Below are 114,150 nucleotides of genomic sequence, written 5' to 3'. Positions count from 1 at the left end.
AATGTTGCTTTCTGTGGGCAGAGAAGCTTGGAGCAACCACAGGGTGAGTGTCAGGGTGGTGGAGACTAACCCAGGTTCCAGGCCCAGGAGATTTCTGAAGGTCTGCGTGATTGTATAGGAGGTTTCAGGTCTGAGCCTTCTCTTGAGCCAGAGCCTGACTTGTTTACCTCACCAAGGTTTGGTGCTATCTCATAACAGAGGGAAAAAATGACAATGTAGTGTCTCCTATTAATAACAGAAAATCGAATTTCATTAAAGGAAGGGCCTTCTGTTTTTCGGAGCAGGGCCCCGAGGGATTAGTTCATGAGACAGAAAGTAGAAGCAGAGAAGAGGAAGCCAAAATACCCGAGAGAAAAGACAGGAAGTAAAGAAAGGAGACAGAGAGGCTTCCTGAGCAGAATTGACCCCTCCAGAACCCCCCCGTGAGGTTTTCATCAAATGTCTCAGTGGCTAGACCTCTGGGAGGAGCTTGGAAAGGACCCAGCTTGCTGTGGGAGGGGCCAGCAGTCAGTCTGAATGGCCCTGGGAACTGCTAACTGGTTAAATGCTTAGTAAGAGGGGTTGGGGATTTAGCTCGGTGGTAGAGCGCTTGCCTAGGAAGCGCAAGGCCCTGGGTTCGGTCCCCAGCTCCAAAAAAAAAGAACCAAAAAAAAAAAAAATGCTTAATAAGCATTTCCACGGGCCCAGCCCAGCTCAACATGCCTGGCACTAGGCACTGAGCAGGCATGGTGGTCATGTGACCATGAGACAGTCTTTCTTGTCGCTCTTTCCAACCATCCAGTAGGCCCAAGGACCCGGCACAATTAATCTAGAGGCGGGCAGGATGCTACTTTATCCATGGTGAAAGCCTACTACCAAGGCTTGCTGGGGCCCTAGAACGCAGAATATTGGCTTGTCACTTTGCCTGGCCCAGGCTGACACATGCATGTATGTTTTCTTGGTGCAAAATATTCTGCACTTCTGTTCAGGTTCTTCAGGAGCAGATTTAGACCCTGATGTGAACTGGAAGCAGTTATCATGTGCGTGCGTGCGTTGTGTGTGTGAGTGCGCAAGCGCGCGCACATGCGCGTGAGCATGTATGCAGGCCTGAAGACAACTTTTGGGAGTCAGTGCTCTCTTCCTACCATGCCGGTCCCAGGGATATCTCTCAGGTCGTCGGGCTTGGTGGCAAGCGCCTTTCCCTACCAAGCCATCTTGCCATGCCTAACAGCTACTGTTTGAGGATTTGTCCTCCAGAATTCACATGTGGGAAACTTCATCCCTAAATTCCCATGTTAATGGTGATTGGGAAGGGAGTCCTTGGGGAGGTCATCAGGGCCGGATGAGGTCATGAGGGGGGAGGCTCCCATGATGATATTAGTGGCTTTGTTTATTTGTATTTTGGGGACAGGATCTTAATGTAGCTGATCTGGAACACACTGCATAGCCAAGCATGACCAAATTATTCTGATGCTCCTGCTTCTACCCCCTGAGGGCTGGAATTATCCTTATTGTCACCAAGCACCTGATATAGTGCTGGGGACTGACCCCAGGACTTGCATTTGTAGAAGGCAAGCACCCTGCTAACTGAATGACATCCTAGCCAGCCCATGCTAGAGGCTTTGTAATGCTGGAGCAGATTCGGGTGAGAGGAGAGAGAGTATGGACCCAGTGGTACCCTACTGAGTTATGATGCCAGAAGGCTCAATGGATGCCAAGCAGAGGTGGCTCTGTGTTCTTGGACTTCCCGGTCCTTGGAGCTGTGTAAATGCCAGTGAATTATGAATCAGTGTCTTAATAGGGCTTGACTGGGGTTGGGGATTTAGCTCAGTGGTAGAGCGCTTGCCTACCAAGCGCAAGGCCATGGGTTCGGTCCCCAGCTCCGAAAAAAAAAAAAAAGAAAGAAAAAAAAAGTTTAGAAAATAGGGCTTGACTGCTGTGAACAGATACCGTGACCAAGGCAACTCTTATAAGGACAACATTTAATTGGGGCCGGCTTACAGATTCAGAGATTCAGTCCCTTATCATCAAGGCAGAAATATGATGGCATCCAGGCAGGCATGGTGCAGGCAGAGCTGAGCCTTCATCTGAAGGCTGCTATCAGAATGCTGGCTTCCAGGCAGTTAGGATGAGGGTCTTAAAGCCCACGCCCACAGTGACACACCCACTCCAACAAGACCACACCTTCTAATAATGCCACTCTTTGAACCGGGCATATAGGAACCATCACATTGGCTTGCTTCAATTTTTTTCTTACCGTAACAGAAGACAAACTGAAACTAGACTGTCAGACTGCCCGGGGAGCCTAGTGAGATTCCCTGAGACTTCCTTTCCAGCAGCACCCAGCTTTTCCTGGAAACAGCTGCCCTGCCCCCACTACAAGGAATAGGGTGCCAGCCATTTCCTATGTGAGCCTCAAGAGGCCTGGCCCAACATTCTGTCAAAGCACCCAGACTGCTTTTCCAGAATTCCAGGTTGGGCCCCAGCAAGGTCAAGTCTGGCTGGTGACTGCTTCTGAGACCCTCTAACACCAAAGCATGGGACCATCCTGAATGGCATTTTCTCAGCCTGCCAGTCCTTGGCACTGGCCTCTTCTGAGAAGAGTCTATGACCTAACTAGAACATACACAGTGGATAAAACCAGGCCTTTGCTGGACCTCAAAAGGCTGATCAACACGTTAAATATATTCAACCTCAGCCATCAGGGGAATGGAAATGAGAACAGGAGTATTTTCTTTAAAAAAAAAAAATTAGGGGGTTGGAGAGATGGTTTAGCTGTTGAGAGTGTATTGCTCTTGCAGAGGACCTAAGTTTGGTTCCGAGCACACACTTGTTAGCTCCAGCTTCAGGGCGCCCCACACCCTCTCCTGGAGTCCATGGGCACCTGTACTCACACATGCACATGCGACCCCTGGGCAGGCAGTCCTGGGAGGTGTAAGGGAAGGGACAGAATGTGAGCTTGGGGAGCGAGCCAGTGAGCAGCTTTCTCTCACAGCTTGCGCTTCAGTCCCTGTGTCCAGGTTCCTGCTCTGCTTGAGAGGATGCTTTGGCTTGCTTCAGTGGCATCCCTCAGGGAGAAACTGTAGTGGGGGCAGGGAAGCCAAATACACCTTTTCCATCCCTAATTGTTTTCTGCCTGTGTGATGGTTTGAATAAGAACAGCCCCCTCAGACTCATACATTTGCATGCTTAGTCACCAGAGAGTGGAATTACTTGGGAAGGATTAGAAGGTGTGGCTTTGCTGGAGGAAGTGTGTCGCTAAGGGTAGGCTTTGAGGTCTAAAAAGCCCAAGCCAGGCCAAGTTATTCAATCTCTCTCTCTCTCTCTCTCTCTCTCTCTCTCTCTCTCTCTCTCTCTCTCTCTCTCGATCCTGTTCTCTGTAGAAAACTCAGCTCCTTCTCCAGCACCATGACTGCCTGTATGCTGTATGTCCCCATGCTATTCACCATGATGATAATGGACTAAACCTTTGAAACTTTAGGCAAGCCCCAATTAAATGCTTTCTTTTATAAGAGTAGCCATAGTCACAGAGTCTCTTCACGGACCAAGACAGTCAGTGTTTTTTTCTTCCATCAATGAAAAGTCAACTAAAACCTGTGGTGTAAAACCACCACACCTGAGTCTGAGGCAGGGACTTGTGAGTTACAGGACCATCTGGGCTACATAGGCCCACCCCTCCACCCCCTGCTAGTGCCCAAAATACAAAACAACAGCTAAACACCAGGCACACACCTATGATTCCAGCACTCAGAAGATGTAGGGAGGAAGATCAGAAGTTCAAGGTCAGTGTCTTAGATACTTTTCTGTTGCTGTGTGTGATGGTTTGCATATGCTTGGCCCAGGGAATGGCATTATTAGGAAGTGTGACCTTGTTGAATGAAGTATGTCAACCTCCTAGCTGCCTGAGGATGCTCAGTCTGTTCCTGGCTTCCTTTAGGTGAAGATGTAGAACTCAGCTCCTCCTGCACCAGGCCTGCCTGGATGCTGCCATGTTCCCGCCTTGATGATGATGGACTGACCCTCTGAACCTGTAAGCCAGCCCCAATTCAATGTTGTCCTTTATAAAACTTACACTGGTCATGGTGTCTGTTCACAGCAATAAGACCCTAACTAAGACACTGTGATAAAAACACCTTGAGCAAAAGGATCTCTTGGAGAAAAGAGTTGATTCCGGCTCCAGTTTCAGAGGGGTAAAAGTCCATCATGGTGCCAAGTGGTGGTGGCACCAGCACTTGGCAAGCAGGGGCAGGAGGATCTCTGTGAGCTTGAGGCCAGCCTGGTCTACAGAGTGAATTCCAGGACAGCCAGAGCTACACAGAGAAACTCTGTTTCAACTCCCGACCCAAAAAGAGTCCATCATAGCAGAAAGGCACCCAGCAAGGCAGCAGGCAGAGGCTTGGTGGTGGGAACAGGAAGCCAAGAGAGCAAACCTCCAGCTGCATCCAGGAAGCAAAGGCTAGAAGTCAGTGAGCTGTGAACTCTCAGAGCCACCCAGCGAGGTTGCTCCCCCCACAGCCCCCACCCCCACCCCAAAACAGTCCACCCTAGTTGGGGACCAAGAATTTAAAAACCTAACCCAATGAGGAACATTTCTCACTGAAACCAATGCAGCCATGGTCAACTAGTTGGAGGCCAGTCTGAGGGACATGAGGCCCCATCTCACCCAGGCTGCTTTCTCCAAGCACTGTGAGCTGGCCGAGGGTCAGGAAATCAGGATGGCCAGCTTCCTTGGCTCTTCAAGGATTCTCTCATATTCCCACATTCCAGGAAACCCCTCAGCCTGGAAACCTCATCTGCTGAGTTAGAAGCACCCTCTGTTTAGAAATGACAATTCCTGAATCTATGGACCCACTTTCAAGTCCAGGCAAAACAAGATGGCAGCCACCCTGGACAGAGGGATGGGAAAGGGAGGATCTAAAGGAAGAAGGTAGGCAGGAAGGCACGGGGGGGAGGGGGGACCCACACCCGGTGTGATCATAAGGGAGTATCTATCCCAGCTTGCTCTGGAGGGGGCTGGCTGGTATTTGTTTGGAGCTGGGGGTCAGACTCATGGCCAGTCAGGATGCTATGAGACCAAAGGTCCACACAATCTTCAGCAACATGTGGCCTCAGGATCCTGACACACGACTTCCCGATGAAGATGTCCCAAAGACTGTTCACATGTACCTGGGGCCTAGGAAATTCCCCTCCTGAATTTCTTCAAACCACTCTTCAGAAAAGTGTGGCCCAGGAGTTCTGTTTGTTTTCGGTTTTATGTTGTTGGTGTTTTATAACAAAAGCTAATTCTGAGATTCATCATCATCACCACCACCTGTAGTTTAATGTTTTTCAGTGTCTATTTTTATTTTTATTTATTTATTTTTTTTTTAAAGATTTATTTATTTAGTGGATATGAGTACAGTGTAGCCATCTTCAGACACACCAAAAGAGGGCATCAGATCCCATTACAGATAGTTGTGAGCCTCCATGTGGTTGCTGGGATTTGAACTCAGGACCTCTGGAAGAGCAGTCAGTGCTCTTAACTGCTGAGCCATCTCTCCAGCCCTTTAATGATGATTCTTAAATGCTTTAACTTCCCTTGTAGCCCACCACCCACCAGAGGTAGTGGAAAAGAAAGGATATAGGGGAAGTGGACCTGTTTAGAAAGGTTCTTTGGAGCAACTCCTGTCTGTCTTGCCTGGAAATCAGCGATTCAGTTTGCAGGTGGGCAGTAAGCTCTATCCACTGGCAAACACCTCGTGGACACACCAGCAGTCCAGTTCGGTAGAGTCGAGTTAGCAACAGTGGTGACATGACCTAGCAGAGACAGCCAGGCCTCAGGCTCGGTTGGAGTCACCAGGAGGGACCTGCAGGAACACCAGGAGAGGTTGTCAGTTGTGCCTCTCTCAGGAAAGCGAAGATCAGTGAAGACCCGAGACTCAAAAGCATTGCACAGCTGGCTGTACCAGCAAGCCTAGCTCAGGTCCCATGATTGCCTGTTGAATCCTATTCATACCCTCCAGACATCAGTGTCCTCTATGGGTCCTGCCTCAGCTGACATCACTCTGCCAATCAGCCTGAGTCCTTGGAAGACTGACTGCAGCACATCGTCAGAAGTTTTTTGGTGTGTTTCTCTCTATGAAGTCCCGACAAATGCAATGTAAAGCAGACCAATACACACATGTGTTAGCAAACAGTCCTTCATCACGTGTCCTTTCACGTGCTTGCTTTAGCAGAACATCTTCTCTCCTGTGTCCATTTCAGTGAAACGTTCCTTCATGCGTTTGCCCCAGCCAAACACCATCCAACTGACTTTCCAAAGAATCCTTAAGTTTCCACTTCACCGCCATCACCATCACAATCACTATCACCACCACCACCACCACCACCACCACCACCACCACCACCAGCAGTATCATCACCATCGTCACCATCATCATCATTACCACAATTAATACCACCAGTGCCATTACCACCATGAAACCTGTATCTATTCCTGCCTTCTTCACTCTTTGTAAATGACAGGAGCACCTACCTACTCTTCAATGCAAACTTACCCAAGCCAAACTTAGGGGGGATCCCAGACATTCCTCACAAGCCACACCCACCCCTCTGTAAGCCCTGCCTCTACCAGACAAACCCAACGTTTTGGTTTTTTTTAAGATATATTTACTTATTTTATGTATATGAGTACACTGTAAATTCAGACACACCAGAAGAGGGCATCAGATCCCATTACAGATGGTTGTGAGCCACCATGTGGTTGCTGGGGATTGAACTCAGGACCTCTGGAAGAGCAGTCAGTGCTCTTAACCACTGAGCCATCTTTCCAGCCCCCCAAACCCAATGTTTTGATGTCACAACAGGACACTGTTGTCTGCAACAAGTCTGAGACCCACGTAATCAAGATACGAAAAAAAGTTGCTGAAGAGCTTTTTGCAATGATTTAAATAAGTTCATGATTTTCTCTTGGGCCAAATTCACAACTACCCTGGGGTGTGCCAGCTAGAAATAGCCCAATTCAACTGTTAGCCCTTATTCTCACACCCTCCACCTCAGCTACTCCCTTATCACTGGACCTTCCTAGCTATCTTCTGAATGGCAGGTGAGATTCCGTGAACTTTCCACATAAACCTTACTGGTGGTCTGCACTATAATGGGAAATAAACAGAGTCTCTGGTTTGGTTTCCCTTCTATGGCTAGGGAGAAGTTGCTGTCATTTGTAGATTGTAGCGTTAAGAAAGATAGAGTTCCTTTCTGGTCACCACCACGCCCTCCGGCTCTCCTGGAAGCTCTGTGCCTCCCTTGCAGCCCTTGCACCAGCTGTTTCTATGTGGGAAGCTCATTGCAACATTAGCATACACCTGCATCTGAAGTTAACCTCTTCCCAGCAACAGGTTCAACACATTGTTACAATTCCAACAACGCCTCAGTACATTCAACAAATTGTTACAATTCCAACGCCTCAGTAGCACAGCACAGGGATTCTTTCGTCTTCTTTTGAAGCTTTCCTCAGAGCCCGAGAAGTGGCTTACACATTTGCTGTCTGATCTGATGAAGAAGGAATCTAAGGTTGTCGAAGGGGAATAGAAACGGTCCTACCTCATTGTTTCAGAGATGGGGAAACAGAGACTAGAAAGTCGAGGGTCCAGTTGTATGTATAGCTGCAGAAGTACCCAAGGACACCAGCTAAGTAGAATTCTTACTTCCTTCTCTTTCCACCTTCGCAGCCATTACTGACAAGGGCAGTTTCCCCCTAAATGTTCCGCTAAGTTATCATGAAGAGAAATCTCAGCACATGCTCTAAGGGCGGTACAGATAGCCACAATGCTAACCTTTATGAGCCGATAGCCACAAAACCGGTTCCTGTAACTTCAGTGAAATCACTTAAGACTTGCAGGAAGTGCTTGCTCAAGGACATTGTAGAGACAGGATTCAGGTAACTGACAGCTGTGTGTCCCCCAAAATGATTTAGCCCAGTGTGCTGTCTCAATATGGAGGAGCACCTCCGTAAAGTCTTTACTCTGTTTGGACAAGGACAGTGTCTAAGTTACTTTACCCAGTCTGTGCTTACTTTATTGTGTGTGTGTGTGTGTGTGTGTGTGTGTGTGTGTGTGTGTGTGTGTATGCGTATGCTTCATAGTGAGATGTTTTTAAAAAACAAATGGAAAAAATGCAGTTCCTGAGAGATGGCCCAGGCTTAAGATGGCTTCCTGTTCTTGCAGAAGACCTAATTATGGTCCCTGGTACCCAGGTCTGTTGGTTCACCATTATCTGAAACTCCAACATCCAGCTCTGGATCCAAGAGCCACCACGCACTCACAGCATTCAGATACACAGACACAGACACACACAGACACACACAGACACACACAGACACACACAGACACACAGACACACAGACACAGACACAGACACAGACACACACAGACACAGACACACACACAGACACACACACAGACACACACACAGACACACACACAGACACACAGACACACAGACACACAGACACACAGACACACAGACACACAGACACACACACACACACACACACACACACACACACACACACACCTTTAAATAGAAATACCAGGATTAGCCTGCCTACCTCCTGGATATTTCTCCCCAACTTGTCTGTAGGTGTCATTCCCAGACTCACCACCAGAGGCCCCACTCAGAACTTCCAGAGATTTTGACTAGTGGCTGTGCATTTAATTACAAATGTCCCAAACACAGACTGCCTGGTTCTCAGACTATGTTAGGCTAGGCCTGGAGACAGGAAAACAACAGAGTACAGCTGGGAGCATTTAGCAAGGAAAACCGATTCATAGCCCCCTGTGGCCCAGGCCACCAAGGCAAGGCTGGAGGCGGTCAGACCCTGGCTGACTGGGTAGTGACTGGGTTTGAAGATGGGCCTAGAGGGGGATTTCTTGGGAGAAGAAGTTGGGGAACAGAGCGGGGAACCAGAAGGGAATTTTCATGCTCAGCTGGTTGAAAGACTGGGAACAGATATGTCTCTGGGAGACTTATGCTCTAATGGGACACGCTGGACTGGTGACCTTCCAGGATGTGACCATCACTTTTGCACACTCGTTTGCATGCTTTTGTTTTGTGTTTTGTTCAGACAGGGTTTCACACATAGCCTTGGCTGGCCTGAAACTGGCAGCTCTCAAACTCAAAGATCTGCTTGCTTCTGTCTCTTGGGCACAGGATTAAAAGAGTGTGCTAGGATACAACTACAATGACAACACACTCGGCGTTTTGTTTTGCTTGGTTTTTTGTTTTGTTTTGTTTGTTTTCAAAACAGGATCTCATTGTGTAGCTCTGGATATCCTGGAACTCGTAGTGTAGACCAGATCGCTCACATAGATCCGCCTGTCTCTGCCTCCTCCTAATTGCCCCCACCGTCGCTGTCAGTCCCTACCCCTTTCTAGCAGTATTCATTCACAACCGTGCAAAGCCAGCTTTGTTTTTGACCGTGCTTAGGCACCCAGGCTCTTCGGTAAGCCCTTTATCACTGAACTACAGTGCGAGCGCCGAAAGCCTGTTTTCTAATGTGGAACCGGGCACGCTCGTTCTTACTCCTGCGCCTCTCCAGGCTACACGCTCCCACGCCGGGATCCGGAACGTGGACATCTATGGCCAGAAGCGCTCCTTCCTTGAGTCTCGCCCCCACCGCTCTCCCGGTCTGCTGAACGTCTGGAGCCGAAGCCACGCCTCCGGAGTAGAAGCCACGCCCCGACAGCCTGACACTCCCCCTCGCGTCCATTGGCCGCCTTCATTGTCCGCTCCCTGGCCCGAGCGGTGATTGCGGCCCGCCTGTGTCAGTCCCGGGAGAGAGCGCGGGTGGCGGGCCAGGCCGCTGGACAGCCGCAGGTGGGGCCTGGAGCGGTGGCCGGATCGAGGCAGCCCCGCAGCCCCGCGCGGGAGCCAAGATGCCCCGCGGGGACTCGGAGCAGGTGCGCTACTGCGCGCGCTTCTCCTATCTTTCGCTCAAGTTCTCTCTCATCATCTACTCCACCGTATTCTGGGTGAGTGATGGGGCCGGTGAAGCCCCCATCGGGGTGGGGTATGGGACGGTCCACACTCCCTCGATGGCCTCCTACACTCGAACCAGGGTTGGCTCCAGCTTCAGCCACTCAGCGAGGCCGCTGGGAGTGCCGCGACGGCTTCTCGCACCACTTCCCTGGGAACCGGGATATCGTGGCGGCTCCAGCTCAGCTCGGTTTCAGCAGCCCAGTCCTCAGCGTTTGAGCCGATTGCCCACAGGACACCACTTTCTTCACCTGCTCTGCTGAGCTCCTACCTGATGGGGTAGCTCTGGCTGCTCTGAAGGGCGTGGGTATGTTATTGGCTGCGCCCACCACGCCTTCAGGGTGTGACTCCCCATCAGCCAGCCCAGAAGTGGTCAGCTTTTGTGCTTGTGGCCACCTGGATTCCAAGTCTGGTCCCTGTTGCTGCTTGCTTGTGCCTTTCCTCTGGCCAAGATGTTTCTCTTGGGTGTCTTACTTTCCTCCTTGATGCAAGGAAATGTGCGTGCCTTCTTGTTGGAGTGGGGCATTCCACTAGACAACTCGGTGGCCGCTCCTGGGTGGTGTTGCTATTTCCACGAGTTTGCCCACGAGGCTTTGCCCACGAGGATCAGGATGGCACTGGTTGCGCACAACCAGGCTTTGAATACTGCCCGCCACTTCCTAGCAGAGTGATCAGGGGAAGTTCCTTTATTGCTCTGACCTTAGTTTTCTCATCTGTAGTTGGAGACAGTAATTATTAAATATTTGGATAGTTGTGGAAATAAAATGATGCAGGCCAAGATGAGACCACAGAGAGCTAAAAAATGGGAGATAGTAACAGTGTATTTATTATGTTATTATACTTATAAAATAACAATAAATGATAATTATTACTATTTATTGTTATTACTATTGGGGTTTTTTTGGTTTTTTTTTTTTTTTTTTTTTGAGACAGGGCCTCTCTATGTACCTGCCTCTGTCACCCAAGTGCTGGCATTAAAGGCATGTGACCCCACACCTATTACTATTGTTGTTGTTATTATTGTGACAGGGTCTTACTGTAGCTTAGTCTAACTGGTGGTGGTGGTGGTGTGTGTGTGTGTGTGTGTGTGTGTGTGTGTGTGTGTGTGTGTGTTTGCTCATTTGTTTTGAGACAGCATCTTATGCATTTCTGACTGGCCTAGAACTAATCTTGAACTCATAGTAATCCTCCTGCCTTAGCCTTCCAAGTATTGGAATTAAGTTGTAAGACACCATGTTTGGCACTATTAATGTTACTATGGGCAAGGACTCTTTGCCTGTGAATGATATAAACTAAAAAAGGTCCCAAGAGACATCCCTCCCCCCTTTTAGACAGGGTCTCAAGTCATCTAGACTGATCCCAAACTCACTCATCGTGTAGCTGACGATGACCTTGAACTTTGGATCCTCCAGTTTGTGCCTCCCACACTGGGTACTGGGATCACAGAGGCGCCACTACCTGTGACTTATCAGGGCATTTTAGAGTAGCTGGACTTCAGTCTAGACATGAGGATATCTTTCCACAGGTCGGCTCAATGTTCACCTCTGTAGAAGAGTGCGTATGTAGATAGGCTTGTCCAGAGATCCCAAAGGGTCCCCTGAAAATAAGGCCCTCCCTCCCTCTGCCCCTCCCTCCCTCCCTCTACTTTCTCTCTCTTTGTCTTTCTTCTCCTCCTCCTCAGTTCCCTACTGGCTCTTCTGTGGGCAGGAGCTGCTGGGCTGGCCATCAAGACTGCCTTTGAGGGCTGGAGAGATGGCTCAGTGGTTAAGAGCACCGACTGCTCTTCCTGAGGTCCTGAGTTCAAATCCCAGCAACCACATGGTGGCTCACAACCATCTATAATGGGATCTGATGCCTTCTTCTGGTGTGTCTGAAGACAGCTACAGTGTACTCATATATAATAAATAAATAAATAAAATATTAAAAAAAAGAATTGCTAAAAAAAAAAAAAAAAAGACTGCCTTTGAATGGGACCCCTTTGCGAGGCAATCCTGCAGGCAGATCTTGATTCTAGTCCTGCTGTATCCAGACTCACTGACATATTATAGGCAAATGATATCTCTGTTTGTCACAGCTGTTGGTTCTAGTCTTTGGCTAGCCTCCAGCCCAGTTCTCTGACTCCAGGTACTCTGAAAGAAAGATAAGCGGGGTTGCTAGACTCCGAAGGGTGGGGGTGTGGAGGTGGGGCTGAGACGTGGGGTATGAGTTGCAGCCAGGGTAGACGATTTGAGCTATAACTCAGAGGTTCTCACTCAAAGTCACATCAGAAGTAACTGGGAGGTGTCCAACACCACAGATCCCTGTGCCTTGGCACAAGTGTTTATTACTGTGTACCTCAGCTCCTCACACAACCGCAGTGCGAGCTAGGGCTGGGTGGGCCTGGAAGACCACAGTGATTCTTCTGTCTTGTCTTGCCTATAAGTCAGGGACAAACGGGAAAGTTAAGGACAAGGGTGGAAAGGTGGGGGTGGGGGTCCCATTCCCTCTCTCTTCTCGACTTCAGGGCATAACCACTGATTCTTCATGCCTCTCCTTTTCCACCTGTGAAATGGAAATGTGTTATACCGTGCCTTGCTCCCCCAGGGCTTGCCTTTTTAGAGCTAGTGGTGAGAGAGAATGAGGAAAGAGCTAAGTGAAGGTAAACACTGGCTGGATCTGGTGAGGTACACACACCCCCTCCCCCGAAACCTCATCAAAGCAAAACACAGTTACATGAAATCAAAAGAACTCGTAAGGCCAAAATCACAGCCCCTTGCAGCCACACCCCCTCCCTCCATCGATGCCCACGTTGGCTCCACTTTTCCGGAAGCTGAGCAGGGCGCAGAACTTGGAACCTTTCCTCTTTAGCCAACTGATCCTGCTGTGTACTGCCATCCCTGACAGTTCTGCTTAAAAAAAAAAAAAAAAAAAAAAAAAAACTCCCCACCCAGGCCAAGAAGTCAGCTGTGGGCAAGGCTGCTGGGACGGCTCCAGTACCAGAGTGTGACTGCAGGGTGGCGGCGGCTGCTGCCAGTTAAGTAATTTGTCTGGATTGAGTTTATTGCTAATTGAAAACCATTTACAGAAAACCCCATTATCTGGATGCCATCTCCTGCCCCACCCCTGGCAAGCAGGCAGGTCGGGGCAAGGGTTACTCACTTTACTAACCCAAAGTGTGAGTGCTTGCAGGGCGGCGGTGGCATACACCTTTAGTCCCAGCACTCGAGAGGCAGAAGCAGGCTGTCCTCTCTCCGTGAGTTCGAAGCCAGCCTGGGCTATCTGAGAGAGAAATCCGAGAGAGATATTTTACCACCATAAACCTTGTTTTGTTTTTTAATAAGATTTAATTATTTTTGCTTTGTGTATAAGTGTTTTGCCTGCATGGAAGTGGTATTAGCTGCTTTTTCAAAATAGTGTCAAGTATTCATTATTTATCACACCACACACATGTAGTATCATCCGAGGACACGTCTGGACAGACACTTCCACTGTGGGCTCTGGGGATCGAACTCAGATCATCAGGAGTACGTGGCAATCCCTTTTACCTGCTGAGCCATCTTGCCGGCCCTCGGGGACTATATTGGTATGTGTCCTGAGAAATGTCTTTAGAGATGAGAACCTTGGTGTGAAATCAGAACGGCTTTTCCACTGTTGAGCTGGTGGAGTCCCATACATACACATACACATACACAGTCCCTTGTCCTATGAGTGTCTGCAAGCGTTTACCCCCATGGGTGCGTTGTCCCTTCACATTGTGAGTCTTTGTCTTTACTGTGTGGAAACTTTTAAGGACAACGTGAGTGCCCGGTGATTTGTATGTTGTCTGCGTGCAGCAGCGGCAGCGTTTCTAAGCCTGCCCACATTGCTCCAATTTTGTGTGTGCTGTTGAAGCCAAAAAGCTTTTGTATTTAGAGCATAATGGATAAGGGGAAAGAAGGGGGCTACATCTGGGCTGAGAGTGAACACTTACTTCATGCCTACCATGAGCAATCCCTGGATTTGATCCCCATCCCCGAGGGGGAAACATCAGTTATTTCTATATCAACAACTATGTCCTCCCCACGTGGACCTTTATAGGGACTCTGGCCATTTGTATATAATTCCACACTCTGGCCGTGTGTGTGTGTGTGTGTGTGTGTGTGTGTGTGTGTGTGTGTGTATGTGTATGTGTGTGTGTGCGTGCGCGCGTGTGTGTAGAGTATATAGCTGGGGAAGAACTCGGGGAGAGGGCTTCATCTACGAAGTCATAACCTATGCTGGATGCACAGCTTCCTGCATGGCTGCTTTAAGGTCACCCAGCCTCCTGCCATATGTGTCTGCTGCTATGGGGGTCAGAAGAGGGTATCAGATCTGGAGTTATATACAGTTGTGAGCTGTCATGAGAGTGTTGGGAATTGAACCCAGATCCTCTGGAAGAGCAAACAGCCAGTGCGCTTAACCACCGAACCATTTCTCCAGCCCCATGACCATGAATTTAAAATCTCCCTGACATACCTCCAAAATCCTCGGATTGTAGGCATGTACCACCATGCCAGCTTGTAAAATGTTTTTTTTCTCTCCTTAAAAAATCATCATTGACTTTGCAGGATTAGGTGCATCCTCTCCCACTGAGGCCAGACAAGGCAGCCCTCTACTGTATCTGTGCTGGGGGCCTCGGTCCAGCTGATATACTCCCTGATTGGTGCCTCCCAGGGGTCAGTGGGTGGTCTTCCTGTGGGGTTCCCATGCCTTCAGGGCTTTTGATCCCCCCAACTCTTCCACGGGGTTCCCGGACCTCCATCTAATGTTTGGTTGTGGGTGTCTGCATCTGTTTCGGTCAGCTTCTGGGTGGGGCTCTCAGAGGACAGTTAGGCTCGGCTCCTTCTATGAGCAGAGCAGAGCATCATTAATGGTGTCAGGGATTGGTGCTTGCCCATGGGATGGGTCTCAAGTCGGGCTGGTTATTGGTTGGCCACTCCCACACCTTTACTCTCTGCTCAATCTTTGTCTTTCAAGCCCCAATTAAATGCTTTTTTTCTTTTTTTTCTTGGTTCTTTTTTTCGGAGCTGGGGACCAAACCCAGGGCCTTGCGCTTCCTAGGCAAGCGCTCTACCACTGAGCTAAATCCCCAACCCCTTTTTTTCTTTTTTTAATGCTTTTCCGTTCTTTATAGGTACAGCAAGAGCACCTGTACTGTTTTCTCTTTGGACATAGAGTCTAAGAGGGAGCTGTTCTGGCTGGTTTTGTGTCAGCTTGACAGAAACTAGAGTCATCAGAAAGGAAGGAGCCTCAGTTGAGAAATTGCTGTCATGAGATGCAGCTGTAAGGCATTTTCTCAATTACTGATCAGTGGGGGTGGGGTTGGGGGGCAGCCCATAGTGGGTGGAACTCTGGGTGCTATAAGAAAGCAGGCTGAGCAAGCCAGTAAGCAGCACCCCTCCACGGCCTCTGTATCAGCTCCTGCCTCCAGGTTCCAGCCCTGTGTGTGTTCCTGTCCTGACTTCTTCCATTGATGGACTGTGATCTGTAAGTGTAAGCTGAATAAACCCTTTCCTCCCACCCCCTTCCAACCATCGTCGACAGAAAATGCAGGCAATGATACACAAATTAAAAGTAGAAAGGGGGAAGGTCAGAAAGATGCCTCAGTGGGTAAAGTGGGCCGTCCTGAGTTTGTTCCCTGGAACCCACTTAAAGGTGGAAGAAGAGACCTTTTCTTTTTTTTTTTTTTTTTTTTTTGGTTCTTTTTTTCGGAGCTGGGGACCGAACCCAGGGCCTTGCGCTTCCTAGGTAAGCGCTCTACCACTGAGCTAAATCCCCAGCCCCGAAGAGACCTTTTCTACAGCTGTTCTTCTCTTGTTCCCTGTGACCCATGTGCCCACAAGTGCACAATAAAAATTAATAAAAATTTAACAAAATTAAAAGGAGAAAAGAAGTCTTTCTGTTTCAAAAATAGAAATGAAGTAGATAGCTAGTGACATCCTCCCCTTCCTGCCCCGGCACCCTCCCCTTCCTGCCTTGGCTTGTCTTAAATAGAGGGGACCCAGCTACTAAGTTATTCCAAGGCAAAGGATGGGCTGGGTGCAAACATACACATGCAGTGTGTAACGTTTATATATTATTATATACTTATGTAATATTTATATATTATATATCCATGTAATATTTATACGTTATCATATATTTATGTAACATTTATATATTACCCGTGTGTTTTATATATTAATATTATATAATAATATTATATTGAATATATATATGTTCTCACTGAGCAGGGAGCTGTGGGGAACCTCATCTTTTCACTTAATGCTTTAATGTTTTTCGTTTGGGAGGCAGGGTCTCAGGATGCCTGTGAACTTTGGATCCTACCGGATGCTAGATTTAGAGGTCTCCACCACCACACCCAGTTTAGATGCCGCTAACTATTGAACCCAGTGCTAGCCAAACACTACCAAGTAGCCCAAATCACCAGGACTTCACGCAAAGTAAAATCTTTGTAAATTTTGTGCATCTGCTAGGGTCTGCCTCTGTCTTTTAACTAGTTAATTAATTGTTGTGTGTTTATGTGTGTGTGTGTGTGTGTGTGTGTGTCTCAGGTCCCCCAATCTTGTATCTGGAAGTCAGAGGACAGCTTTTTGGAGTTGGCTCTCTCCTTCCACCCTTTTGTGTGTTCTGTGGCTCAAATTCAGATTGCCGGGGTTGCAAGGCTTCTACAGACTGAGCCGTCTCACGGCCCCAAGGGGCTGCCCTCTTTCTACGTGGTACTCTTAACAGACTTCAATCTAGACCGTGCCAGTGTCTTATTTTCCTGGCCGTAGCTGGGGAATTCTGTGGTTATTTCCAATCTGAGCCACCTGTACTGATGCACCCCACCCCCACCGCTGCCGCCCATAACTCCAGGCATAACTTCCAGTGGGTGCACTCAGAATCCCCCGCCCCCACGGAACCGAACTGAGCCCCCCCACCCCAGGTTTCAGCCCAGTGTTCGCTCTGCTCCTCCTTCTGTGTCTCCAAGTTGTCACTGTGAGTCTCATCCAGAGGCACCCAGAGCCTCCCCTTCCCATAAGCAGGGTGAATTATTGTAACACGTGTGCCCCAAGACCATAGGACCTCACGTCTCTAATTTTAGCATTGCCCAGGACATCCTGGAGATCTGTTTACACGCACTGCTTTTTCTTGCTAGGCTTTGGGCTCCTGGAGGTCAGGGGTGTGACTCACTCTAAATACCAGCTAAGGGCTGAGCATACAGAAGGAAGGGGAGAGCCTAGGGCTTGAGGGTGATGGAGTTTTACCTGTACCCACAAGGCTGGGATTGGACCCAGGACAGAACTGAGCCTGGCTGATATGTCTGATACACTGTTGTGTGGATCCTGGGAATGGGACTAGGGAGCAGCAAATATTCAACCACTGAGCCATCTCTCCATCCCATCTCCCCCCACCCCCCTTTTATTTCTCTTTTTTGAATTGAGGTCTCATATCGTCCAGGTCTCAAACTTTTATTGTAAGTGAGGATGGCCTTGAACTTCGGGTCTTCCTGCCTCCGCTTCCCAAGTACTATTTGTTACAAGTATTCACTACCATGTCCTTTTTTTAATGTGGTCCTGGTGATCAAACTCAGGAAGGGCCTTGCGCATGCTCAGTGAGCATTCTCCTGCCAGCACTAGAGTCCCAGCCCCTGGATCCTTGTATTTCCCTGTTACAGAGTGTGAACTCTGTACTCGGCAGCATCTCTGCGGATTTTTCCATGAAATGGATGTTAAGAGCAGAGCACACCCCGGCTTGCGGAGAGTAAGTGGAGTGATATGTAAACCAAGCTGGGAGCCGGGCCTGGCACTGCAAACACTCCACCTCTTATATACACAGGGCACTGCCCAGAACGCTCTCCCCTCCTCTCCCTGCTAGGTGCACTACCTCAGCCACCCTGTTAGAATGAGACGGGTCCCTAAAGACCCTCTGGGTGTCCAGAAGAAATCAGGGTCTGGAGCAAAGTGAGGAGCTGCCTTAGAACGCTCCCCCAGACCAAGAAATAGGCGTCTCTCCACAACCTTCAAGCCCTTCCCACTCCTGTAGCTTGCACCTCCAGGGTTAGAGTGGGAGGTGACCTCTCTGGGAGGAGTCATCCTCTTCCCCCTACGTAGGTGATAGCAGATGGAGAGCATAGTGGATTCTGATAGATTTCCATTGCTTGTTGAGACAGAATATCTAGCCCAGGCTAGCCCGGAAGTCACCATGAGGCCCAGGATGGCCTGGAATTCCCAGTGATATTCTTACCTCAGCCTCTTGGGTACAATGATTACAGGCGTGTGCTTCCACACCAGACTCTTGCAGATTTTACTCTTTGAAAATGAGTCCTGTTTTTGAGAAAATCATACAAGTACCTGATGTTTTTAAAAAAAAACTTTACACACACACACACACACACACACACACACACACACACACTGTGGCTGTCTTCAGACGCACCAGAAGAGGGCATTGGATTCCATTACAGATGGTTGTGAGCCACCATGTGGTTGCTGGGAATTGAACTCAGGACCTCTGGAAGAGCAGTCAGTGCTCTTAACCACTGAGCCATCTCTCCAGCCCCAGTACCTGATTTAAAAAAAAAGAAAAAAAAAAGTCAAGCAATTTAGGAAAACGTGTTGAAGACAATAATTTACTTTTGATCCTACCCCAGGAAGGGACCTCTGTGAGGTATTGATTGGCATCTGTCTGGACATCTTGTACATTTGCAGAGGTTTGACTCTGGATTTTTTCTCTCTCCTTGGTTCTTTGGGCAGGGCCAGTTTTACATTCCAGGCTTTAAACTCCACAGTAAAACCCTAGCTGTGAGCTAGCCAATGGCCTTCACCATGGAGAAACCTGCTGTACCTCCTGGACTATGAAGGACGGCCCTCAGCCCAGGTCTGGGCCTCCCTTAGCCTGAATCAGGGTGAGGTGGGATTGTAGTCCTCCAGTGTCCTTGTACAAAGGAACAGCGGTAGGTTCCAGAATTCTACACAAGGCCTTGTTCCCTCCTGCAGAGGACTGGCTATGGCTACCTCCCCCTGTGCACCTGCGCAACCTGACCCAGCACCTGCGGCTCTGATTCTGAGGAAAACAGGCAGGGTTACAGGCCCTCCTTCTGCCTCTCTTCTCTCTAGGTGACTCACGGGGACACCCAGGGGTGGGGCTCACAGAAAACCAGATAAGGGACCGATCTTGGAATTCCTGTGCCAGCTCGTTCCACCTACAGCAAAGATGCCCTTCTGGGTGAACTAGGTCACAGGGCACAGGGACAGGCTTTCTCAGAGAGGACTCTGGCCCTGAGTTGGTTTGGGTTGACACCTTGGGTTCAGGGCTAGGCCAGCTGTTCTTTCTAGGGATGGTAGGGATGATACAGTAATTCATTCTGTCAATGACTTGGCACCTCTTCTATGCCAGACACGGATAATGCAGGGCACAACCATGAACAGGAGAGGCTTTTGGATAAATCCTTAGAGGGACATATTTACTCTGGTGGGAATCCAGGAGTCCGTGGGAAAGGCTAGGAGTTCCTACTTCAGGTCAAGAAAAGCCAGGAGCTGGGTTTTCAGCTGAGTTTGCAATTGACAGGGAACATCCGTAGAGAACACCTCAGGCAAGCAGGCAGGCAAGGCGCTAAGTACAAAAGTCCCAAGGCAGGCAAGTCAGGGCTGAGGCTGGAGCACAGAGGAGCTTAGAAAAAGCCAGATGTGGGAGGAGAAGGAGAGGGGATTTGATTGTTTGGAGCTTAGGGTCAGGGTCAGAGTTGCTGATAAGGGAGGTTTCATTGTGAGGACTGCTGGCAGGGACATCCAGGGAGACCTAGGTCATTGTCTTCTTTTCTGTGTGAACTGGGAAAAGGACTGCCTTTCCCAGAATCCTCATCTGTGGCCACCCCTCAAGGGCTTTGAGAGGCTCTTGAAAAATTAAGTCTTTAAGAGCCTTGGGAATGTTCAGTCCCCTCTCCTTGGAGAGAGAGAGAGAGGGAGATAGAGAGACAGACAGACAGACAGACAGACAGACAGACACACACACACACACACACACACACATACACACACACACACACACACACACTGGGGCCTAAGGTGAGCTGTGGAGCCATGGAACCGGTCATGTTGGAGGAGACCACTTTTGAAGAAGCCCTGTCTTCTAGAACAGGTGGTGTGGTTGTGGCCTCCAGTTGAGAGGTCGAACCCATGACGGGGGGTGGGGGGGTGGGGGGGGATGGTGTTACAGGTTCTAGGCATCTTCCTGCCTGTAGTGCTTGTTTGCCTTCTTGCTGTGATGAACAGCAATCCAACAAAAGCAATTCACAGAAGCAAAGGTTTATTTTAGCTCACAGTCGGAGGGTCACATTACAGTGGCAGTCAGGAAGCAGAGGGGTGATGGAGGGTCACATTACAGGGGCAGTCAGGAAGCAGAGGGGTGATGGAGGGTCACATTACAGGGGCAGTCAGGAAGCAGAGGGTGATGACCCTCTGCTGCTTAGTTGCTCTTCTCCATTTCACGAAGTCTCTGTGGGACCTTGCTGACCACATCCAGGAGCTTTCCCACCTCAATCAACTCATCTAGAAACCCCCTCACAGGCGTGCCCAGAAGTCTATCTCCTAGATGATTCTAGACCCTGTCAAGTTGACCAACAGTGTTAACTATCTCACTGCCCTGGGCCGTGGGGCACACCAGCAGAGGCTGCACACAAGGGGCATGAGAGTCAAGCTGTATGAGGAACGTTCCACCAGGCTCCAAGAGCCTGTTCCAGAACCCAGAGAAATGGACAAGGCATTTCTGGGGGCCCAGGGTAACAGAATCTACAGGGACCAGCAGTGTCATGCAGGTAGCTGGTCGTACATGTGTATGGTTCTGAGCTAGGCCTCTGGGCCAAGGCCAGCTTGACAGATGGAAATTGTAAGCAGACGGCCACAGCCAGTGTGAGCTGGATCCCTTGAGCAGAGCTACTACAGGAGTCCTGAGGACTGAAGGGCTAGTGGGGTTGGGGCGCCTGAAGAGAGGATCCAGTGTGAGCCTGGGAGGGCTAGCATGTGAGAAGGCATTGCCCATCCATGCCTCACCTCTCTGAAAGGCAATAGTTACCCTTTCAACAGACAAGGGGCCACGTAGCATAGGCTAGGATGCATAGGGAGGCGGGAGAGCTCAGCTCCGTTACTAAGAGAGAGATAAAGAGGGGTCTATTTAGCTGTGTGACCAGAGTCAGGTTGGGGACAACTCCTCTCTGTCTTGATGTTTGTTTGTCCTTTCTTTTTTTTTTTTTTTTTTTCTTTTTTTCGGAGCTGAGAACTGAACCCAGGGCCTTGTACTTACTAGGCAAGCGCTCTACCACTGAGCTAAATCCACAACCCCTGTTTGTCCTTTCTTTTCCCTATCTATTTATCTATCTATCTATCTATCTATCTATCTATCTATCTATCTATCTACCTACCTATCTATCTATGTAAGTATGTATATATATATGTGTGTGTGTATATATATGTATATATGTATATACACATGTATCTATCTATGAAAGTATGTATGTTTATATGTATCTGTCATCTATGTATATATTTAAGTATGTATCTATGTATCTATGATCTATGTATACATATGTATCTATGTAAGTATGTATCTATGTAAGTATGTATCTATGTAAGTATCTATCTATCTATCTATCTATCTATCTATCTATCTATCTATCTATCTATCTATTGTCTGTCTGTTTAGCCATGGCTGTCCTAGAACTCACCATGCAGATTGGGCTTTAAACTTACAATTAGTGCGTGTGCATGCATGTGTGTGTGTGTGTGTGTGTGTGTTGTGGGGGGGTGCATGTGCCACTATGAACATGTAGAGGTTAAAGTACAGGTTTGTGGATCTGGTTCTCTTCTCCCACCTTTACCTGGTGTTGGGACTGGTCAGGCCATCAGACTGGCCTGGAAAGGACCTTTTAGCCTCTGAGCCTTCTTGTGAGCCTCTGTATTTTAATTTTCTTCTCTCTTGAAAAGAGGTGATTATTGCCTCTCAGAGGTGGTTGACGTACATAGGATGAACCTAGCAGGATGTATGGCCAAGGGTCTCACTAGATACTATAACTGTAGCCCCCTTAGTTTTCCTTTACTTTTCTGGGTTCTTGGACAACCCAGTGATGTGGGTAGGATGGGGATGGCATCCGGTTTTACAGATAGAAATACTGAGGCCCTAGAGGGGAAGTGAGTAACTTGTTTGCTGCCACCTCATCTGTTTCATGGAGAAAACAGTGCCTATTGTGTGTTTCTCTTTTTTTCCAGAAGGGACTTTCTCACTTTCTCACACATACGTGGTCTTGACCTACGAGACAATTCAATATTTGTTTTGTGAGTAGAGGAAAACAGCCTTGGCAGAGGGAGTCTGTTTTTCTGTGTTACAGCTTTTCCACTTTCCTGCCCAGGACAGCTGTGTGTTCCAGAATGGGCACTGCATGTGTCCCAGGATGGTCACATGGCCTCGCTTTGCTGCTTCTCAGCAGTTAGCAGAGTCGGTGCTTCAGGTTCTCCAGAAATCAGAGTCACATCTGACTCGTGTGTGCCCTCATACTGGGCCAGGACCCTGTGCGGGCACAGGAACAGTGGCGGGTGGGTAACCAGTTCAGAGCTGGGTGTAGTGGAGTGCCATGCTCTCTTCCGAGACTGGGTCACTTACCAAGGTCAGAAGACTTACCTTCTCCTTGCTAGGAAGCCTCCTGCCCTTAGAGGTCTCACAGATCCACATAGCCACACCCATCGTGAGAGCTGCTGACTCAGTGGATCTCACTCGGACTAGATCCTGTCACTTTCAGTTGGGGCCACATTTACATTCACAAGCTCCAGGGCGTGGGGTCAATTTCTCCAGGTGATTTTTTTTTTTCCTTTTGGTGTTTCTGAAACAGCCTTTTTTTTTTTTTTTTTTTTTTTTTGCTGGAATTCAGGCTAGCCTTAACATTTTGGGAATCCTCCTGCCTCTACCTTCCTAGAGTTGGGATTACAGGTAAGCACAGTGGTTGCTTCCAGATGATTCTGATACCTGCCTCGCTCGTGCCTCTGGCTCACCTCTCTGCTTGGCTCTGACTCGGCCTTTGACCGGGAGCTACGGCTGTTGGCCTGGTCTGGTGATGAGCTGTTGCAGGGAACCTGGCTGAGCTGAGACAGCTGTTGGCTTGGGACTCAAATGGGGCCAGTGGGGACCCTGGCCACTGATGTCTGGAGGTTCATTTACCACAGTCACATCTCCCAACTCTTACATCCCCAGGGGCTATGTATTAAAAAAAATTTTTTTTAACACGGTCTCATATCTTAGGGCTTTATTGCTGTGGAGAGACACAATGACCAAGACAATTCTTTAAAATACAAACATTAAATTGGGGGCTGGCTTACAATTTCAGAGGTTTAGTTCATTATCGTCATCATTGGAAGAATGGCAGTGTCCAGGTGCTGGAGAAGGAGCCTTGCTTTCTACGTCTCGATCAAAGACAGCAGAAGGAGCCTGTGTGCCACACTGAGTGTAACCAAGGCTATACCTTCTAATAGTGCCACTCTCTGTGGCCATGCATTCAAAAATCTGGGATGGGGGGGGGGGGGCTGTATCTATTCAAACTATTACACCAGGCTACCCTGAGATTTGCTATGTAGGATGACCTTGAGTTCCCGATCCTCCCGCTTCCGCTCCTCGAGTATTGGGATCAAAAGTATGTATCCCCCCCCAAAAAAATGTGTATCCTTATGCCCATTTGTCTGGTGTTGGGGATTGAAAGCAGGGCCTCTAGCATGCTAGGCAAACACCCTGCCAATGGAGCTCTGTCCTCAGCCCCTTAAGCTTGACCTTCTGCCACCAGGAAACCCCCCCTGTGCTGCCCTGCGTCTGCTCAGGTCCACATCCGCCTCCATTGTCTCCTTGGAGCTAACAATGAAGAGCTCTTCCGCCTGTCGCTCCCAGATCAGCTGCTTTCTAGACGCGCATTTGCAGGCCCCCTGGGAGCTGATGTTTGTCCCTGTACTGTTCCTGTGAGGAGGTGGCTCTGAGAGGACAGTTGGGTGGCCGGCTGCAGGTAGACTCCTTTGTTCTGCACTTCTTTCTTTGCGGTCACCCTGAGTGCTCAGTCACCAAACATTTCTTTGCCATCTGGGAGTTTTGGATCCTCTGGAGGCTTGACCGAAAGAACCTGGGTGCTGGAATAGGGGTGGTGGCCCCCAAGACAGGGGCTGCAGCTCCACCAGGGAAATGCATGGACCACAGTCCAGTGTGGGAAAGGAAGGAGTGGACAGAGCCCAAGTGACAGAGGTCCCCTGGTCTGGGTCTCATCAGGCTCCCTGGAGTTGGCAGGAAGCAGAAGGACAACCAGTTTTACTGTCCTGAAAATGGTTCTTTTTTTCATTTTTGAGAGGATGTGCCAGGGCGTGAGAACTCATATTCCTGGGGAGGAAGGATAGCCTTCAGCAGAGACAGTTGGCCTGGGAGTTGGGAGAACTAGGTCACAGCTGCTGACCAGTGGCTAATTCACTGTGTGACCTTGTGGGGAGTGGTCACTGTGCCTCAGATTGCCATCTGCAAAAGAAGGGGGTTGGGCCAGATGGTTTCTGCCTGCTTATCTCAGGAGGTTACACCACAGGATTTCGGCCCATCTGTGTACTAAGTGCTGTGTTCGCTAGAAAAAAATAATTAAGGGGCCAGAGAGATGACGCAGTGGATAAGGTGCTTACTGCTCTTCCGGAAGGCCCAGGTTCAATTCCCAGCATCCACATTGGGTAGCTCATTGGTTATAGCTCCAGGACATCTGTCATTCTCTTCTGGGTACACCATATGTGTAGTGTACATACATACATTCAGGTACATACACATCAAACAAATATTTTTTTTTTTTTACAGAAAATAGTTAAGTACCTTGAGTGTTTGATTTTAAGGTGCTGGTTGGGTTAGGTCTGAGACTGTTCAGAGGGAAAAGTTACCATTTTAAAGAAAAATTGTATCCATCAAGGTGGTTCATGCCTGTGATCCCAGCACTCTTAAAGCTGGGGAGGCAGGATTACCAATTCAAGCCAGGCAAGGCTACAGAGAAAAAGATCCTGTCTCAAAACAAAGATAAAATGAAGAAGCAGTAACACACACACACACAGAGACATAGACACATAGTCACACAGACATAAACACATATACACAGACAGACATAAACAAACACAGACACATAGACACACATACACACATACATACACACATACACACAGACAGACATACACACATATACATACTGACATAGACACACATGTACACACAGAGACATAGACAACTATACACACATAGACAGACATAGGCACATAGACACAGACAGACATAAACACATACACACAGACAGACAAAAACAAACACAGACACATAGACACACACAGACAGACACACATACAGACTGACAACACACATATACATAAAAACATAGACACACATGTACATAGACACATACACAGACATAGACACACATGTACACACAAAGAGACATAAATATCTACACACACACACAAAGGTGCACACACACAGATATAAATACCTATACACACACACACACACACACACACACACATAGGCACATACAGACAGACACACATGTACACACACAGAGACATAGACAACTACACACACAGACATAGGCACACACAGATATAGATAAAAACGTACACACACACACACACACACACCCAATTGGTAAGTCTAAGCGGCACATGGCAGGCAGTCCAAGTGTGCGCAGGGCTGGAGCTTGGGACACATGGGAACCCCCAGTGACTGTGTCTGGCTCTTCTGGGGACTCATCATTGTACCACCTTTTTGCTGACTTTCTGAAAGAGCCAGGAGTCTTTTTTTTTTTTTTAGATCCAGTTGGTAAGATATAATTGCCCACTTAAACATACAAAGCCCGGTACCATCCATCCCTTAGGAACATTAATAACAACCTGTAAATACACAGAGCAGAATCTTAACATCACCTGCCTTGGCTTCTCACCCTCTCCTCTGTCTGTCTCTCTCCTTCTCCTCTAGTCTCCTCCTCTTCCTTCAAACTTCTCTCCCGCCCATCCTTCCTTCTCCTCCAATGACAGGCCTCCTTCTATCCTGTACCTGCCCCTCACCTGTATTTTACAAATTCACTGGGGAGGTTCTGGTGAAGTCACCTGATTACTGAGTACGTGACTAGGCAGCTGTCCTTGGGGCAGTGGAATTAGCATCAACATACAGATAACTTCAGGGCAAACCACAACATTTCCCCCTTTTTGTCCAGTTAAAAAGCCTTTTCATTTATATATAAATTGAGTACAATTATTACCATTCTACAATTTATAAAGCATATGATATACTCAACACCCAGTCCATCTCTATATCCATTAAACAGAACATTCAGTTATCTATTCCAGCTGAAGAAAGGCTTAAAATCTATATTATATCTTGGCTAGCTTGTATACTATCTGATAACTATCCAGTAAAATATGTATATTCAGAGTTATACAGCCTGATAGGCTATGAGACTATAATCAGTCTTCAACCCCGTCAGAAATCTGAGAATGACCAAATCTCTATACACATAGGAAGCCTAACACGGCTTCCAGAACTGACAGGTTGTAGAGACAAAACTCCACTAGCACAGTCCCCTGTTAGCAACATGTGAGGGCAAGTCTTCAGCCTTCTGGCCCAAAATCAACTGATAGACTCTTGAAATGCAGATTTTGAAGGGCTGATCACCCTGTCTTGGCAGAGTTTATCAGTCAACTATTCTGCATAATTTGTCCTTTTCTGGACAGTATTAGTCTGCAGATGAAACAGGCAGTTTTGTCCAGGGGCTGCCTAGACACAAAGTATTGCCTCATCTGGAGGTAGAGATGTTCACATTCTTCATTAAATCCACCAAAGGGGAACTGTTAGGAGCAGATATGTCTCAACAAAAGATAAATAACTTTAAGTCTCAAATTTTGTGGATTTCTGACGTTTTGGAAACCATCTACCTATATAAGGTAATCTGAACTGTTGTCTCCATATCCTAAATTTTATCTTGAAAGTACTCTCACAAACTCAGAGCTATGACTTTGCTATTAACTGTCACAGTAGGCCACAGTTTACAAAGGAGGTTGGCCATCTCAGGGGAGCCTCTGAGTGACCATTGCGTTTTGCATTTTATAGCGGGGAGGAAGAACAGAGCTCAGAGAGGGACCTGGCTTTCCCAGCTCCTCGGAGCCTCTTAGTAACGTGGGCTTCTGTTGTCAGGCTCTAAGCAGCTCCGGCTGCGGGAGGGCTCAGGTAGGGCTCAGGTAGGGTTCACAACTGCCTCTCTTTCTTTTTTGAGGCAGGATTTTACACTGTGGCACAGCCCTGCCCCACCTCAGCCTCTCAAACAGAAGGATGTGCAGGTGTGAGCTGGAGCCGACCCACCTGCCTTGTGTTTGCTTTGAATTTGCTCAAAGCTGCAGAGGAAGGATTAAGGTGCCAGGCGGGCTCCTCTCCACTCCCCAACCCTTTATCTTCCTACTTAGCTCCTCCCCTGACTTTTCTAAAGCCCCCAGTGTCTTGTTTTCTAGTATAAGAGGGAGGTTCCCATTAGAGTCTGTAACTTAGCTCCACCAATTAGCAGTTGGTGAAGTCTCCAGGTTAGCCTGTGATTTGGGACCAGAAGAGACCTCCGGTCCCTGGCTGTCAGCCCTGACACTTCCTTGCCAGTGCTGGCTATGAGCTCTAAGGCCTGTCACAGACTTCCTGGAGAGCACGGGGAATGGGCCCTTCTTTCCTCCTTTCCTTCCTTCCTTCCTTCCTCCCTTCCTTCCTTCCTTCTTTCTTTTATTTTTTATTGTTAAGTTTGGTTTTTCAATACAGGGCTACTTTCTATAGCCTGGGTTATTCTAGAACTAGCTCTGTAGACCAGGCTGACCTTGAACTCACAGAGATCTACCTGCCGCCACCTTCCAAGTGTGAAGATCAAAGGCACACATACAGGAAAGATAAAAGAAGGCCTTAGCTCTGACCTAGGGTTGGGAATTTTGCAGTTTGGCCATTACAGAGGAAGCTGTACAAGTCCAGACAAATTACTCCAACTATGCCAGCATGTATTTTGTTGTTGTTTATTTTTTGAGACAGGGTCTCTCTTAATAATCTTGACTGTCCTGAAAATTGTTATGTAGACCAGGCTAGCCTCAAACTCACAGAGCTCTTCCTGCCTCTGCCTCCCAAGTGCTGGGATTAAAGGTGTGCGCCACTGTGACTGACCTCCAGGGTATATTTTAAAACGAAAGGGACCCACCCCTTTCAGGGTCCACAGTAAAACTGCAACTCACAACTGTCTTTAACGCCTGTTCCAAGAGATTTGACACCCTCATGCAGGCATACAGGCAATCAAAACACCAATACGTATAAAATACATAAGTAAATAAATAAATAAATTTAAAAGGTGTTCCAGTTGTGTCTAAAACGTTTTTCAGACACTAAAAAAATAAAAACTCATACTCCCTGTACTATAACTGGTGTCCCTTTGACCAAAGGTCCCAGAGCATCTAGAAACTCACAGACCTTCAGATCACTTCTATGCACACTCAGGGCCTCTGCCCTCTGCCCAGAGCAAACAGCCACCTCTTTGTCTTGACTCCTGTCTTAGTTTGGGTCCCATTGCTGTGAAGAGTCACCATGGCCACAATAACTCTTATAAAAGAAAGCACTTAATTGGGCTGGCTTACAGGTTCAGAGGTTTAGTTCCTAATCATCATGGTTGGAAACACGGCAGCTTGCAGGCAGACATGGCGGAGGAGTCAAGAGTCTTGGAGCATATCTTGATCCGCAGGCAGATGAAGGAGACCGTCATTGGCATAGCTTGAGCTACTTCCTCCACCAAGGCCACACCCACTCCAAGGCCACACCCACTCCAAGGCCACACCCACTCCAAGGCCACACCCACTCCAAGGCCACACCTCCTAAGAGTGCTACTCTGGGCCAAGCATTCAAACACTTGGGTCTATGGGGCCATTCCCATTCAAAACACCACAGCTCCCAAGTCACAATCCTTGATCGGCTACAAAGTTTTAGGCTTGGGGTCCTGCCTGGATGCTCCTCACGGTAGCTCAGGTGCTCTCTTCACCCATCCCTGGCTACAGTAGTAATTGACTCCTCTCACTGTGATGGCTAAGCAAACTCCATAGCCTGTCATGTTGAGAATAGAGAGGGGTGCAGAGGGAGGCCACTCAGGAACCCATTGAGTCACAGAGGCGATATCCCACCTATTTAGTCCCAGGGCCTGGCTCATGGTGGCGGTTGATGGATACAGAATGTAGCATAGGATGCATCTTAGCTATTTTTTCTGTTGTTGTGAAGAGACACCATCACCAAAGCAACTTATAAAGGGGCCTGTGGTTCAGAGGGTTAGAGTCCATCATGGCAGACTGGAGGAGGTGTTCTGCATGCAGGAGTGGCAGCTAAGAGCTTACATCTTAATCCATAAGTCTTCTGAAACCCCAAAGCATGTCTCCTCCAGTAATGAACCTCCTCTAGCAAGGCCACACCTCCCAGTCCTCCCCAAATGCCTCAGTATTTAAATGTCTCAGACTTGCTGGGGTGTTTCATTGAAGTCCACAGGATTCTTCCCTCCTCCTGGAAGGTAAGCTTGGCTCAAAGTGGCTGTCATGGGAAAGTGGTTTGTTTTTCTGTTTGTTTGTTGTTTGTTTTCTGACATTGGATTTAGATTTCAAGGTAGGTGTGTGTGTGTGTGTGTGTGTGTGTGTGTGTGTGTGTGTGTGAGACAGTGATTCCTGAGTGATCTATAGGAAAGGAGTAACATTTATTGAGCCCCTGCTGGATACCCAGAACTTTGGAGTGTCCTTTTGCTTCAAGGGCATTGTGGTTACTTGGTCATTGTGAGCTGACTTGATTAACCACCTTCCATGCTGGCTGTTGTGGTAAGAGCGTGGTAGGTATGTGGAGAAGCCATTCAACTTCCTGGCCCTAGACTTTTGGGACATGCTATACGATATGTGATATACGTGCAGGCTGTGTTGAGGTCACAGTTGGTTGGTGGTGCTGGCTCCTTATCTCTGGACTGCTGAGAGGACAGAGTATGTGTCATTCATATTGCCACCAGTGAGGGCTTCCTGTTGTTGCTTTTGTAGACGTTGAGAAGAGCAGAGAGATCCCTTTTACCCAGTGAACTGAGAAACATTCCCAGGAGAGGAGAGCTCTGAGCTGAGCATTACAAATAAGTAAATAAATAAAATAGGGCTTTTTTTTTTCCAGACAAGCCCAGGCTAGCCTTGAACTTCTGATCCACACTTGGATTTTTGCAGGGTTAGGGATTGAACTCAGGGCCTCATGTGTGCTAGGCAAGCATTCTGCTAACTGAGCTACATCTCTAACTCATGGTGACTATTTGTTTTGGGCTGATTGGGTACCCTGGGCTATAGGGGAAGGCAGTCATGGGTTGGGTGAGAAGGAAGAAGGTTGAGCCCAGGGGACTCCCCACCCTGTAAGGCTCTCATCCCTAGGGTCTCCAAGCTCCTATCCCAGAATTCCCCATTCTCTCCTACCATCAGTAAAGCTCTGGTCCTGCATCTGAGTGCTCCTGCAGTAGCCTGAGTCCCCAGGGTCAGATGTACAGGGTGCACTGCAGGGAGAATGGCCTTGTGCTCTGTTGGGCTCTTGGCAGTGAGCTATCAAGGCTGAGAGGAAGTAGGTTCTTGGCAGCCACTATTATCCAAAGACCATGGGGACGCTTTCAGGGAGGCAGGGCGGAGGGTTGTGTGGGTGTGTGTGTGCGTGTGTGTGTCAGGAGTGTTGGGGAAAATGGAGGACAGGGGTGGGGGGGATGGTGATTTACTCTTGCTCCTCCTTGTCATAACCATCTTCGTGGTTTTCATATTCACCATGATCCACTCCTGTCCAGAAGGGGATTACTGTGGAGGCCTTCTTGAGCCCCAGAAGCATCTCAGGCTCTGTCATCGCTCAGATTTACCCCTCTTGGGCGGGGTGCATGTTGTCAAACTCAATGCCTCCTTCTAGGCTTCCTCCAGTGACCCTCCCTGGACTCCCCAAGGATGAGAAAATTGCTGTGTCTTGTCTTAGGATGCTGTTGGGTTCTTATGACTCCCACCCGTCTGTCTGGGCTACACTTTGCTGTATGGTTGTGGTGGTTCTTGATTAGGAATTCCACTCTGCCCTGACTGGACTGAATAACTGGTTTTACAAACCTCCCAGCATTTTTCCCTCGATGTCTGGAATGCGCTGGGTGCGTGGGGGAGCCTTTGAAATCAACTGTCTGCCAACAAGGAGGGTAGAAAATGATGTTTACTCTCCCAGCCAGGCTTGTTTTGTGAAGGCCACAGCTCCCATCCCTAGGTCCAGCTCAGGGGGGCTACAAAATGCCTCCTGAAGTTTTTCTCTAGCAGGAAAGCCAGAGGGAGGAAAAGAGCCCTGCTCTGAAATAAGACTTAGGTAAGGAAAACCCACAAGTAGGGTAGGGCTGTCAGGGGGAAGCAGCATGACCTAAAGGGAGGCTAACATAGGGACCAGCTTAGCTACCCAAATCCTGGCCCACATGGAATTGCACACACAGTGAAGTGAGACTCTCCTTCCCTAATAGAAACCGAGAACTGCTCTTTTGAGTAGAGTTTCTACTTAAATTTCTAGGTAAGGGAATGTGGGGGTGGGGACGGGGAGTGGATCTGGCTTGAACCGGTTTTGAATGCATTCCCAGTGAGTCAAACTGTTCTCCCGGTGAACTTTTAGGGAACATCCCCCACTGGTCATCTTATGCTCATGCATATTTGGGTGTGCATGTGGCTAATGTCATATGTGCCGTGGGAAGGGACATTTGCGATGAGCTTATGAACCCCAAGCCTGTCAGTCGAAACAGAAAACCACCTGGACCCCATAAAAGGAATCCTCAAAAGAAAGTCAGGGCCTTTGAGTGCCCTTTGGTTCAGAGGGCCCACTGCATAGCTCCACAGCATGGCTGCTCTGGTCTGTCACTTGGCTTTCCAATGACATTTCCTTGCTACTTTGTTGTCTTTTTTTTTTTTTTTTTTTTTGCTTTTATTTCAATTATTTGATTAAGATGCTAAGATCCCAGAATCACCTGATCTTGATGCAACACTGATAACAGAAGTTCAGGGTCCTCCTTGGCTACATAGTTAGCACCTGGCCAGCCTGGGTCACATCTGCTTCAGAATAAGATAAACTAAGGAGCCCGTGGCGACAGACCAGTGGTTAAGGGCACTCACTGGCTGCTTTTCAGAGGATCTACATTCGATGGTCAGCACCCACATGGCAGTCCACAACCATCTATAACTCCAGTTCCAGGGGATCTGACTCCTTCTTCTGGCGTTCTTGGGCATCAGGCACATAAGTGGTACACAGACACACATGTAGACAAAACACATACATGCATAAAAGAGGGTGCTGTCATGGCGGCAGATTTTATTTTACTATTTGACAAGTAAGTAACCGGAACCAGAGTGAGGCTATGCCATCACCAAGGCCGGCCCTGAATGCTAGCTCCTGTCTCCTGTCTCTGACTGTTCCTTCCCACTCTATGTGGAAGGGAGGTTGAGATAGAGTGTGGGGAGACCTGCTGTATTCCGTCAGTGACAGTCACCAGTACTGTTAAGTCGCCTCCATTTGTAAGACTGCAGAGTATACTGAAGTGAGAGGTGTAGTGTTCGTCAGCGCTGCAGTACTGTAACAAGTTACCCGAGCCAATCAACTTGGGAAGAGGAAAGGTTCATTTGGGCTCACTGTTTTGGGAGTTCAGGGCCATGATCTAATGGTGCAGTTGCTTTAGGGCCTATGATGAGGCAGCCCATCAGGGAGGGAGCAGGTGGTGGAGAAAAACCCATGCCCCTTGTGGCACTGGAAGAGGCGAAGAGGAAGAAGGGACTAGGTGTCAATTGTTTCCTTCAAGGGCGTGCCCCCAGCGAGCTGAAGACTTCTGACTTGGCCCACCTCCTCAAGGCTCCACCATGTCCCAGCAGCCCCACCATGGGGAGCAAGCCTTCATGACAAGAGCTTTACTTTGAGAGACACTTGGTTTTAAAACCAGAGAAAGACATCATCTTTCCCTGCAGCCCGTCTTCCCGAGACTCCCTGAATCTACCCACGGGACAGACATTGGCTCCCTATCTGATTTTGATTCCTTGTGCCCTGTGTGCAGCCTGGCAGTTCAGCAGGAGTCTGTGGTGTGCATTAGGGTTGGAAACGGACTTCACAGACTCCTTTAAGGAAAGAGCTGTTCTAGCGGGATGAGCCAGCCAGGCGCCAACCAGACGCATCCCCAGGACATACAGGTGCTGGGCACCACGCAGGATGGCTTGTTTCTCAGCAGCATCGTAGAGCTGGGCCTGTCTCTGCCCAGGAGAAAGCTGAGCTCCAGGCTGGTTCTAAAAGGGCCCAGTTGATCCTGGACAACAGGGCTCCCTTCACAGAAGGGCAAAGAGGCAGCCTGGTGACACAGCCTTAAGGCCTGGCCACAGCCTGCCAGCGGCATGTTCTTTTCCCACTGTGTCCCAATTGTGCATGGCCTGTGCCCCTACCCTATGCCGGTTTAGTCGAAGCCGTCCCGTTTGACAAATGGCCTGTTTGCTTCCTACACCGGAGCTGGGGTGGCTGGCTGCCTGGGGCAGGGCTGTAATTAGTGGAGGAGGGGACTGGATTGCTTGCTGGCATTGACTGATAACTTTATACCCAGATGGGTAAATTGATGTCATCAGAGATGTAAATATCACTTGGAAAATGTTAAATTCCTGAGGGGATTCATGCCAGCCTCTTGTCCTGATCAGTGCTGCTCTGAACACCTGCTCAGGGAGCCCGGGTTAGCTGTGCTGGGGTGGAGACAGTGTGAAGGGTGACATCATCTTTGACTATAAAAGATGGGCCTATGACGGCGAGGTATGTGGCGGCGAGGGAGTCGGGAGGCCTGGGCTTTCTGATCTGCTGTGGGAGCTGATGTGATCAGACCAAGGGAAGTTTGGTTTTACTGTCAGCGAGGCTGTCCTGGAGTGGTCCCAGGGTTCCAAGGAGCTTGTAAAAATAAGAGTCCACCCATCATCCTTCTGCAGAGTACTGTGATTGGCTGTGTCTGAAATTGTTTCACAGCTCTGGGATTTAAGGGATGCATTTAAAGGCCAAGCAGAAACAAAGACTCAGCCAGGAGAAGGGTGAGGACAGGTCTGGGATCTGGGAGTGGCGAGGAAGGCAGCGAGCAGAGGGGAGATACCAGAGCCCAGAGCCCATCCTGTAGGAAAGAGAAATGAATGCTTTAATACCAGGATGATTACAGCTTTTCAGAACATATGGAATCAATCCTGAAAATACTAAGGCGGGTGGGCTGTATACTTCAGCTACAGGATATTCAAACTTTTCCCTAACAGACTCCATGAAGCCCCATTGCCTCCTCCTCTCAAGTACACCGGGTCCCGGCATATTTGCTCACCTCTGTGCCTGGACTCTGTCAACTCCTGGGCTCTGTGGAATGTCACCATCTATGGTGGTGTGAATGTTTGATTCCCCAGTTTGTGGACTGTTTGGGAAGGATTAGGGAGGAGGAGTGTCACTGGGCATTGGGAGATAGGCTTTAAGGGTCCAGAAGCCCATGCCTAGCCTAGCCTCGCTTTCTTCCTGTGAAGTGCATCCAAGATGCAGGTGTCTCGGGGCTGACCCACACAGGGTAGGGTGCAGTGGACAGTCCCGTGGGTGTCTCGGGGATGACCCACACAGGGTAGGGTACAGTGGACAGTCCTGTGGGTGACTCGGGGCTGACCCACACAGGGTTAGGGTGCAGTGGACAGTCCCGTGGGTGCCTCGGGGCTGACCCACACAGGGTTAGGGTGCAGTGGACAGTCCCATGGGTATGGAGTCATTCAAGCAGGTGGCTCTTTTGGCAGGTGCTCAATTACTGAATTTTATCTCCAGTCACTTCAGACTTTTTTTTTTTTTTTTTTTTTTTTTGGTTCTTTTTTTGGAGCTGGGGACCGAACCCAGGGCCTTGCGCTTCCTAGGTAAGCGCTCTACCACTGAGCTAAATCCCCAACCCCCATTTTTTTTTTTTCTTAAGTCAGAGTTTCATGTAAACCACGCTGGCCTCAAACTTGCTTTATAGCCCTGGATTCTTATACTTTCTGTCTCCCCACTGTTGAGAGAGCAGGACTTACCTCTTTCTTCCCCTCCCCTCCCCTCTCCCTCCCTCCCTCTCTCTCTCTCTCTCTCTCTCTCTCTCTCTCTCTCTCTCTCTCGATAGGGTCTCATGTGGCCCAGGCTGTCCCTGTTTGGATTCCTTTGCCCAGAGTTTTCCTGTTTTCGCTAACCTGTTCATATGGAACTGCCGGCTGATTTCATCCATGCCACTAGCCCTCCTGGTCATGTATACCACAGAGACCTTTTTTCTAGACGAGGATGTAGGTCTCAGCAAACCGGGTGTGGCAAGTCTTTGCAAACCAGGAAGACTCAGCTTAAAATCTAAGAGGACTCTGGGTCCAAGAGAGCTGGTTTTCCAGTGATTCTGTCAGCTGTTTTTGTCACAGAGGTGTGGCTCTTGACATGCCTGTCACTTCTCTGAGCTCAGGCAGAAACAGGCACTTCCCTTTTCATAGGATAGCCTTGGTACTATGTGAGGTTACCACAGGCTGTAAGGAGACTCTAATGGCCACTGAAAGGCCAGAAGTCATTGTAGGACAGCCCCTGGGGTTCTCTAGGTGGCGGCCACCCGCCAGGCTTGCTGAGTCCCCAGCATAACTCATCAACACTGTCTCTCATTTCTTTTACATTGAACATGGCTTCTGCTACTCCTCCTTGCTGCTTTCTGTGAACTAGAGAAGTCCATAGAGCTAATGGCCTTGCCCTGCCCTCCAGAATACACAGCTCTGGTGCCAGAATCCTTGGCAGTACAGACATTGGGGAAGTGATATCTAACCTTGAGATCTGTGGGAAAGTGTAGCCCACGTTTCTTCAGCAAACACGGGGTATAAATGCTGACCAGGCTTCTTCAGTGTTGGGAGGGCCAGGGTGATGGTGCATGTGTGTGATTAACTGGTGTGTGTGTGTGTGTGTGTGTGTGTGTGTGTGTGTGTGTGTGTGTGTGGGAGAGAGAATGGAAGTGTGTGTGTGTGTGTGTGTGTGTGTGTGTGTGTGTGCATGCGTGTGCAGGGGTCTGGGAGAAAGAAAGAATGGGAGAGAGTCTCTATTGTAGCCCAGGCTGACCTGGAACCCTCCCATTTAGCTTCCTGAGATGTAAAATTACAAGCACGTGGGCCAGGACAATCGGGGATTTCCAGTGTTTAATACTGTGGCTCCCCAAGGCTTCATGAGGCTGGTGACAACTGAACACACTCAGAGAAGGTTTGGGAGATCATGTCATGGGATGTCATGGGATGGGGGAAGCATGTTCTGTTAAGGGGGACAGAAGGCCATGCAGTGAGCCCACGTGGCTAACACTGTGCCACGTCTCAGTGTTAAAATGCTAGTCAGTGGAGTGCACTTAAATCCCCTAGAAATCTCTCCTGCTCTGTTCCAACCTTCAGGCTTCTCCACAGTCATTCTGAAGGGAAATTCCTAGTTTGCTATGTTATACCGAGAGAAGTGTCGTCCCTGGAATGGCACTCCTGCTGAGCATGCATGGTGGTGCCCCTATGCCCCTGTGTTCCCTTCTGCGTGTTTCCCTGTGGTAATCTCAAGATCTCCTTCTCATTCCTCTTCAGTCAGGGTCTTGTGTATCCCAGGCTGGCCTCAAACCTGAATGTAGCCACTTGTCCTGCTTTTACCTTTCCAGTGCAGAAGCCACCACTCGGTTTATGCACTGCTGGGAATCGAACCCAGGGTATCTGCAATCTAGGCAAGCACACTACCAACCGAGCTATTCTCCCAGTCTGTAATCTCTTACAACTGCACTCATATGGATCAGAGATACCTTAGCGACTTCATTTTAACTTAATTACTGCTTTTGAGGTCCCAGCTCCAAATAAGTCACATTTTGAGGTACTCATTTGTGAGGGCACATAGCTGAACCCACAGCAGAGTCCCTCGTGTATAGTCCTCTGGGGGAGCCCGCGTCTTGTGGCTGCTACCACGGTCCCAGAAAGATCCTTTGAGTAAGGTCAAGCAGCTGTCTAACAGCTTTCTCTTATTTCAACCTCTGCTTTTAAAAAAAATATATATTTGTTTGTTTATCTATTCATTTGTCTGTTTATCCGTCCATCTATCATCTATCTATCTATCTATCTATCTATCTATCTATCCATCCATGTATGTATGTATGTATCTATCTATCCATCCATCCATCTATCCATCCATGTATGTATGTATGTATGTATGTATGTATGTATGTATCTATCTATCTATCTATCCATCCATGTATGTATGTGTATGTATGTATGTATCTATCCATCCATGTATGTATGTATGTATGTATGTATGTATCTATCCATCCATGTATGTATGTATGTATGTATGTATCTATCTATCTATCTATCTATCTATCTATCTATCTATCTATCTATCTATCTATGGGAGACAGGGTCTCATGTAGCCCAGTTGTCCTGAACTTCATGTATGGTTGGCTTTGAACTTGTGATCTTCTTGTCCCCACTTTCTAAGTGCAGGGATTATAGGCATACACTACTCCTCCTGGTTTATGCTCACCAGTGGATTGAGGAGGTCCTCCTGCATGCTCCAACTGAACTATTCCACCTCCACGGTCCCTCAACTTCTGTTTTTTTGTGCAGCTGATTGGGGGCCTGGTCCTGTCGGTGGGGATCTACGCAGAGGCGGAGCGTCAGAAATACAAAACCCTCGAGAGCGCCTTCCTGGCCCCCGCCATCATCCTCATCCTCCTGGGGGTGGTCATGTTCATCGTCTCCTTCATCGGGGTGCTGGCTTCCCTCCGGGACAACCTGTGCCTTCTCCAGTCGGTAAGTGGCTCTTCCCAACCCTCATCATTCATAGGGAGTGGTTCTTGATGTCTCTAACAGAGCTCAAGAGCCTGTCCCTCCAGGCCAGCTCAATTCCTTCCCCCTTTCACACTATCCAGCAGCCCCAGAACATTTCCTGAACCTGTAGTCATCGGAGCACAGTGGTCCAGGCCCGCCCCAGCTACTTCCCATCAGCACGTGCATCTGACTTAAATACCACAGTCACGGATGCTGGGATCTCTGCTCTCCGTTGTCATGGGAGGAGTGGCAGTCAGCTGAAAGCAAGCAAGCCAGGGGGTGGGGTGGGGTGTGACGAATCATCAGGCTCACACAGCCAGGGATCCTCACAGCATCACCGGGCAAGGCTGGGCAGTCTGATGATTGCCACCTCCTGCTGCTATCATCCTCAGGCTCGGTGTCTTTACTGGTGGGCCCAGGGCATCTTTCTTGGTCACTTTAGTCAGTCCCAGTTCACTGGAGTACCTGGCTCAGATCACATGCCCTTCAGATGGGTGGCCATAGTCAACCCGACCCCTGTCTGTAGCTGAGGACACCGGGTATGAAGGCCCACTTTCTTCATTGTCCGTGTCTTTACCTCAGTAACTCCACCATCCCTCTGAGGGAATACCTTTAGAGTCACACAAGCAGGGTCTTGGTACTGCCCAAGGTTGGAAGTTGCTAGAATCAATGTGGTCAATATATATTAACCCAGGGTGCTGCTGTGGGCAGGGTAGATGGATGGTTCCCTTAGACTGACTAAAAAGACAGAGTTGGGTGGCCTGGGATGCTCTGTATCATGAAGAGGGTCTAGGCAGGCTGAGGCGGGAAGAACCTCTGAGCAGGATAAGGGAACGGAGTGCCTATCCTCCACACTTCATCCTCCTCTACTTGGTTGACTAGGAAACATCTTCTGAGCTGTTAGAGGTGTGTGGTGTGGTGGCCGGGACTGGAAGTGCTACCCAGACCTCTTGCTCCCTCTGCTTTGTTAGAGGGAGGAAGACTGCTCTCAAAGTGGGGGAAGAGCCTGCTGTTCATCTAGACCCCAGTGAGGATCCCTGGGAAAAACAGGAGGAGTGTCTGCCTGAGGCAATTCAGTCATTCTCTAGATTTAAGCCTTCTCCAGCACAGTCCTGTGTTCTCCAGGAGGGCCTGCAAGGCCCAGTCAGGGAGGGCTACCGTGCTGTTACGGTTGATCTCAGTGCAAGTGGGGAGCCCCGTGAGCCTTCTCACGAGTCCCCAAATGAATGTCCGTGTCTTGTTTCACAGTTTATGTTTATCCTGGGGCTGTGCCTGGTGATGGAACTTATTGGCGGCATAGTGGCTCTGATCTTCCGGAACCAGGTAGGCCCGTGGGTTCATCATTGGCCGTGTGTGTACCAACATCCGCTGTGTGTGCTCTGGTCCATAGCCAGGGTGCTCCCGTGGGCAGGATAGACAGATGGTTAGGTGAGCTGGGATAGCCCAGGCCGTGCAGCTCCGCATCATGGAAAGTGGCTAGGAGGGCAGAGGCAGGTGGAACTTCTGGGCTGTCAGGAGACTGGATGGGAATCCACTTGGCTGGCGGGATAAGGTGAAGGTGGAAGGCAGGGTTGGATGGCCGGCTCGGGGTGTATGTAGGTCTTCAGAGGCCGAGGGTTAGGTGCCCTGAGTGACTTTGAAAGGCAGTGAGTTGTTAGAGGAAGGACTTAGCCCGAGTCAGTCTGTCTCGCTGTAGCAGCCGAGTGGAGAACGGGCAGTAGTGAGGGCGACATGGGAGGCTGTGACGGCCATGCAGAGAAGGGTGACGGTGTTTCAGATGGAAGTGAATGTCCCCAGATCACAGATGGTGGGCTCGAGGCACGTTTCGGATCTGTATATACAACTGAGGGGAGGGACAGCTCGAGTAAGCGATGCCTGGCACCCAAGACCCAGCAGTGTTTGCCATATGAGGACCCCATAGACCGGCACAAGTCTCGCAGCTCCTGGTCCCCAGTGTGTGCACTAGACGAGAGGTTCTCAACCTCCCTAATGCTCCAGCCCTTAATACAGTTCCTCATGTTACGGAGACCCCTCCCCAACCATAAAATGATTTTTGTTGCTACATCATAACTGTAGTTTTTGCTAGTTATAAATCATAATGTAAATATTTTTGGAGATAGAGGTTTGTCTAGGGGATTGCTTTACTAACCCCTCCTCTGCATTTCTTGTCCAGGGTCCCATTAGTGATGGTGTAGAGCTGTCTTCTGACTTAGGGTATTCTCTTTGGGAGGCAAGAGGTTCACCACTGCTGCGCACGGCACTCTGTCTTTTCTCCTGTAATCTTCTTTCTGCCATCTTCCTCCTTGGGTGGTGTGATGTGTAGGGCTTGAGCAAAGCCTGTCTGCAGAAGTCCAGGTCTCCTGTCCGCTTCCCTGACCTCACCCCACAGGTCTCAGATACCTTGGTCCCTGGCCTGCCAGGTACTGTTAAGGTTATGCCTCAGCACAAGACAGAGGCAGGCAGATCTCTGTGAGTTTGAGGTCAGCCTGGTCTACATAGCCAGTTCCGGAACAGACAGGGCCGTAGAGAGAGACGCTGTGTCAAGACAACAAGGCTATGCCTCAGGCTGCGGGTGAATCAAGTCAGAAACTTGTTGAAAGTTGATTCCCAGTGGGTGTCCGAAACCCTCAGAGAACACCATGTCTGATCCCTGCTACATCCTACATGAGCATGGTGGTTTTTTGACCCAGGAGAGAACAGGCATAGTGGGACCCAACCCTAAGCAGGTCTAACCTACTGAGGACCTCAGGGTCTGCTTCCTAGTGGGTGAATTCCAACGGTTGCCGGGGAGAGGGCCAGTTCCCATTGTATTGCTGGACAGTCAGCAAAGCAATGTCCGGGGGTTGGGTTAAAAACCTCTCTCTCTCTCTCTCTCTCTCTCTCTCTCTCTCTCTAGTTTCTTTTCTGAGATAGAGTCTATATAGCCTGGTGGCTTCAAACTAGCTATGCACGAAAGATGTACAGTGTACGGTTGTAGACATTTTTTTTAATCCCAATCCAGGGTTCCAGGGTTTCTACCCCACCTCTGACCATTTAGTTCTCAGATAAAAGACACAGAACTTTTATTATTTACAATAAGCCTTAAACAGCACAAGAGCTGGGCAGATAGCTACCCTCTATGCTATTACTTTCCTATCAATATCCCTGAGTTATTACTAGAGTTCATCTGGGCTGCTGTTAACTCTGATTGGCCAGCCCTCAGAGCCATGGCATCTCTCTTTTCCTCCCTCACTTTCTTCCCCACTGTGGTTCTTTTCTGACCCCTACTCCTGGGAACCCTAAACCCCGCCTATGTCTCTTCTGCCCAGCTATTGGCTGTCGGCATTTTTATTCACCAATCAGAAATAACTTGGGGGCAAGGTCATATAGTCACTTGGATCTATGTGCAGTGCGGACCCCTGACTCTAGGGCAGCAACCAGGTCTTGGGACCTGCATTTAGCATTACAACACAGAGCAAGAGAGCAAGCCTCAACCGCCTACTGCCTGCACCCCAGGCCCTAAGATTGTTTGGGTTTTTTCTCTCCCCCCCACCCCCGTTTTTCAGCCTATCATCTACTCTGAGCTGGCAGGAATGGGGTACTGGTTCATTTCCCAGCAGCCTTGAGTAAGGAGAAGTATTTACTGCAGTCACATATGGAGATGCTTTTGTATGTGATCAGCTCTCTGTCGTCATTGTAGGGGTCTACATTAGCCCTTTCCCTCAGGCTCATGGTCAGCACCATTCGTGGCTTTAATAAACCTGTCCCTACCAAGTGAGCTAGTCCTGGTTCCAGTGTGCCTCTCCGAGGCTGTCCGATTTGTCATATATCAGTGCTCTGTAGGTCAGCTACACTGACCTACACTGACATCACTTCCTCCTTTTAAATAAGGGGGCTGAGCTGAGTGACAGCCACTGCCTTGGGAGCCTCTTGGGACCTTCAGGCCTCACAGTTCAGGAAGCCAGGGCCAGGGTCACAAATGACTTTTCTGTTATTCCCACACCCTGTGGGCCCCATGGCCCCTGAAATGTGTGCTTCAGAGTGTGTGGAGGAAGCTCAAGGCTATCCCTCAACTACTTAGTATGTCGGAGGCTACCTTAGCTACCTGACATCCTGTCTCAAAGCTAAGAATGCCAAAGACCAGGTGTGGTTTAATTCCAGCTCTCTGGAAGCAGAGGCGGGTGGGTCTCTGTGAATTTGAGGCCAGCCTTGGCTACACAATGAGTTCTAGAACAGCCAGGGCTATGTAGACAAAACAAAACAAAACAAAACAAAAACCAACCAAACAACACCACCAACAAAACTCCAATGTCAAAGCCGCAATAAAGAATGCAGAAGAGGCCTTTGGGAGAAAGTGACCATGGCCAAGAGTTGGACCTATGTAGTGAGTACCAGACCCTATCTCAAAAAATATATTCACAATGTATCCATCAGAACATTTAAAATTGTTAGAATACAGTAAGCATAGCAACTCACACCTATGCTCCTAGACCTTGAGGGACTGAGGCAGGAGGATTGCAACTTTGAGGCCTATGTAGGTTACAAAGTAAGTCCCTATTAAAAACAAACAAACAAACAAACAAAAAACAAAAAAACAAAAAAACTTTAAAGAAAGACCTGAATCTGGGCATGCGGTGCACCTGGGAAGCAGAGCATGCAGGTCTCTGGGGTCGAGGCCAGCCTGGTCCATAGAGTGAGACCCAGAGAAACCCTGTCACAGAACACCAAAAAAATAAAAATAAAGATTTGAAGAAATTTCTGGAAGCCAAGGAGTACTATGCATTTGCTTGTTGTCTTTATATATATTTTTTCTAGATCCCAAATTTCTCTCCCTCTCGATTTCCCTCTCCTTTTCCTCTCCCTTCCCCTTCCCTCTTCCTCTCCCCCTCCCCCCTCTGTGATATTCAGAAAACCACATTAAGCAACTACAAAAACAGCAGCAAAACCAAAAACAAACCGCTATGCATGCCTCTTCTGGCTCTAATGCAATGTGATTTTGTAAGACAGGAGCCAGGCCAATGCTGAGCATGTGGGAGGGAGATGCTACTGGAAGCTACTGTGTGGGGGAGGTGTCAGTGAGGAAGAGGGGGAGGAGAAGGGGGGGAGGAGTGGAGGAGGATGGGTAGGAGAAGGGAGGAGGGAGGAGAAGTGGGAGGAGGGAGAGGAAAAGGAGGAAGGGGAAGAGAAGGAGGAGGAGGGGGAGGATGCAGAGGTGAAGGATGAAGAGGGGAGGAGGAAGAGAAAGAGAGGAGGAGGGGGGAGAGGAAGATGAGGAAGAAGGGGGGAGAGGACGAGGAAGGGGAGGAGGGAATAGGGAGAAGAGGGTACCCACGTGAATTTCTTCCTCAGGAGAAGGCAGGTTTCTTTAGGCGTTGTAGAACAAGGTCAGAGTCCATGACCTTGCCTGTTCCTTCTGACAGTCTGCTTTGTGGTGACAACCAAGCACTAGTCACCAGGTCAGGCAGGTTCTCAGGGAGCAGCCTGGTGTGGCCAAGGCCAGTTAGTGAGAGGTTGATGCTTGGATTCGAGAAGAAACTGTGTCCCTGAGCCAGGTGAAGCACTGCAAGCAGCAGGACCCAGCAATCAGAGCCCAGTGGTTTCTCAGTCTGCGTGTGTGGTGCATGGTAAGGAGTCACCTGGAGGCCAGCAGAAAAATACTCAGCACCTTGACCCTGGGACGGGCATGGGGCTTGGTGACCCCAAACCTGGTTGTATTCTCCGCACTTATTTTTTGTCCTAGCTTGCCCTAGGTCTCATCATGAGGGTGTCAGGGATGTCAGGGGTGGCAAAACTGAGCAGAAACGCCAGAGGGCCTTGGCCTAGTAGGTCTCCCAGGCCTTTTGCTACCTCTCCCAGCAGAATAAGATGACTGCAAGCCACTTTCTTGATCATCCCTGGTGCCGGGCCAGAGATTGGCAGGCAGCACTGCCTTGGCTGTCGTACCCTGGCATAGCATTATAGGATGTCTTGAAATCAGGGTAGGAGAAAGCTGGCAGTTCCACCGTCCCCCTTAACTAAGCACCTGAACATAGACATCCTCTCCCCAAGGCCTGAGGTCTCAGAAACTTTGCATAGCCTGCAGGAACCCAGAGCAATTCTATCCCCAGAGGAGCTGGATCCTGGGGTAGCCAGCCTGAGGGAGGGACACACTATTGGGTCCCTTCACACTTGTTCACGTGGGGCTGCACACATGCCTCATTCATTGAAAATAGTCCAAGACCTCCTTGGGGAGGAACAGAGGCATCTGAGGCTAGAAATGCAGATCTAAAGGCAAACTCTGGAAAGGAAGGTCTACATGGCTTTATCTGGTAGCTTAACACACTTTCAAAGTCCCGCGACCTTCGATGTTTGCTTGCTCTGGGTCATGGCTTCCTCTGTGGCCTGTGACAGCAGCACTAGGGAAAGGCAGCTTGCTGGCTGAAGTCACCCCTGTTGGTATGGCCTGGTTGAGAGCTGGGTCTGGGGACAGTGGTATGGCTGCCCTTTGGGAGTGGAGTTCCTACCCTATGTGCCCTGTCCCCACTGGTGCATGGCCTCTGACTGATTCCAGCTCCCCTGAATCCTGTATGCTGAGCGCAACTAAGACTAGCAAAGCATTTGACCATCCAGAAGCCGCACGACCTAAGTGCATCATGGGAGTTTGTTCCTTCTCCCACCTCAGTGTCCCACTCATGAGCCCAGGAAACATACCAGACATACCGTTCCAGGGGCAGTGTAGGTTTGCAACAGCCAGAACAACCCCAAGAACCATCTCATGTGAGCTGGTGGGGCTCCCCATGTCTGATCAGGGAGATTCCCCACAGGGCCTTCTTCCCCAACAGGGCTAACGCAACTCACTAGAGGAAATAGGGTCCTTGTGGGCATGTGGGTCTGCTTGGTCTGTTGGTCTAAGACAGTCAGCACAAACCATACTAGCTATACTTATCAGGAGAGGAAGGGAGAGAGGGAGAGGGAGAGGAAGAGGGAGAGGGAGAGGGAGAGGGAGAGGGAGAGGGAGAGGAAGAGGGAGAGGAAGAGGGAGAGGGAGAGGGGGAGAGAGAGAGAAGACCCCCTAGCCTCCCATGGCCACTCTGCCTCCTGTCCTTATCCATCCCTGAGGGAAGAGACTCCATGGAGATCTAGGGATGGCTGAGGGAGGGAGGGAAGGCCATGGTGAGACAGGTCTCCAGCCCCGGTGCCTAGAGAGTGGAATGGCATGGCTCACGCCACATTTCTACCCTCCTGGTATAAGCAAGTCTGTATCGGTGGTGTCACCCGCAAGCCTAACTCAACTAACAAAGCCCTCACGGTGCATCCTTCAAGGCTGGTGAGCTCATTCTGTCGCCCCACTCGGGTGGCAGTCAGACCTCGCCCTGGTGTCCTGTTTCTTATTCATCCCACTCCGCCCCAGCCATCTGGTCTGTCACCACATTCCCCTAGAGGAACAGGCTGTTGAGATTGGATGGGGAGGTCCAGCTAAGAGCTGGCTGGCCCTGCCTATGCAGTGTGGCTGACAGGGCCACTCAACCCCTGCCCTGGGGTTAAGTGCCAGACCCACGAAGGGTCGGGTGCTGATGACCTCAGAGCCTCTCCTAGAGGCCCATGGCTTCTCTTTCCTTTTGGGGTCCTTGCTGCTGCTGGTTCTCATGGGGTGAGTCCCAAGTCAGCCTCTGCCCTCACCTCACTCTGAACATTACAGTCTCAGGAACAGACGGTGACACCCTAGTCTAAGCTTCTTAGCCTGTGATGTGGAGTGTGGCAGGCAGCTGGGGGACCTTGGATGAGGTACATTGGTCTCAGGGCTGCAGGTGTCTCAGGTAAGTTCCAGGATGCTCCCAGGAAGGGCTGCTGCTCTTGCAGGAAGTCCTCTGGGCAAGCTGTGAGCCTTAGCACCCTTGGGGACTGAGGCTTCCTCTGTGACAGACACTCTGAGGGATCTGTTTCCCTTTTTTTTTTTTTTTTTTTTATTTGGAGCTGGGAACCGAACCCAGGGCCTTGCGCTTGCTAGGCAAGCATTCTACCACTGGGCCAAATCCTCAACCCCAGGGATCTCTTTCCCACATGCAGAAATGCCGGTGTTACCAGGACCTACCATGTGACCAGCATGCACAATCACTTTTGGGGGGAGGGGTTCAAACTCCTAACACCCCGAGAAGGCTGACTGTATTTGCCTCCCTATTTTGTGGATGAGAGAAGGGGAGCTTGGAGATTAAGAGATGTGCCTGGGGTCTGGTGGCAGTGGGGACTGTGCCGTTGACTATGAGACGATGTTCCTTCTCGCTTAGCTTAGTCCCCAGGGCTGGTTCACCACCGGAAAACTAAACCCCAACAGGGCCTGGGAGCTGGCCCCGCCACCCCCAGTGTACCTCAGGGCCCCTCCCCCAGTAATTGTCTGGCTCCTCTGTCCTGTACCAGAGCCAAGAATACCCCTTTGTGCCCAGTCTCTGCCTCTGCTCTGAAAGCTTCAATTGTCACAACAAGCCTGTGGCTGGGCTGCCCACTCTCCCGCCCTGGCCATGCCTGCTGTGGGCGCTTTGTATTCCAGGGATCTCAGCCCAGCCTGACTGGGAGAGGGTGGCATCCCAGCACTCTTCCGGGGAGAGACTGGCCACTCTCAAACTGGATGGAGTCTGTGTGGCCTGAGGGTCAGAACACCGAAGGATGAAGAAGGGCCCATGTGGGGTATCAGGGGACCTGGGTTCTAGTCTTGACCAGCCTGCTGTGTGTCCTCTATTTTCCCCTCTTCTCCCAGCCTCGTGGTCTTCTTCCCCTGGGGGCTCAGTTTCCTTCTTTATAAAGCAAGAGGATGGGTGATGAGAGCGGAGAATGGGCTGGAGGACCAACAGAAGATTCCAGCTCACGGCTGAGGCTGGGCAAGGGAGAGAGTACATGCGAGGAATCAGGAAGGTTGAGGCCCAGATCCAGCACACTGCCTTAGAGCTGGAGGCCAGCAGATCAGCCTTTCAGGGCCTGGACCTTGGAAGCCTGGGGAATGAATGTCTGCCGGCTGGGCCTTGCCTGGTGTTCAGGGCATGGAGGGGACTGTTGGTCTCCCCTCTGTGCCAAACTGGACTTCTAGAATAATCCAGGGCTGGCCTCTCATGTGTGTTCCTTTTCCTTGGCAATGTCTCCTGTATAGACCATTGACTTTCTCAATGACAACATCCGGAGAGGAATCGAGAATTACTATGATGATCTGGACTTCAAGAACATCATGGACTTTGTTCAGAAGAAGGTGACCGGGGCAGCGGGGTATGAGGGACAGAGGGGCACCTCCAGGACCCTTGCCCTGGACAGCTGATCCATTGGTCCATTCCCAATACAGATGGCTGGTCCGTGGACAGCCCCTCAGATTTGGAGAAAACTCACAACACGGCCAGATGTCTCTGGCCACTTTACAGAGCCCCAGGGCTTACCCCCGGGTGGCAGGGCTCTCCTTTTGGGACTGGCTGGCCTTACCCTGGTGTCCAGCCTCCTGGATCCAGTCCCTCTAGTGTGGAGAGTTCACCTTAGCAAAGGTAGAGAGAATCTTCTCTTCTAATTCCAGCTTTCTCCATTGGACACCGGACAAGACCCCTCCCTTTTCTCTGATGCATCTTTGAATGTGGCGATAATTGTTTGTCCCCTTGAGACACTGTCCCTCTCTCCAAGGCCGAGCCCAGTATGTGGGTGCAGCAGTCATAGTTGCAGCAGGGCCACCCTTTCCCTGGGCTTGCCTGCCCGCCTCCCTCTTAGTCTTGAGGCCTGGATTTCTTGTCCGCACCATAAGGCTGATTCTGTCCTCTCCCTTTGCTATAGCCGAGACTCACTTGCTTTCTTTATGACGTGCTTAGAGCAGGGCCAGTGTGGTGGCGTCACCCTCATTCACTGGATGAGGACAGTGATGGTGGAGTCTGGCGATTGGGTGTGCCTAGTCCCCTGTGAGAGCCCAGCCTCACTACACCCTGGGCCTTTGGCTCTGTGCTTCTCTGTAGAAGAAACAGGTGCAGCTCCTGGGAGATTCTTTTGTGCCAGCAACGTGCCTGCCAGCCTGGGCTGGGAGAGCCGAGTCATACTCTGGGTAGATGCTTTTGTTGGAACCAGCTCCTAGCTGGCTTGGGGGTTTAATTTCTCCTTGGGTGGGGTGACTAATGCTCCCAGGGCCTTGTGCAGAATGCTTCACGCAGGGCTCCTCTTACAGTGACAGCCCAGCCAGGCAAAGTTGGCATTGCTTCCTAGTAGATAAGCATAGGCCCAGAGAGGGTGACAGTGGTGATGTGGGGATTTGAGCGTGTATCCATCTGTGGCAGAACAAATGACCCTTGTACAACAGATAGATGGGCGTTTGTGGATCCTGAGGCCTAAGGGACTACAGGGCACTGTGGAGACTTTAGAAAGGTGCCCAGATTGTGTGGAACAGGACCTCCTACGACACCATCCTTCAGCTTTCTACCCTGGAGCACAGTCCTAGAGCCCTGTTTGCTCTGGCTGTTTGGTTATTTACATATGGCTGCTGTTCCCGGACTCACCCACTCTGCTCGCTGGTCTCTCCGCCTACTCCTGAAACACAGCCTTGTTTCTGCACGGAGCCTTTACACATGCGCGTTAGCTGCCCTTTCCTTGTTCATGCCACAGATGAACTGTCCTGTCCTCCCAGTTATAAAGCTACCCCACCTCCCCACTTCCCTATGCCCAGGTGCACAGCATCCCTTCCTCAGAGGTCATTCAGGGCCTCTCACCCCGTAGCCTAGGCTGTATTAGAATTTACTATGTAGGTTGGCTTCAAACTTGTAGTATTCCTCCTGCTGGGATAGCAGGCATACCTGTATGCTTGGCTATGGTTCTTGTCACTTATACTCTTGTCTCCCTGAAGGATTGCTCTTTGTCTGTGCTGAGCTCAGGACACTGTCCCAGCTAGACCCTCTACAGAACTGTTCTCTGTCCCCAACCCCAGGAGCTGGCCCCAGCACAGAGAATAGAGGAGGGAGGGGGAAGCTAAGGGGAGAGCCTGTGGTAGGTATTCAGGTCAGGGTGAAGCAGGGCTTCAACAGGCCCTGGCCTCTGAGGCTGTCTTCCCCAGCCAGACCCTGCCTCAGGGGAGGAGAAGGTGCAGACCCATTGCCAGGGACAGACTTCCCATCCAGTGTCTAGTCACCACCTGGTATCCAATGGAAGTGGTCCAGCCTTACTGTGCAAACTCTCCAGAGTGGAGAGCTTACTCCCTTCCTCATGGCCAGGCTGCTCCTGACAGCTCTGACCTAACAGAGTATGACCTCATGGGGCCCTGGTACCCCCACCCCCACCCCCACCCTGGTATTTCCATACCCACCCCAACCCCTGGACATGCACACCTCATAAGCGTTCTATCTTAGCTGGTGCTTCCTGCCCTCTGACCCTGACCTTGGCAATGACCACAGCTCTTCCTTGGTGCTTTTCCCTTCAGTTCAAGTGCTGTGGTGGGGAGGACTACAGAGACTGGAGCAAAAACCAGTACCACGACTGCAGCGCCCCTGGGCCCCTGGCCTGCGGGGTGCCCTACACCTGCTGTATCAGGAACACGGTAACCACACGGGGGCTGGATGTGGTGTCACCCAGTTTGCCAAACACTGCTCTCACTCTGCCCAAGTGGAGCAGGCACTGGGATTGGGCAGGCGGTGGTGGCTGGGACCTTGCTTTTCTTAGCCCAGGGGCTCTGGCAAGGGGGAGCTGCATGGGCGGCTTCCTCTGTAAGTGTGTCGGTGAGCATCACCCAAGCACGTGCCAGTGTGGGCCTGGCCCTGCCTCTTGGTTCTTATAACAGCTTTGGGGTCTCTGTTTGGGGGACTTGCCTAAGGTTGGCAGGGCTATGCCCAGTAACAGAGAGCCAGAGTGCCCAGCAGGGGCGCAGGCTCTGCCCAGTCCGCACAGCCGCTGTGAGCTCTGGCAGCAGAGCCTGGCCAGAAGGGATGTGGTGATGTAAATGCCAGCCTCTACTTTCCCCAGCAGGAGCCTCTCAGCTGTCACTTTCCCTGTCATCTGGGATGCCGAGCTGTGAGGTCACCACTTCTCAGTCCTGATGTGTGACAAGAATGTTAGGAACTGCCCCGTTTCTGAACTGGAGCAGAAAAGAAAAGCCTAGCAATTACCACACACGCACACACACACACACACACACACACACACACACCATACCACACACACAATACACACATATACACTATACACCACACACATACACAATATACAACACAACATACACACATACACACAACACACACAACACACACAACACACACACACACACCACACCACACACACAATACACACACACACACTATATACCACACACATATACACACATATACAGCACAACACATACACACAACACACATACAACACATACACAAAACACACACACACCACACCACACACATATAATATACAACACAACACACATACAACACATACACAACACACACACACACACCACAACACACACACACATATATACCACACACACACATATATACTCCACACACCACATATACAATACACACACATACACACACCATACTACAGCACACCACACAAATACACACATACACACTATACACCACACACATATACATACATCCACAACACAACACACATACAACACATACACAACACACACACACACCGTACCACACCACACCACACATACATATATACTCCACACACCACATACACAATACACACACATATCATATACACACATACCACACATACATATATACCACACATACATAAATACTCCACATACCACACATACATACACACTATACACCACACACATATATACATATATACAACACACACATACACACAATATACATATAACACACACACCACGACACACACATATGTATACACATACACATCACACACATCACAAACACATACCACACCACACACATATACACCACATACACATACATACTGCACACACATATTTACACACACCCCCCACACACAATACGCACATACACACTATACACCATATATATATATACACACACATATATACAACACACACAACACACACTCAACACTCACAATACACATCACACATATCATACACACATCATGCATACAACCCCCCCCACATATACACCATGTACACACATATGTACTCCACACACCACACACAAAATACACACCTATACACTATACACCACACACATATACACACATACACAACACACACACACACACACACGTGTGCGCGCGCGCGCGCGAGAGCGCGCCACACTCTCCTGGAAGTCTCTTGTTGATGGTTTCAACTACTGTGCCTACCAACCCAGCCTGTAACCATGGAAACAGTGTACCCGTGGGTGGGCCTCAGAGACTGGAACATTGCCAAGTGAAGTTGCTCTGTTGCTACCCTCCCTTGTCACTGCACCAGTGGTTCTCTGGTCCAGGAGAGGCCTCTTACATATGCCTGCAAGCTGGATCCAGGCTGACCCTGGGCTTCTGCCTCTCCCCCATGGCTAAGGTTGTAGCCAAGCAGGGCCCACACCATGATAGACATTGTCAGGGGGCCTACTTGGGAAGGGATTTGATAGGGACGAGAGCCAAGGCATAGAGTCCCCAGGGATAAATCAGTCAGCAGCAAGAAACCCTGGAGAGTGGCTCTTTTTTCGGAGAGGAACTTCTGTGGCTCTTTGATGGCAAAGCCAGCTTTGAAGGAACAGGGAAGTGTGGCCAGTGACCCAGCTTTGCCCTCAGGTAAACCACAGCTGGCAGGGACCCAGTTGTGGTTTGAGCAGTTCCCCTCTAAGAGCCAGTAAAGTGGGAACAGCTTGGCTCAGCAGTGGGGTACCACAGCTAAGAGTTTAGACTGCTGCTGGTGGAGGGGTGATCCCCCCAAGAACTCCCAGGGAGGGGGGCCCACCCATGGTTCTTCACTGGGCATTTCTTGGAGGTGGTCGCTAAGAGTCAGGAAATACCAGTTCTACCTATACCAGGACATATACCCACCCCTTGGCTCTTCTGTAAAAGGCGAGTCCTTCAGATTACAGCCTATAGAATCATGGCCAATGTGTTTCTGTTTCAGACAGATGTTGTCAACACCATGTGCGGCTACAAAACTATCGACAAGGAGGTAACAGCCTGGAAACCCTTTGTCCCCAGAAGTGGTGCTCCCTTTGTCCCCAGAAATGGTGCAACCTTTGTCCCCAGAAATGGTGCTCCCTTTGTCCCACTAATGGAGGGTTTCTAGTGGAGAGCTCCTGGCTACTCAGATTTTCCAACTCTCCTTGGCTGTCAGTCACAGAAGGGCTCACAGAGCCAAGGGAGGTCATCTGCCCAGGTTTGCTGAGTACCTACTCCAGGCAGGCTTCTCATACACTACCTGCACAGCCCTGCGGTTTGTTGACAGCTCACACTGGTACTACCAGCCTGGGACCCAAGAGTGAATCCCTGGGGAAGAGAGAGTCCTTGTTGGATGTCCTGTGGTGCATCAGCTTTCTGGGCAAGTCTATGTTGCCCTAGCTGACCCAGAATTTGCTATATAGACTATTCTGTCTCAAACTCACAGAAATTCTCCTGCCTGTGCCTCCTGAGCGAGCACCAGGATTAAAGGCGTGAATCGCTGTCCCCGTCTTTTTTCTTTCTTCTTTTAATAACCCACTGGGTCCAATTTGTCCTGCCCATATGATGCTGCCTTTAATAATTTGTACATGAAACAAAGTTTCATGGCAAGAGATTTTCCCACTTGTGGAAAAATGTAACATAGCAATTCTAGAAGCGTCACTGGACATTTAAACCATATAGGTCCCCCCGCCCCCACATACCTGGAATTGGCTTTTGGCTCAGGTAACAGTGTGCAGCCCTGGGTGGCATCTGGGAGGCATGTGGGCACACTCCACCAGCTCCTAGCAGTTCTCACCACCAGAGCGCTACCACAATGTCCCCAGTGCTGTCTCAGGAGCAGCACTAGAGAATCCAGGGCCAGCTTCCCATGCTGATACCCTCCTCCTGCACAGCGCCTGAACGCACAGAACATCATTCACGTGCGGGGCTGCACCAATGCCGTACTGATATGGTTCATGGACAACTACAGCATCATGGCGGGCCTTTTACTGGGCATCCTGCTTCCTCAGGTGGGCGCAAATGAAACCAGGCAGAGTGATGAAGGAGAAGGGTTCAGAGACCCCGGTAGGGCTGGGGTCTGGAAGGAGAGCCAAACGGAATAGCTTCGGTTGCTCTCTCCGCACTGCCTCTGCTTTCAGTCTGCCAGTGAGGTTGGAGTGAATCACATCCACTTAATGGCGGTAGTGGAAACTGAGGCTTTGAAGGGTGAAGTGAATTTCCCAAGGTTCCCCTGGATAAGGTGTGGCAGAACTGGGATAGAGGTAGAAGACGCAGCATAGAGGGGCTATGCTAAGGCACAGGGGCAGGAAGTCTCCATGTTCCCGAGAAAGGTAGAAGAGGTCCAGCCTGGGCTATCTGGGCAGTGGGTGCTGGGATGTCTTGATTTCCCCTGCCCAGTTCCCCCGGAGGGAACTGCCAGGGAGGGTTGTCTACATGCCAGCAGGTTCTCACCGCCTCCCTCTCTGTCCTCAGTTTCTTGGTGTGCTGCTAACACTACTATACATCACCCGTGTGGAGGACATCATCTTGGAGCACTCTGTCACGGATGGATTGCTGGGACCTGGTGCCAAGTCTAGCACAGACACAGCAGGCACTGGATGCTGTCTGTGCTATCCCGATTAGGACCTGGCCTGGCACAGTAGCCCCAGCCAGACTGTACTGCAAAGTGCATCTACGTCTACACAAGCTGGACAGGACCAGCTGCAGCTCCTCTGCCCGCCCACGGCACTGACCAAAGCCCAGGGTGTATGTGCCTGTGTATGGTGTCTGATGGCCACTCCTCCCAGGGGAAAGCGGAACCCTGTGGGATCCCGGGGAACAGGGATGGCCCAGCCACAGTTCTGAGCCCCAGAGAAGGAAGCTCGGGGCTCAGTGTGGGCTCTTTTTATTTCTGGCAGTGCCTTGGCCAGTGGTCATGTTGCCCCTTCGAGGGCAGTTTTGCAGTGATTTTTTTTTTTAAAGGAGAGAAGGGAGTGCATCTGTTCAATGGGGCAGGAAGTGCTGGGAGCAGCACACTGCTCTTGACGTGAGGTTGGACCGTGTCTCAAATTCCCAGGTGCCTTGAGTCCTCTGGAAGGCTCCTGCTCCACCCACCCATTTTCTACATGCTTTGTTTTTTTTTAATAACCATCTTTTGTATACAATTAACAAGAGTTTCTGGCTACTCAAAACTAGCCACCGCCAATTCAGTCCACTCATCCCTCCCAGTCAGTTCATTAATTGGCCAATAAAGATGTGATTTTTGGAATGGTCATTCACTTGTGCTATTTGGAAGGCTCTTGTCCGGTTGAAAGAAGGCTGCCTCGAGGGGCGTGGGGGGTGGAGATTGGTATAGCTTGGGACACTGAGGTCAGGGAGGAAGAATGGACAGCATTGGTATTTCACACACTAGGGGAAACTGAGGCTCTACAAGTACAGAAATGGTTACATGGAGAAGTAGCTAAATCCAGGGGTCAGGAAAGAGAACGGTGGATACAAGATTACCCGCGCTATAGAAAGTAACCGTGGTAGGGATCTGTAGACTGTAGACAAGGACCCATGCTAAGCAAAGCTTGGTGCTGGCTGCCCCCTGCTGGAGACAGCTGGCCTTGCAGGAACAGTCAACCCAAGCGTGTGTCATCCTAACCCTACGGGGGGGGGGGGGTTTCTAGGTTTTCTGTGAGATTCTTACACAGGGCAATAGATATAAAACAAAAATCTCAAATCTAACTAAGCCTGAGGTAGGAAATTCCTCTCACCAGAGAAGCTTGGGTTCTGTAGGAGGAAGGGTGGAGGCAGGGCTTAAAAAAGAGCACTGTGACCATGAACACGGCAGAGGCCAGTCGAGGCCAGACCTAAACATTTAGCATAAGTGATAACTTTTGATATTCACAGCTGTTTGTAGTCATCTCTATCATCTTAATTTTGTTAATATGGAAACAGAGGCACAGTTAATAACTTGTTGAGGCTCAGGACTGCTTATCTATGTGTATAGACAGACTCCCCTAGGTGTGCAAAACCACGCATGGCTGGGCTGCTGCCCCCCATGCTCCCTATGGACGCTTCTGCCCATCTCCCTTTGGTTGTTGAGACAGCGTCTCATGTAGCCCAGGCTGGCCTCAAACTTACTGTGTAACCAAGGATGACCTTAAACTTCAGATTCTTGTTTCATACTGAGGAATGCTGGGACTTCAGATGTGTTCCGCCACACCCCATTTATGGAATTTGGGGACTGGAAGTTCTTTATCTCCTTGGTCTCACTGAGCCCCTTTGATCAGGACACAGGGCTGTGTGGTGAGCCTTCTGGCTCTGGCTTCAGCTATTCTCAGTATCTTTCCGTTTCCAGAGGAGAGGGCAGACCCCCATGGTACAGTAATATGGCTGGGACACCCAGAGGGCTTGGGACCAGAGCCTGGGGACTCTGTCATTCTCTTTCTCTGGGATGGAGGTTGGTGCCTATACAGGCCCCAGTTCCTATATGCTCTCTAACCGACAAAGAAAATAAATCCCCAGGGAGAGAGCCCTGCCAGCCAGTCTCAGGGTTCACCTACTATGGCACCCTTCTGTTACCCAATGCCAAGGACGCCATCTTGCCACCTTGTCTCCCAAGAATAGAAAATAACCTTCAAGGGGCTGGAGAGATGGCTCAGTGGTTAAGAACACTGACTGCCCTTCCAGAGGTCCTGAGTTCAATTCCCAACAACCACATGGTGGCTCACAACCATCTGTAATGGGATCTGATGTCCTTTATTGGTGTGTCTGAAGGCAGCAACATTGTATTCATAAACTAAATAAATCTTTAAAAATATAACAGAAGAACCCTCAAGACTAGTCCCTTTCCTCACCCACATGGGCTTTAGTTTTGAAGATTTTTGTTACAACAAGAGTGCATTCAGGGACGCTGGCTTCCTGTGAAAATTAAAAAAAACAAAACAAAACAAAAAACTGTTCGGGAAACTTCCTTTTGAAACACTCACAGCACAAGTAATAGTAATTTCCTGGGCATAAGGATCCAGCACTCAGGAGGTGGAGGCAGGGGGATTGTGAGGTCAAAGCAAAATAACTATGTAGAGTTGTCCAGTGCCCCTGTCACCCCTTTGCCTTCCCTTCTGTGAGCCGAAATAAACCCTTTCTTAAATTGCATCTGTCTGGTATTTTATCAAAGCAATGAGAAAGTAACTAAGCCAGGACTCTGGTTTACAGAGGCAGACACAGCCCATGACATCAGGTTTAAGATGGTGAGCATGTTTACTGCCATAAGAACTTCCTCCTAATCTTTGATATCCCTTCACCACAGCTCTCCCCAGCTCTGCCTGCTGCCTCCCACGGCAGCCCTCCCCATCCCATCCGCTTTCCGTCTCTGTGCTCATCAATCTCTTTTCTAACGCTTTCACAGGACGGGACTCACGAGATCTCTTCAGGCTGCTCGGCCTACTTCCACTGAACAGAATTCTTTTGGAAGCCATTCGTTTCCGTGGCTGAGTTGTATTCCATTATAGTTTATGCATTTACCAATTGATGGGCATTTTTACCCCTTTTTTGTTGAGAGAGAGAGAGAGAGAGAGAGAGAGAGAGAGAGAGAGAGAGAGACTGACTACTGGCCTCAAACACAAAGATGCACATGAGGTTAAAGATGTGCATCGCTGTATTCAGCGACAACTTTATTTGTTATTGCAATGAGCAATCCATGTCTTCAATCTCACGTGTGTCTGGTAAGAATGCTCTGTAGTTAAGGACACTTGCTGACCTGATTTCAATCACTGGAGTCAACACAAATGGGGGAGAGAGCCAGTTCCTGCCAGTTGTTCTCTGACCTACATCCACAAAACATATATCATGTGCATGTATGCATATACACACACCACACATACACACACACACCACACACACACACACCACAAAAATATACCACACACACCACATACACACTACACATACAACATATACCACACCCACACATCACACACATATACACCACACATATACACACACCATACATACACCACACGCACACATATATACACAGTACACACAAACACCATACATATACACACACCACACACATACACAAGACACATTTACCACACATACCACACATACACGCACACCACATACACACACACAACACATATCACATACACACACCACATACACACACATACACATATCGCACACATATAAACATATCACACACACATATACACATACACACAAACACCACACACATACACATACACACACACTAATAAACTGGATTTTTCATTTTCATATTACTGAGTTTGGAGAACTCTTTATATATTCTAGATATAAGCCCTTTATTATATATGTATAATTTGCGAATGTTTTCTCTCAATCTTGGTTTAGAGCACTGGCTGCTCTAGCAGAGGAATCTGGTTCAGTTCCCGTACCTACACGGTGACTCATAGCTGTCTGTAACTCGAGTTTCAGGGGATCCAACATTCTTCTGTCCCCTGAGGGCACCTCCACAAGTGCCACACATACAGATTAGCAGGCACACACATATAAATAAAAACAAGTTGCCCCGCATGGCACATGCCTGCTGCCCTGGGTACTGAACCCGAAGTGGAGGGAGAGCTTTGGTCTAGGAGTTTAGGAGCAGCCTGGGTAAAATTGAGGCCCCGCCTCTTATGAAAAAGAAGAGTACCTTTGTGACAGTCCTCCCAGCCAAGCGACCGTGATCTCTCACGGAATGTTCTGCTGTGCCTTCTTGCAAAAACCCAGTTGTGTCCCCTAATGGAGGGGTGGGGATGGGGTCAGGAGAATCTCACCTGAGTATCTAGCTAGGCCTGCAGTGAGCCACTCTACCTTAATTTCAATTGGCTACCGCCCGTTGGAGTTTATAGGCGGGGTCTGGAACTCAATAGATGCTGGTTAATTCATCTCCCTTTTGAGTGAAGATTTTCCAGACTTTTGCGGGGAGGAGAATCCACACTCCTGTAAATAACCTTTTGCCTGTGCTTTGTAAGGAAGCCCAAAAAGCGCACTGGCTCCCCAGAATGAACTTAGGTGAAATCGTGCCTTGGTTTGTCCTCGCGACCTTAGGAGAGAGGGTGAGAGGGTAGATGTTACCTGTGTCTCCCTCTGGGAAGGAATTTTAGAGACAGCCCTCGTGTGGCCAGGCTGTGAATTCTCCTGTAGTTTAAATTACACGTCTATCAGTACCCTCCAGTCATGCTTGTATTACCTTACAGGGATGACTACTTACCCACTTCACAGATGGAGTACCAGTCCCCACCAGCCCCTAGGCGGAGCCAGAGTCGCGGTCTTGAGAGCCCAGGAGCAGAAAATAAAAGCAAACAGCAGAAACGGAAGCAAACAGCCATTAGGTGGCGCTGTCCCCACACACCCCCAAAACCCAGTGCTCAGCGACTGTACTCTGCCTCCTCCTCACCCAAAAGGACAGACCACAGGTGAAGAAGGCTTAAAACACTCCAGCTACTGGAGTGTAACGAAGTCTTAATGAAGTAACTGTCGAGACCCAGTGGCTCAGGTCTGTCTGTAATCCCAGCACGAGAGAAATCGAAGCAGGAGACCTAGAAATTCAAGGCCAGCCTCAGCTACACGTTGAGTTTGAAGCAAGCCTGGGCTAGATGAGACCCTGCTTCAAAACAAATTCTTGACTGCAAGGATGCATAGACCAGGGAAAGGTTATTGTGACTGGTTATTGTAGCAATATATCAGCCAGGACGGAGGGGGCTTACAGAGGCCAAGTGACTCACCAAAGTCGCATAATCAGGGGAGAGCAGAAAAACCAGGCCTTGAAGGCCTCCATAATGGTCCTGTGCCTCCTCCTCACCCCACCCTGGCAGCGCACCCAGTGAATGAAGTTTCTCTTAGTCAGTGCAGGCCCCTCCCCCTATCACTATGTAATCACTAAGGAGCAGCCTTAGGGTATTCTTGAGAGGCTGGGAGGAAGAAGCTAAGGAGGGGGCGGGGCTTCTGTGCCAGAGTGAGCCCATGGGAGTATGTATTCACCTGCTGTCATGAGGATGGTCATCTTTACCGTGCCAGGATGACAGAAGACTAGGCATAGAAGGAGGGTGCTCAGTAACTACCCTCCCTGAACTGTTGCCTATGGCAGGATGCAAAACACACACACACACACACACACACACACACACACACACACACGCGCACTCTCTCGTGCACGCACACACGCACGAGTGCAACACACACACATGCACATATGCACACACATGAATACATGCATACATGCATGCATACACATGTATACACACAGGCGCACATACATGCATACACATATGCATGCATGCACATTCGAGCATCATAACACAGTGGCCAATGGCCTTACATTGCTTGCCAGGCCCAGTATCCCCCACTTACAAGAAGATTTTAATATGCTGTGTGTGTGTGTGTGTGTGTGTCACAGAGCTTAAATTGTTCCAACTACAGGCTGATGGGCAGTGGTTGGAGCACACAGGGATGGCCCCTGGGACTTCTGAGACACAGTGGGCTAGTGGCATCCCACCTCTGACCAGCAGAGGACCCGGCTTGATACACACAGTAGCCTTGGCCAAGTCTTTTTCTCCCTCTGAACCTCTTTCTCCTCTCCCAAGGAAGCATCTGAGGTGTCTAAATGCGATAGCTGCACATATCAGGATGACTTCGTATGCCACCTGCCACTCTGCTGGTGGCTGAGCTGCCTGCCCTTTCACTGGTCCTATGTCCTCCTCTTCATTGGCCAAAATAGACTTTCTGGGCCTCCAGAGGGAACCAGAGCTATCACGTGATCGGCATCCACTGAGGATGCTAAGGCTGCACTGGAGACAGAGCTTGGAAGGCAGAGACTGAACCAGAGCTGGGCTTTGCCCAGGGGCCTCAGGTGCCCTCTGGGTGCTGAGCCAGCCTGGGTTATGAAGGCCTTTCAGGGTCACTTGGACTTTTTTGGCGGCCAGAATGAGTCTTAGAAACCAGTTGTGACTGGAAAAGAGAGAAGTGGGGAGGAGGGAGGGGGATGGAAAAGGGAGGGGGAGGGGAGGGAGGGGGACAGAAAAGGGAGGGGGAGGGGAGGAGGGGGGAGACGGTGGGGAAGAAGGAGAAAGAGCGCTTCAAATGCAGAAGGCAGATCGGAGCTACCTATTTCCTGGAGGATTTGAATAGGAGTCCCAAGCCAAAGAAGAATCAGTAGTAGGTGGAGAATATTTGCCAGGGCTGAGTACCAGGGACCTCAGAACCCCCACTTCCAATGGCATCTTGTCATCCGGGCAGCTCCAGAGTCTCACCAAATATTCAGTAAATACTTGACAGATGACTCTGAGAGGTTGAATTCACTGACCAATTCAGAATAGTTTATATTAGACTCTGCCATGATTTGAATATGAGATGTTTTCCACAAAGGATTGCGTCTTAGGGGGCTGGAGGATGGCTTAGTGGTTAAGAGCACTGACTGCTCTTCCAGAGGTCCTGAGTTCAATTCCCAGCAACCACATGGTGGCTCACAACCATCTGTAATGAGATCTGATGCCCTCTTCTGGTGTGTCTGAAGACAGCTACAGTGTACTCATATATATGAAATAAATACATAAATCTTTTAAAAAATAATAAAAGGGTCGCATGTTAAAGCTTTGTGGTTCCTGGCTAATGTACTATTTTGGAAAGTGCTGAAAACTTTTAGGAGATGAGGCCTAATTGGAGAAATGTCCTTGGAGGCTGTCCTATGTTCTAGCCTGGTGTCTTCTGCCTCCCCCGCCCCCCATCTGTTTCCAGGATTCCATGAAGTGAGCACCGTCCTTCGTTGTATAGCCCCATTGATATGCTAGTCTGTCCAAGTGCATGGGGCCAAGCAATGGTGACCTGAGCCCTCTGAAACTGTGAGCAAAAATATGTCTTTCCTCAATGTATTTGCTATAGTGACAAAACCCCTCATCCGAAACAGTCTCCTTCTAAGGAACAAGAGAATACTGTTTCTATTAAATGAGGGTCACGAGCCAGGGAGATGGCTCTGCGGACAAAGACTTGCCTTGCAGGTGTGAGGACTGGATCCCCAAACACACCCAAAGTTTTTTGGATGTGGCAGTCAGCCTGTAAGCCCAGAATATGGGGGACAGAGATAAGGTATCCTCAGAATAAGATGATTAGTTGCACCTGGGGCCTCTACACACAGACACACACACACATGCATACACACACACACACACACACACACACACATGCATACACACACACACACACATGCTTAAACTTATGCATCCATGCATATACAAACATGCATGCATGAAGACAAAATGGAACACACACACACACACACACACAAACACACACACACACACACACAAATAAAGGCAATTCAGGGTAGGGGACAACAGTCAACCCAAAGAGTAGTATTTCAATGAAAATTAGATAGGGGCTGGGGAGATGGCTCAGTGGCTAAGATATACACTGCTGCTCTTGCAGAGACTCGGGTCTGTTCCCAGCACCCATGTCAGGCAGCTCACAACTGTACACACACACGCATGCACACAAGCAGACACACAATTAATACAAATGGATATAAAAATGATAGACCTAAATGATTGAAAAATCTAACGATTCTAATACACGATATAGAAGACCAGCTGGAGAAACATTCCTGGCATCCAAAGGAAAGGGTGTGGCGAGGACAGAGCATCCTGTGGCGGGTGCTCCCTGTGGTGAGTGCTCCCTGTGGCGAGTGCTCCCTGTGGCGGGTGCTCCCCGTGGTGGGTGCTCCCTGTAGCCGGTGCTCCCTGTGGTGAGTGCTCCCTGTAGCCGGTGCTCCCTGTGGTGAGTGCTCCCTGCTCTGCCAGATACTCCACATTAAAGAAACCTTCGCCGTAATAAAAGTTGTCAAAGGTTTTATTTTTTCTCCTTTTACTCCCTCTTCCTCTTTTCTCCTCCTCCTCCCTCCCCATCCTCCTTCTCCTTCCTCTTTCTCTTTCTCCCTCTGCCCCCCCCCCCATGATGTGGGGTACCACTCCTGGCCCCTTTGGAGTGCTTTTATTTTTGAGCCACGTGGTTGCTGGGAACTGAACTCAGGTTCTCTGAAAGAACGGCCAGTGGTGCTGCTATAAGAAGGGAAAGTCTTACACTAAGGAGTAGAAGGAAGAATTTCAGATTCATGAGTCTCTGAGGGAGAGAGAAGGAAGATGGGATCTTAGCCTTAAATATATGACCTTGCTTGCTTGCTTTTTTTTTTTTTTCTTTTTTTTTTTTTTCCGGAGTTGGGGACCAAACCCAGGGCCTTGTGCTTGCTAGGCAAGTGCTCTACCACTAAGCTAAATCCCCAACCCCGCTTGCTTGCTTTTAAGATTCATTCTCCTTTAGGAGTGTCTGTTCGCATCTACATGGTTGGCTGCAGAGACCGGAAAAGAGTGTGAGATCCTCTGACCTGGAGTCTCAGGCAGTTTTACTGGATGTGGGTGCTGGGAACTAAGCCCAGGTCTGCTGGAAGAGCAGTATATGCTCCTAACCGCTGAGCCATTTCTCCAGCCCCCAGCTCTTTATTTAAAAATTGGAAACAGAGCTTGGCGTGTGGCTCAGCTGGTCAAATGCTAGCCTCAGGCACAGGAAGCTCTGGCGTTGATCAAGCCCTACTGCAGTGTAAGCACGGGGTGGTGCGCATGCGCTCACAGTCCCAGCATTCGGCTGGTGCTGGGGACCAGACAGACAAGATGTTTAAGTGAATTTCGATCCACTCAGACTACCTAGCGATGAGAATTTCCCAATAAGTTTGCTCTGACTTTGTATTACTTGGTTCTTTGGGTAAATATTTTTACTGTGTGTGTGTGTGTGTGTGTGTGTGTGTGTGTGTGTGTGTGTGTTGTGTGTTCTACAACGTTATTATTGTGAGTGTGCGGTGTGGGGTAAGGACCTTCACACTGGAGCATGTGTGTCGGTCAGAGGACAGTTTGGCGGAGCCGGTCTCTCCTTCTATCTTTATGCAGGCTCTGGGGATTGAACTCAGATCCTCCGACTTGCATGGCAACTACTTTGCCAGCCGAGGGTCTAGTCACCCACAACTGTTGCATCGTTAAACTCTATTGATGACAGCCTTCTCTGATTGACTTCTCCAGTCCATCTTCTTTGGGGAATGCCTCACCACAGATATGCACAGAACAGATATGCACGCTTAAAGTTCTGTCTGCTGTCTATACCGAAAGGCAAAACAAAGACTGTCTAGTCGGTAACAATCAATTCTGGCTTTAGCCTTCTCTTCCATCATTTAATAGGCGTTTGTTTCTGAGAATCGGTTTCGTCTATAAATAAAGATCACCCCAACAGCTCTAGGTGTCCCAAAAGCTAATCCCAAGGCAAACAGGGAGGAAATGGATCAAATGGGAGCATGTGGAAGAGTGGACCATTGTGGACTATGGTCAAATGCGTCTTTATGATGTCTCAGCAAACTAGAGCTATCGGGGAGGAGGGAGCCTCAACTGAGACGATGCCCCACCAGACTGACGTACAGGCAAGCCGGTGGGGCAGTCTCTTGACTGATGATTGACGTAGGAGGGTTCCGTGGACTGTAAGCTGTAATAAAGGTAAAACGAACCATTTCCTTTCCCAGTTGCTTTTGGTCATGGTGTTTTATTATAATAATAGAAAGCTAACTAAGACAAGGGTTCAACAAGATGGCTCAGTAGGTAAAGGGGCCTGCGACCAAACCTGAGGACCTAAGTTCAATCCCTGGGACCCACAGGATGAAAGGAAAGAACAGATTTTACACAAGTTGCCCTCTGACCACCACCCCTGCTCTTATGTACACACACACACACACACACACACACACACACACACACACACTTTTCAAAAGATTAAGGAACAGAAATAAAGATATTGTTATAGATAATAAAAACCTCACCAGAAAGCATACCTCAGTAAAGACAAGAAACTTAAATTTTCTCAAAGTGGGAAAACATACACTCAGAAACTGATACAGACATGTAAGACTGAAAATGAATTTTGGAAAAAAGAAACCCATAAAACAGGTCTGGGCCGTTGTGCTGGCTAATTTTATGTCAACTTGACACAAGCTAGAATTATCTGAAAGGAGGGAACTTCAATGGAGAAAATGCTTTCGTAAGATCTGGCTAAAAGGGATTGTCTTAATTAGTGATTGATGGGAGAAGGCCCAGCCTATTGTGGGTGTTTCCATCCCTGGGCTGGTGGTCCTGGGTTCTATAAGGAAGCAGGGTGAGCAAGCCATGGGGAGCAAGCCAGTGAGCAGCACCCCTCCATGGCCTCTGCATCAGCTCCTGCCTCTGGGTTCCTGCCCTGTTAGAGTTCCTGTCCTGACTTCCTTCATTGATGAACAGTGATGTGGAAGAGTGAGCCATAACCCTCCCTCCCCAGTTTGCTTTGATCACAGCAAATGGTAATCCTAAGACAGCCATCTTATTATATCAGGCTGGGAAGAATTTAGGCACCTGCGGAGGTGGGGTGGGGTGTGAAGGGAACACAGCTCCACACTCAGCACCCCAAGGTCTTCCCTTGTGTTTTTAGGGACCTGACTGGAGCCAACTGATTTGGTTTCAGGATTATCCTACAGCTGAATGAAGCAGAATTGGAAATTTTATCAACAGTACTTTAATACAGGCTTAAGCTGGAGAGTTGAGGTGGGGGGCGGGGGTATTCTAAAGAAACAGAGACACTTAAGTGGGAACATTTCTCAAGGAAAACCACAATGGGTGGGGGGATGGGGTAAGATGTGCCCAAGTAGGGGCTGGGGATTTAGCTCAGTGGTAGAGCGCTTGCCTAGGAAGCGCAAGGCCCTGGGTTCCTCCCCAGCTCCGAAAAGAAGAACCAAAAAAAAAAAAAAAAAAAAAAAAAAAAAAAAAAAAAAAAAAAGATGTGCCCAAGTCTGAGTCTAGGCTTCTCAAGGAGTAAGTGGCTACTTTCCAAGTATCAGCTCTGACATTGTTTCAGTGGTTCTCAAGTTCCATCTCAAAAGGTTACAAAGAAATCCTTTGATCCCTCTCTCTCTCTCTCTCTCTCTCTCTCTCTCTCTCTCTCTCTCTCTCTGAGTGTTTTGTATTATGTTTTTAAAGACAGGATTTCTCTGTGTAGCCCTGACTGACCTGGAATTCACTATGTAGACCAGCCTGGTCTCAAACTCATAGAGATCAGCCTCAGGGAGTGCTGGGATTAAAGGCATGCGCCACCATACTCAGCCTTCTTTCTTTAGATAAGAGAGACATTCAAGGTGGCACTGACAAGACCCTGGATGGAACTGTAAGCTGATAGGGAACCCACCAATGGCACACAAGGGGCTTAGTGAATATCCGTTGTAGCTAGAGAGGGAGAAGTGTTGCAGGATATTTAATCACACTGTTGAACACCGAGATTGTGTTGTTGACTGGAAAAATCTGTTTCTAGATGTGACTCAGCCTTAGCGCACATCTTTAATCCCTCTGACTGGAATGTAGACACACCCTTAGTACACACCTTTAATCCCTATGGAATGTGAAGTTAGTTTGTAGAAGGAAGCACCCGGGTTTGAAAATGATGTCTGATTGAGTGGCAGACAAAGTGATGAATCAGAGAAAGATTTGACAGAATAGGATATGCCCAACTCTTGCAAGAACAGAGAGGAAAGGAAAGCTACTTAAGGGGCAGGGCAGAGAGAGGGGGGTCAGTTTTACTGGGACAGTTGTACAGAGATGAGAGAGAGAGAGAGAGAGAGAGAGAGAGAGAGAGAGAGAGAGAGAGAGAACAAGCTAGAGAATGAAAAGGAGCCAGAAGACGAGAACATAATTGTCAAAGTTAGCATGAGGCCAAGCAGAGCAATTCAGGAGAAGGTGAGAGAAGCCAGATTGAACCAGTCATTTTAGAGAGGAGTTTGAGTTAGAACAGCTGAGTTGAACCAACTAGCCAGAGTTCAGAAAGAACTAGGAAGGGTAAGCTTACTTATTAGTAAGTCTCAGAGACTGAAAACATTCTTGGCCTGGATTAGATTGTACAGAGGCTAGAAGCTTCCAGGACTAGGTCTAGGTTAGCAGACAGAGGCATTAAGCCTCCGACATGACAATTACATTAGGCGAATAAAATTAACTTTCACAGAGAAAGAAGGGCCTTAAGCTGCTGGTAACTGGGCTGGGTCTCTTGTTTTAGCTGCTGATGAGAGGCTAACTAGATTTTAGAATAAGGGCCTCTTTCCCTTCTTATATTGGCCCAATTTTTGATGCCTTTCTATCTTTTTCAAGGCCACCAACATGCCATCAAAGACCTAAGAGCCAACTTAAGGAGAGTCCCATCAGGGAAAATCAACATGAGCTTTAATAATCTCTGTCAAGGGTTGGAATCTTTCAAATATTTAACTCATGGCTCAGTACAGAAGCTAAACACAAAGAAGAGGAAAAAGGAAGAAAACGATTATTTGTTTTCTTTAGAGAATGGTAGAATTAAAGCCTCATCAATAAAGAGACTCTACTGGGACATCTGATTTGCTCTCCTGGGGTGCAGACTCTGCATTGGGTCTCAGAAGTCCCAGGAACCTATGCCCCTGTGCCATACCAAGTCAGAGGAAGTTCCAAGATGGCTGGCATAGAGCCTTTCAGAGTCTGAGCATACACGGTAGGAGGGAAGGCCAGAGACTGAGTCCATCCCCCAGCCTCCACTCAATGATCAACCCCCTTCTTAGAGAAGGAAAAGGTCTGACCTGGTGTCACCAAGCAGTAACTAGAAAAGAGACTCAGCAAACAGGTTCCAACTTGTCCTCTCTCTCTCCTCAAGCAAGCCCCAGTTATAAAATCAACTAGAAACATCTGCCCCACCCCACCCCTCACCTTGACTGTCCGGAGGCTCAGATGTGCCAGCTGACTTAGGGCTTTTCTAGTTGCTACACTAAATTGCTCGGACAAAAGCAGTTTAAAGGAGAAAGGGTTTGACTTGGTACATAGTTTCAAGTTACTGTCTATCGTGGCTGGAAGGAAGGTCAAGGTGACTGGAGCGTGAAGCAGTGGTCACATGACATCCACAGTCAGGAAGCAGAGAGCAATGCAGTGGTGCTCAGCTCAGCTCCGCACGATACAACAAGCGCTTTGCAGACTGGGTCATCCCCCAAAGCCCCACTTTCTCCTTTTCTGTTCAGCGTGGGACCCCAGTTCACTGGATGATGCTACTACCTACATCCACTGTGGATCTGTCAGATCTGTCTCTCTCACTTAAACCTCTCTGGAAACCATAGTCATCTGGACATGCGTGTCTCCATAGTGATTCACAATCCGCCCAAGTTGACAATGATTAACTATCTCGATTCCCATCTTCCCAAACAGTATTTGTCCTTCTGGTCTTTCCTGCTACTCGAGCATCTCTGAATTCCCTTCCTGCTCTACCACATGTGCCCAAATTTGGTAATGGTATGGGGTGCGGGCTGCACTTGAAATCAAATCCTTCTCTAGACCAAAAGGGCTTCCAGAAGTCTCAGAATCCAGTCACCCAACTCTAGCCCTGTCGGGGCCACACTCAGGCTGGTGTACTGGTAGGCCAGAGGGGAAGAGGTGCTTTGTCAGGGGAGACAGCCTGCAGCTGCCCCACTGGGAGCCTGGCAGGCCTGAATAGCAGCACAGCTCTGGGCCTTGGTTTGCTGAATGGGGGCTTGGCCCCTCCCTGGCGGTGGCCTGGAATAGATGACATTTTCATTGCAAGCTAACAAGGGGAGAAATCTAATTACCTCACAAAGGGGCTCCTGAAGGGGCCTTGCAGAAAAGAGGGAGGGGAGGGGAAGGGAAGGGAAGAGGAGAGGAAGGGAACCTGGTGCCTCTGTGTGTGTGTGTGTGTGTGTGTGTGTGTGTGTGTGTGTGTTTGTGAGAGAGAGAGACAGACAGAGACAGAGACAGACAGAGACAGATTGAGAGAGAGATTGTTGTGTGTATAAGAGAGACGAAATACATTGGAATCTAGAGAGAAAAAAAAAGCCCCTCTGGGGACTTGGGGACTTGGGGACTTGGGGACCTGTACATAGGTAAGAAGGTGGGACTTGTGCCATTGACCAGAGCTCCAGGCCCCATGCCCCTTCCTATTGAGAACCTGAGTAGTGCAGCCAAAACTCCAGGCTGCCTAGGGCAACTCCCCTTCACAAGCCTCTGTCCCTACCTCTGTCCCCAAGAGGCCAGCCCACAGCTCCTCACTTCTGCCCGTTGCCTTTTTCATTTGTTGAAAGTCTATGATTTAAACTTGACATACAAGAGAGAAGTAGGAGAGAACACGCTGTCCTTTGACCTCCACATGTGTGAGCACACCACACACACACACACACACACACACACACACTCATGCACGAGCGCGCACTAAATTAAGTAAATGTAATAAAGTTTTTTTTAAAGTTTATATCCTAGTTGCAATTAGAAAAAAGGTAGAAACTAATTCTAAAAAGAGATCATTCGAATTACCCAGCACTCTAGAAAGCCTTAGCAGGCGTTGGGGTGGCCAGGGCCTGCGTAGAATCTGGGACTCCTGAGTGGTTAAGCAAACTCCGGGCATCTCCTGGATCTTATTTCTTGTGAAGAGAAAAGAGGACCCATGGCTCTAGAGGCTCAAATAGCTGCGACCAAGCAAGCTGCCTACTGCTTCCTTCCACCTCCCCAGGGTAGCGGGTGTCTCCCTTCTCAGGGCTGCTTTTAACTTTGTTTATTCGAAGCTAAGTGCATCTTTTCCTCTTCAGAAAACGGGGACGAACCGGGAGTTCACTGTGTTATTTGGTGGATCGACTTCGAGTTCTGCGAAGTAGCCATAGGGCTCCCAGGAAGAGTCAGGGGCGGGGCTAGGCTGAGGAGGACTGACAAGTCGCAGAGGTCAGACAAGCCCAGCCCCCTCCCCAGCTTTCCCTCCCTTGGGAGGAAGGGCTGCAGACCCCCTTAGGAGGAAATTAGCTCCGGCTTCCTCAGGCCCAGCCAGAGCAAATCGGCCTTCAAAAGCTCTGGGCCTCAAGGCCACACAGCGAGCCCCTTTGTGGCTCGACAGCACCTCCCTCTCCCCTGCCCAAACTCCGGTCCTGTCCGGAGAAGAGTAGATGGGACTCACACAGGGACTGAGCGATTGAAGGCTTGGATGAGCGGATGGTTAGCTGTGAGGATTTTTAACTGTTGAACCAATGTGCTCTCCAAATTGGCACGTTGTATCTTCATCTAGGGTGTAGAGACTTTTGGGAGCATGTGGTCCATAGGGTGCTTATTCTCCAAGGATGAAAAGCTCTGACCCCCACCATCTGGGACATTCAGGCAAAGAGGGGAATGGGCGGGGCTTGTGGGAGCCAGGCTCAGATCAAGCCACACCAGAACTAGCACAGTTAGGGACCTCTCTGGGCTTTGGGACCTCTCTCTCTCTCTCTCTCTCTCTCTCTCTCTCTCTCTCTCTCTCACACACACACACACACACACACACACACACACACACACACACACACACACACGGGTTACCCTTGCGGAGAAGCTCCTGGTCCCCAGTAATTCTCAGCTGCTTAGGGAGGAGAAGGAGTTGAAGCAGTAAGGAAGTTAAAAAAACAAAAAACAAAAAACAAAAACAAATAAACAAAAAACCAACCAAACAAGCAATGCATATCCTAGTAAGAGCACCAGTGGAAGGGGAAGCCCTGGGTCCTGCTAAGACTGAACCCCCAGTGAACTAGACTGGTGGGGGGAGGGCGGCAATGGGGGGAGGGTTGGGAGGGGAACACCCATAAGGAAGGGGAGGGGGGAGGGGGATGTTTGTCCGGATACCGGGAAAGGGAATAACACTCGAAATGTATATAAGAAATACTCGGGGTTGGGGATTTAGCTCAGTGGTAGAGCGCTTGCCTAGAAAGCACAAGGTCCTGGGTTCGGTCCTCAGCTCCGAAAAAAAAAAAAAAAAAAAAAAAAAAAAAAAGAAAAAAAAAAGAAATACTCAAGTTAATTAAAAAAAAAAAAAACCAAACAAACAAACAAAAAATCCACTGTAAACTGTGACAGCAGCAGCTTCCTAGACGCCCTCTTGCCACCTTTCCTGTGGGCCGAAAGGTTGAAGCTGGTTAACTTGACTCAGAACCCTGATCCAATTGCGGCTGGCTGGGCCCAGAATTTTCTGACTGCCTGCCACGACTTAGTCCCTTGACTCTGTTTAAGCCTCTCCCTTGGTTAGCTGGTTAGACTTAGCTTGCTCTCTGTCTCTCTGCCTCTCTCTGTCTCTATCTCTCTCTGGTCCCTTCCTTCTTCTTTCCTTCCCTCCTTCCTGGCTTTCTTTCTCTTCCTTGTGCGTGTATTGCTGGCACATAACACCATCAGGTTGACTCCAACCGGCAGATCTCCCTGCCTGCTTCCCCAGTGCTGAGACTCTGCGCATGCGCCATGGCTGGCTAACTAGCTTTCGTGACTTCTGGGATTCTGTGGTCTTCCTGGGTCCACTATGCGGTGTTCTCCTCCCTATGGGCTGCAGGTTCCTGACAGGGAATCTGCTCTGTATTTCTCTTACAGTTAAAGGGACCTCTCCAAACCTAAGTCTTTTGTTGACCGTGGTGATGTTGAAGATAAAAGCCAGAATATTGGACAAGGAAGGCAAGTTCCCTACAGTGAGCCACGTCCCTGGTCCAGCCCTGAATCTTAGTGCAGAAATCTCCTGTGTATCATTCATTCCTTTTTGAAGAATTGCTCTTTTATTATTATTATTGTTGTTGTTGTTGTTGTTGTTGTTATTATTATTATTATTATTATTATTACCACGGACAATTTTGTGCAGTCGGGGCTTTCCTTCTATCTTTATATTGGTTACAGGGATCAAACGCAAGTCGCCAGTCTGACTTCACTTCACGAGCACTTTTACCTGTCATTCCGGGAAGTCGTTTTGTCAACTCGACTGGAGTAGAATCATCTGACAAGAGGGGACCACAACAAGGAAATGTCCCTACCAGACTGGCCCGTGAACAAGCCAGTGGGGCATTTTCTTGGTTAGCGATGGATGTGGGAAGGTAGCTGTGTTAATGGGACTTCGTGGATGCAGCTGTTGACATTTCTTTTTTTTTTTTTTTTCCTTTTTTCTTTTTTTCGGAGCTGGGGACCGAAACCAGGGCCTTACGCTTGCTAGGCAAGCGCTCTACCACTGAGCTAAATCCCCAGCCCCGCTGTTGACATTTCTAAGTGACACAACCTCACAGCAAACTCCCTATTCCTCTGGCCTTCGCTCGCCTCCTCCATGTGGATGCCTGAGCCTTGGGTACCGGAGTTGTATTATAGATGTACCCACTGGGACTGAGTCGCGCATCTCTGCATTCTGATTGGCTGTGGTCTTCTGCAGCGGTCTCCATCTGCTGCAAAGAGGTTTCCTGGACAAGGGATGAGAACTACACGTATCTGCAGATATAGGAACAAATATTTAGCATGCAGTCAGGGATCACACTGGTTTAGTAAAGTCGCCATTGTAGCTTCTCCTTCAAGATCTGTGCCTTCAGTAGCCCTTCTGGTGCGCAGTGTGATTTCCCTCTTGCTCAAGGGGGCTTACGTCCAGTTAGAGAGCTGTTGGGGACCAGCAAGGTGTGTGTCTCACTACTGCACCCTTGAGGTTACAGCGCCACACTGGTCAGCGTTGCTGTCTATAGGCGCCATAGCTGAGTTCTTTTGGAAGTGTGCATGGCTTCGTAGCTCTATTCAAGCTAGTCCCAGAGCTCGTCCCCAGGGAGGTGGCTTTCAGGTCAGTTCCAGTTCATGGGTCTCTGAGCTCCATTCTGAAGTACAAGGTGTTCTCCACAATAAGGACTTTACGTTCTATCTCCGGGGGAAGGGGACAACCAAGGGCAACCACACAGTAGCCAGAATGCTTTGGGGAGTCTCTTTGACAACTCCAACCATTCAAAAGAGGTCTTCTCAGGCTGGAGAGATGGCTCAGTGGTTAAGAGCACTGACTGCTCTTCCAGAGGTCCTGAGTTCAATTCCCAGCAACCACATGGTGGCTCACAACCATCTGTAATGGGATCCGATGCCTTCTTCTGGTGTGTGTCTGAAAACAGCGACAGAGAACTCATGTAAATAAAATGAATAAATCTTTAAAAAAAAAAGAGGTCTTCTCATGTCTGCTGTTGGGGGTTGTGTTTAATGGTATGTGGCTCAGTTTAAAAGAAAATTATATTTAAACTATATGTTTATACACTGACTTAAGGGTATTTTAGGAATTTTTAGGTAGATAGTTAACAGGTTGATCCCATATGAATTTTTTAGAAGCCCTTACTGTAATTTCACCCTCCCCCTCCTCCTTTATTCATCTCTTTCTCCCCTTATTAGAGCCCCCAGTTTTCCCAGTTCCCCTTCAGATCACCCTGCCATTCCTCTCTCTGTTCCTAACCCTGCCCCCACAGTGGTTTGCTTTTTTCTGCAGTCACCCTGGATGAGAAAACCTGTGACATAGTCTTTCTGAGTCCAGGTTAAGTAGCCCAGAATGAATTTTTCTGGTTTTATCCATTCACCTGCAAATTTTCTTGATACCTTAGTAGTGTTCCATAGGGCTGAGGTTTGCTTTGATGCTTCCTATTGTAATACTGAACACTGGCCATGATTGCCTCGAGGACAAGGAGATCTTCAGGTATACCACGTGATACGATGTGACCCTGCCCCCAAGTTATCCCTGATTGGTCAATAAAGATACCTACAGCCTATAGCTGTACAGAAGAGAAGTAGGTGGGGACCTGGGGTCTGAGGGGCAGGACCACAACGGGAAAGAGAAGACAGTAGAGAGAGGAGAAGATACCATTGGTTAGGTGGATCGTAGGAGCATGGCCATGAGGGCTGGCCAATTGGAGTTAAGAGCAGCCCCGATGGAACGTGGCAAATTATAACTTGGGGTTATTGATAGGGAAGATAGATATCATAGAGGGTAGATTTCTGCCCAGCTCCAGTGCTTTGAAGGCTTATCATAAATACAAATTACGTTTTGTCTTTAATCTAAGGCGGGGGTAGAAACCCCACTTGATATTAAATATTTACCAACACCATAGTCTATATGAACCACATTTCTGTGATCCACTCTTCAGTCTTAGGACATTTCAGTTGTCCATTCCCTAGCTGCTGTGACTAGAGCATCACTGACCGCATTCACACAGCCACGGGGGATGTTCAGTCCTTTGGGCATGTGCCACGGAGCGGTCTAGCTGCGTCATACGATGGATTTATTTTTAACTCTTTGAGGATTCTCTACATGGATGTACATGGGGGCTGTGCCAGTCTGCAATCTCAGCAGAGAAATATGGGTTCCCTTAACCCCACACCCCTTCCGGCATTTGTCATAAGTTGCTCTGTTGTTCCTTGCCATTCTGACTTGGGCAAGATGAAATCTCAAACTTCTTTGGATTTGCATTTCCCTCGTTTCTAGAGACAACGTGCATGTTGGAGAGGTTTCTTAATCATTTGTTTTTCTTCTTTCGAGACTCTCAGTTCAGATCTTACTTTTTGAAGGTGCCATTTCTTGTTTGTTTGTTTGGCTGTTTTGATTTTGACTTCTTTGTCTGGCTATTACTCCTCCGTCAGATGTATGGAGTACAGAGACTCTCTCCCATTCTGGGAGCTTCCTCCTTAACTCGATTGATTGTTTCCTGGGCTGTGCAGACACCTTTTAGTTTGGATGGAGCCCCTCTTGTCAGTTGTTGGCCCTCGCTCTCCAGCAGATGGAGTCTTACATAGGAAGTTCTTTCCTATGTCCTCACCCTGTAGGCACCGCCTACGTTACTTTCTAGCCGTTTCAGTGTTTCAGGTTTAGGTCTTCGCTCCATTTGGAGTAGTTTTTGTACAAGGTCATAGATATTCCTCTTCATGTGGACATCCTCAGCACCACTCGATGAAGAACGAAGATGTTTTTCCTTTCCCTTTATCCCCCTACGGTGTACGCTTTGACCATCTTTGTCAAATCGTAAATGGCTGCCCTTACATGCACTCCCATTTACTTCTTCCATTCTGCTCCATTGGTATACACGTCTGGTCTTGGGCCGGCTGGTGACATATTTCTTTTTTTTTTTTAAAGATTTATTTATTTTATGTATGTGAGTACACTGTTGCTGTCCTCAGACACACCAGAAGAGGGCATCAGATCCCATTACAGATGGTTGTGAGCCACCATGTGGTTGCTGGGATTTGAACTCAGGACCTTTGGAAGAGCAGGCTGTGCTCTTAATCGTTGAGCCATCCCTCCAGCCCGACATATTTCTTTTATTGCGACAGCTCTGTAACATATCTTGCGGTCTGGAACTGTAATTCCCCCAGTGTTGTTCCTTTCTGCTCAGGATTGTTTTGGTTCTCCAGGATCTCTTGTGGTTCTATATGAATTTTAGGACATTCTCTTTTTCAACTTCGGTGAAAGATGAGATGGAGATTTTAATCGAGAGTACACCGAATCTGTAAATAACTTTTTTTCCTTTTTCTTTTTCTTTTTTTCAGAGCTGGAGACTGAACCCAGGGCCTTGCGCTTGCTAGGCAAGTGCTCTACCACTGAGCTAAATCCCCAACCCCTGTAAATAACTTTTAAAATAATGGTCACGTTTACTATGTTAACTGTGCCAGTCCATGTGGATGTCTCTCCATCTTCTTCTGCCTTTCTCTGTCTTTCTTCAGAGTTTAAAGGTTTTAACCTTCAGCTCCTTGGTTATGCTTAGAGACTTTATTCTCTTTGAGGCTATAGTGAGTGGGAATGTGTCCCCGATCTCCTTCTCTGTATGCTTGTTGGTGGTGACTAGAAAGAACTATTAATTTGTACAAGTTGATCCTATGTCCTGCCACATGGCTGAATTTCTTTCTTAGTACTAGAAGTTTTGTGCTAAATATTTTGGGATCTCTAACATGCAACATCGTATCATCTGCAAATTGGGATCATTTGATCCTCCACAGTAACACACTTCCTTCAACAAGGCCACACCTACTCTAGCAAGGCCACACCTCCTAATAATGCCACCCCCTGGGCCAAGCGTAGTCAAACCACCACATAAGGTACGTTCTCTCCAGTCTTACCTTCTCTCCGACTTTTATCATGAAGGCGTGTGGGATTTTTGTCAGAAGTTTTTTTTTTTTTTTTTCTGCATCTATTGAGATGATCATATGGTTTTTGCCTTTAAATCCATTTATGTGGTTTATTGTCATTCTTGACTCTTACATTGAAACGTCCTTGCACTTCAAGGATAAAGCCAACTTGGTCACGGTGGATAATCTTTTGACATGTCTATACTTTGCAAGGACTTTTTTTTCAACATATTTTTTTTATTGACTCTGGGGATTTCACTTATTTCTTAGTCCTCCCATGTCCACCCCTACCCTTCTGACCTCCCCCCTCCCAGAAATTAAAACTAGAGATCCAATTTGTGTTATCTATATACTCACTAAAGCACGATCAAACTCCCAGTGGCCCCCTTAAATAGAACTGGCAGGAGCCACCATTGATGACTTCAGCATCCTATTGTGATTTTTTGAGGGTTCTCTTCGATGGCTTCCTGTTTAGGCTGCTCCCTTTCCTTTTCTCTGGGGATGGGGTGGGGGTAGGGGTTGCCACGGAAGCCTTCCATGCCCCTCTTTCTCAAGTATGCATCTGAAGTCATCGGTTACAATGCTAAGTAGCCTTGCTTTTCCCAGTCAGTGGGACCATAGATCATGGGCTTCCACATGGTTTCTGAGGACAGCATCAACCACTAACATAGCCACCAGCTGTGCAGGCTCAGAGGCCTGGACAAAGCTCTCTGAGGCAGCATGGAACACAGACATCACCAGGGCCACAGTTGGTTCCCTAACCGCAGCATGACCCAGGGACATCAACATGGCTTCAGGCTGCTGCAAGACCAGGGACATCTGAATGGTCTTCAGTGATAGCTCCAGCCACGGGCATCAACACAGACCCTGGCTATGGTAGGATCACAAATGGATACATGGCGCTTAGCGGCAGTGTGGGCCTGGATACCACCATGGCAGTGCAGGCCATGAGAGAAATAACCCACACCTCCCTCCCACCACTTCCCACCACCCTCCACCCCTACCCTTTCACAGCAGCCTAGCTTACAGATATCCACATGGATTCAGGTGGCTGCACAGACCTCAGATACCTGCAGGGCCTTCATTGATAATACAGGCCACAGACATCAACACGGACTACAGCCAAGGTAGGACCTCAGACCCAGACTTGGCCCTCAGCGGCTGCACAAGTCTGGACATCACTATGGCCTTGGGGGGCAGTGTGGGCCACTCACTTCTGCCTGGTCTTCACCATGGACAGGGTCCGACTCATCTCCAGTCCCACCCCTCTCTCCCGCACATGCGCAGTGTATTTTTTTTCTATTCTTCCCATCTTTCCTTTGTGGATTTGCTCTTAGTAGCGGTGCCTGCTGCCCACGCCTCAGAGCTGATTGCAAGTTTTTTATTGGGCATCTTTGAATCAGATTGGTCTGTAGTTTTCGTCTGTTGCCCTTTTACCTGGTTTGGGCATTAGTGATAGTGGTTTCATAGGAGACCTTTAGAAGTACTTCTCTCTTCTTTTCTTTTCCTTCTTTTTAGACACAATTTAAGAGGGACTAGTGGTAGATCTTTGTGGAAAGTCTGGTAGAATTCTGCTGTAAATCCATTTGGTCCTGGACTTTTATTTTTGAAGTTGGAAGGCTTTATTTCTCTCTCTCTCTCTCTCTCTCTCTCTCTCTCTCTCTCTCTCTCTCTCTGTGTGTGTGTGTGAGTGTCTGTCCCCTCCTCCCCCCCTCCTCTCCCCCTTCCCCCTTTCTGGTTATGAAGACGAGGTTTCTTTGTGCATCCCTGGCTGTCCTGGGACTCAGGGGTATCTGCCTGTCTCTGCCTCCCCAGTGCTGGTATTAAAAAAAGTGTAAGTCATTGCTCCTGGCTCAGCCTGCTCATCCATTGTGGGTTTGTTTAGGAAGCTGACTTTTAATTTTGATTCCACCTTATTATTTGAGGTAGGGTCTGGTCTCTCACTTAACAACAAGGGTAGCCCAGCTGGCCAGTGACTCCCAGAGGCCCTCCTGTCTCTGCCTCCCCGGCTGTACCTGACTTTTAATGTAAGTGCTGAGATAGAACACAGGTCCTTGCACGTGTGCAATATTTTGCAGATGCAGCCAGTGTTCCAGTCCCCATAACTGTCTTTTGAAGGGTTAGAGCAGTGGTTCTCAACCACTGAAGACCATCAGAGATGCATCCAGAACATGTCAAATACAGAGGCGAATGCCAGCAGCAAACCACTGGACAGAGAACGGGACCCCCATTGGAGGAATTAGAGAAAGATCTGAAGGAACTGAAGGGCTTGCGACCCCATAAGAACAACAATGCCAACCAACCAGAGGTTCCAGGGACTAAGCCACTACCCAAAGACTATACATGGACTGACCCTGGACTCCAACTGCATAGGTAACAGTGAATAGCCTGTTGGGGCACCAGTGGAAGGGGAAGCCCTTGGTCCTGCCAAGGTTGGACCCCCAGTGTAGGGGATTGTTGTGGGGGGAGGTAAAGGGGGGGTGGATGGGGAGGGGAACACCCATATAGAAGGGGAGAAGGAAGGGTTAGGGGGCTGATGGACAGGAAACCGGGAAAGGGAATAACATTTGAAATGTAAATAAGAAATACCCAATTTAATAAAAATTGAAGAAAAAAAAGACCATCTGAAAATACAAATATTTGCATTACAATTCAGAACTGTAGAAAAATTACAGTTGTGAAGTAACAGTGAGAAAATTTTATGGTTGGGGTCACCACACCGTGAGGAGCTGTATTAAAGGGTTGCAACGTTAGGCAGGTTGAGAACTGCTGGACTAGAAGGACATTGGAGCAATTTCATATTAATGGAAAAAACAACAAAATTCAGCACTTTACAGCTAATTAAAATTGCTCAGGTTTTCTTTTTTCTTTTTCAGTATCATGGGTCACAGAGACAGCTCAGCAGATAAAGGTTCCTGCAGACAAACCCATTGTCCTGAGTTCGATCCCCGGAACTCACATGCTCAAAGGAGAAAACCAACTCCTGAAAGTTGTCCTCTGATTTCCAAATGTGTGCACACACATGCACACATACACATGTACACACTCACACATGCACACACACATACACACATGCACACACATGCATACACATATATGCACACACACATACACACACTCTCTAAATAAATAAATAAATGTAGTAAATTGTTTTAAATTAGTATTTGTGAAGATGATGGTCTTGCTTAGTGGCATGGTCTTGCCTGGCATGCACAGGGCTTGGGGTTTAATTTTATTATGGAAAAAAGGGAAAGACTACGATGAAAGTCAGCGTTACCAACAAATCCGTCCTCACTTTTCCTATACACCCTCCTTGGTGCCATATGTCGTGACGGGGACTCACCTGCTGTTTTTTAGGGGAAGCAGGGTTCTAGAGTCCTTCCTGTCCTGCCTGCCTTGTGTGATTGACTCTAGAAGCTTGATCTGTGGATACTGGAAAAGGGGACGTTGGTGGTACAGGAGAGGAATTCTCAGTGCTCTGCACACAGGAATGAGGGCTCTTTGTGCACAGAGGACTTACGATGCCTTGGGCAAGCCTAGACTCGAGTTCCCTCCTCAGGATTTTCAATGCCTGCCCCCTAACCTCTCAGCCTGGAAAGTTGGGGTGAAAGCATAGGCTAGGAGAGGCGGATTCTATGCCCAGGTGGGCCGACGTCCAGAATATGTGACTCCCCAATCCTACATTTCAGCTCCCACAACCAAGCCAAAGGGACGCTAAGTAATTCTCATCCTTGTTCTGTGGAGCCTAAGTGGTTTCTGGTTCTAGACTGCAAAGCTACATACAGACTTCCTGTTTGTTTGGCCTAGGTCATCTTTTGGTTCTTCAGATCACCCTGCCTCTGCTCCTGAGTGCTGAGATTCAAGGTGTGTATTATGACAACTTTTTAAAAATTTTTCTTTTTTCATTTGAATTCCATGTGGGTCTCTGTGTGTGTGTGTGCACTTGTTCTTATGTGTGTACATATGTGTGTAGGTAGGTGCTCATGTATATATGTATGTTTGTATGCACTTGTTCATGTGAGTTCATATGTAGGTGGGTAGGTACTCAAATGTATTTGTGTGTGTGTATGTTTTTGTGTGTTCATGGTTTTGAATGTATGTTTATGTGTGTGTGTGTGTGCGCGTGTGTGCTGCGCTCGGTTCAGAGGGTTGGCTTTTAAGGTCTTTCTTGATCACTTCTCTGCCTTAAGTTTCGAGACAGTTTCTCTTGTTGGACCTGGAACACTTTGATTTGATGAGGTGTCAGCCAATGAGCTTTTAAGGATCAGTCACAGCCACCCCTGTGCTGGGGTCATGGGTATATGCACTGTACCTGGCTTTTTCATTTTTGAATGGGTGCTAAGAACCCAAACCCCACACCTGCACATGCTTGGCTTTACCAACTAAGCCATCTCTCCAGCTGTGCGTCTCCATTTTAGACAAAGGCTCGCATAGCCTAGGCCGGCTTCAAACTTCCTGTGTGCACTCCCGACTCTCCTGCCTCCGCTCCACCTGTGGCAGAACTATAGGTGTCTGCCGTCGTCACACCCAGTGTAGTTTGTTGCTGTTGTTCCAGTTAGTCACTGATTCGGGGAAGCTATCATGAATCTGACTTTCCAACTTCCTTCGTGAAGCTCTGTCTCGCCTCGTTGGCATGGGAAGACAGACGCAGAGGATCAGGAGACCAAGGCCATCCGTGGCTGTGCAGTGCATTCGGACTGCATAACATGTCTCAAGATGCCAAAATTAAAACAAACAACAGGTGGTGAGGGGAAGAGAGATTTTACCTTCGTGGCTGCACTGAAATAGTAATTGTGACTTAGCGGTTCGTGACCTCTTCAGATGGCCGCTGTCCCTAATGTGGCTGCTTTCTTCATGAGTGTTTGCTTTCCGATGGTCCTTGCACTGGAGTCTCTGCACAGACACAGGACAGCTTCTATAGGAATTGCCTGGATTCCCAGAAGTATCATGTTCTCCATATGCTGTGACCAGCACCTCCCTCATCATGGGACAAGAGAGGGATGACAATATTTCAGTTGCCTGAGTTTACACCAAGGGACACTGATGCAGACAGGGAACAGAAATCAATGGAGGACTTTGTGGGCTTTCTATTCCTATTGCGCTGGGTAATGACAGGGAGAGACAGCAGCTGGACTCACTCAGAAGGTCCCCTGGCCTCCTCCTGAGTCCCAATTCATCTCAGCTGAGCAAGAGCACCCAGGCTGAATCCCCTCCACTGACAGCTCTACAGATCCCTCCCCGCCCCCACCTTGCAGTTAAATCATTGTCAGAGGCACAAGGTCAGGGACCAGCTGGCTGCCCCATGCAGAGGAGGCCAGTGGAAGGGCAGAGGCAGGGGTGGGGGTCGGGGGTGGGGAGCCCTGGGAGTCCTTGCCTTCCACTCCACAGCCTCAGATCTGGCTCTCCCAAGCCTGCAGGACCCACCCAGTTCTACCCCATGGGGATCTCTGTCTTGATGCCAAGGAAGGAATAATCTCAAATCGGTTCTTCGTTGTCCAATAGGTAGGAAAGACGTTTTAGCGGGAGACCTCGGAGACATGCAATGCTTCGTCTTCGGGACAGGAGCCAGAGAGAAGCTTTCATTCACCTGTCTTGTTTTCATGGCTCATCTCTTGGACCGTTCACCACTACCGAAAGCTGACCCCATGCTGCTCCTTCATTCCCCACGGTCACAAGTGACTGTGCAAATGGGTAACCCAAGGAGCAGCGGGGGACAGGGAACCACTCAGGGCCACAAAGCTAGTAATTGTTCTTAGTTCAGGTCCGGCCATGGGGGAGGCCTTAACCTGGTGAGAACTCAGCTAACATGAGAAGGGAAAAAAGCCATGGTCAAGGGCAGACTCTATGGGCCTCCGTTTCCCTCATCCCCCCCTGGAGTCCTCATGCTAAGTCGTATCCACTGGTAAGGCTCTAGAAGTGTCAACATCTTGAGGAGTCTGCTAGAGTTCCTCTCCCCTAGGAAACTTTGACCTCTCTGCTCCGACTTCTAGGCTCTCGTACAACCTCAAGGACTCACTTTCCAAACACTCACCTGCCCATCATTTTTAGTAGACTGGCAGCTGGGTGACACACGCCAGGAGTGTGGGACTTGTTTTCCATTGGCCTGAACTCCAACCTCTGAGCATGCACGGCCTCCTTGCAACAGCCCCCCCTCCCCACCCCGGTCTCTAGTACAGAGACAACAGCTGGCTTACAGGCCCCAGAAAACATGGGTCTAGCCTGCAGCCAAGCAGCATTCAGGAGCCATTCAGCACACATGCATCTGACCAAGCAGTTTCACATGAAGGTATTTGCTTAAGGAAATAATACAATGGTGTATGCTCACAACTCTGTATCTTGGAGGTCCCCACTTGAAAATTGAGAGTATTCGAAAATGACATTGCAAGCTAGGAGTGGCGCAGGCCTTTGGTCCCAGCTCTTTGGAGGCAGAGGCAGGCTGATCTCTGTGAATTTGAAATTCCAGGGCAGCCAGGATGTGTTGAAAAAAAAAAAAGAAGAAAGAAAATGATATTGTATATGTGCAGATTGTAAAAAGAAAATGCTATTGTATCTGTACAGATTGCATACATGTTTTTCCTTGTGATTATTCTTAAATCATATACTATATTAGCAACTATTTACTTAGCACCAACACTGCATTAGGTCTTATGTGCAGCCTACAGAGGTTCCCAGCCCGAGGGAGGATGAGTACCAGCTGTATGTGTTTTACCCAAAGGACTTCAGCACCGGTGAAGTTTGGTTCTTTGGGGGTCCTGGAATCAACTTCTCCCACCTCAGGTTCTGATGGATGATTTCATGTCTAGAGTGGTCATCAGGAACAGCATATGACACCCATAATCCACCCCAGCACTGAGAGGCACAGGCAGGAGGATCAGACGCTCGAGATCATCTTGGACTACATGGAGGTTTGAGGCTGATGATGGCCAGCTGACTCCCTCAATCTCTCTCCACATTAGATCCCAAGGCAGGGTCTCTTACTGAACTCAGGGCTCACCATTTCAGCTCTGGCTAACTGCCTCGGTCCAGGGATTTCCCATCTTGGCCTCTATGTGATTGGTTCCAGGTGGGCTGCCACACACAGTTGGCTTTCATGGGATCCAAACTGAATCCTCATGCCCATGGGAAGAGTGCCTGGCCTGCTGAGGAGACGTGCCTTTTGTATAGAGTTGGCTTCGGATAATATTGCTGAAAAAGTAATAAACTGGGTCTAAGGCCCTGAATGAGGTCCTGAGGGAGGCTTCACACCTCTTCCAGGTATGTGGTGAGTACCTCACAGACAAGGCTGCCAGCTTTTGCTCACAACACAGAGATGATCCTCCTGATCTGGACGTTACTTTATTTTATAGCCCTGCCCAGTGCATCCCAGAAATCACCAGTGACAGCATTTAACTCCTTATCAACCCTTTGAAGGTAACTTCTGAACCTACAAAATCATACACACACACACACACACACACACATACACACACACATACATGTATACAAATATACACATATACACAAATACATATACATGCATACATAAATACACATACATACACACATATACACAAACATACACACAAATACACACATACATGTACACACATACACACATATACACACATATGCACACAAATACACATATACACACATACATTACACACATATACATACACATACACACAAATACACACATACATTACACACATATACACACATACACACATATACACACATATACATACACACACAAATACACACATGCATGCACACATATACACACATACTCACATACATATACACACAAATACATACATATATACATGCATATGCACACATATACATATACAATACACACAAATACACACGTACACACATAAACACATATACAAACATACATACATATACAGACAAATACACACTTATACAGGCACACAAATACACACATACATATACAAACATATACACACAAATACACATATATACACACACATATACAAACATCCACACATACAAATACACACGAATACACATCTATACACACACACAGGTACACAGCTAATGTGAAAACAAGGAGACTGCTGGGAAGCCCACCCACACTTATACTCTTAGTTGTGTCTTATTCTTCCCTTGAGCACCCGTCTGTCTTTCTATCAACCTCTGTGCATAAATCTATTTTTAAAAATCTCTTTTTAGGGGTTGGGGATTTAGCTCAGTGGTAGAGCGCTTGCCTGGGAAGCGCAAGGCCCTGGGTTCGGTCCCCAGCTCCGAAAAAAAAAAAAACCAAAAAAAAAAATCTCTTTTTAGGAGCTGGAGAGATTTCTCTGTGAACAGAGCATTGCCTACACTTCCAGAGGACCTGGGTTCGATACCCACAGGGCAGCTTACAACCATCTATAACTCCAGTTCCAGAGGACTCGATGCCCTCATCTGGCCTCTGAGGGCACCAGGTGTGCACATGGTACACAGACATAAGACCCATTCATGTAAAAATAATCTCATTTTAATAAACTCCATCTTTGCTTCATACTATCTTTTCCTGGAATTCTTTAAGATTTGTTAAACATATTTATTTTTTATTTATTTAGACAGGGTGTTACTATGTATCTCTGTCTGGCCTGGAATTCTCTCTGTAGACCAGGATGGCCTGGACTCATAAACATCTGCCTGCCTCTGCCAGAATTAAAGGCATGAACCACCACACCCAGTAATTTTGTTATTTTGATTATGTACATGTTTGTTTGTATGTGCCTGTGTGTGCAGGTGCCTGAGGAGGCCAGAGCCACCATGTTCTCCCTGCAGCTGGAGCTACAGGCAGTTGTGAACTGCTTGACATGGGTACTGGGAACTGCACTTGGGTCCTCTACAAGAACAGTCTGAGCTCTAGCCACTGAGCCATCCCTCCAATCCATGAAACCCTTTTCTGCTGCAGCGTCAGGGGTCTAGCTTTACTCGAGTGGAGGTCCTAAAAGAGAAGGCCACCAACAGTGGCGGTCTGTGTCTTTTACTGCACTGCTGCTGACAGTTAGACATCCCCTGGATAGGAGTGGTGACTTCACTGGGTGATTGTAACTGTTCTTGCAAAGCTGATTAGCCCAGCACTTGGAAGGCTGAGACAGGAGGATGGCAGCTTCTAGGCCAACTTGAGCTTCATAGACCCTGTCTCAAACAAAACCAAAAATCTTACTTGTCAGTGGTGAGTTACTCGAGCCGTTGAAAACAAAACAAAACAACGAAACCCAAGAAAGGTGTTTATTTTAAAGTTGGGTGTTGCAGGGAGTTCTCTGAGGTTCCCTATGAGAGGCCAGGTGTAGCCAGACCTGACTGGGTGTGGCCAGGTGAGCCCATCTCTGCCAAGACCAAGACCAGCTGGAGGCTCTCTGGTCTGGTTCTTGGCTTGGGTCAGGCACTCAGTCTCTAGGAGGGACCTTTTCAGACCAGGTGGTTGTCCTACCCTGACCTGCACCTGCTCCATTAATCTTTCCTGTCCTAACCTGGTTGACAGAGCCCCTTCTGTCTATTGACCTAGGAGGGAAGCGTGAGGCCCGGGGAGGAACTGGCGTTCAGTGCCTGCTGTTACCCAGCAGCTAGAGTCCCAGCCCTCGTGGGGGGCCTGGAACTGTCAGTGCTGATGGATGAGGAGATACCAGCAGGCAGTTCTCTTCCTGCCTCCAGCTCCCTACTGCCCTGCTCCAGCCTCAGTCTCCAGAAAGGAGAGCTGACAAAAGAAGCCTTCTGCTTTTTAAATTTCAAGACAGAATCTCACCACGTAGAATCTCACCTTGCTGGCCTGAACTTACCACGTAGACCGGGCTAGCCTCAAACTCCCAGAGACTTTCCTGCCTCTGCCTCTCAAGTTCTGTGACTACAGATGTGCACCGCCATGCCCAGCAAGCCAGGTTTTCGTCTTGTGGCCATCATCAATGAACTACACTCAGACCTGGTACTCAACATAATCTGCAGTACCTCCTTACCTCCCCTCAACCCAGGGGGACAGGCAACCAGACGTGGCCATCTCTTGGTGTGTAGCAGGGATGGATGCTGGGGCTTCTCTGAGGGACCAGCCTGAGTCCCTGATATAAGGTGAGGTGATGTGTCCTAAACCATCTCTAGATGACGTGATACTCCACACTGCGTAGTCGCTACATAAATAGCTCTAACCCAGAGCGAGCATAGATTTATACAGGAAATTTATTAAGAGAAAGCGCTCCGGAAAGTAGGAAGGAATATTAATACTATATACATACTAATAATAGTTCTCATCTTGTATTGTTTAGGGAGCGATAATGCCCCCCCACCTCCCAAAATCCCTCCAGGATCTGCAAAGAGGCAATTGACTATTTTTTGAATGTTTCCAGTCTGTGGTTGGAACTCGGGCCTTCGAAAGCCTATCATACATTTTATTGATGGGAAAGTAGACACAATGACCTTTGCGATTAAAATGAAAAGCTAAAGGCTGGAGAGGTGGTTCAGTGGTTAAGAGCATTTTCTGCCCTTGCACCCACATGGCAGCTCACAACTGTCTGTAACCCCAGTTCCAGAGGATCTGACCCTTTCTTCTGGCCTCCATGGGCGCCAGACATGCATGTGGTGCACAGGTGAACACTTAGGCAGAACACCCTCACGCATAAGATGAAACTAAAGAAACTTTTTCGAAAATGACAAGTTAAAAGGCGACTGTGGTGATACAGGCAAGTAACCACAGCACTTGGACAACAGAGGCAGAAAGAGCAGAGGTTCAAGGCCAGCCTGGGTTACATGAGACACTGTCTCTCCAGAACAGCAAAAGACAAGACAGGTCAGCTGATCTGTGTCTCAGTGAGGTTGAAAGACGTTTGTGTGTAAAAGGTAAAATGGACTAAGCACATTTAGGCCAAAGGACACTGGGGTTTGGTTTTCCTCTTCTGCATACAACTGTACAAGAGCTTGGGAGGTGAACTACCTGCTGTTTCCAGTGCTGAGCTGGGAGCCGACCAGCTTCTAGCTCAAATTATCTGTTCATGTTGCCATGCGACTCTGCTCTTCTTACCTTCAAAGGGTCGACTCTTTAAAGATTTTTTTAATTTTTTTTTAAACATTTATTTATTATGTATACATTATACAGCTTTCTGCCTGCATGTACACCTGAAGGCCAGAAGAGGGCACCAGGTCTGATTATAGATGGTTGCAAGCCACCATGTGGTTGCTGGGAATTGAACTCAGGACCTCTGGAAGAGCAGACAGTGCTCTTAATCTCTGAGCCATCTCTCCAGCCCGATTTTTTTAATTTTTATTGCATATTTTTTATTTACATTTCAATATTTTATTTATTTATTATATATGAGTACACTGTAGCTGCCTTCAGACACACCAGAAGAGGGCATCAGATATCATTACAGATGGTTGTGAGCCACCATGTGGTTGCTGGGATTTGAACTCAGGACCTCTGGAAGAGCAGTCGGTGCTCTTAACCGCTGAGCCATCTCTCCAGCCCGGGTCGACTCTTTAAAAGCAGCCTTCTCGGACTTGTCCCCTAGCCTGGATTGGGCCACTTCAGTCATTCTAGAAACTGACTCCTCTCCCAAGCCCAGAGGCAGGCCCCCATGACACATATAATCAAGCTTGGGTCCCTGCTCTCGTCCAACAGTACAGGAGCCATTTATAGACTCTTGTGGCTCTGAGCCCTGTGCTGAGTCCATCCCGTTGTCTGGGCTCCAGGGTCTCTGCCCCTTCCTCACTAGAGGAAGCCTCTTTCCACCCCATCCCTTGACAACATCCTGATGGCAGAAACCAAAACTCAAGCTCACACAGCATTAACAGGAGAAGCCCCTGGGCTCTCGTTCCAGCTACGCACCTCTCTCCACACCAATCCCAGTAAGCGTGGGTTAGCATTCCCAGACCATGAGTGAATAGCAACATCTAGGTGGGAAAGAGTAGCTGATTCCCATCCAGGACCACAGAGAATGCAGTCCCTGCCACAGTCAGGGCCATGTGGTAGACGTATTAGTGCATCTCCAGAGGACCAAGAGTGTAGGGAATGGGACCAGAGTTATGTGTTCAGTGGCTTTCTATCATCAAGGCAACTGGGTAGGCATGGGGACCCGATACCTGCCGAGCTTCTGTTACTTGCTGCACACCAGACAGCTCACACAAGGTGGGTGTAAGGGGTTCAGAATGACGTTTGAAAACATCCAGTAGCTTCCTAGAGCTGCTATTGCAACTCAGCCTACCGCGTGCTCGGTGCCTAAGGTAATAGAGATTGATTCCCTCATAATCCCAAGGCCAGAGCTTGACACCAAGGATGCAGCAGGTAGGGCTCCCTCCAAAGGGAGAATCCTGCCTGTATCTTCTCCAGCATAGCAAAGTTATACACTATCTTTCTAGCCTCAGAAGAACTCTTTTTTAAAAAATCTTTTTTGTATTGGATATTTTATATATTTACATTTCTAATGTTATCCCTCTCAAGCTGTGGGGATCCTCCTGTCTCTGCCCACCCCACAGCTCTGGCACTAACGGCATAGGTGCATGCATTCACACTGGTTGGTCCACCCGGTTGCCCTAAAAGTACTTTAATGACCGAGCCCTCTCCCTAGTGCATTTTTTCAAGATCACCACGACATGTCAATCTTTATATGAGGGACTTGATTGTCTTTGGAGTTTGGAATCCAGGGAGTTCTGGGGTCAGTCCCCTGGAGCTCTGGAGAAGACTGAGGGATGGCTGTATAGTATGCACTCCACATTCAGACACATTCGTTGTGTGACGGTTGTGTCGGTGTCTCACAATGGCATTGTGCTAATAGTGATTACCTGAGACCAACAAGCAGATAGAGGCAGAATTGTCTGCCCATTCGCCCCCCAGATGCTCTACCCTCGACCACCACAGTCTACAACAGAAAGGAAGTGGCTTTGAAACCCTCTGTACTAGGGAAGACACGAGCTTCTGCTCTGTGTGCTGTACTGGAGGAAGAGTTGGCAAGGGTGGATCTTTGACTTCTCCATAGTCAGTGGAGAAGACAGTGTGGGAGAGGTGGAGCGGGCTCCACAGGAACTTCTGGGCCAAGTGAGGAGAATGCCAATCTATCTCAGACTCATGACTGACTACCATGCTCCTATCACACAGGTCAGAGAGGGCAGACTCAAGGATTCTCTGCAGCGGGTCTAGGCTGAGCGACCACTGACTTAGCTCTGAACCCTGCTATGCCGCTAACTCTGTGGTTACCTTTGGCCAGTCCCTTCCCCCTTCCCGACCTTCACTTTGCACATCCCTGAAGTCTACAGTGGGGGACTCTTAAGATTCCCCAAGGCCATTTCCAGCCAGGCCATGAGGCTGTTTTGAGATGAGGTCCTGAGTCCTTTTTAGCCACTGCTGACTTTTTTTGCTACATTCTAAAAGGCAAGGGGTGAAAAGAGGTGGGGTGGGGTGGGAGCCCTGGGTCTGTATAGAAATTCCCAGACTGGCCTAACTGCTTTGTATGTGCGAAGGGGGACTGGGGAAGTCCTGGGGGTGGGGGCAGAGGAGGACAGGGATGGAGCAAGGAGCGAGGAGAGGAGGGTGTGTTGAGGAGACAGAATAATGAAATAAAGGGCGAAGCCAACAAAAGCAACTGAAAGGCTGACTGACAAGATCGGAGCTGCAGGCCCTGGGCTGGCTAGGCCTTTGGGATGAAGAATGGACACAAATGAGCTGGATTTTCATGCTTGGTGGACAGTGAATGGGGGAGCATCTTTTAAAACCCTATCAGGAACTCTTTGGATTGTCATTAGATCTGGAGAGGGCCAAAGCCAGAGGGAGGAGTCCACTGAATCTGGCCTCCTGGGTGTGAAAAGACCCTGATACACCAGCGGTGTTGGCGGCTGGCGGTGGGGGTGGGAGGGGGGGTGTTTGGGGCTCTCCTTGCTGAGCTGGGCATGCCAGGGCCCCTCAAAGGTTTCGGTAAATTATTTGGCATTTCAAGAGTCCTTGAAATTCAATGGTAGGCTCCCTCTTCTCTCAGTGGACCCCACACTGGAGCTAGGAGGGGCAGGGAAGCCTAGGGTGGGCTCCAGGTTTCTGGCTCCTTGTGGGGTGACCAACCATCCATCTTTGCCTGGTATAGGGGACTTATAGTACCAATGTCAGAACTCCCAGAAAAACGAAGATGACCGCAGCCTAAGGTGGCGCGTGGTGGGAATAAGAAGGGAGTTATTACTGGATTGCTTGTCAGATGTGACAACGGGCTGGCGGCTTGTGCTTACATTTTTATGTCCTATGGGGCTAGGAATTGTAGCTCAGGTGACAGATTCCTTAGCAAATATAAAGCCCTAAGTTCTGTCCCCAGCATCACACAAAAACGGGTGTGTTGGTGTACCCCTGTAATCCCAGGATTAGGTGGCAGGGGTGGGAGGATCAGAAGTTCAGTCATCCTCAGCAACCTGACGAGTTAGGAGGCTAGCCTGGGCTATATGAGATAGTGTCTCCAAAAAGAGTTTTTAATCTGAAAATAGATACTAATGTATCTGTGGGGTAACAGATGCCTGGGCTGTTTCTTCAGGTTGAGGGAGGGATGAGCTGCAAAGAGATGAATTGAGGCGGCTTTGAGTTAGTTAGGCAAACTTCTTGAGACTCCCATGCCCTCCAGCCTCTCCCTGCCTCTCCTCACTCAGGACTTTTAGCTTGTAGGTCTAAGTGATGTACATGAACATACAGTGTCTCTTCTCTGTGCACTCTGGCCAAGGCCACTTCTCACTGGGCACCCAGGAACATGCTACTGTACTTAACTGCTCCCTGCCTCTGCTTCATCTGCAGAAGAGAAACGTTAATTCTCACTCATAGACTAATACTTAGGGAGACACTAGGACTGCCTCGAATATGGTATACCCCAGCAACAGTGAGTCAGATAGAGTATACCTCAGCAACAGTGAGTAAGATAGAGTATACCAGTAACAATGAGTCAGATACAGTATACCCCAGCAACGGTGAGTCAGATAGAGTATACCCCAGTAACAGTGAGTCAGATACAGTGTACACCAGTAACAATAAGTCAGATACAGTGTACACTAGTAACAATCAGATACAGTATATACCAGTAACAGTGAGTCATAATAGCGCATCCCAGCAACAATGAGTTAGACATAGTTTAATGAGTTGCCATTAAAAATATTTTAAAAAAAAAAATGAGTGTTTTGGAGGGAGACTATGCCCTTCAGCCAGAAGCATTCTGAAGCAAGTCCTTTAGCCAGAACCCTTCCTAACTACCTCTGCCTCCAGGCTCCTGGGACAAACAAGAGTCCCATGAAACAGGCCAGCCATGTGAGATCAGGTCTCACATGTACAAGGGACCTAGACATGCTACCCACCTTCCCTGAGCTGCAACCTGCACAGAGCACATCCTACCAGCACATCCTCATGTTGTAGAATGCTTGCCAGGAAAATGCAGCACCTCAATATTCTACCCAGGAAGCAATCTTCTTTCCGCTTCTGTCAGTCAATCAGGAGCCACAGGGGGCCAGGTCACGGTGTCCTGGTATCTCGCTTAAAGATTTATTTTATTTACTTCATGTATATGAGTACACTGTTGCTCTCTTCAGACACACCAGAAGATGACATCAGATCCCATTACAGATGGTTGTGAGCCACCATGTGGTTGCTGGGATTTGAACTCAGGACCTCTGGAAGAGCAGGCAGGGCTCTTAACCACTGAACCATCTCTCCAGCCCTCCTGGTATCTCTCTGAATGGCTGAGCACAAGCTCAAGAATGGGATGGAGCTCACGGAGAGAATTGAGTGCACACGTGCGCACGCACATGCGCGCGCGCGCGCGCGCGCACACACACACACACACACACACACACACTCACACTCACACACATGATGCTCACAAGTGGGATCAAGTGAAGAGGCTACAAAACCCAAGATGCAAAAGGAGGAAGCAGACCCGATTAAGGCTACTGGGAGATTTGGGAGGCAGCACTAAGCACGGTTGTGGGAGCTGAGGCTGGGGGATGCCAGCACTTGGTGTCAAGCTCGCTGCTGAGAACAGAGCATCAGATGGAGTAGCAAGAGGACACTTGCTATTGTCCCAGGGACGTATACCAGATCACCTGGCCACAAGGCCAAGGGCTGACTTTCTAGGACTGGAGAAATAGCTCTGCCATTAAAACCTCTTCCTGCTCTTCAGAGGGTCTGAGTTTGGGTGCCAGCGTCCTCACTGGACAGCTCGCAGTTGCCTGTGATTCTAGCTCTAGGGGATCCAGGACCTTATTCTGGTAGCTGTAGGCACCTGCGCTCATGTGACACACTCAAAGAGACACACGCAGATACCTACAGACACATGTACACATACACAGAGATATGTACATAAACACACGTGCACACACACGCACACACACACACACCACAATATTTTTTAAAATAGGGAAATAGCTATAAAGCTGACCTCTTGTCGGGACAACAGCATCTAGGGATGGCAGAGTGATCCCCAGAGTGGAAGTCACAGAAGCCTTAGGTGTCTGCACAGGTGCTGGCTCGTGTTAGATGCTGTCCTTGTGCAATTAATTCTGACAATGAGGCTGCAAGAGGTCAACACTGTTCCCTTTCATCCCTCATTGACCTGCTCAGACCTTTGGGTGGGTCCAACACCACACTGGGGAAAGGAGGAGCTTAAATTAGAAACCTAGACCTTCGTCTTCACAGCCAAGACTATCAACTACTGTACTGTTATTACGAGATTCACACTGAGTCAGGGTGGGGGTGGGGAACAGCAATGAAGGATGCTCTGTTGGAACTGCATGGTTCCTGGGTTGCTTCAGTGTAACCCACGGAGAAGTGTTGAGGGGAGTGGGCAGGGACGTGTGTCTGCTGTAATGGACTCTGTGATGATAATTCCTGAATCTGAGCAATGGGTCTGAGAGAGTTCACAAAGCTCCTCTCTAGACATTTTCCAGCATAAATCGGATGGGCTTATCCTAGCTGCCTAGCCCTGGGTGATTGGGAATGTGTTACCGAACCTCTCTGTGTCTCCGTTTCCACACTGGCTCAGGTCCCATCTGCCCCAACTCATTGTGGTTCTGCCGTGCTGCTCAGACCATTCCTGGAGTATACAGAGTACGTGACAACACCTTGACCTCCCAGGACACGGGTCCCCATATTTCTAAAAGAAGTTACAAACTCCTTGTATGTTTTTGTCTCTTACTCCCTAGAAAGAAAATGTCTGGCAGAGACGCATATGTGTTTGGTCTGTGTGCAGACTCCTGGTGTGTGTGTGTGTGTGTGTGTGTGTGTGTGTGTGTGTGTGTGTGGTATGCATGTCCAAGTGTGTGACTTCACAGTGTGCTTCTCATTCCACCTGTGTGGGTCTCCTCCTCCCTTCTTCCAAGTCGCCACCTGTTCATTCCTCATTCAAAAGGGGCCCGGGAGTGGGGGGAGCAGGCAGAAGAGTGGTGTCCAGGTCCAGGGGCAGGCAAATGAGGCTCTGGGCCTCCCAAACACTAAGGATGATAAATGGGGTCCAAGTCTTTCAGGCTTCATTATAGAGTCGCCATGGGTTTGCCCAAACCATGGCAACCAATTCAAGCAATGACCTAATAAAGCAAAGGCAAAAGGGGAAAAAGATGCATTCAAGACCCCCAGTCAGGCCTTGGCTCTCCAGGGGCAGTAAATTTTCTTCAGTGGGTGTTGTGTCCAGGCCCCAGACATCTTAAATCTCTGCCTCAGGAGTAGGGGGCAGGGAGGTCTGTGAAAGCTGTGAATGGATGGATGTTCCTGATCAGTGCATCGGTGTGTGTGTGTGTGTGTATGTGTGTGTGTGTGTGTGTGTGTGTGTGTGTGTGTTTCAGATAAGTATTCAGTGAGGCAGCGTGTTCTGGGCCTTCTATAGAACTTAGCCTAATGCACTGGGGACAAGGAGACACCTGCTCCAGCCTTGGGAGGCAAAGAAAATACCTGGGCTTCCTTTGTGCAAGCTCTAGTATGCTTGTCCCAAAGAGACTGTGTGTGTGTGTGTGTGTGTGTGTGTGTGTGTGTGTGTGTGTGCGCGCGCGCACAGGTGTATGTATGAGCACATGGGAAGGTGAGAGGACACTGTGGGAAAGCCAATGGTACCCTTTCATCTCTTCGTGATACCCGGGTTGGTTTCCATTAACTTGACACAACACGAGACTCACCTGGGAAGAGGCGATCTTAATTGTGAAATTCCTCCTCTGTAAGAGTGACCTGTAGGTAAGTCTATGATAGACTGGACTGTCATGGGAAGTGTAAACCAAATAAACCCGTGTAAACCAGTTGCTTCTGGCCATGGTCTTTATCACAGCCATAGACAATTAAGTGATACATGAGGGTGTGAGGGAAGTCAGGTTGCGAAGCCTACCCTGCAGTTTTCTTACCTGCTGAGTCATCTTTTGGGTCTCCAAAACCAAGATTCTACGTACCCAAGATTTCAGTTACCTTGAAAGGGATACACACCTCTATGATTGCCCCAGGGACTTCTGCCTCCAGGTCCACATCCCTTCGTCTTAATCCCCACTGCTGCAGACATGATGCCATGAGTTTGTTCCTGGTGAATTGAATGTTACAAAGGTGATGGGTTGTCACGTGTGGATTGTCATGCATGTGCCTGTGTGTGTGTGTGTGTGTGTGTGTGTGTGTGTGTGTGTGCCCATGCTTTCTCTGCTAGTTGTCTATAGGAATAAGATGAGGCGAGGGAGGCACCCTAAGGAACTCCCCAAGTCTCACCATTACAGGAAGTGTGTGAACATTGTCTTCTACTCCAGGAGCAGCTGTGGTTTTCTCCATCTTTATTGCTATAAATCAGGTGACTTACAGCGTTTTAGCGACTCGGCTTACATCATCACCTTCGTCACCAGGTGGGAATCAGTTCCTCTAAGTGTTGCACAGCTACATGGGACCCCTTTAAAAGGTTCCCGTCTCTCCAGATCACTCTGTGTCTCGTTCATTTTCTCTGCCTCCCTGCCCCCCTGCCTCCCTGTCTGTCTCCCTGTCTCCCTGTCTCCCTGTCTCCCTGTCTGTCTGTCTGTCTGTCTGTCTGTCTGTCTGTCTGTCTCATGTTCTCACTCCCAGACAGTTTTTCACTCATCCTCCCTAATAAACCTCTTGGTTAGATCTGTTGTGTGACAATCTCTTAGCCCACTTTGACCCCAACCTGCCAACGTACCCTTTTGCCACATTATCCTAGCATTTGTAGTTGACAAACCGGAAGCCTGGAGCAGCGAAGTGACTTGTCCATGGATAGGATTGTGAAGTATCAGAGATGAGATCGTTGCTAGGCCCTGTCTCTTCCCATTGGCTCACTGAAATGGTCTCAGGAGGAATCAGCTCCAGGGCCACCGGCATGGCTGCTGTTGCGGTCAGAAACAGCCCGGCCATTATGTAAATGCAGGTTTACTGAGTTATATGAGGTTTCTTTGAAAATCAGTCCTCGAACTGCCAATATTGGTTGTTGTGGCTTGAGTATGCTTGGCCCAGGGAGGGGCACTATTAGGAGGTGTGGCCTTGCTAGAGGAGGTGTGTTATGGTGGGGGTGGAGTCTGAGACCCTCCTCCTCGCTGAAGACTGTCTTCTCCCGGTTGCCTTCAGAACAAGATGCCGAATTCTCATCTCCTCCAGCACTCTGCCCACCTGCCTGCCTGCCTGCTGCTGCCTGCTGTTTCCTGTCATGATGATAATGGACTGAACCTCTAAAACTGTAAGCCGGGCCCAGTTAAGTGTTCTTTATAGGGGGCTGGAGAGATGGCTCAGTGGTTAAGAGCACTGACTGCTCTTCCAGAGGTCCTGAGTTCAAATCCCAGCACCCACATGGTGGCTCACAACCATCTGTAATGGGATCCGATGCCCTCTTCTGGTGTGTCTGAAGACAGCTACAGTGTACTTATATAGAATAAATAAATAAATAAATCTTTAAAAAAAAGTGTTCTTTATAAGAGTTGCCTTGGTCATGTGTCTCTTCACAGTAATGGACATCCATCCAAACTAAGAAGTTGGTACAAGGCAGGGATTGGGGTATTGCTGTGATAGGCCCGACCGTGTTTAAAGGAATGTGGATTCGGGGACTTTGGATTTGGAAAGTCATGGGCTGCTTTAAGTGGGACTTAATGCATCATCCTAGTAGGAATATGGAAGATATTGGGGCTGAGGGTTGTTTGAACTCTGGAGAGTGCCCTTGTGATGCTTTCATGAAAAAAATGTGGCTGCTCTTTTGCCCTCGTCGGAAGAGTCTCCCTGAGGCTGATGTGAAGAGATTCAGATTGTTTGTGTTGACAAAAGAAGTCTCAAAAAAGCCCAGCATTGACTTTGTCCTCTGGTTTACTGTCAGTAAGAGCATTTTGATCAAGTGTAGCAAGCTTTAAAAGGAGAAATATAGAACGTGTGTATCAAAGAGTAGACGGGCGCCGGAAGGCAGATTAGAGTTAAATCTTGTGTTCAAGGATATTAAATAAAATTAAGGGAATGGTGACCCAGGGGCAGGATCTTATCTAGTTAGGTTTATTGCTTATGTTTCTGCAGTGGAACAAGAGGTAGTTATATCATGTTAGGCATTATTGTTACCTGGTTCTTGTTTTCATTTGGGCTTTTTATCTGAAATGAACTACAACCCAGAAATAGAGGGCACACCTGTGATCCAGATTTCCAGGAGATTTTGTGCAAGACACAAGCTTTTGATCTGGATCTTGGGGATTAGCATACCTGAAAAGCTTAGGTCCAGGCAAGGTGGTACACGCCTTTAATTCCAGGAGACAGAGGCAAACAGATCTTTGAGTTCAAGGCCATCCTGGTCCAGAACAAGTTCCAAGTAGAGAAAAGCTTAGGTTCAGGGGTGGTGATACACATCTTTAATCCCAGGACTCCAGAGAGTGAGGTTTGTAGATCTTTGAGTTTGAGGTCAGGTTACAGAGCAAGTTCCAGGACAGCCAAGTTGAGGGAGTAAAGGAGTTGGGAAACAGAAAGCTGGTGATAATGTAATAGAACAAGGGAGCCATGTTCCGGCCCTAGCAAGCAACAGAACGTGGCAGCTTTGGTCATGTGGCTCTGGCTTTAGAGTCGAAAATAGAAAGGGGTTACTGAAACAGTCGATGTTTGTTAGCTGGAGCCAATAAATTAGTGGTGATGAAGAGGAGACCAGCATCACTGAGGTGAAATCTTCTAAGAAGCGTTTTCTGAGAGCACGAAGAAGCTGTGTTGCAGAGATAGCGAAGGTTGTAACTTGTGGTGCAGCTGGACTTGGTAGTGTGTAAGAGTCACCCGGGTGGTACTGGTTTGAAGGAATGAAGGGGTCATGGAGAGCAGGTACTATGAGAGGCCAGGAAAGGCTATTGGTGAAAATGTATCCATATTTGCAGTTGACAGACCAGGACTGAAGGGATCATGCAAAGAAGTTGAGGCTTGGCACCATGACGAGAACCTAGGAGAGGCCATTGGTGAAGCCTAGTTGAGGTGGAAGACCCCAGCATTTTGGAGATGCCAGTACCATGGGATAACTTCAAGAACAGCAGCAGCAGTAGAATGGAGTCAATCAGAGCCTAGAGTGCTATGGAGGGCAGAGCTCTGGAGATGCAACCCACGCCCTTTGGAGGAGCCCAGAAGATTATGTGTGGATCCCAGACATTGAAACAAGAAGCTGTAAAGTTGAAGATGCCTTGGGGACCCCAAGATCTTCCAGATGTCAGAGCTGTGAGACATCTGCTGTGGAAATCTGCTAACGGGAAGTGGAACCAGCCTAGGAGAAAGAAAGAAGTTTGTTGCATTCAACAAAGCTGAAAGGAGTTGGACATCAGACATGGAGATGCAGAGTTTGGAGCTTGACCAGCTGGTTTTTGGTCTTGCTTTGGTCTAGTATTTCTTTCACTAGGATGTTTTGGAATGGTAATGTATATCCTGGGCCATCGTGATTATGTTAGAAGTATGTGATATGCTTTTTTGATTTTGATCTTATAGAGGATTAGAGTGAAGAGGTTGCTTGAATCTCAGAAAAGACTTTGAACTTTGAACCTTTAAACATTGTTGAGACTGTGATAAACTATGGATTATTGAAGTTGGACTCTTAGGTATGACCTCCCTTCCCCCATAGACTCATGTATTTGAACAAGCCTATGGAGGCCAGGGAGTGGAATGTGCTTGATCCAAGGAGTGGCGCTATTAGGAGGTGTGGCCTTGTTGGGGGAAGTGTGTCACTGTTTGGGGGGGCGGTGAAAGTCATTTCCTTCCTGGCTGCCTTCAGATCAAGACATAGAGCTCTCAGCTCCTTCCCCAGCACCACATCTGCCTGGACACTGCCATGCTTCCTGCCTTGATGATAATGGACTAAACCTCTAAAACTGTAAACCAGCCCCAATTAAATGTTGTTCTTTATAAGAGTTGCCTTGGTCATGGTGTCTCTTCAACCCTAACTAAAACATTGTTTATTCTGACACATAAGAAAATATGAGTCTGCACAGTCTATGCATGAATCAACCTCTCTTTACTCAACAGACACTCACCAATATTCATGCGCCAGCCAGTGGGTGACAGCTAGACATTTCTAAACACAACAGAGCCAGCAAGCCACTTCTGGAATTAGAATTGGTGTATAGAGGAGAACATGCTTGCACTTCCACTCCGATATCTGGGATCTGAAATCAGGTGCTTACCAACTGATGAATGAATACAGAAAATGTGGCCCCTGCTCACAGCGGAATACTATACAGTGACACAGGTGGTGCAGAAGACTGTGATACTGGGTAAGATGGGCCAGGCACAGAAAAAACTGTGACCTTGCTCATCTGCAGAACTAAAATATCCCATCTCAAAGAAACAGAGAATAGAGAGGCGGGGACCAAAGAAAGGGGGAAGGAAGCAGGATCATGGGAAGTTCTTGATGTGCAGCTTCAATTTGATTGGAAATTAGTTTCCACGAGAGAGCACGCTGTCGGGATGGCCCCAACTGTCCCCCTGTGATTGATAACACATTGTACATTCCCCAACAGGTCTTTAGTGTTCTAAGTCACATACATGCATGCACATTGCACATACAGTATAGGGCCAGGGAGACCATTCAGCAGGTAAAGGTGCTTGCCTCCAAGCATGATTGCTGTGACCCACGTGGTGGAAGGAGAGAACTGGCTTCTACAAGCTGCCCGCTGACATCTACTGTGCTATGGCACGTGTGCACTTCCCTACCCACCCAAATAAGTAAGTGTAATAGAAAGAAATGATAAGTGCATAAAGTGAGGGTGTGTTAATTAGCTTTATTGCTGCTATAATCTATATTTAGATCACAGTGTTCCGTGTATGTACATACTGGTGGATATTCACTCACTAGAAGTATGAATCAAGGGGAGAAAACAATACGGATAAAGTTTCCATGCTGGAGGCTTGAAAAATGGGGAAAGGAGACAGGATTTGGGTACGCGGAAAACACTAGGGGGAAAGCACAGAATGAGTGTCCGTGTGTGGCCAAGGGAAACTCCGACAGGTCAGTATTTCTGGGTGTGAAGGCAAGGTACTGTGAAAAGAGAGTGAGGGATGAGATGGAGAGATGGCTCGGCCGTTGAGAGCATTGACTGCTTTTCCAGAGAATCCAAGTTTGATTCCCAACACCACCAGGGTGGCTCACAACTGTCTGCAAGTCCTGTTAATTCATCCTGGAGTCCATTCTCTTCTGGACTACATGGATCCCAGACATGCATATGGTACGCATATACACACGCAGGCGAAACAACCATAAAAATATTAAAATACTAAAATGAAAAGGAGAGAGGAAGATGTTAATCAAAGGGTATAGAATTTTAACTATCTTGGGTTAGCAATAATGTTCATTGTACATTTTTTTTTTCCGGAGCTGGGGACCGAACCCAGGGCCTTGCGCTTCCTAGGCAAGCGCTCTACCACTGAGCTAAATCCCCAACCCCCCCTTTTTTTTTTAATTCTTTTATTTATTTATTTATTTTTCCGGAGCTGAGGACCGAACCCAGGGCCTTGCGCTTGCTAGGCAAGCACTCTACCACTGAGCTAAATCCCCAACTTCATTGTACATTTTTAAACTGATAAGTGTTAGCTCTCTGGTCACAAGTAGACACAGTCTAGGATGATAAATCCAATACGAAATAACAAATACCACCAACTCAGTCTTGACCGCAATCCAGAATCGGCTCTCCAATTCTTCAAGCCAACTCCTATCTCCCATTCATCTAGGTCAAACTTTGTCATGGTCTCCTAGTGGGTTGAGCTAAGTGTTCTGTGATGCTCCAGGGTTGAACCTTGAAAACTGTGGGTGAGTCCGGTCTGTACTTTATTTCTCTTCCTAGTGTCAGGACCCATGATGATGTAGCGATGTCTTTTGGTTGGCAAGGACCTAGGAACTGATGGAAGATAAAGACGGAAGGAGTTCATGAACAGTTACACAGCAGAGCTGCCCACCAGGAATGCTCAGTAGCCCAGTTATGTGGCATGAGTCATTGTCTCCACTTCATGAGTGAGGAAAATAGACTTTAAGAAAACGAGGAGGGGTTTAACACAAAACGGCAAATTAGTGGCAGCATCAGGATTTGAACTTGTGTTTCTGTGTCTAAAGCTAGTCACCTCCCTGGCATTCTACCTTTGCATTTGGAAGTCTTCCTTTTACTCAGGTCCTTAGAGAGAGAGAGAGAGAGAGAGAGAGAGAGAGAGAGAGAGAGAGAGTTTTGCTAGGACATTCAGGCAGGCAGCAATGAAGACCCATACTTACCCACTAGTGGGAACTTGGTAGTCCTATGTCCCAAGGAATCCATCCTGGATGCATGGATCGAAGTGAGTAGGCAGGCAGTTTTCTGTACTGAGAGCAGGACATGTCCAGGAGCATCTTTTGCGCTAGGACAACACGGCTGTTTCAGCACCATGGTCAGGGCCACGCTTACGGCTTCAAGAGCTAAGGAGTCGCTAAGGAAAATTAGCTAGGCAGTGATGGTACAACAATCCGTCTTAGGCCAGGCAGCTCTGACACAGAGATAATGGTCAGGACCTAGAAGTGGACCAGGAGCCCTAGAAGTCAGGTGGAGTGATGCACAAGGGAGCCTCTAGGTCTTGCTGGAACCCTGGGGAAGTAGCTGGACTTAAAGATGCCCAACTGATGCTCCCCCAACTCCCATCTCTTCTGTCTAAGGGCAGAGAGTGAAGGGTACTGAATCACTACACTAGAGTCGGGATTCCAGGTCTGGTTTCTCCCATGGTCACTGGATGACAATGAGCCTTCTGGCATCCATGTGCATGTGAGTGAGGACGCTCATCTTACCCTGCACATTGGCATTAAGAGGGCATCTGAGATGGGTGCCCAGCCTCAACTCATCTACAACCCATCCCTGCATCTGGCTCCTTGAACTTGGGGCAGGCGGTCAGCAAATGCTAGCTCCTGTTTTTGCCTTGAGCACTTGTTGGCCAGAATTTTGAAGTTGGGGTATAGCGGGGAGAGGAAACTCAAGAGAAAAATCTCGTAAGTGTAATTAGATTTGTTTGGAATTTATTCTGTAAAACTACCCTACCCCATGTCTTTCCACACTATCCTTGGTGCTGGGGACTTAAGAATTTTTGTTTGTTTGTTTGTTTGTGTTTTGTTTTGTTTGTTTGTTTTCCCTTGCATCATTTCTGGTAGAAGTGTAGGTGGGGTACTGGGAGCTGCAACTTCATTCTTTGTAAGCATAGCCTTCTCTTAGGTTACCAGAAATCGAGTGGGTACTCATTCCCTAGTTTTTAGAAACTGTCTCTCATTTCCATTTAGCTGAGGCTTGTCGACTTGTCCAAGGTCACACAGCAACGAAGCCCAAAAGGGTGGGGTGCTCTCAGTCCTGCCTGCTTTTGTGCCAACCCAGTGGCCTGACTCCCAGACATTAGCATTCCAACAGCTCTGGGTGGCTTTGTGCTCCAACCAAGGCCGGCTGGGGTGGGGGGAGGGGGATGGGGGCAGGGCACCATAAATCTACCTGCTTGTGTGTGCTGAAGGGGTTGGGGTGGGGGTTGAGCCCAAGATTCAAGCGCTGTTCTTCTGGGAGCTAGGAGTGAGCTCTGACAAAAAACCAAACCAAACCAAACCAAAACAAAACAAAACAAAACAAAAAAACAAAAACAAACAAACAAACAAAAAAAAAACAGAGAAGAGGAAGTTTCACTTTTCCTGACAGGACTTGGAATCTTATCAGGGTCTCTGGGAGCTGGGTGACCCCAGATCACAGGACCAACCAGAGGCCAGCTAGAGGAGCTCCCAGCAGATACACTGAGCTTTAGAGGCTGTAAAACATCAGATGTCCAGACTGCTGAGAGGCAGGGGGGTGTTGTGGCTGTAGTTGGAGTCACCCATATTTCCAAGAAGCACAGGCAGAGCCAAGGCATGGAACCCTAAAATTTTGCAAGAATTCAAATCAAACCCTAAACTTTCATCTGCTCCTCCTGACTTGGAGAACAGTTCAAATGACGCTGGGGTCAGATCCACCCCCAACCCTAGTTAACAGCTGAGCCAGGCGGGTTAAATTGTACATGATATCCTCGGGTCAGAGGATGAGTCTGTGTGTTCACCTACATCCCCTAGCCAGTGCTTGGGAAATCTGAGAGAGTGGACAGTGGGTGCTTCTCAGGCTTCTCCATTGTCCAGACCCCATCTAGTTTCAGATAAGTCACTTGTACCAAAGGAGCTCCCCCCACCCCCAGAGACACACTACTTTTTACAGTCTGGTACAGTAAAAGTGATCTTTCTGCTTCAGGAATTCTCTGTATGTTGAGTTTCACCTCCCAAGGACATCCTAGGGCAAGCCTTCTGCCCTCCAAACCCAGGTAGCAATCTTACTCTCCATCTGTGGCTCATTCTCATGTAGCAACAATGTTACTTTGGTCTTAAGTGATTTTGTCTCCCTGCATGCTACGGTCCCAGAAGGCTGGGAACAGTCCTGCTTTTCAAAGATTTGCCTATACCCCTCCCCCCAGTGCCTAACACATAGCAGGCAGGCTTGATCTGTGTACAGCACAGAGCTAGTGACACCTGCCCCCGGGCAGTGCCCCAGGTGGAAAGTTGGCTGTTGTCGAGGTTTCCAATAACCCATTAATCTCCCCCTCCCAGATTAAAGCCACCAACCGAAACAACGCTCTGTTCATGTGCTTGTTTGCAGTGTCCCATTCCCGCCCCTGGCAACTCCTATCCTTGATAAGGAAGACAGCTCTCCTGAGCTTCCTTTAGGGACTTGGGAATAGAGAAATGTTCAGATAGAGGGGGGAGGGCATAGAAGAGAAAGACGCCAGAGGCATTAGCATCAGAGCCTGAGAAATTGCCACCTGTAAGCTCCAGCCCAGAGGCAACCTACACACAGATCACTCGCTGGCTGCAGCCTACCTGGGTGGATTCGCTTCTTTTTCTTCCTCCTTTGGGTTGGTCCCTGGGTATCTGCTCTCCAGTATCTTGGCCTCAGAGACAAGCTGTGCAGTTCTCTAATAGCTCAGTGCAGCTTCTCTGGACAATCAGTTCCATGCCTAGTTCTCCCCTAGCTACTTCTGGACAGCTGGCTTCCAGTGTTACAGTGAGCCAGTCTCTGGCCACCCAGAAAGCTAGAGAGCTCACTGGGCTGCAAAGCCAGGTCCCTTTGTGAGCAGATACACTTTCAGTACAGAGCATAGGTTTCTAGGTGTATAGAGATCCCAGCTAAACCCTCTACCTTCTAGGCTAAACTGTTTGAGAAGATGGCTTTCTAGAGCCTGGTGAGCAAAATGTGCCTTAGGGGAAGAGTCATGCTGAGTGTCTAAATCAATGCCTTAGGGGCGGGATCCCTGGGGGTGGTGTTTCCAGGGACTCCTATTGTAACTTCTTTTCCTATGGGCAATGGAGTTCTAAATCCAAGCAGGTGTGTGTGTGTGTGTGTGTGTGTGTGTGTGTGTGTGTGTGACTGTGTGTGAGTGTGTCTGTAGGGGTTATAAAGTCACTAGTCCCAGTTAAGAGATTTGCCTTTCCTCTAAACTGCATAAACTCTAAACTTCATACAAGACTTCCTAGTCTCTGCAAACAGTCTGCCCCACCTCCAGCCCAGCACCCAAGGCAGAGACCTCAGACTCCCTAGAACATCCTCACTTCAATCCATCTGGGAATAGAATTACCCTATTTGTCCCAGCAGTGGTTATCACCCTCCCCCCAACTTCCCCTTTCTCTCAGCACAGTGGAGTCACCTTGCCGAATTTCCATCATTCATCTTTTATTCGTTAGCTCAAAATCTCAATCACCAATCCTTGATACTCTTATGTACAAAATATAAACTCTCCTACCACGAAATAGCAACAATAAATACCAGTGTGGAAAACGGAGGCAGGAGTCATATAATTTACCATAACAAAATTCATTTCAAAATTCATTCATTTACAAACTGATTTCTTTTTCTTTTTTCCTTTTTAGGGAGACACGCAGTGCTTCAGGAACCTGTCCCCAAGGCTCACACTTCAGACGTGGGAGACAAACTGGAGAGATGCTCTAGTCATAAACTAGGGCTTTCCGGTCCACCGCCCGTTCTCCCCTCGGGGGAGGGAGGGTACCGACTCGCAAAGTGCAGAAGAAGGCAGAAGGTCACCTTCGTGGATTAAGGCAGAATGGAGAAGCTGGGAAAGCCTGGACTTAATGGGCAGTAAAGAGGTTGAGCATCGTTTATGGAACAAGAGCCAGTGAGGTAAGACGCAACACTGGATTAGGTCACTCTGGAGAAAGCGGTGGTTGGAGGCCCGCAGATTTGAAAGAGGGCGGAGTCACCAGGAAGTATGGGAGTCTCCCAACTATTTAGTGCTACGGCTCTCCTCTGCTTGGAGCGGGAGTTTGAGGTGGCCACACTGAGGAGGGTTAAGAGGAGATCAGCCTGCAATGTCCTTTGTGCACGCACAGCAGCAAGGAACTGTGCGAATCCTGGTTAAATCAGGGACCTGACTAATGAAAGCCAGAAGGGGCGAGATGCTCGAGTGCCTCCACTACCTTCCATTTCAGACAGCTCTGACTCCCTCCCTTTCTGCCAGCGCCCACCGCCCAGGGCCTGTTTGGGCCCTTCACAAGAAGTCTGAGAACACCAGGGTGCCCGGGAGCAGACAGGATGGGGAGCTGGGCACCTGCAGGCCAGGGAACTCCTCCAATGAGGCTGTGGGGCTCAGGCTACCAGCTTGGGAAACTGGGGAGTAGATAGAGCCCCAGTCGCCGCTGGAGCCCCCTCCCGGGCTTCCCAGCTCCCCACAGGGCACAGGGGGCTCGGGGCCGTAGAAGCTGTGGTCCGCTATGCGCAGCGTCTGAGTCAGTGCCCAAATGTAGTTGTGGGCGAAGCGCAGGGTCTCGATCTTTGTAAGTTTGGCGTCATCCGGGAAGGTGGGCAGGACACCGCGCAGCGCATCCAGCGCGGAGTTAAGGTTGTGCATGCGGTTGCGCTCCCGGTCGTTGGCCTTCTTGCGCCGGCTTCGTCGCTGCTTGCTCAGTGCCAACTCGCTCTTGGGCCTGTTGCGCCCTCCGCGCCGCGCACGGAGCTTCCTCGATGTCCCTCGGCAGTCACCTGCTTCTGCTTCGGAGCAGTCCCTCGGTACGAGAGTGGGGCTAGGTGGGGTGGAATTGGAACTGAGCACTTCGTGGTCCGAGGCTCCGGGAAAGGGTTGCTGGGTCTCTTGGGACACTTGGATGGTGGGCGCATCCAAGGGATGAGGCGCCATCCTGAGGTTGGGAAAAAATGGAAGGGGGGTGTGACAGTCTCTGACTTAGAGGTCACTCCACGCGGGACTAGAGTACGCCCACCCACTCCCCTCTTCTACCCTTTGGAGGTTCCTAAATGTTACCTAGTTCTCCGGGCTCAAAAGAACAGAGAGCTGCGGGTTGGTCAGAGTCAAGCAGCGGTGGATAGCTGAACCCCTCTGCTCGCTTCGAAGTTTTGCTGAGCTGCAGGCGCCCTCGCCTGGAGTAAATTGCGTCTGGAGGCAGCAAAGAAGCTCGGAGGGGGTCCTCGGCCTCTGTGCAGTGGTGAGACCCAGAGGGATTTCTGAGCTGCTAATCGTGTGTCCCCTGGCACGCTTTATCTGCTCTGCCCGGACCAGGAGCGTGCCTGCCGGGCTGCTGCCTGTGCCACGGGCCAATCAGCAACGGGGGCCCAGGGACTGCGCCACGCGAGCCCGCTCCTCCCCCCCCCCCACCCGCGGAGCACAGCTGGATTCCGGACAAAGGGCAGGGGTCGGGGGAGGGGAGCAGCGCTCTGTTTGTTCCACCCCCCCTCCTCCCCCATCGCGGGCTCTGTCCCAGCAACTCTCGGTTCCTCAAAGAGCCTCGCCCAGCCAGAAGAGTCCCGTCTGGCTCGGAGCTGGCCGCGGGGAACCTTGCTTTTTCCTCTTTCTCTTTGGCATCTGTCCAGACCCTCACTTGGTAGCATAAAGGAGGTTTGGGGGTGCCTGTAGGGACGTTTGGGTACACTTGGGGACTTTTGGCTCAGAGAGGGAAGCAGCTTGCCTAAATCAACCAGCGGATCTAGGAGTCAAGTATCTTGGGGGGCGGGCATCTGGGAGGAGCGGCCATTAGTTCTAAGTGCTATCCAGCTCTTCACTATGGGTTGAGTTAGGAAATGTGTGTGCAACCACGTTTCACAGACTCTCTCCATCCTGGGTCAGAAGGCAGAGTGACCAGAGAAGGTCCCTGCTCAAGTCCTTTTTACTCAGAAACCATCGCTTAGTGGTGTCCAGGTCCAACAACACCTTGAGATCCAACCCCCGCTCCCCAACCCCCAGACCAGACCTTGCAAACCCCCACCACAGTCCTCATCCGAGACATTGGGTTCCAATCCGGAGGCGAGGATGATTGTAGAGGGAGTGCAGAGGGGACATCCTATCCCGCCCCGCCCCGCCCCACCACGGACATTATCAGGAGGGCCTGACCCGAGAGGCAGGTGATACGAAGAGGTCAAGGAGGGACTTGTTCTCAGTTAGCCTTTTTGTCTTTTCAATGCCTCGGTGTGCAGGCCCTGGGAGAAAAGAGGATCTACTTTCTGCCCCCTTTAGTCCTCTGGTCCAATTACAGACCAGAGAGCTTCACCTAGTACCCCCTCCCGCCTCTTCCCCCCAGGCCCCCATCACTCCCGAACTGTGGGTGAGCCCAGGCCTTCTGGTTTGTCCTTCTTAAAGCTATCTGAAAATCTTTCCTGTAAGACGCTGTCTGTCCTTTCTTCTCTGCAGACCCGCCCCTCTTGTCCCCGCCTCGGTCACCCCCCCCCCCCGGTCTTCTGTTTCCGGTCACTCAGGGTGAGGGGTTGTGGCTTCCGCCCGAGCGGGGTCCTCTCTCTCTTTCTCTCTCTCTCTCTCTCTCTCTCTCTCTCTCTCTCTCTCTCTCTCCCTCCCTCCCTCCCCCCTCCCTCTCCCTCTCCCTCTCCCTTTCTCTCTTCCTCCCCCCCCTTTTGCTTTCTAGTCAGGATGTGCATATGAGGAAGCTCTGGCTGTGAGTTAAAGATTCCACAAAGACAGAATGTTTTCTAGTATATTCTCCAACTCTGAAGCTCACCGATATTGTAGAAGTAGAAGGGTCCATGCCCTGGCTGGGAGACTAAGGGCATAAAGTCAGGGTCGAGGTAGGTGTGTGGCTTGACTCTATGATGGCCACTGGCTGCCTGGACTGCAGGGGAGAGGGGGGAGCAGTACAAAACTCCCCTGTGCAGAGGATGGTTTGCTTGGTTCTCAGCAGGAGGGGTTTGTAGGATTGGGTGGGGACAGTTGGCACTATCTCTACGGATTTCCAAATGATCCTGAGTGAGGAGGGAATTACTTTCCCACTGCAGAAAAATTGGATCTGGAAGCAAGGCTCCTATGAGCTGGGTCCTCCAGTTCTATCTCCTGCTAGTAGGTCTTCCTTTAGGTCATGCCTTGCTTCAAGCGTATCTTCTGGTCCCAGGAATGGAGACTTAAGGCCCTTTTTATAGATGAAAAAGCTGAGTCCCCAGAAGGAAGTGACTTGCCCAAGGTCACAGGGCAAATCCTATCAGAACTATGAAGAATTCAGAGCCTAAGTCTCTGAGACCTAGATTCCCTTCAGACAGCGTGATTTGGTGTGATGTGAGGGAGAATGAGAGACCCTAAGATGCAGAGAACAGAGGCCGTTCTGAATCTTTGAAAACTGGAAGGATCAGCTTGGGAAAGAATAATGACTTGCCCTCCTAGCCAGAGTAAGCCAGCATCAGACATGCTAGACCTTTCTGCTTTCTGTCCCAGACCACAGCCTTGCTTGAATTATTTCTCTGAAAAGGAGAACCTGGGAAAGTGATTGAAAAGTTATCCCCAGGGCTCTAAAAACCAACCAGGCTCGGGAGGGGGTGGGGGGAGACTCAGGTTGTAAGGGACTGTAACCTGGGTCTCAGAAGAGCAGCCTACATTTGTGGCTCTCGTCTGCCCCTTGACTTGAAATGGCTGGGTCCTGCCCCAGGAATCTAATGTGATTTGGCTAGAACGCAGAACTTCCCGAGCCAGAAAGAATTCTGGGGGCTCTAGCAGAAGTTTCTAGTAGGCAGAGACCATTTTGGAAATCTTGTGCAGACTTTCCAACATCTCTCCGGCTCAGGGGCCCTTCTGTGCTTGTAGTTAGGCTGCCAGAAGCTGCTTTGCGTAAAAAGAAGACAGAGTCAGGAGCGCACAGCGCTGCCTGAAAAATGTCTAAACTCCCCGCTGTTCTTAGTGAAGAACAAGCTGAATGCCCAGGAGTCTTAGAAGTTTAGAGATTCAGGATCTTGCCCTTAGCTGCAGGGGACCCACAGATCCCTCTGCAATGTTAATCCCTGAGCCTTCTGAGGCGGAGGCTAAGGCGTAGATGACTGCGCAGTGCGCACCAATTGGGTTTGTCAAATCACACTCTGCGCCCCCCGCGCAGCCTGTTCTTTCAGTGAGGGGTCATCTGTCCAGCGCCTCTGAGGCCTCCAAGACCCCTGAGCCCCTCTACCTTGTTTGACCTAGGCTTGCCTGGAGGCTTGAGGCGTCCTAAGAGACAGGCGGCAGTCAGAAGCCTGGAGATGGTAAGCACTTTGGTATCGAGAGTTAGGCAGCCGCTGGCCCTAGCGCCTTGACGTTGGGAGGGGGTAATGCTAGCATTGCCTGGGGGTTCTTTGAGGATCGAGCAAGGAGGGGGGCCCCATGGGAAGCTGAATAGCTAATGGCTTGCCAGAGGAGGGGGCTTCTTTCTCTCGCCTTCGCTTTGGCCCTGAAAGAGAGGAAGACAAAAATCTGGCGAGCGAGGCTGCCGGGACCGAGACTGGCCACTTCAAACAGCCCTTCAAACAAAAGGAGACGACGAAAAGAAAGCCCCACCTGTCTCCAGTGTTTGCTAAAATAATAATAAATAGATTTCGTTTAATAAATAATTACAAGAGAGTGTAGAGCGGGATGCTTTGGAAAACATCTCTGGCGGGAGTCAGCGCAGCCAGTCATCACCTGCTCCTAAGGCGAACAACTTTATTGTTAAGCCACCCCCCCAACTAGTTCGCCTCTGATAAACTCTCCTTGGTCTTCACAATGACTGTTTACTCATAGTTAGCACAATATTACCTTTGCCGTGATAAACCCGGAGGGGGGGAGACCTGGCCCCTAGCCCCTGGGCACACCTGTCCTAGAGGCTGACACATGGATTTGGCACTGTGCGGGCCTCCCCCCGGGGGCCCTGCCCCGGTGTACATTGGCCCAATTGCCACTCATTTATAACAGGTTGGCTGCAAGGCCTATCTCAATCCTATTTGTCTTCTTTTATTGAAAGCATATGGTCTCCAGGGGCTCACCAACCCCATATTTCATCTGCCAGGAGCTGGGGCGCTTCCGCTGGCTGCTGCTGCCCAGCGCATTGCTCCCCACCCAACGGCTGCTGCGCCAGCTGAGAGCATGGTGGAGGCTGGGTGGGGACAGATAAGGCGAGCAGCTCACAGGCTTTAGGAGAGGGGCCATTCCCTTAGTGACTCCCCCCTCCGGGGGCCCTGGGAGCTCGTGCGCTCTTGAATGAGTGGCTGGTTCCTTTTCTAGGGTAGGTGAGAGGGCGCCATATGCTACCCCACAGAGCGCACGAGGGAGCTTCGGCCCAGGGAGTCCTCCAACAAAGGGAGGAGAGGGGCTGGGACGCTCTGGAGCACCCGAGGTCTTTATTTCCAGATCCCCCGCTCTGCCTGGAGCCGCCTCCCCCCGGGCGCCCACAGCTCGCACCGCGGAGCCAGGAAACAAAGTGTCCACATTATTGCTGTCGCCGGCCGCGCCTGTCAATGCTTGAAAAGGTGCCTTGCGCACCCAGACACCTGTTGAACTCGTGCCTCTTCTCAGCGCCTTCTCCAGCTCTGCGTTTGGTCAGGAGCTGCAGGGGAGTGGGAGGCGGGAGGAGGGACAGATACCGTGATTTGTGGCGACATATGTTGGGCAGCTCGTGGGTATTCCTTGCAGGCGCGCGCGCACCCTCGCTCCCATACACACCCGGCGAGAAGGAGCAGCTGCTCGCCTCACCTTCTCTCGACATAATACCTGAGCCTGGCGCTTTGGCCTCGCCTTTGAGATTCCAGCTCTCCTCCACCCCCTGTCTTCTGTCCCCCGACGCCCCAATCTTGGCAGCTTTACTCTAGGACTTTATTGTCAACTTTAACAGATGTACATTTGTTCCCGGCGCCTGGTCCCAAACACGTGCTCGTACACACACACACACACACACACACACACACACACACACACACACACAAGCATCCACAGAAACTGCAATTGGGGACACAGATGCGGAGCGCAAATGCCCATATGTCCCTCTCCTCGCCTGCTCGGGTTGGGAAAATAAACAGACTGCGTGATTCTCTGTGTCCAAAAACAAACAAGGGAAGCCAGAGGAGGTGGGAGACTACCTCTAAGCTTCACCAATTTGATGGCTACCTTTTTATGAAGCGCTCAAGCCAGGTGAGCGAGCTTCCTTGGAGGACTCAGAATGCTCACCTTATGGCTGCCTGGATAAGAACCCTCTGGCTGAGAGGAAAGGATCTGAACTCTAGCCCCCTCCTGACTCAGGGTTCTAGGGACACCATACCTCTCGAAATTGTCACTTTTCTGCGAGGTTGGTGCAAGTTTTCAGACCTGGGCTAGGTGACAAAATACAGTGAGAAGCCTACCATGTGTGTATGGATGGGGTGCACGTGCATGTGCACAGCGCCAGTCAGTAAGTCTGGCTCCGCCACTGTCTCCAGTCATGATGGGCATAGTGCTTCTCTGGTTTCCTATCTACTGAAGGAGGAAGCTGTGGGTGAAATACTTTGTGACATTTCCTTCCACACAAAGTTCAGAAGTCTTGGAGATCAACGGTCCCCCTCCCCTCACACACCCAGTGTCCCTTTCACCAACTGTATTTCTGGCCAATGATTTTATCAGCAGTTTTGAGGACTAGAGCCACAGTGGTCGGGATAGCAGGCGAAAGTTTGACACTGGTGCTTAGAAAGCCATCTTTGGTCCCCAACTTTCAGCCCTTGGCACACACGTGACACCATAGCCACTCCATGGCAGTATCTCCTGGTGCCAGATTTTCTAGTTTCCTTTTTTTCTTTTCCAGATAGAAATGACTCTTGGGTGCTTCTCTGACCCGTTTCTAGAGAAAAGTATGCTAGTTTCCTTCCTTTCTGTTCTTCTTGCTATTAAATCTAGTACTTAAAGCATACTAGTAAAGAACTTGTTAGAAAAAGCTGAGCCGGAACTCAGCAGTTAAGCGCACTGGCTGCTTCTTCAAACAGCCCGGGGTTCAGTCCCAATACTCAGGTTACACAACTGTTTGCACCTCCGAGCTCATGGAGAGTCTGTGTGACGCCCTCTTCTGGCCTCAGCCGGTACTGCATGCATATGGCGAGCGGGCATCCATGCTGTCAAAACACCCATACATGTAAAACAATACAAACAAAAAATTACAGTCAATTCTTGGTTTCCCCAGTATTGAAGCAGCAGGCTGAGATGCAGCCGAGCTTCCTACTTAATACATAGTAACGGTACTATTCATACCACTCAGACTTAGTAACAGACCATTCATAGTGTCCAGTGCCAAGTAACAGTACTATTTATATGGAATTTTAAGGGAGGTGGGTCATTTTCTTAGATGCTCATATAATCAGTTAAGGCCAAAGTACCCAAAACTGGAAGGCCCCTCCTTCTGTGTCCATTCCAGTTAGCCAGCAGGGCATTTTCACTGTGGTGCTCTCTTGGCCCCACCCACTGCCTGCATCCAGAATTTCCCTCTCTCCATTCTTTGGGGCCTTTTGGAGGTGGGCAAGTCTCCATTGGAGTTTTATGAGCACCATGAATGGAAGAGGTTTTGAACAGTAAATGATGAAGCTGCCTCTTCTTAGGCGTTCTAGAGCTTCTTGACCTCATCAATGCTCTGGGGGAGTGGTTCTCAATCTTTGGGAGTCAAAGACCATTTCACAGGGGTCCCCTGACCATCAGAAATATCATCTGTTTACATTACAGTTCTTCGACAGGGGCAAAATCATAGTTATGAGGTAGCAACAAAAATAATTTCATGGTTGCAGGGGCACCACAGCATGAGGAACTGTATTTAAAGAGCCACAGTACTAGGGACTGTGAGCCACTGCTCTGGAGAAAGGATCAGACTTTCATGACACCAAGACTGAGGGCTTCTGTACTCTTCTATCTTGGCATAGCCTCTCCTTCACCCACCCCTAGTCCTGCCGCCCTTGTGCTGGGGAAGCACCATAGGGCTCTGGCGCCAGCCCTCTGTTTTTCTGTTTTTCAATTTTGAGACAAGAGCTTGTTAAGTTATCCAGACTGGCTTTGAACTTGTGGTCTTTCTGCCTCTCTGCCAAGTAGCCAGGTGGCTGCCTCTGGTTACTGTCCTGCTTCTGAGAGTACGATAAAACCAACCCTTCTTAGATCCTTGCTGGGTAATACCAGGGAAAGGGGGTGAAGGCTAACAGAGGAGGTCACCTGACGCTGTGTGCTCGCCCATTTAGCTTCACAGGAAACCCCCATGAGACACCCCCATATGACTTGATTGAATTCTATGGTTGTAGTTTGCAGACACTTGTATAGAAAGAGCAGTCTGCATAGGCAGCTCCAGATCAAATCTTATCAATGCACAGGCATCAGGGTGCCTTGGGTCAATCGGTCGCATGCTCCTGTCCCATAAATGTTTATGAAGTGCCATTATGAGAAGGTGGCGGCCAGCTGTTCCCCAAGGCTCCAGGAATTAGATCTAAGAAACATGATTTAAATTAGAAAAAGCAAGTGTCCAGCTCTAGGCACCCATGCCATTCTCAGCAGACGAAGATGGTACGAAAGGGAGAATCTTGTCTGTAAAGACATCGTCCCTGACTTGAAACGACTGTGTGATCTCCTTAGAGAAGGGAAACAGATAAGTCTCAGATGTCCTATCTCCCTCTATGACTTCGTGAGCACAGAGTTAGGGTAACTGTCCGGTTATATAGACCGCACATTGAGAAGTCCTAACATGGAGAAGCTTCTAAACAAGCTGGACACAACTAAGGAACACTTGTTTATCTGAGACAATAGCTCTATGAGGGCTGGGAAAATCCCCCAGTGGTGAGGGCACTTGTCATACAGGCAGTCAGCAGAAAGCCCATTTACTGGATCAGCGGAACATAATTCTGGTGGGTGTGGTGGCTTGCTTATAATCCCAGCCCTTAGATGGCAGTGACAAGAGATCCTTGGAGCAATTGGCTAGCCAGGCCAGCCATATTTCGAGCTCTAGGTTCAGTTAAGAGATCCTGTCTCTCTATATAAGATGAAGAGCAATTGAAGACGACTCCTGAGAAGAGCCTTGGGTCTATGCACACATTCACATACATATTCACACACACCACACATATCTATATCATATATGTAGTATGTATGTATGTATGTATGTATGTATGTATGTATAAGACATTCCAGGTCATAGGTAAAGTTTATTATTGCAGTCCCCAGCCTGAGAAAGCTGTAGCCTATATATCAGCCCGTTTCGGAAAGTTTATTTCCAGTACAAAGGCCGGTGATGCACCAAGTGCTATAGAAATGCCAAGAACCCTGCATTCACGCTTAAGTTCTCCATTTCCCTCTATCTCACACGGTGCTTCCCATGGGGGCATGGCACTTATATGTGCCATTCAACCAAGTCGTCAGGTAATTTTACTTCTTTTCCATGGCTCTCATCTCTCACCACAAAGTATGATGCCATCTGTGATTTTCATAGAAGGACTTCACCCTTACAGAAAATTCTGTCGATTTCTAATTCACTGAGATGATTTTAAAAATATATTTATTTTATTTTTTTTTTGTGTGTGTGTGTCTGTCTGTCTGTCTGCCTGCCTGTCTGTGTACTGTGTATGTGAAATTACAGAGACCAGAAGCAGGTGTTGGAGTCTTTGGGGCTAGAGTTACAGGCATCTGTGAGGTGTCTCATGTCAGTGCTGGGATCTGAGTTGCACTCCTCTGATCACGCAGTAGATTCTCTTAACTGCTGAGCAATCTCCAGCCCCATGTAGAGTTTGGGTCATGAATGAACGCTGGATGCTTTCTATGGGTCTGAGATATGTCCTTTCCTCTTGTATCCCTTGCCGTTCTTGCTACATTGTACTCCTGTGTCCCTGACTGACTTGCTACTAAGGTTGTCCCTCTTCCTCTGTCTTCCGGGTTCTCAACTGTTGAATGCTTACCCATTGTTTCCCCTTCCATGCTGTACTCTTTAGAAACATTTCACCAGAAGCTGAGAATGTGGTTCAGTTGCTAGAATACCTGCCTGGCATGAATGAAGGCCTGGGTTTGATCCCTGTGTAAACCCAAGCACGTGGTACATGCTTGTCTACCAGCACTCTGGAGGTGGAGGAAGAAAGGTCATGTTCAAGGCTGCTCTCTGTTAAACAGTGAGTTAGAGACCAACCTGGGCTACAAGAGATTCAACCTAAGAAAAGGGGGGGGGTAGGTATGATCAAACATGTCTTTAATCCCAGCACTTGGGAGGCAGAGGCAGGAGAGTTTCTGTGAGTTTAATGCCAGCCTGGTCTACACATGGAGTTCCAGGACAGCCAGGGCTGTGTGTGTGTGTGTGTGTGTGTGTGTGTGTGTGTGTGTGTGTGTGCGCGTGTGTGGTGTGTGTGTGTGTGTGTGTGTGATTAAGTACCAACCGTACTTAAAGAGCAGAGAATTACATCTCCTCTCCTGAAAAAACAAATGTCTAATATGTAATTACTCGGAATTCTTCAATACAGAAAAATATCCACCTCCCTATTTGCCTACAGACTTGGTGGTTTATTTTTTTTTAAGATTTATTTATTTGTTTCATGTATGTGGGTACACAGTCACTGACTTTAGACATGCCCTTTTACAGATGGTTGTGAGCCACCATGTGGTTGCTGGGAATTGAACT

The 114,150-nt window shown here is 48.9% G+C and overlaps 2 protein-coding genes and 2 long non-coding RNA genes across 4 annotated transcripts; 2 read left to right on the top strand and 2 right to left on the bottom strand.

Moving 5' to 3' along the window:
* Positions 1-5,296: 5,296 nt before the first annotated feature.
* LOC134483918 (uncharacterized) lies at positions 5,297-9,741 on the bottom strand. The gene is made up of 2 exons (XR_010061113.1): positions 9,541-9,741; positions 5,297-5,825 (listed from the first exon to the last, which is right to left on the bottom strand). It is a non-coding gene; the product is annotated as an uncharacterized LOC134483918 (long non-coding RNA).
* A 58-nt stretch (positions 9,742-9,799) lies between these two features.
* On the top strand, positions 9,800-54,180 carry Tspan15 (tetraspanin 15). The gene is made up of 8 exons (NM_001115032.1): positions 9,800-9,989; positions 37,674-37,859; positions 39,126-39,200; positions 46,975-47,070; positions 49,258-49,374; positions 51,889-51,936; positions 52,820-52,936; positions 53,400-54,180. The coding sequence occupies exons 1-8, from the start codon at positions 9,894-9,896 to the stop codon at positions 53,547-53,549; spliced, it is 885 nt and encodes a 294-aa protein (NP_001108504.1). The 5' UTR covers positions 9,800-9,893; the 3' UTR covers positions 53,550-54,180.
* Positions 54,181-92,413: 38,233 nt separating this feature from the next.
* On the top strand, positions 92,414-94,680 carry LOC120098925 (uncharacterized). Its single transcript, XR_005497698.2, has 3 exons — positions 92,414-93,020; positions 93,572-93,664; positions 94,395-94,680. It is a non-coding gene; the product is annotated as an uncharacterized LOC120098925 (long non-coding RNA).
* An 8,755-nt stretch (positions 94,681-103,435) lies between these two features.
* Neurog3 (neurogenin 3) lies at positions 103,436-104,918 on the bottom strand. The gene has a single exon (NM_021700.2). It carries the CDS (start codon positions 104,466-104,468, stop codon positions 103,824-103,826), a length of 645 nt encoding a protein of 214 aa, NP_067732.1. The 5' UTR covers positions 104,469-104,918; the 3' UTR covers positions 103,436-103,823.
* Positions 104,919-114,150: the final 9,232 nt, after the last annotated feature.

Source organism: Rattus norvegicus, chromosome 20 (genome assembly GCF_036323735.1).
Source record: "Rattus norvegicus strain BN/NHsdMcwi chromosome 20, GRCr8, whole genome shotgun sequence".
Lineage (NCBI taxonomy): Eukaryota > Metazoa > Chordata > Mammalia > Rodentia > Muridae > Rattus > Rattus norvegicus.
The sequence above is the reverse complement of the archived record's forward strand: the minus strand, read 5'-3'. Positions and strand labels throughout refer to the sequence as shown.

What these genes read in the sequence shown, in the direction of transcription:
- Tspan15 (NM_001115032.1), top strand. Translation starts at nt 9,894, where the DNA reads ATGCCCCGCGGGGACTCGGAGCAGGTGCGCTACTGCGCGCGCTTCTCC. An exon ending in TCTACTCCACCGTATTCTGG is followed by an intron (nt 9,990 to 37,673) that starts GTGAGTGATGGG and finishes TTTTTTGTGCAG; the next exon opens with CTGATTGGGGGCCTGGTCCT. An exon ending in TGGGCATCCTGCTTCCTCAG is followed by an intron (nt 52,937 to 53,399) that starts GTGGGCGCAAAT and finishes CTCTGTCCTCAG; the next exon opens with TTTCTTGGTGTGCTGCTAAC.
- Neurog3 (NM_021700.2), bottom strand. Translation starts at nt 104,468, where the DNA reads ATGGCGCCTCATCCCTTGGATGCGCCCACCATCCAAGTGTCCCAAGAG.